General features: G+C 48.6%; 3 protein-coding genes and 1 long non-coding RNA gene across 5 annotated transcripts; 1 reads left to right on the top strand and 3 right to left on the bottom strand.

Annotated features, from left to right (window-relative positions):
* Positions 1–64,457: 64,457 nt before the first annotated feature.
* RBM38 (RNA binding motif protein 38) lies at positions 64,458–80,093 on the bottom strand. The gene is made up of 4 exons (XM_053573658.1): positions 79,660–80,093; positions 78,692–78,815; positions 78,219–78,273; positions 64,458–66,022 (listed from the first exon to the last, which is right to left on the bottom strand). Exons 1-4 carry the CDS (start codon positions 79,897–79,899, stop codon positions 65,719–65,721), a joined length of 723 nt encoding a protein of 240 aa, XP_053429633.1. The 5' UTR covers positions 79,900–80,093; the 3' UTR covers positions 64,458–65,718.
* Positions 80,094–81,851: 1,758 nt separating this feature from the next.
* LOC128573412 (uncharacterized) lies at positions 81,852–93,313 on the top strand. Of its 2 annotated transcripts, none has more exons than XR_008376465.1 (3): positions 81,852–81,990; positions 90,620–90,742; positions 93,176–93,313. It is a non-coding gene; the product is annotated as an uncharacterized LOC128573412 (long non-coding RNA). The 2 variants fall into 2 exon arrangements; XR_008376464.1 differs by having other exon boundaries at positions 81,883–81,990; positions 90,516–90,742.
* On the bottom strand, positions 93,024–113,694 carry RAE1 (ribonucleic acid export 1). Its single transcript, XM_053573657.1, has 12 exons — positions 113,517–113,694; positions 109,989–110,085; positions 109,210–109,314; positions 107,012–107,104; positions 103,120–103,206; positions 102,077–102,163; positions 101,886–101,957; positions 100,881–100,988; positions 96,765–96,871; positions 96,606–96,681; positions 95,844–96,038; positions 93,024–93,479 (listed from the first exon to the last, which is right to left on the bottom strand). Exons 2-12 carry the CDS (start codon positions 110,076–110,078, stop codon positions 93,393–93,395), a joined length of 1,107 nt encoding a protein of 368 aa, XP_053429632.1. The 5' UTR covers positions 110,079–110,085; positions 113,517–113,694; the 3' UTR covers positions 93,024–93,392.
* A 5,464-nt stretch (positions 113,695–119,158) lies between these two features.
* Positions 119,159–134,606, bottom strand: SPO11 (SPO11 initiator of meiotic double stranded breaks). Its single transcript, XM_053573656.1, has 13 exons — positions 134,479–134,606; positions 132,524–132,637; positions 130,724–130,812; positions 130,236–130,302; positions 129,894–130,002; positions 129,484–129,570; positions 127,952–127,988; positions 127,506–127,615; positions 125,308–125,407; positions 124,970–125,007; positions 122,768–122,844; positions 120,276–120,387; positions 119,159–119,811 (listed from the first exon to the last, which is right to left on the bottom strand). Exons 1-13 carry the CDS (start codon positions 134,604–134,606, stop codon positions 119,692–119,694), a joined length of 1,188 nt encoding a protein of 395 aa, XP_053429631.1. The 3' UTR covers positions 119,159–119,691.
* Positions 134,607–142,489: the final 7,883 nt, after the last annotated feature.

Here is a 142,489-nt window from a genome sequence, read left to right as displayed (position 1 = left end):
ACTCCAGGGTAAGTGGTAGAAAAAGACCCCCCCTCTCTAAAAAGAAAAGAGAGAGAGAGAGAAAGGGCTTTCGCAAAGCCTGGAAATGAGGGCACTTTTGTTGCCTCTGACTTTGAGAGTACTTGGTAAGTGACACCTTCACAACTCTTTAGCTTAAAATAGTTTTGAGATCCAGCAGGAAATAATTCTGGAATGTACACCTCTTGCACAATTTAACGTCCGTGTCTTGCAGGGAGGGGGTGTTTAAATTACAACATTGTTTGACAACAGTTTTACTATCTAAGGATGGCTTTTAAACAAACCTAAGGCCTGGCTGATGCACGTTAACAATCTGTTGTTTGAGATCAGTCACTGAAAAGGCTGGATACTAGAGAGTTAGTCCTGATGAAACTGAAGTCATTTTATGTTATAAAGTTTGACAGTCTACCTTTTGGAAATGGCAAGATATTTTCCAGATATCATTTCCAGTATAAATGTTTCATTTTATCTGATAACTGTCGATAATCGCGAATGGTCCGGTAAGTGCATCCTTTATAACTATTACTCGTTAATGGACATTGTTATTTGTACTTAAACAATGTTCAGCTAAAGCCTGAGGACCTCTGGCTCACCGAATGGACTGTTTCTACAATTCCCCATCCTGTCGTTGCTGCTTATTTTTAATTCAGTGTGTCAGATAAACAGATTTTAAGTGGCAATCTCGTTTCTGATGCTATTTTTAGGAACTTTTGTATCATTTCCAAGGTACAACTACGATCATGAACTTGGTTCCTATAAATCATCTTTTAAAGTATGAAGAGTTTAGCATTTCAAGACCCATATGCTTATTTTTCTGCACCATGCAGAGTACAATACAAGCTGATCTCTGTGCTGGTCCTGACAAAAAGTACCATAAAAAACTCTTAATTGAGCTACCATGAGTGGAGCCTGGCCACCGGGGATCTTACAGAAAGGCTGCAAGCAGCTGTCATCATGAAATATTCGTCTTAGGAACAACCAGAGCCTCAATGGCATGTCGCCTTCCTTTCCTGTTAATGAAGTATGACAGTTTGCACATCCAAAGGTCGCTGATTCTGATGATTACTAGAATCATGCCCTAAGGCCTGAACTACCAAAAGCAGTGAAATGACAGCAAATCACATCCCAGACAATACTTTACATCAATCAGCACAGGTCCCTATGTTCTCTAGAAAAAGTGCTGCTTTCTTTGCTTTTCTAAGGTAGCTGCTTCCCTTAGTGGCCGTTAGAAAACTGGAACACGTACTCTTGGTGGAAAGACAGTCACTTCATATTTCTCAGCACAAGAACCAGTTTCTCCCCCAAAATGAAAATAATGGGCTTACCGGGCTGAAATTATCTGTGAATTCTGACAAAACAATTTTAAAGGGGGAATCCAAGGATTTTTTCTATGAGATAAATACAGCCATTTTTCAGTTAAATCATTTGTCTTACACAAGACAAAAGCAAAAATCTTTTTTTGTGGTAGGTGCTCCAGGGTTTGCTGCTCATGGAGAAGGATTTAAATCCAGCTGCTCCTAGAGTTCAAAAATTGATTGAAAATCAACAGCTCCAGCCGTTCCGTCTCCACTGGGAAGCACCATTAAGTCATCCATAGCGTCTAGATGCCAACTCCTTCATCCACGGTGTGCCCGTTTAGTTGGACGTTCCCTGGCACATCAACTCCCAGGACAGATTGGAGGCCAAAGGGGTCAGCTCTGCATGGCTTCAGAGCTGGGCAGTGTCCCCCGGAAATGGCCATGATGACTGACCACACTATTCTGACTTTTAGAAGTGCCTGAGACTTTAGAACACGATGCCAAGGACGCTGACACACAAGTGATACCGGAGCTGCAAACCTGTGCTACATTGGCTTCCTGATGGTCAAATTCCTCACACGTGCTGACACAAAACGCAAGTGGTTTTTAAAGAAATTATTAGAAAAGCACAGTAGGGCTCAGGAGCTGCTGGGATGAACCTGGTACTGTTGCTGAGAGGAGAACGGAAGTTGGGCTGAGATGTCCTCGGGATAGAGCGCAGTTTCAGGAGCTGTCCTCGGGCCTCTGGAGATGGAGGGAGTGCCCAGCTTCAGGAGGGGAACGGGGAACACTTTCCATGTGTGACCAGGAGGCCCCGGGCCCTGGGCTACTTCCTGCCCAGGCAAAGCCCCTGGATCCTCTCTGTTGGGTGTGTATTTCTGCTGTGTCACTGGTCACCCCATCTGCCTCGGGCAACACGGTCCCTCCCTAGGAGGCATGGCCCTGCTTAGACTTGTCATGGGATACCCCTGGCCTTCCTCTGATCCCATCATCCTGGCGGCAGAAGCCCAGCTCCCTGGCCTGGCATTCAAGGGCCTCTGAAGTGCTGGCTCAGCAATCTCTCTGCCCGAGATTATCTAGGTAGCTTGTGAAATGTACAACTCCCGGATGCTCCCCTCCCATACCTCCAGGCCCCAGAATTAGAATTTGGGGTTCAACCCACCAGAGCCAGCCCCAGGGCCACCTGCTGTCCTATCTGGGTTTCGTTCCTGCTCTCACAGACTGGAAAAACTGAAGATTCTTCCCATAGCCAGGCCCTGCCTGGAGCATTTATTCTGAGTGAGTCAACCCAAAAGAGCAACTCGGCATCTCTCTCGTGACCTGTCAACTGGGTTTTGTTCCAGAGGGAACAGAAGAAAGCAGAGCCTCGGGAAGAGACACATGACCCGTGTTGTGGAATTTACCAGGCCTCCTAATGCCGTGCCCACCACAGTCGCACTCAGTGATGGGGAGCAAAGCCGATGACATTGCTACTTCACAGCAGACAAACGTGGCCTATGGGCAGGGGAGGAGGACAGTGAGAAGATTCGGGATCTGGACGGCAGGTGGGGTCACATGAAGCATGAACAGGGTTAGCGGACCACGTGAAAGTCCCTTTGTCTGACTTTTTTTTTTTTTTTCCAGTTTTTGGCCAGGGCTGGGTTTGAACCCACCACCCCCAGCATATGGGGCCGGCACCCTACTCCTTTGAGCCACAGGCACTGCCCACTTTGTCTGAATTTTTGAACTTGTTTTGTCCTATATCAGGGTGACATTTTACTTTGAGTAGCATAGACCAATTTCCAAACAAGATGGCTGGTGCTTCTTAAAAATTATTCTTTTTTTTTTTTTTTTTTTTTGTAGAGACCGAGTCTCACCTTATCGCCCTCGGTAGAGCCGTGGCGTCACACAGCTCACAGCAACCTCAAACTCTTAGACTCAAATGATTCTCTTGCCTCAGCCTCCCAAGTAGGTGGGACTACAGGAGCCTGCCACATGCCCAGCTATTTCTGGGAGACAAGGTCTCACTCAGGCTCAAACTGGTCTTGAACTTGTAAGCTCAGGCCGTCCACCCACCTCAGCCTCCCAGAGTGTTAGGATTACAGGCATGAGCCCCCTGTCCTGGCCCAAGACATGTTTATCTATTTCTGTGTCTTTCTTTGTATTTCTGTTTTTCTTTTCTATTTACTTTTCTATATATTTCTATTTGTTTCTTTCTATTTGCTGAGAGTTTATCATGAATGCATGTTGCATTTTGTCAAATTCTTTTTTAATTTAGATGATTATCTGCTTCTGTGTTTTTTCTGTAGTCTGATAATGATGAATTACCTTGACTGATTTTCTAATGCCTTGCATTCGGGGATAAACCTCACTTGCTCATGATGTATGATCTTTTTTATATATTGTTTGATTCACTTTGACAATCTTTAGTTGAGGATTCTACCGTCTATGTTCATAAGTAATATTGGCCTATGGTTTTCTTTTCTTGCAATAGCTTTGGAATTAGAGAAATACCAGCCTCATAAAATGAGTTGCGAAACGTTTCTCCCTCTTGTTCTTTAGAAGAGTTTGTGTAGAAATAGGATTATTTCTTCCATTAGTGGTGTATTTGCCAGTGAAGCCTCCTGGTCTGGCACTGTTGAGAAACCACTAAAAGCATGACAGAAGACACACGGAAATCTTTGCAGTAAGCCCCTTTCTGCTGCTGCTGAAAACAAAGTACCTGCCAGTTTGGTCTGTGGAGTTGGTATTGACGAGGAGAAAGGGAACAGCAGACTATGGTTGTCCAGGGGCCCAGGTTTGAGAATGTCCCCGACCTGCCCGTAGGTTCCTGTCCTGCTGTGCTACGCTCTGTCCACCTGCAGAGCAGCGTTGTGGCTGGACCACCACTGCCTCTGGATCATGGCTGGCTGACTCAGGTGAAGCTTCAGTTACTTTGGTTTTGAATAATTAATTACAAGTTTATATAATTAAATTTTAGTATTGGCCAAATTTAACAATTGATATGTAAAATTCCTGCTAACTTAGTTAGCAGTCTCAGTAGGCTGCAGCAGGCAGCTGCCTCCTGTGCTGGCCCGGAACCCAGTCCCGTCGCAGACTGGCTCCGGCCACCTGGGAATGCGGTGGCTCATGCGACAGAAACGTCCAGAGGGGATCCTGCGAGGCAACCCGAGGCAGGGCCCGCAGTGCCCGGGACCCTGCTGCTCTGGTCTGGACCGGCTTTCCGGTGTCACTGCAGTCCTGGTGGGGCAGCTCCAGGCCGTGCCCATCCCCTCAGAGACCGCTGATTGGCCAGCCCTGGCCACGCCCCTCCGCCAGACCCAGAGTGGGAGGCAGCGTCCAGCGGACCAGAGCCAGAGCAAGTGTCCCAGGAACGTCTGGTGGCATTGGGGGAGAGGAGACTACTGGTTGGCCAGCAGGTACAATCAGGACCCCCACACACACATACACACACACACACACACACACGGCCTCAGATCACTTGGTCAGCTGTGAAACCCCATAGAAGCATTCCATCTGAGGCTTTTCAATCTTGGGATATTTTTAACTTCTTGGTGCTTCAAGCTTTTTGGTTATCAAATTTCAGAAGTAAGGCACACTTGTTTTAACAAGGGATGTGGTAAATACAAAGCTTTGCGTAAGGGCAGAGTTAATCACCTCCGCAGCCCCTTCCTCCATCCGTTGGCAGCACCCCCACGCCCTATTTCAACAGTGAGCAGCCTGCTGGGGCCCTTCCCACGCCCTCTCCTGGCTGTGCGGACTCAGACACGCAGGCGTATGGGACGGTTACTTGCTTTTGCTAAAGTAGACCAGGCCACACACGTGACTGTGCACTTGGCTGCTTCGCCCTGCTCCATAAACTTTGGAGTCCCCCTGCCAGTCAGTCCCGAGGGCCCTTGGAGCTTTAGGGTTTGCTCTAACTACACTGGGGGCTGAGCCTTTTCATTCATTGCTTCTACCAAGAGGGTGGAAGTGCACAGACCTCTTGAGATTTCTAAATTTGGTCAGAGCATAGAGGGCCGTGCAGGGTGCATGTGCTAAAAATACCCGTCCGGTGTGGGGTGGAGGCTGTGCACTCAAGGCAGCGGGAGTGGGGAGGACCCGGCCCAGCACCGTCGGCCTCCTCCCGAGAGCCCTGCCTCCCTGAACATCGTCCTGCCTGGCTTCCATCCACGTCAGGCCACGTGGATGGAAGACTCCCATTTGCCCCTAGAAAACCAGCATATGGATTAGGGAAGCTGCCCCCAATTGAGTCACCTTTTGCCTGTGGTTGTCTACTCTAATACCACCTAAAGATTTGGATATCTGAGTATCACCTGCACTGATACTTAATTTTCAACTTACTTTTAAAAATCATGTTTACTTTAAAATAATATTTCACAACACTATGGTAAATGGAAAACCCATATCACTCGTCACAAATAATAATGATAGATTGATACGGGCATTATATATGAAGGCCTGACAATTAAGTTGGAGAACTCATTTTTTAAAAAGTGCTACATACCTCCTTGCTGCATATCACTAAGGTCACCTTTCAGGTACGCCCCTTGGGAAGTTATACACTGACGCCAGCGCCTAGTCCACCCTTCAAAGCAATTTTAGAACTCTTTCTGGAACAGCCATCAGCGCTGTCATCCTACAGCACACAAACACACACAACAATAATAATAAATGCCATTCTGCAAGACACCACCACACATCCACCAGAACACAGCTATGAGGCGCTGATGTGCCAAGGTTGTGAAACCTTACAGAGTTTGTACGGTGCTTCCAATGGAAGTGCACAGTGCAAAGTTCGAGAGCTTAATTGTCAACCGTCCTCCAACTCTGATATATAGATAGATATATATATCATAACAAAACATATTATTACCATGAACATTCTAGAGTGTGTGGTCTGCCCCAGGCAGTGTCCTAATACTCCTCAATATTAACTTGTTCAGCCCTTGCAGCAGTGCCTGAGGGAGGTAGAACCTTGTCCTCTTCCTACTAACAGCCCCCCTCTACAGCTGAGGCAGCAGCTTGGGGCAGCAGCTTGCGGAAGACTCCTCCCTACTAAAGCCAAAAGCAGGGACCACTTCCGTTTCATGAGGTACTTGGAGTCTGAATTTGCTTTCTGCATTTGCTTCATTCATTTATTCACTCATTCATTCCTTTGTTCCCTTGTTCATTTTTCAGCAAGTGTGTGCTGAGTCTCTACCACAGTGTTTTCAGCCTTTTTTTTTTTAATCTCACGGCACACTTGAACCTATAGTTAAACTTCCAGGACACACTTAAATTATGTTGATTAAAAAAAAAGAATATACTTACTGTGCTTTGAACTTCTTTCAAAAATAATTGAATTAATAACCTTTAAAATTTTTCGAGGCACACCTAAGATCCTCTCATGGCACACCAGTGGCACACTGCTTGAAAAATCACTGCCCCGGGTGGCACCTGTGGCTCAGTGAGCAGGGCGCCGGCCCCATATACCTAGGGTGGCGGGTTCAAACCCAGCCCCAGCCAAACTGCAACAAAAAAATAGCTGGGCATTGTGGCGGGCGCCTGTAGTCCCAGCTACTCGGGAGGCTGAGGCAGGAGAATAGCCTAAGCCCAGGAGTTGGAGGTTGCTGTGAGCTGTGTGATGCCACGGCACTCTACCGAGGGCCATAAAGTGAAACTCTGTCTCTACAAAAAAAAAAAAAAGAAAAGAAAAATCACTGCCCTCCTGTGTACCCCACTCTGGGGAGGGGGTGTGAGTGTGGTGCTGTCCCAGGACGGCTCTGGGAGTGGAGAAGGAGGCGTTAAGCAGCAGGCATGGAACAGTGCCACATTCACCAGGCCTGGAGGGTGATGCTGGACCGAGGTTCTAAACCTTTCAGGATGAAAATAGGTGAAATAAGGGACTAGGGAAGAGGGACATGGAAATTCAGGTACGTTAAGAAGATGAGTAAATAACCTGGATTTCCTCATCTGTAAAGGAATCGTGGTACCAGCAACGCAGGATAGCCTCAGTTTGTAAAGCATTGCAGCAGGGCTTGTCAAAATGTAAGCACTAAAAGTGTGTTACTAACCATAATGAGGCTTTTTATTACTGTTGTTGTCAAGTGCTAATGTTTTCCATTTCCCACAGCAGTGTCATAAAGTTTATTTTTTTTAATGTACTTAACTTTTTAAAGTGAGTTTAAAGGTGAATTAAGCAGCAAGCCCTCGGTGAGTTGAAGTTATCAGTATGATCATCTTCATCCTCATTTGTACACTTCCCGGAATTTTACAAGCCCACAAAAAATCAACCTGTAATTTCCACGTGTCTTTTTGTCTTCCTGAAGCTTTATTTAGAAAGGAGTGGAAATCCAAAACCATTCTTTGTAACTAATAGCAATTCATTTACTTGATGGGGGATTTAAATTCCTCACCAAATGGCAAGAGCCACCTAACAATGAGCAATATTTCTAAGTAGCACAACTCACAGCATGGGACTCCAAATCTGATTTAGATGGGCCCAACAGTCATCTTTCATGACTGAAGTTTCTCTTAGCAAAGTAAGGCAGCTTTGCAAGAACATCCGTCCAGAGTACCCAGCCCCCAAATTTTTCATTTTTCCTCATCATCTCTCCACCTCCAAATGTGTTCAGCACTCGTGAATATTACAGGGTCAATGACGATGTGGGTGGTCGGAGAAAAATTAAAAATCAAGAATTAATGTTTAATCGGGTAACAGAAGAAAGAGCCTAGGCTCTGAGTAAGGCCATTCTGCGTCAGGCCCCAAACACCTCCTTCCCCTTATAAGGAACCGGTCATTGCCACTCAGCGTCATCTTCTCATTCGAGAGCTGGGTTACGTCACCTCCCTGTGTTTCTCTCTCTGCGAAAGAGGCTGCCTCTTGGACTCTTGAGATCTTGAAATGAGATAATACAGGGAAATCTGCTTAGTGCTGGCACTTAGTACTGTACTGGTGCTTAGCAAATGTTTCCCAACATCATCATCATTATTTATTTTTTGAGACAGAGTCTTACTCAGTTGCCCTGGGGTTGAGTGTGGTGATGTCACAGCTCACAGCAACCTCAAACTCTTGGGCTCTGCTTGCCTCAAGTCTCCTGAGTAGATGGGACTACAGGCACCTGCCACAGCACCCAGCTAGTTTTCTAGTTTTAGGAGAGACAGGGTCTCTCTTTGCTCAGGCTGGTTTCAAACTCCTGAGCTCAAGCAATCCACCCACCTTGGCCTCCCAGAGTGTTGGGATTATAGGTGTGAGCCACCACGCCTGGCCATCATCTTCATTATTAACAACAATGTTATCATTTCTGTCTCTAGAATGGAGATAAGCCCACTGCAAGTGCAAAGTGATCTGGGGATCATGTGGAATAACACCGGGCATCACGGGCCTCAACAAGCATCTGTAGAAATTTGCACCAAGCCTCACACAGGCATCCACAGTCCCAGGGTTGGGGGTGGGGGCAGGTGAAATGCCACAGCACAGCCCCTCAGAAGGACCATGAGAGGAAAAGAGAATCCAGAGGAGGGCGATGAGGGTGCTAGCCCTGGAGAAGCCAGTATCCCCCTCATCCCCACCCACACACAGCCCCCGTGGCACCCACAGCCATGCAGAAACCTCCCCCCAGCCCACAGCTGGAGTGTGGCCCAGAGCCCTGTGCAGGCGTTTTGCTGCCACCCATAACACTTGTGACGGTGATTGTAGGAACCAGAGCCCACATATAATGTCCCTGCTGTAGCTGAGCAGCTTACACCGGCTGTCTCATGTCGTCCTCACCTCCCCTGCTATCTCATCTTCCCTAAGCCTGCTCTGTCTACCTGGTCCCAGCAGGCTCACCCCCAATTCTGGCCCTCCCCCTGACTCTATGAGCACCTCCCAGGGGACTGATTTGGACACATGACTGTACCTAGCCACAAGGAAGGTGGTGAGTATAGTTATTCCGGGCAGTCCCCTGCTCAAAATTGGGGGCCTGCTCCAATGGGGAGAAAGGACTCTGGGTGATACCTCGGGATCCTGGCCACACAGGGGCTGAGCAACTCTCAGGGAGAAATACATTTGACAAGTAAATCCTTTTCATGCCCCATAGGCAGAGGGCTGTATTCCCCCAACTAGAAATAGATGTTGAAATCAAGTTGTTCCAGACAACCCAGGCACTCTGGCACGTCCACACTTTCATATACCAGGACTAGCTCAGAGAACAGGCTTCATGGGCTCAAATCCCAGCATTGTCCCTTATTTAATTGGGCAACTAAGTTAGTTTCCTATGGCCACTGTAACAAGTTGCCACCACTTCAGAGGCTTAGGGAATACGACCCAAATGTATTCTCTGACGGAAGTCTATGATGGGCTAAAATCGCAGTGTGGGCAGGGCTGTGCTCCCTCTGTAGGGTCTGGAGAAGAATCCGTTTTCTTGCTCTCTCCCCTCTCTAGGAGTTCCTCGTGGCCTCTTCCTCCATCATCAAGGCCAGGAAAGGCCAATCTTGTCTCTGACTCGGACTCTCCTGCCTCCTTTGCCCACCCATCCGGGATGATCTGCCCGCTTTTAAAGTCACCCAGGCGTCAGCTCAGTCCCCCGGCGTGTAGGTGTAACATGTCACATCAGCAGCTGCAGGGTTAGGATGTGAACATCTTTGGGGGGACCATGACTCTGCCTGCCTTCACTTTATCTCTCTGAGTCTGCTTCTCGTCTCTGAGAAACGTCTAGTTGCCATGCAGACTGCAGCAAAGGAAGAAATACAACACATATGAAATGAAGGCTCCTCAGTGGCACCAGCAGTCTACACCTAGTCACCGAGCACGCTCGGTCTCCCCCAACTCTGCCTCCTTTAATCTGAATTAGTTGTTAATATTTTTAACAGACAAATTTCACATGAGAATTCTAATTTCCCATTTCTCTTGGTTCATCAGAAAATCTCGCCCACTGGGCCTGCGTCCTGGAGCGTTAAGCACCTGCCCCTTTAGGGTGGTCCATGGCTCCCAAGCACAAGGCAGCCCCCATCGCTCCACTGTCTCTCAGTCAGTCTGCTCCCTCCACATACACACCCTGCCTGGCCCCGGAGGAAGCACTATTTGTGACATTTGCTAAGAAGCGTCCAGCACGCAGATGTTTCATACGGGACAGTTCACATTCTTGCTATCCACTAGGACCCACGGACTCAGTGATTCTCAAGTCTGCCTACACATAGAGTTCTCTCAGGAACTTGTAAAAGTCCTGGGTCCAGGCAGCACCCAGACCAATTACACCAAAGCTTCTGGGGTGGGACCCAGCTCAGGGCATCCACAGCTCCTCAGGGACCCCAGGCAGGGCATCTTCGGATGTTCGCTGGAAGTCAGAGCTCAAGCAACCTGGAGCTTTCCTTGGTGCCTGAGACAGAAACAGAGACAAGGCTGAAGTCTACGGCCACCTGCCGACCTTCCCTTCCCCACGTCTGCCACAAACGGAAGGGAAAAGAGGACAAACGGACTGCCCAGAGGCTTCCAGTGCTCGGGCAGTCCTTCCCAGCCACTGGTGTGGGCTCCTTGGACATGGGTCAGGCTCCATAGCTGCCCGTCCTCCTACCTGCAGACACCTGGACTCCTGATGCTCCGTGAGGTCCCTCCAGCTGCCCCTGGAGGCCCCGCCCTTCTGTGATGAGACAGCACGGCTGCACAGACACCTGGAAGTTCTGGCATCTCAGATGCAAGATGAAAACATGGTTTCATTTTTAGTGATGAACAAGAAGGCCATACCATCTATTAAATGTATTGATCGATTCACCAAATATTTACGGAACTCCTCCTGCCTGCCTGGTGCTCTTCTTAGTGCCAGGTAGGAAAGAGCCCCGCACGCTGGTGGAGCTTACAGTCTAAGGGCAGAACCAGGGAGGAGAGGAATCAGTGAAATGCTCGGCAGGGCGGAGGGTGTCCCTGGCACAGAGGATGAGGTGGCAATGTAGGTGCAGACTTCTGGCAAGGGAAAGTGGGATTTGATACATTTTTTAAAGGGTAGTTGGAGAGTGGTGATTGAGCAAGGGATGTCAGGGAGGGGACAGCCACAGTCCTGAGGTAGGTGTGGAAGGGTCTGAGCAGTAAGCCTTCTCATGGTGGGGGTGTTAGCCAGGACTCCCCACTGGGCTTACCTAACCCCTAGGCCCAGGCTCTGGGCGCCTGCTCCCTGGGCTTCTGTGGGGGAGCAGCAGAGACACTTGCTGGGACAGTGGCAGCCTGATGGGCCTTGCTCTTATTCCTTTATCCAGCATGTTCCTGGGTTTTTCCACCCGGAAGTATCTTTTGGAAAGCACAGCCTGGGCTGGCAGGTCTTCATTTACTATTCCATCCGAAAGAGAGGGGACATGTCAAGGTCAGATGGCCTCATCTCCCAGACAAGAGGCTTCTTCCTCCTTCTGACCAAACCTCCCAGAGAACAGAATCCCAGCTTTTTACTCCAGAATCTCTCCAAGCGAGGATGTCTTTGTGGTCCTGGGAGCACGTCCCACCTCCACGGGCTGCTCAGGATAGGGGCACCTGGCCCAGGCTTCTCCAGCCCGCTAAGAAGGCAGACACCGAATGGCCTCAGAGTTCTGGACTGGTGGCCTTATGGGGATGCTAGGAAGGCTCTGAGCCCATCGACCCATCTTCACCCACCAGAGATCTCTCCAGAGATGGAGGGAGACCTGGGCAAGCGAAGCCACTGTTACCTCCACTGGCCAGCATTGCCATCTCTGACTCATTTGTTGAAGGAAATGGAGGGTGAGGTTAGCCCAAAAATGTAAATCTTTGTCACTCAACTCCACTTTCCTGAAATTTAGAGTCCAGGGTCAGAAGAGCACTCTGACCTCACTCCCAACCCTCACTGGGCACTTGGCCAGCCTGCGGTTGTCCTGGAGATGGGAGGTGGGAACATGAGGGGAAGAGAGAAAGGAGGACAGGAAAGGAAAGAGAAAGACATGAGCGGATGGAATGAGAAAACGAAGGGAAGGGAGCCAGCTCTGTCTGGGGAGACAGGAGGAGAGGGGGGGTCCTAACCCAGCCCTTTGGAGGACCCTGGTGGCATGGTGACAGTCTCCCCTTCCTGAGCAGGTAGCTGGAATAGGGCTGCCACCAGGCTGAGGCTGAGAAGCCTCCTTTGCATATGCAAAAAGGCTCCCTGTCCAGAGGGGAGGCCAGGCAGATGTTGGGGATGTTGGGGGGGTGCACAAGTCTTCAGCCTCCACCCCTGCCATGGACGGAGATCACAGCCCCCAAAGAGCTGTTTGTCCTCAGACTTAACCTGTCCCTGACCGAGGCTGGCTGCCAGAACTTGGAGCCAGGCCTGCAACACACACATTCCTGCCACTTGCAGGAGAGAGGGGGATGAACGGGGCAGGGGAGAGAGGTTGTGTGTGTAGAATTGCAGAGCTCTTCTGGGTAACAAAATAACACTTAAAGTGACCTAGTTAGCTCTAGAGATGCCACCTAGAGGATGGGCTCCTTTAAGCCAGTACCCAATGCTTCCAGGCATCGTGTGGTCGAATCCACACATCCACCTGTGAGGCAGGACCCAGCCCACTTTACAGATGAGAAAACAGGCTCACGAGCCAGAGGAAGCAGCCTGTGACCCCAGGATGCCCATCGCCTCCACTCTGCACTCCCGGAAAAGCCTGCTGCGCATCTCAGGACGATGGTGGCAGCCAAATGGGCACGTACGCTGACAACATTGATTTTCCTTCCTGGCGCTTGTAGGACTCTCAACAGGACAAGGACAGATGAGAGGGGTGTGGCACCAGGTGGAACAGAAAGGAATATGAAACAAACACTGTTGAGCTAAGGTAGTGAGAACATAGCACCTCTTTGTTTGACGAAAAAGTCTTTAACTTCTAGCAAAGAGAGGCCTTGAGAGACTGTGTTAAATGTAAAGGAAGAGCCTGTCACTTAAATGAGACAGGGCCTTTTGCCAAACCTCAGACCTGCTTTTACACATGAAATCCAGCTGCCCTTTGGTCACTCTCAAGACCCTCTTCAAAAAGCCCAGCCCTGCAGGGAGCCGCTCAGATGATCTCAGGGCCAGATGGGCAAGGGCACAGGTAGGTGGCCCCAGTGGGGCACAGGAGAGAGTGGTGGGAACAGCATCTGCACTCTTAACATGTGGCTAATTTGCGATTTTGAGAAACATTCCTTTTCCCGGGACAGCCAGTTTGCTGCTGGATCCGCTTGTGGCCCTCCACTTCCCTCTGGATTAGCTGTTCTGGGTCCCTTCTTGGTCCTCCTCAGAACAGCATGTTTCCCCATGGCTTTCCGTGACCCTAGATAACCAGAAGTCAGCTATTTTTTATAGGACTCGAATAGTGAAGGCTGAGGGGCAGCTGGGTTAAGTCGGTGGTGCAGGGACCAGAATCCTTTATCATTCTTCACCACCCAGCCCTCAGCCTGGGCCTGAGGAAGTGCAGGCATTGGAGAAGCCCCAGGAATGCTCCCACTGGCGACTGTCTGGGGAGAGCCAGGGCATCCATGGTCAGCTATAAATAGGACACCCGACAGGTGGGAGCCAGTAGACAGGCAGCCTGCAGGGACAGGGTCCCCCCTCCAAACCCTGGTCTGAGCTGCTCTTCTCCCAGAGCCTAAGGGGCCCATTTTCCTAATATTTGCCTGGCTTTTGCCTGGGGTCCTTAGTCAAAATGCATGCAAATTCAAGTTCTGTGCCCCTGGCTTAACCCTTGAGAGGCACTGTCTTGGCTAGCCCTGAACAGAGGTGGCCCTAGGAGAAAGAGGTTGGCGTTCTTTCATTCCCCAGACATACGTGTGCTCCTACTGTGTGCAGGCGGGGGAGAGGGTGGAGTGGGAGGAGTGTCCTTAGGGGACACACTTAAATAGGGTAATGAAATCAGAGCAGTGTCTAATACGGCAACTGGTGATGTCAAGTGTTGGGATGAGGTTTAAAGCAGAATCATGCAAGAATGTTCTCAGCAGCTTATTTATAACAGCCTCAAACTAGAAATAATCCAAATACCCACCCACAGGCTTTGCAGAAACAAATGGTTGCAAATCAAATATTGGAATATTCTAGATCGATGAGAACAGATGAGGCTTCCAGCCAGAGGGCTGCATCTCCACACACAGTGAGAGCACAAGAAGCCAGACCACAGCACACACTGTGCGCTCCAGGCCTGGAATGAGCCAAATCAGGAGTCAGCGTGTGGAGTTGAAAAGGCTCATGGTTGCCTTTGAGTGGGGGAGTGGTGATGACAGGGCACGGCTCTGGGGTTCACGTTCTCTTTCCTGATCTGGATGCTGGTAACCCAGGGACGTTCATTCTGTGAATATTCACTCATCAGGTTACTTAAAGTTGTGCACTTTTCTGTTTGTATATTTTGTATTTCAATAAACAGCATTTAGAAGGGGAGATGGGGGAGGGTGTTCCAGGAAACAGAGTTGCTGATAAAATACAGGACACCTAGTAGAGGAATTATAGGATTGAATGGCAGATCTATTTTTAGATCTCTAAGTGTTCTCCATACATCTTTCCAAAAGGAATGTATTAATTTGCATTCCCACCAGCAGTGTAGAAGTGTTCCCTTTTCTCCACATCCACGCCAACATCTCTGATCTTGGGATTTTGTGATATGGGCTAATCTTACTGGAGTTAGATGGTATCTCAAGGTAGTTTTGATTTGCATTTCTCTGATAATTAAAGATGATGAGCATTTTTTCATGTCTGTAGGCCGTGCACCTGTCTTCTTCAGAGAAGTTTCTCTTCAAGGCCCTTGCCCAGCCTGCGATGGGATCACTTGTTCTTTTCTTGCTTATATGTTTGAGTTCTCTGTGGATTCTGGTTATTAAACCTTAGTCGGAGACATAACCTGCAAATATCTTCTCCCATTCTGAGGGCTGTCTGCTTGCTTTACTTACTGTGTTCTTGGCTGTGCAGAAGCTTTTTAGTTTGATCAGGTCCCAGTAGTATATTTTTGAAGCTGCTTCAATTGCCCGGGGGGTCCTCCTCATAAAATACTTGCCCAGACCGATTTCTTCAAGGGTTTTCCCTACACTCTCCTCTAGTATTTTTATAGTTTCATGTCTTAAGTTTAAATCTTTAATCCAGTGAGAGTCTATCTTAGTTAATGGTGAAAGGTGTGGGTCCAGTTCCAGTCTTCTACAGGTTGCCAGCCAGTTCACCCAGCACCATTTGTTAAATAGGGAATCTTTAAGAGGGCACATGTGAAACTTAGTAAATGTAGGATATAATTGTCTTAATACAATAACTAAGAAAATGCCAGGAAGGCTATGTTAACCAGTGTGATGAAAATGTGTCAAACTGTTTATAAAACTAGTGTATGGTGCCCCATGATCGCATTAATGTATGCAGCTATGATTTAATATTAATAAAAAAAAATACAGGGCACCAAGTTAAATTTGAATTTCAGATAAACAATGAATCATTTTTTATTATAAGTGTGTCTTGAATATTGCTGGACTGGCCAGGTGTGTCGCTGGGAGCCAGGCCTCAAGGATGTGGGCCCCACCCCAGGGGCTTCCTCCTCCATCCCATCTTGTGCTCTCAAGGGTGGAGGTCGGCATACAACACTTCAGATGAGAATCCTGGTGGAGCAGCAGATGGGCCAGCTGGGGATGCAGCCGGGTAAATCCAAGGGCTCCAGGAGCCGCCAGGGCAGCCTGGCTCTGCACCAAGACCCAGAAGTTTTTATGGGGACTGGGAAAGCTCCCGCCAGCTGTCTACAAGGACATCCCTGTGTTCAAATGAAAACACAAAATGGGAATACACAGGAGCTGGCGCAGGGTCACTGGAGCCTAGTGGATAATGGATAACAGTCGCAAGTACTTCCCGAGGGCTCAACAGCATCATATATCTCTGTTACAACCAGTATTTACTGAATGCCTACTGTGTGCTGGAATCTGCCTGTGTAATCCTGGCATTTAACACAGAGCAGGTGCTTCATAAAAAGTTGGTTGACTAAGGACCAGTTGGATTCTTACAGTCACCCTCTAGAGGGGGCTGTCACGATGCCCCCATGGACCACGTGGTGGTGGCTTTGCAACTTTCCCCTCCTTCCTTAAGCATCAGTTTCCTTCTCTGCAAAGCTGGGATAAAAGTACTAGCTCACAAGGCGGCTGCAGGGTTCCTCAGCCTCAGCACGCTGACCCTTGGGCAGGATGGTTCTTTGCTGTGGGGCTGTCTCATGGACTGTGTGGGACGTAGCTGCCTCCCTCACCTCTCCCACCCCTGGTCTGATGACCAAAACTCTCCAGACATTGCCAAGTGTCCCCTGGGGAGGAAAATCACCAATTGAGAGGCCAGTGAAGTTGCTATGAGAATTAAATATGTATGGAAGGACCTAGCAGATTGTCCAGCACTTGTAATCATCGTCAACCGGAGGCGCCTGTGACCAAGGAAGGAGAGGCAGAGGACAGACCCGTACGCAACAGGTGTTTATTTTTCTCTTCTTTCTCCTTTTCTGTACCCCTGAAAGTTGTCACAATAAAAATTAGGGGTGTAACTTGGGAGAAGGCGTGCCTACCTGAAACTTCCTATTTGAACAATCAAATCATTGAATGTGGCCTGTGGGCTGGTGGTCAGGTGCTGGAGCTGAGGCTGGGAGGCCTCGGGTGAGGGGGGCTCCTGCAAGCACAGTAGCATCCTGCCTTCAACATTTTGTGCATCATGGATGTTTTGAGTAGATCTTTCTTTAAAATGCTGTTTATCTTGATGACGGATTTGTCTGTGCCTGTAGGAAGTGCCTTACTCACCTTACTTCACCTGGCCCTGGTCAGTGGACTCTAGAAAGGCTGTGTGGGCACATGGAACCAATCCAGGCCCCCAAATAACACTGCTCTGCTTTGAAACCCACTTCCGCCCCCTGCTGGCTCTGTGGCTCTGAGCAGTGACCTGAATTGTGAAGCCTTCAGTTTCCCCTGTGATATGAGAACAGTGACACTCGTGCCACCAACTGGCAGGGGCGTTGTGGGGATTCAATGAGACAATATACACAGCAGCTTCTTGGAGGGCTTAAAAAGACTGTTTATTGTTGCCTAGGAAGCAAAAGCCAGCTCAAATCAGTGCCCCCGGCCAGGGAAACCCTGTCAGGGACTAGGCTGGGTCTCGGAAGGTGAATCCTGAAATGGGTTCCAGGAGCAGGAAATCCAGAAGGTAGTTCACAGCAGAAGGTGTAAGAGAATGAATCACTAAGACCAGGGACCATGTTCAGCAAGGCAGCTGGAAAGGTTCCTTGTGTTTGTCCGTCAGCAGCTGAAACCCCTTCTCCTCAGACCAGTGGGGCAGGGACGTCCTCACCTGGAGCGGAGTGGGTCACTCACACCAGCAACACCTTCCCATGTGCCACCCCATGTAAATGGAGGACCTGCCATACACGATCCCCATTGTAGCTGGAGCCCCCTTGGAGGTAAGGACAAGCATGTACAAGGGTCCAGCTTTCAGGGAGGAAGGCACAGACCAGGCTGGCCTGGATGCAAAAACCAAATCAAAAGTCTGAAGCAGGGGATTTGGTGATGGATGCAGGAGAGACATGGAGCCAGTGGGGGCCAACTTCAGAAATCTCAGGTTTTAGAACCAGAAGGACTCCATGCAGGCTCTGGTGGCAGCAAGGTGGAGTGGGGTTCTGCCACTTGGTTCTCTGGATTAGAAACCTACAGATTCTTTCAGGAGATTATCCCCCAAACTTCCCCAAAGGAGGTCCTAGGCAGCACGCTGGCCCCTCTAATGGAGCCAGTCACCCAAAGCTGGTGGTGCACCCTTACCTGAACCTAACCTTCCCTGTGTCCAGAGCAGTGATCCCACAACTCCAGAGGCAGCGTGAAGGTGCAAATGCACAGTGTCCACAGAAGGTGGGCATTAGCTCAGCTGCTCCCCCAATACTCTGCCTGTCAGCACCATCAGTACCCCTTTGCAGACAAGTAGAGTCAGGCTCAGAAAGGAGCTGGGACTCCCTCAAAGAGACTGGCGGGTCTCGGTGGTGGGAATTCATGCCCAGCTCTGTTGTACTCAGAGCAAGTTCTTCGCTCTCCCCTGAGGACTCACTTTCAGCCAAATTCCCCTCAGAAGCAGCGAAACTTTCTCTTGTATGCTCAGTTCCTCCCTCCTATGAAAACAGGGGCTGTCTCTAGGGAAGTCCCAGCACTCAGTTCCAGGGCAGCCCCTGAACCTCCACCTCCCCCAGCCGAACCTGCCGAGCAGCAGGGCAGGGACGACCTCCGGAAAGCTGGGCAGCCGTGGTTCCGTGATTGTGGTGAGGTCTGGTCTCAGCAAGGAAATTGGTTAAGTCAGATTGCAGGATGTCAGAAACATTTCCTCAAAAATCATGTAGCAAGGGGAGGAGGGCACCCCCAACACCGGGATGTGATCCCAAGACGGGCATCAGGCAGGGCAGGAGGCCCATGAGTGCAGGAAGAGCCCCTGAGAATTCACACACAGCCCACACGTGCTGCACCCGCCTGGGCCAAGGAAGTGCATTTTGTTGAACAACAGGCAGCTGAAATGATAATAATCGTGGCAACTCATGGTGCCTGTATCCGTTCTCTGTGTGTGGTAACAAATCACCACAGGCTAGGTTGTTTGAGACTATCCTCACAGTTTCAAGGGCCAGAAGTCCAGAATTGAGGTGTGGGCACTTCTCCACTCCCCAAGAGATACTGGGGAGAGGGGGGGTTCCCTGGCCTCTTCCAGCTTCCTGAGGCTCCAGGTGTCCTTGGCTTGTGGCTGTGTCACTCGAGTCTCTGCCTCCACCTTCATAGGCTTTCTGTGTGTCCTCCCCCTCTCTCTGTCCTAAAGACACTTGTCACTGGAATTGGGGCCACCTTAATCAGGATGATTTCATCTGGAGATCCTTAACTTAATTACCTTTACAAAAATGCTTTTTCCAAATAAGGTCACATTCACAGGTTCCAGGTGAGCTCTGGAGCTCAGGGTCATTTCTATCTCCAGGGAGGTGGGAAGTCAGATCAGCCCACACCTGGATGTCAAAATGGAAGACAAAGCTAGGGGATAAAAGCGGGTGTAGCAGAGCCCCAAGGCAGCTTTGAGGGCAGCTCTAAGAAGGATTCTGAATGGAATGAATGAACTGCCCCCAGGAGGCCACGGCAAGGGGCACCTCTCAGAAGGAACTGCAGACATTCCCAGATGTTTGTGGGAAATCAAGTGTTTTTCCCGTGGTCAGGGCAAATCAAGTCTAGGACCAAGTACATAACTTGTAGGCCCAGTGCAAAATGAAACTCAAAGCCTGTTCAAAAGTATTAATAATTTGGGGACAATGACATCAGGGTGTTAAGCCAAGCATGGGATCCTTTGGAACCTGAGCTCTGTGTGACTACCCAGGTCACATTCCTATGAAACCAGTCTAGCTTTAGGGTCTCTTGCCTTCAGAGAGTGTCTGGACACTCTGCCAGCAGATGCCTTTACCCTACAGCCTGGTTCCTCCTGCTTCCCCCAGGGATCCCCAGGGTCAGAGTGGTCCACACACACCATTAACAAGAGGGGCAGTGGGGAGGGCTCTGGGAAAATCAAATTGCCAACAGGCAGCCATAGGAGGTAAATCAATCAGTGGGCAGTGCCTAGATACTCACCTTGAGATCACAAATGGCACTTCTCTGTTCCCTGCAGTCTCAGAAGAAAATCAGCTCACAAGCAGGGGATGTCCACACCGTGCTGGGCAGCAGGTGGGCACTTTGTGCATTCTACACTTCCCCTAATCACACTGCAGGGGGCGCCCAGCCTGGAAGGGCACTCTAGTTCAGTGGAGTATTCCCAGGACAGCCCGGAATGGCCATGGCCAATGGCAGCCAGGAGGACAGGCCCTGAGCCTGCAAACTTGGGGATGCATGCCGTGGAGGCTCCTGTCAGAGTCACACCTGGGTACCTACTGAAGGCCTTCCGATGGGGCACAGAGGTGAGGGAGGAGCCAGGCCCCTCAGAACAAAGCCAAGGGACCCTAGCGTGGTAGCACTGGTGAGGCAGCCAGGGAACCATGGTGGGACACACCAGGGAGTGCAGAGCAAGGTGGCGGCAGACCAATGCCAGGCCCCATCACAGGGTGTCCATCCTTCGGGGCCTTACAAGGGACAGCACCTCCACTCAAGTATCCCCATGCTATGCAAAGGTTCCCCTATAGCTCACAGTGACCAGCCACGCACCCACCCAGTGCTGGTACACAAGGGCTCAGTAACCTGGCCACAGTTCTGTGACGAGCCACCATCAATACTTAGGTTCTACAGATGAGGCACCCAAGGGTCACATGGCTGACCATAGCAGGTCTGTATCTGAGCCCAGTTCCTGTCATGTTCAGCTTCTCCATCTCTGAAATGCAGACTTTGGGCCTAGCAGGTCCAAGTTCCCGCTGGCCAGGAGGTGGGGCTGGGGTGTCTCTTAGAGAGGGGAGAGGCCAGAAAAGCCTTGGGTACCAAGGACACAGGCGGAGCAGGAGACATCCTTCACTGTTTTTCTAAGTCAAATAAAATTTGATTTCCCTCAGGGAGACGCTGGGCAGCCCACGGGCCACACGCAGACACCTGTAACTTGTTTTAACCCTCTGCTGCCATAGCCTCATAATTCTTCATAGTTTTGAACCACGGATTCTGCATTTCATTTCTGTATAGGCTGGCAAACCATAGAGCCAGCCCTGCCCCACCACCCCCAGGTAACAGGAAAACCCATGGGCCTAGTCCAGGTGCCACATTCCGGGTACTGGCTGGTCCTCAGTCCACACTGATCACCTTGAAGTGCTCATTGTCACAGCCTGGTGGACCCTAGACAGAGCAGGCCTGAGGCTGAGCTGGAGCCCTGAGCCTGGGGTCTGGGATGCTGGTGCCCTGGGGCCCAGTCCCCTCAGGCGGAGTCCCTTCCTCTCCTCCACCCAGGAAAGCCCTCCAACCATGGCATTGCTGCTGCCCACCACACCCCCCTCACAGAGGGGTGTAGAGTTCCCCCTGCCCCTGGCCACACCATTGGCTTCAGAAGTTGCCCTCAGTTCCCTCCTGTCCCTGGGTGCAGTGGAGGCATCTACCCCACTGTGCTTGATTCCATCAAATGTTCAGATGACTGCAGTTTTTGACACCCCTATCCCAGGATGCACTCCCATGTCTTCTAGAAACAGCTGAGACTTTCCCTAAGGGACACCCCCTGGGGTTTGGATGAGGAAAGCCCAGCCCTCTAAGTCCTAGGATGGACATGTGACTCCACTTGGCCAATCAACTTCTTCTTTCATCCTCCAGGCCTCAGCTATTGGCTCAGGGGTGGGAACTTGGCCCAAATCAGTCTGATCAGAGTTAAATCTGTTAAACTATCAGGAAGAAAGAAGCTGACTTTCTATTGGAAGGGGAGGTGGGAGAGGTAAACCCTGAGTTGCTACTGGTCTGCTGAAGCAGAAGGCGGAGCCAGACATGAACAGACATGAAGTCCTGATGACAGCATTTGAGCACCTGGATCTAGCTGTGCCTGAAGCCAGCCAGAACCTAGACCATGTCAGTTGCATGAAAACTGTTTTTCTTTAGCCAGATTTTGTGCTGAGCCATATTTTGTGTCACTCCTGATAGAACCTTTAGCAATATGCTGTCTCCCTCAGTTGTGAAGATGACAGCCATACAGGAGTGGAATCCACACTTGGTTACCAAACACAGTGCTCAGGACTTGGAGCAATTCTCCAAACTGGCTAAAGAAAGGCATTGGAAAGGGGGCCACGCCTCTCTGTAACTTTCTTTGTGAGGCAGCATGGCTGAGAATCCTTCTGAAGAGAGCCCTTATCATCCATCACAGCACTGAAGAACCTCATGGGACGCAGGATCATAAGATGGCCTCAGAATCCCACCCCTGATATAGGCACCCCGTATAGTCCCCTGACTGCTGTGTGGTCAGGTGTGAATCTAAAGAACCAGCACTCCCATGAATACATTGTTCATGAGAGGACCCTAGTGGGCCTGCCCTAGTCAGATGCGTTCTCACAAGGGACCCAGACTTTCCTGATAGTGTGAATGGCCAAGGGAGGAGGTCATGTGTAAGGACCTGTGAGTGGTCTCTAGAAGCTGAGGGCAGTCCCCAGCCAATAGTTGGCAAGACAACAGGGATGCCAGTCCCACAGCTGCAAGGAAATGAATCCTGCCAACCACGTAAGGGAGCTTGGGGGTGGATTTTTCCCTGATTGAGCCCCCAGATGACAATGCAGCCCAGCTGACACCTTTTTTTTTTTTTTTTTGAGACAGAGTCCCACTCTGTTGCCCTGGGTAGAGTATTGTGGAGTCATAGCTCACAATAACCTCAAATTCTTGGGCCCAAGAGATCCTCTTGTCTCAGCCTCCTGAATAGCTAGGACTATAGGTGCCTGCCACAACGCCTGGCCAATTTTTCTATTTTTAGTAGAGATGGGGTCTCACTCTTGCTCAGGCTGGTCTCAAACTCCTGAGCTCAGGCAATCCACCTGCCTCAGCCTTCCAGAGTGCTAAGATTACAGGCACAAGCCACCATACCTGGCCCCCAGCTGACACCTTGATTGCAGCCTTATCAAACCCTGAGCAGGGGGGCCAGCTGAAACGTGCAGGACTCCTAACCATGGAAACTGCGATAACAACAGGATGTTTAGGCCACCATGTTTGCGGTAATTTGTTACACATCATAGAAACCAACATGCCACCCCTGGGGCAGAGCCTGGGAGAGCTTGTAGGCTGGGGTCGCAGGGCAGATCAGTCAGCTGAATAGCTATGTCCACCGCTCTTTGTCCTTCAGGGACAGCGTGGTGTGGGGATGAACTCTTGGGTCCTACAGGAAGGCCACCTGAGCTCCCATGCCAGTTCAGCCACGTGCTGCTTCAGTTTCCTCATTTGTAAAATGGGATTTGAGGGAGTGCTTCTCATAGGGTGGTCTGGATGGCTTGGGACAGTGCCTAGCACACAGCAAATGCCCAGTAACTTTTATTTGTTGTTGCTGTCACAATTGCCATGGCACTAGCAAAATGCTTTGGTGCTCAGGGTATATCCTCTGTTCCTGGGTTGGAGATCTAGGCACTCTACTCACTAGCTGTGACGGTAGCATCCCCTTCACCTCTGAGAGCCTCATTTCCTCCTCTGTAAAGTGGGACAGTAAAGGGACCAGTCCCAGGGACCTTGCCTGTGCCATGCTCGCTCTGGCTCGGTTGCAGGGCTGTCACAGGAGGCCTGGTTCACGGAGATGCCCCTCTCCCCAGGACATAGCCAGCTGGAAAGCACAACACCAGGAAGCCTCCGTTCTATACAGAATCACAAGATGAGGAATGATTTGCCAAAAGAGATCTGAACTTAAACCCCATGGTGGATCTGGAACATGCAGAGACACAAAGCTTTCCGTCTGGAAGTGTAATGATTATTTTCCTTTCTGGAATAAAGGGTGAACTCTGCAGAGCTAGCAAAGCCCTTTCACCTGCACTGAACTTAACCTCAACAAAACGCTCCAGCTATGAGCCTGACTCTGTAGATGGAAGCCTGAGCTCCAGTAGGGAGTGCCTTGCCCAGGCTGCAAGATGAGAAGTGGCAGAGCTGGAATTTAAACCTACATCTCCCTGACTCCATGGCATGTGCTTCTGTCCCCTCATTGTGCAACATCCTCCCCCTGTTGTAGGAAAGGAGGGAAGGAGGTCAGTCAAAAATAACAGAGTAGTCAATCAAGGAAGATGGGGGTGCACACTGTGGGGAGAAATAGAGTTTATGGGGCAATTGCGGTGTTTGTCAGTAGGGGAAGGGCGGTCAGTGTGCGTCTAGATGACATTAGAACAAAGACCAAGGAGGTGAGGTTCCAGTCGTGCAGCCCCATGGGCCTGAGGTGGGAAAGTGCCTGGCATGTTTGGAGAGCACCACATACATGTCCACGCTGGCCCACTTCTGCCCCAGAACTGTCAACTTCACACCCTTCCACTGTCTGCCTTGTATTCATGGGGTTTCTTGATTCAAATTCCTGAAAGAGATTTTGATTGGCTCAGTTCACCTGTTGGTGCCAATGAGCAGCTGCCTGTGGGTCAGGTGCCCATCCCAGGTTCAACAGCTGAACCCAGAGGGCAGGATTGAGCCACATCATTCACCAGTGGATACCAGTGCCCTGTCTGAGGTGCTGGGAGCACTGTGGCAGACAAGACAGGCAAGGGCCCTATATACTGAGATACAGAGGCATACTCTTTGCAAAAAATTACAGAAATAATTATCTAAACAGATTCTGATCACGTGCAATGATGGAGAAGCATTGCAGCTATGAGAATTTATAACAGGGGACAAGACTGAGTCTGGGTGGGAGAAGGGAAGAGCAATCAGGGAAGGCTTCCTGGAGGAGATGATTAAGCTGATAATGAATGATGAATCCAAGTCAGCCGGGGAAGAAAACAGGATCAGCACTCCAGGAGCAGGCACAGCCCTGCAGGACCCTGCTCCAAGGAGGAGTCTCATTGGAGTTGATGACAACAACAGTCTTGAAGACGTGAGGTAGACCATGCTGATGCACCCTCTCATTCCTGCCTCACTCACGGGATGCACAGGCCCCACCTCACCTGAACACCCCTCACCCTGACAGCCACCTCCACCCTCATACCCACCACATTCCTCCTGGTTTAGTCCAGCTGCACTGACCCCCTCACTGCTATCCCTGCCCCAGGACCTTTGCATTGGCTGTTCCCTCTGCCTGGCACACATTTTCCCCAGAGCCTGGCTCATTCCCTCTTTTCATTCAGGTCTCTTCCCCCACTTAACTTCCCCAGAAGCCTTCCTTGACCATCTCACCTACAGCAGATTCCTGTCCCATAACCCTCCTGCCCCTTCCCCACTTCAACTGTCTCTCCCATTCTCCCCTCCGCTGGAGCTTACGTGCCAGGTGCTGTGGGCTTGTTATAGTCTTTGAACCCAAAACTCCAGGAGGGGGTCTTAGTCTATTTGCTTTCAGCTATCTATGGCCTGAGCACAGAAGGCCATACCTGAGCAGGTGAATGAATGATTGAATGAGCAGCAGGTGAAATGAAGAACCAGCGCACTTTAATTGCTCATAAGTATTGCCAAGTTGCAGCTCTTGTGGGGAACAGATAAGAATGTGGTTTCTAAAGTTCTGCTTCCTCTTGAGCAGCAGAAATGCCCCAATGACCTCTGTGGCAGGGGCAGCAGCATTCCCTACCCTGAGGCCTGCAGTGACAGGGCTCACAGGCCTTCTTCAAAGAGCAGCAGGACTGGGGAAGCCAGGCGCATCCCAGCACCAGCGCTCCCCCACAGGCTGTGTGGCCTCGAGCCCGTTGCCTGACCTCTGCATGCCTGGGTCTTCTTATCTGCAAGATGGGTACAGCAAGACTCTACCTGGCTCCCAAGGCTGCCGTGACCACTACACGAACTTATCCATGTCCCAGCTGAGAACAGCTGCTGGGGGTGCTCAGGAGGCATCAGCACTGTATGCTGTGGAGAAGGGTCTTCTTCCATCAACGTCCTCCACCGCTTCCTTGTTGTAAGGTGGAACATAGATTGTCCCCTATGGGACTTGGCTAAGCCAGAACAGGGGGCATGAAAAACCATTGGCATGACAGCACCCCGGAGTTGTGGTTAGAGGGGCCGTGCTACAGGCAGACATCGACCCCCTTGACAGCCAACACAGCCCTCGGGGAGGGCAGCAGCAGATGCTGAGAGGTGAGGGGCATCTGTTCTGGGAGCTCCTGTGGAGTGGCCCTGGGGCTTCCCAGTCTAGGGGCACAACCAGGGGGCTGCAACCTCACACCTCCAAGCCCGGGCTTGGCTGGGTGAGAGGGGTCATGAGTCTTTCTCACAAATGACATGGGCAAGCCCCAAGGACCTCTCCATGCCACCTCCTGCCCCAGACGGTGCCTGCTGCTCCAGCCACCTCATTTCATCTCTGCTATGGGCCTGGCCACCATCGCATTTCATCCCCTGCCCCATAAGGGAGGCACCCAGACCTCACAAGCTGTGCTCAGGGCTCTTGGAGCAAAATATTCCCAACTAATGTACCAGCAAATTGACAAAGCCAAGTAAAGCTTAGGATCCAGCAAGCCCAAAGTACCTCTGAGGCAAGCACCGTATGACATGGCTCCATGCTCCCTCTCCAAGCCCCCAAGCTCCCCCATCTCTCCCTGTAGCCAGGTCATCACCTGGGAGAGATGACTGGCCCTCTCGATTGAGCAGGGCTGGAGGGCAAGTGGGACCACACTGGTAGCCAGCTGTTGGCTGGTCATGGTAAATGAGCCCCAAGTCCAATTGGCAACAGGAAACCGGAAAGCCGGCTGCAGCCACACAGTGAAGAAACAGGGGCCTAAGGGAGAGGAAGCATGAGTGTCACCAGCAGCTGCCAGGCCTTGCAGAGTTAGCCTGGTGGTCCCCACCCTGACCCCTCTGCCTCTGTTACATCATTCTCTCTCAGTGTCCCTGCTAGAGGGAGGCTCGCACCTCGGCTGCACATCTGAGTCACTTGGGGATGGCTGGCACCACCCCACAGACTTGAGCACAGTTGATCTGCAGTGTGACCTAGGCAGGAGAAAGTTTTAAATCTTTTGGATGATTCTAAGAAAACCAAAATGGAGGACACAGGCTCAGGTTCAGGAGCAGAGCTTCAGTCTACAGGCCTGAAGTTGGATCCCACTCAACTGCACGGATCACAGTCTAAGGTGTGAGCGGTGCCGTTCACATCGTGTGCAACTGTACACAGCAGCCTTGACGGGGCATGGGAGAAACTGAGCACCCAACCCTTTTGTTGATATATAACAACACAGAGGTATACTGTATGGCCTTGGGCAGGCTACTTCCCCCAACTGGGCCTCAGTTTCCTCATCTGCCAGCCTGCTGTGAGTCTGCCAGTCTGCAGCGTTCTCAATAGACCCTAACTGTCGTCACTGCTGTCAGGAGACTGAGCCCTAGCGACGGCAAGGAACATGCTCAGGGGCACATAGAGACCTGGCACTTGAGATGGGTGAGAATGGTCTCCTGTACCCTGGCTTCAACTCTGCATGGCTTCTCAAGACCAAGGGCAACTGAGGAAGTCGCTATTACAGCCAGGAGCACTGTGGCCCAGTGTGGTCAGGAGGGCTCTGTGTGTGCATGTGAGGGTGTCAGAGCTGTGTATGCGTGAGTGTGTGTGTGAGATTTGGAAAGTGAGCATACACACAATATTCATGTGTGAGCATGTCTGTGAATGTGCCTGGGTGACTGTGCACGGTTCTGAGGGTGTGTGAATGGAAAATGAGTGATGTACAGGCACCACTGGGAGGGCTGCTCACACATGAGTTAGTTTAGCTCCCTGACAGATTGCAATGGCCAGGCCTAGGATAAGGGGAGGTTTAGCTGGCCAATGCTGGACAGTTTGCTCCAAATTAAATGTTAAAACAGCACCCAGGTATTTAGATGTACACACTTAAAGCTGTACCAGATGTCCCAGAGGATTAGTTGATTTTTGGTGGCATCTGACCTTTCCGCTGAGAATGAGGCACCCCCCACCTTGACACCACTGCAGAGCTCATGTCTTTGCAGCTTGGGAGCAGGAACCATCAGGTAAAACCCCCCCTCAAGGAGAGGCTGCTCCCCTGGAGGAGACCCCAAAGCCCCTGGGAGACCTGCCGTGACTGCCCGATGGTGGAGGCTCATCAGACCCGGGCACAAGACTTTATAGCTCTATGTCCTTAAACAAGTGGCTCCCCCTCCCAGGCCTCTATTTCCTCCCTAACTACTTTCATGGGATTGCTTAAATATTTTTCAGGAGCTGGAATATAAGACAAGCTGTGGTTAAGTTCCTCACTCAGCCTAGTGGGATAAGACTCCACTCACAATTCTATTGATAGTAAGAAAAATAAACTGATGCCTTGTTTACTGAACATCTGAATTGCGCTCTTAGGTCCTTGTTACAGAATGCAGGACTGAAATGGTGTGTGTTGCTGTCATTGTGATAACTGTTGGCTCCATGAGGGCAGAGCCTGGATTGTCTTCTGCCATCAATGTATCACCTGCACCTAAATGTGGCGCCTGGTGTATCATGGGTGCTTGTTGTTGTTGAATGAAAACATAAATATAACTGTATGGCCAGCACAGATAGCCATCAGGGAGTCCTTACACCTGATAAACTTCAGTTCAGCATAGACAGCCATCAGGGAGTCCTTACACCTGATAAACTTCAGTCCGGCACAGACAGCCATCAGGGAATCCTTATACCTGATAAACTTCAGTCCTGCATAACTGGGACTTTTTGTTTCTATCACTGGAGCAGGGGGTAGAAGAAATATTTACCAAAAGGCTCCTAGTCCTGGTGGATTTCTTGCAACTACACAGTCTCATTTTAGAGTCTCTTTCCAGAGAGCAGCTGGATCTGTGAAATATGTTTCATAGAGATGGTGGGCGAGGTGCAGGAAGGGAGGAATTGGTACAGCTTGTTTTTAAGCATTTACTCTCCATGAGACTAGAAACTCCACATATTTCACCTTATTTAGTTCTTGCAACTGCCATATTATTCACATGTTACAAATGAGGAAATGGAGAGCTAGAGAGGTACATATGTACCCAATGTGGTACACTAATATTTTTAAATGACCCAAATTATTTACACCTCCTGTATCCACAGGCCTTTTTTTATTTTTATTTTTATTTTATTTTATTGTTGTTGCATTTTGGCTGGTGTGGGGTTTGAACCTACTACCCTCGGTATATAGGAGCGCCCTACTCACTGAGCCACAGGCACCACCCCCACAGACCTTTTTAAAGTGACCCTTGCAGCTCCTTCCATTAAAAGGTAGAGTTACTTTCAAATTCTTCAATCTGGGTTGATTTTATGACTTTCTTTGGTCAACAAAATATCTGGAAGCAGTGGTGTGCAATATCTAAGGCCCCAAATAGGCTTGCATGCTTCTTGCCCTTGGACCCCTGTCCCCATCATGTGAACAAGTCTGCCAGAGAATAAGAGACCAGTCATCCTCATCACCATAGACGATGGTCAGACACAGAGCCTCCAGCTCACTTCCAGCTAACTATAAATGCTTGAGGGGCCAGCCTCAGACATGAAGAACCATCCAGCTAGATGGTTCAGGCTAAATTGCCAAATTTAGCTGTTCACAGATTCACATCACAGAATCATGCTGTTCTAAACAACTAAGTTTTGGATGATTTGTTATGCAGCAATAGCTAACTGATACACCTGCAGTCACACAGCTGTTAAAGGCTGAATCAAGATCAAACCCAGGTCTGTGGGACCCATAATACACATTCTCAATTTCTATGTCCTCCATCTCCCAGAGCTACCAAAGGTCCCTGCTCATCCCCCAGCTTCCATCTTCTGGGGGATGTGTCCCCCCAACTGTCTTCTGCCCTGAGACCGCCTGTCTTCCCCAGCGAGGGTCTGGGTGGGGACAGAGCCCTGCCTGCCGCACTGGGTTTCCCCCAGCATCTTCCCTGCTCATTTCAAAGTTTGCTCGGAATGTTGGCAGGACCCAAGCTTTGTACACATACCTATCAGCAGCCACGATAAAAACCAGCTGTGGGGTTTAAAAATAGCTTCTGCCAGTTGCCAAAAATGCCAGGTCCCTGGCTCCAGGAAGAGAATGCAACCCCAAGGTGGGGCCGCTGTCCTCAGGGAAGAATAACAACTGCCTCATGCCCAGGAGTCTCTGGGAGTAGAAGCTCCTTGAGAAGCACTCAGAGAGCCAGGCGTTCCCCTGGGAGGAGACACAGAGGTCCTGGCAGCCCCAGGGCCACCTCCCCATCCTCTCTCCAGGCACCTTTGCCACCGTTCTCCCCCACCTGTCTCCTCCCATCTCTCCTCTTGTTGCCTTGGAAATCTAAAGATTGGGCCATGGAGGGAGACTGCCCAGGGTCCTTCCTCACCAGCTCTGTGATCTAAGGCAAGTGACTTCACCCCTTGAGCCTCAGTTTCCTCACTTGTCCCATGAGGCCCCTGCCTCGATGGCTGGTCCTAAGGGACCACAAGACAGTGAGGGGACAGCTGAGCAGAGCGATCTGCAAATCTGTGAGCGCCTGCTACCCCTTGTTTCTTCTCTAGAGAAGGCTGACGATGGATGAGGGACTCTCCCTCCCCCAGTTCTTCCTCGTTTCAGCCTCTCTCTGCTCCAACCAAGTCCCTGGCCTGGTCTCACAGGCTGAGGACATATGATGGAATCCCAGAGCCAGGGACCTATTCTGCCAAGTCCCGTGTGGCACCGCCCTGCTGCCCTCTTGCCCTGTTTAACCCAGCCTGTCTCGCCAAGGGAGGCTGGGCCAGACGCAGACACACCCTCCCCATCATCTCCCACAGAAGCTTTGCCTGCTGTTTGGCGAACCAGTATTAATTGTTCCCATTTACAGGTGAGAAACTGAGGCTCCGAGAGGTTAGCTGGCAGGTAACAGAGCAACCCTTGGAGGTTGAGGGAAGCTTGCAGTAAAAGGTCCACTCAAGGACTCGGCTCCCGTAGCTCAGTGGTTACGGCGCCGGCCACATACACTGGGGCTGGTGAGTTCGAACCCGATCTGGGCCTGCTAAACAACAACAACAACAACAAAAATAGCTGGGTATTGTGATGGGTGCCTGTAGTCCCAACCACTTGGGAGGCTGAGGCAAGAGAATTGCTTAAGCCAAGAGTTTGAGGTTGCTGTGAGCTGTGATGTCACAGCACTCTACCAAGGGTAACATAGTGAAACTCTGTCTCAAAAGAAAAGGTCCACTCAAGGTCCAAGAGGAAAGATTCAAACCCAGTTTTGCTGACATCTATTCTGGCCACCTCTGCCAACCAGCATCCTTACACATCCTTACAGCATCCTTGCTGTGCAGCCTTAGGTAACCCACATACCCTCTCTGAGCCTTGGCTCCTACTTCTGTAAAACTGACCTAGCTTCACTCAGGCAGAATTTCCCTCAGCTCGTTTTTCCTCTGTTCTGAGCTTCTAGCACCCACCAGCTCTGGCATGAGGTCCATGCCAAATAAATCTCTTTTGCTTCATTAATTAAAAGGACAAGTTTACTTAGAGAATGTAGAAGTCTTCTCAGAAGCTGTCCACTTGGCAGTCTCTGAGAACATCTTCCTCCTCTCTGCACTTTATAAAAAAAAGAAACTGAAAAAGAAGATGCATTAGGTTTATGCAAGAAAGGTGAGGGGACCCTCCACACACGCTCAGAAAATATAAAAAAGCAGCTGATGCATGTGAAATGCAGGCTTCCCACTGAGATGACACACTGTGGGACTCTTTGCCTCACTGGTGACAGTCCCAGCCGTGGTGCCAACTGTGATAAACGCCCGCTCCTGGCTCCAAAATGTCCTGCTTCTCCCCAGCTCCACAGGAAGGTAGCACACGGCTTCCCTGCCAGCCTCTTTCCAGGCTCTGGGACACCTGGTGACCAAGTCAAACCCATTATCCACCCCAAGGGAGCAGATGTCATGCAGGGCATCTGAAGGTTCTGAATGGGAATCCCCCCTTCCCCCGAGGTTCCAACAGAACAGCTATGAGTTCCCAGCTTCTGAGTGGGTGGTTTCTAGAGACCACAGAGAACTTTCTGGAATGGTGGAGCTGCTGCCAGCAGCGTGTGTCCTTAGGGCCAGAGTCAAAGGGGGTGGCCCCCTGGGGAGCCCCTAGGAGAGGCTCTTAAGCTCTCAATACATTCAGGCCCCCCTGACTCTCCACCTCCAGGGTTGCCAGGCTGCCTTGCAGTCGAGCCAAGCCTAGGCATCCACCGGTGTCTGGGTCATGGCCATCCTCACCCACAGCATCTCAGCCAGCACCTGCCACTTGGCTAAAAACAGAAAGAATCTGTGCAACCTCGATGGCCTCTAGTCCATGAGAACAAATTTCACCCCAGCTTAAATAGAGTGGCCAGGACAGCACTTCTATTAGGGACCTCCCATACTGACATAGGGGTTCTGGCTGCCCCTGTACTGGGGTGGGGATGTCACTTTTATAGAGTACAGGCTGTGCACTCTATATATATATGTGTGTGCAGACCCCTCAAGCCAAGCCTGCACAGTATCACCACTGTCTCTGCGCACTGGAGGCCACAATGAGTCTTCCACCACTCACCCTGAAGTCTAAGGCCAGGTCTGGGGGGACAGAGCTAGCTTCACACTTTGTGTGGTCACAGAGGGACCCCCACAGTCAGAGGGGTCCCCTCTTGATTTAATGCTCTGCTGTTCCCGAGTGAATGCCGTAATTCTCTTTGAGCAGGGGTTCTGCATTTTCACTTTGCATTGGGATCCTGATTCTGGGAGAGGGGCTCTGAGGACCTGGCAGGAGGGCCCTGTCTCCTCGGATTCCCAGAACTCACGAGAGGACTTTAGAAATGAGCTGCAGCAGAACCCCAAATTCCCTGGCATCCTCATGCCCACATAAGGGCCTGTGTGCTGCACTCCCCAAAACACTCAAGCGCTGGCTGTGGGGCCACATTGTGACTTAGTGGGGACCCCACACATGCACCAACTGGTCACACCACCTCCATGCTTCCCACACTAAGAGTAGCTGGGGAGACCTCAGCAGGACCCCTCAGGACTCCCCTAGGATAATGAGACAGAGGGAGGTCAGGAGGAGAAGAGGAGAGGGCTCAGGGACAGAAGGAGAGCCCTTGCCCCCCACCCCCAGATCTCAGTCCTCCAACAGCTCCTGCATAGCCCTTCAAACACCTGGTGCCACCTGACATAGGATTTGTGCTATACCCATTTTAAGGATGGCAAAACTGAGGCTCAAAGAAATGAAGTTGCTTGCTGGAACCAAGACAGGCAAACACGAGGGCTCCATGCCCAGAGGTGGCTCCTGAGACATGACCAGTCCCAGGGCTGCACCATCCCCCTGGTGGCCTCCCTCCTGGTTTCATGCCCTTATAGAGGTGGGGGTCACAGGCGGAGGAAAGGTTGCTGCTCAGGGGCCCCCGAGTGTGTCTCCACCTCGCCTTCTTTCACATTTCTGAATGGAACACCCAAAGTGTCTAAATGGAACCTTAGACAACCCTTCACTGCAAGGGGACCCTGAGCTGTTTCTTTTCCAAGCCTCTAAGACAGCAGTTTGCAGGGCCGGCTGCCTCAGAGTGCAGGACGGCACACGGTTGGAAGAGACAGATAGACAAGCCTGCCACCACCCACAGAACAGCCTGTATTTGAGCCTGGCCAGGCCCAGCTGCCCAGGCCTTATTTGGTAAGAGCCTGTGCTGGCCTGGCCACCCGGGCTGCCAGCTGGTGGGACACCACAGCCTCTGCGCAGGTCTGGCAGCTGTTCCCGCCCCCCTGGCCTCCCCACTCACCCCCCTGGCCAGAGGGTGGCAGGTTGGAGAAGGGAGATCCCTGGGTCAGGCCAAGGCTGTGCAGATCCTGGCCCAGGGTGGGAGAGGGATTCCCCTGCTTTTGCCTATATAAGGCCGAGGATAGGCCCACAGGCCTCAGAGGTATTGTCTTAAGAGGGTGTTTGGCATCTGGCACCGAGGCCTCGGATTCTTGTAAAAACCTGGCAGAGAGATTGTTTGACAGCTTTGACAGTGTGCTGAAGTCTCTGAGGGGAGCCCCCCCCCCAAGAGCAGTCTAAGGCTGAGGGCATGTGATGTGTCAGCTGCCTGCCTAGTGGAGTGTTTTGGCAGGGAGATGAGGTGAGCACCAGCAGCCCCCCAGTGCTCAGTCTCCTGGTTTGCATGGGGTGAGTGGAGGGACACCCCCAGAGGGGGATATGGTGTGGGAAGGGTGCCCTGGGTCCCGTCAACAAAGTTGCCCATCCCAAGCCCTTCCTTGTGCCAGGTACACGGAATAGATTCTGCCTCTGTCACCTGTTCAGGCCTCAGAAAGCCCAAGGAGGCAGATGCTCCTATCGAATGGAGAAACCAAGGCTCTGTGAGGGAAAGGATTTAAGACTCTGGACTCTCTCCCACCATTAGGACTGCCACAGGCCAATTATCCTACTCAAAAAATATAACCTGAGCTGTGCTCTGCGTCAGGCATGGAATAGCCACAGTCACCCAGCCAAGAGATGACTGGGTGTCCCTATGGAGACACATACTCATTCAAATAAGGTCACTCTGTGTAGTAGCCCAAAGATGCCAAAGGAAAAGTAGGTGGAACTCTGAGCAGAGGAAATAGCATGTGCAAAGGCCCTGGGGCAGGCAGGAGCCTGGTCCACCCAGGCCAGGAAGGAGGTGCGCTGCTGCAGCAGAGTGGGAGGCTGGGTCAGATGTCACAGGTGCTTCGAGGGTCTGTTGTGCTTTCTAGCAGCAGCGTGCAGCTGGGTCTGCAGCAGGAGATCCAATAATACAATCCTATGTGTCCTCGTGAATCAGACACCTACACTCTAAGTTTTATAGGTTCATTTTCTCACCTGATTCCCCATTCCACATCCCTGCAAGGGGGTGGAATCCTTATGCCCATTTTACTACAAAGGAGACAGGCTCCCAGAGGTGAAGGGAGGGATGAGACAGGGATTCCTCACTCAGTTCTGTCTGGGGCCAAAGCCAGGCCTGGTGCAGGGCTCACAGGCAGCCAGGCTGGAGGGGAGTAGCATGTTCCCCTGGGTGACAACTTCCCCTGCTTTGCCTGGGACTTTCTCAGTTTTAGAACCGAAAGTCACACTCCACAGGAAATCCCTCAGCTCTGGGCAAAACCAGGACAGTTGGTCACCAGGCCTGGCCAGCACCCCCAGGAGCTTAGAGATGGGGAGAGGACAGCAGGTGCCCTCCCCACTAAATGCTCCCCACTACGCACCTGGCCTCACACCCACCTCTGCCCACACCCGGAAGATGCTGTGAAGGGGAAGGCAAATAGCAACTGGCTTGCGGCCTGCCCCAGCCTCCCCCGGCACCAGGGCAATGCCTTCTGTGAGGGACAGCACAACAAAGGGAGAGCCACGGGGGAGGGGCAGCACAACAAAGGGAGGGCCATGGGGGAGGCAGGTGGCCCAGGAAGCAGAGAGCAGCAGAAACAGACATCAGGAACAGCCCGCTTCCCCCAGGCAAGGACTCTGAGTCACGTAAACCTGCCTTTGAGCTCGGGTGCTCTGTGACCCTGAGCATCTTCTGGACCCTGGTTTCATGACCTATACAATGGGAGAGTAACAAAAGCTGCATTAGCTGGGGAGCTACCGGATGCCAGGCTCTGTGTTAAGAGCTGTGCCAACCATTACCTGGGATGCTCGGGCACCCTTGGGAGGAAGGGTGCAAAGAAGGAGCAGAGCCCAGAGAGGTTGAGACAGCTGCCCTGGGTCACACAGCTGGTAACCATAGAGTAGCCTAGAGACCTCTGCTTCAGGCCGTGCCCAGCAGGGAGGCAGTGCTGGGCAGGGGTAGGAAGCAGGGTCTCCACTCCAGGCTCCACCTGCTCCAGATCCCGACTCCAGCCGGCTGCTGAAACTTTCTGGGCCGGGTTCACACTATAAAGTAGGAATAACAGTGGCGCCCACCGCGTAGGGTTGGCCATTTACTCAACAAATATTTATTAGGCATCTCTGTTGTGCCAGGCACTGTCCTAGCAGAGAGCACATCTGACAAAAATTCCTGCCTAGGGGTTTATAAGGATGGGGGATGCAGACAAGAAACCCAAACATCTGAACATCTGTGTCAAGGGAAGGACACAGATATTTATGGGCCCTGTCACACTCACAAGTGGCTGACCTCTCAAAAGCCAGTCCCCATTTCTTCCTTTGTTACTGAAATATCAATTTTGTTGGGCCAGCAGCACACCTTGCCCTGAGGGCAAATCATGACTGTTTCAGTCATGGCCACTCTTCCAGGGACTTGCTTTCCCAGGCTGCTTTGCAGCTGGTGGTAGCCATGTGACCATTTCCAGCCAATAAGATGAAACCTTCTCCATGCTGTCCTGCCTGTGCTGCTATGAGGTCAGGAGTCCTGGAGCAGCTGCAGCCATTTTGTAACCACGAAGCAACTGACAAAAGAACTAAAAGTCAACATATGAGGGTGACTGAGCAAAAAGGTGGAAGGAAGGGAAAGTGGTGGGGAGACCCATACTATCTGGAGTGGTCTTGTCAAGGGCCAAGGAGAGGTTGAAGAGGAATAGCTGCATAGTCCACCTGTGCCCCACAAGTGCCCACACAGAGCACATGGTGGACTATGGGAGCCTGGGTTGATCCTATTCTGTAGAGTTGGGGAGGCTGGGACCCCAAGAACAGGAGTCATATCACCAGTCAAAGCAACCTCAGACGTGTCACTAGGGTGTGTCTCCTCCTGTCCTCTTTTTGGGAGGCAAGGGATCCCCAAGCTATACCCTGTGCCAAGAGCAACCTCAAAATTTCACTACTATCATTAAGTCACAGGTGCCTGGAACTTTGGCTACCCTTTCAGCACCTATCCATGGCCTCGAGGTCCCCAGGCATCTTCCCAGAAGAAAACGTTGGGGTCTGGGGGCATCAGCTCAACTGTTCATCTCCCGCTAAGACAGTGGGAGGGGCATGACTCAGATCCTTGGGCAAATATAGAAAGTCTGCAGTGGCAGGTCCGTGGGCTGGGCCTGGCCACCAGTGCAGGTCTCCAAGGATGGTGGCTCGCCCGCATTCCACAACCACAAGCTGGGACATGCCTTCTGGGCAGCAGGCTCCCATTTGCTGCCAGGCAGAAAGGGAAAGAAGTCCTTGTGTCTTCAGGAAGCGTCCTGGTGTCAGCACACCCTGGGAGCCGCACAGTCCTTCTCTTCAGAAGACAACTGACCCTGCTTTCACATGGACAAGGAACAGCTGGGAGGACGGGATCCAGGCTCTAGGCCGGGTGCCTGGGTTCAAACCTCTGCTCTGCCGCTTGCCACTGTGTGGCTGAGGAGGAAGAGCTGGACTCCATCACGTGATTGTCTGTAAAGTGGGAGCACTCATGAAACTATGGGTGCACATAGCTCACAGACTGGCACTAGAAGCAGAGTTAGAACCCGTTCAGCACTTCAAATAGTGTGAGCACTTCACAGTGTTAGCACAGGATGTCTGGGTTTTAAAATTTTTTCCATATCTCCCTTTTAAATAATGCCACTATGAACACTTTTGTCCCTAAGGGTCATTTCCGTGGATATAGCGCACCGCCTGGAGATGACATGCTGGGTGAGAGGTTGTAGGCTTCACGGTGCTGGTTTCACGCAAACAGGGGGATCTTCAAAATCGGATATGTCCTTTTCCCCACATCTCTGTTAGCAGTGGACTTTATCATTGTATACCTTTTTTTTTTCATTTGACCAGCAAAGCTGTGCCTTCTTCCACATAACAGTTAACTGCCTGTGTTTCTCCAGAGATAAACAGTTTGTTCACCTCCTTTGGTTCTTTCTCAAGTGGTGTCTGTGGCTGTCATTTGAGCTGTCAGCTGGCAGGTCCACGTTGGAAGCATCTTTTGAGTAGAAAGGGGAGCGGGGAGAACCTGAAGCTGGGAAGGTGCTGAAAGCCTCCCACCCCATCCACATTATCCCTGCCTTCCCTTCATCCAGAGCCTGCCAGCTAAGGAAACCCTTTCCCAGGATCAGGATGGCAGGCATGTGACAAAGTGAAGTGTGCCAAGGCTGAGAGGGGATGAAGAAAGGACCAGTCAGTGAGGCCGAAGCATCAGGCACTTCTCCTAAATCCAGCCACCATCTTGCCCGCTCCCCTGGCTCTCCTGAGTGCCCCCAATGAAGTCAGAATAAACCACTTCAACCCCTTATGAAGCCAGGATGGCTACAGCCCTTTGTTCCCTAATCACTCAGGTGCCTGGATTCTCTATCGGTGAGAGGCCGGGAACCTCCTTCTCCAGTCCTCTCTCACTTTAAGTCATCCAAGGACCCCAAAGTCTTCCTCAACCCACAGGTTGAGGACAGGGGTCAGTGCACTGCCAAACATCACTGCCGTTGCTATGACATTATGCCACCAACTATGTGTTAAATATCTGTCAAATATGAGTCTGGAATAGTCCTGTGGACCCTTGTTCACTCTGCTGGGTTCCCATGCTGGTTGGACTCTTGACTGGGTGGTTGGAGGTTACTCACACTTAGGACTTGAATTCACAGCTCTTGTAGGTCACTTTTTTTTTTTTTTATGAGACAGAGTCTTGCTTTGTCACCTAGGTATCATCATAGATCATGCAACCTCAAACTCCTAGGCTCAAGCAATTCTACTGCCTCAGCCTCCTGAGTATCTGGGACTACATGCCCGGCTAGTTTTACCTACTTTTAGTAGGCTCTGTACTACGCCTAAGTAAGACTCTCACTTTTGTACACACTGATCTTGAACTCCTGAGCTCAAGCAATCCTCCCACCACGGTCTTCCAGAGTGCTAGGATTACAGGTGTGAGCACTGAGCCTGGCCTCATGGGTCACTCTTAAACACTCAAAGCAGAATGCCAAGTGACTTCCATCCATCCTATACACACCTGGGTCCCATCACCCAGCACCTCCCTGACCCTGTGTAGAAGCCCCACGAGAGAGAGGGGAGATGGTGGCATCGCTCCTACGTTGAGAAGAGGGAACTGGAGCCCCCCTCAAATGATGCTCTTCTGAAGACAACGGCCGGTCTGGGGCTAATTCCGGTCTGAAGCCCCATCTCTGGATTCCCTGTCCAGGGTTCTGCCTTCAGAGGCTGTCTGAGGCATCCTTTTCACAGCCTGCAAAGCCCTTCAGGCTCTGACCTTCCTGCCTCTCCCCTGTTCTCACATTCTCACCCCCTGCTAGCCACCTGCTGGACTCTCAGGGGCACAAACCACCCTCACCCGCCTTTGAGCTCCCTCTCCCGCATGAATTCTTAGGAGGCGTGAATTCACGTCCTAAGTGTGAGTACTCCCCAGGGTCAGGAGTGGCACTGGGGCCACAAAAGATGCTCAGGAAACACTAGATTTATGAATGAACAAGTGAATTGGGAGTGGTCTTTCATGTCTGGGAGTGCATCTTGTGTCCCCACATGGCCGTGGGGCTGGGCCAAGGGGAAGCTGGAGGAGACTCGGCCAGTTCACACTCAGCCTATGACTGGCAGGCTCCTTGGCCTCGGGTTATGGGGAAACAGGTGGAAACCTCCCTCCCTGGTCCGGAAGCAGCCACAGACCCACCCGCACCCCAGCCCTGGCCCAGCTCCAGGCAAGGCCCAGGAGCTAAATATAGAAGGCAGGTGGTGAGAGGGCCGGGCTGCCTCTCTGGGGAGAGGAAATGGCTGGTCTGATTAAAGCCCCGGGGTTGGGGTTGGTTCACTCAAGTTGAGATGGTCTTCCCCACCCCACCCCCATCCTCCCTACCCCCGGGAAAGGGAAATGTGGTAAAATGAACAGGTCTTTCGAAAAAGCCAAGAGGCAGCTGCCACAAGACAAATGGCCTCTGGCTCCTGGCTGGGGGATGGCTGGGAACCTGGCTCTGTACCACAGGGGCGGGTCCCCTTGAGTGAATCCTAATCTTTCTGGGTCTTGGTCTTAAAAGAAAGGGGTTGGTTCAGATTCGATTTTCAACTCTGTTGTTGCCTGGAGTTGCCAGGATCGGGAGCTCTCTGGGCCTCAGTTTCCCACTGCAGAATGTGCTAGAAATCACTGTGCCTATAACAGAACCTCTGGGCAGTTTCAGTGTGTGTGGCCACTGGCCTGTCACAGGGCTTGTCACATGATGAGGGCTCAGTAAGTATTCACTGTCCTCGGACAGCTTAGGGTCCTGTGCAAGGTGCATGTGGAGCCCCTGATGAAAAAATTACTAAGACTTTCAAAATGGTGACAGCAGAGCATAAAACTCAGTGAGGACCAATCAGGATCACGGTAATATTCAGGGGCCCACAGGACAGGGTGCACGCCCTGAGTGGGGTTTTCACTCCCTGCTCCAGCCCCCAAGTGATGATGGTTCCATTTGACGAAGGTGAGAAACAAAAAGGTAAATGCCAGCCAGTGGGGTCTGGGTGCCACAGGGCTGAGCCTGGGGTGGGTGGAGCTGCAGCCCCTTACAAGTAGATCATGGCCTCTCCCCATGATCCTCCTCCATGTCACCAAGAGGAAAACACAAAATCAAAGCACTGTATATTGCACAGTGTCATTCACTTGCGAGTTGTTTCAACAGTGCTCATAAAACAATGGTCCCCCAAGTGGCTGGAACCACCCATGTACAGATGAACCCCGGCGGAGGAGGCAGCTCCACGCCCAGTATCTTTGCGTTTTAAGAAGATTGCACTGCTTTAAAGAAGCCTGAAGGCAGGTGGAAGAGAAAATAGCTGTTCTCTTGCTAACATCCTGTGAGTAAGGAACCCAGACCCATGGCGTTAATGAGCACCTACTGTGCGCTGGGCTCAGGGGTGGGTCCAGGGGAAAAAAAACAAGCAGTGTCCCTCCAGAAGCCCCTGACTCAGCAAGGGGAAGAGGAAGAGGGCTCTCCTGTCCCATGTCCCGTGCTGGCACCCTCAAAATGTGATAGCACCTGGGGTGTGGCTGTCACTTTCTTCTTTTTACAAGAAAGCTGAGTCTGGGATAATTTTTTCCTCCTGTAGAGGATGACTGGGATCTGCAGGAATTTGCCTGTGGCGCTGAGGCCCGCCACGTCAGGGTGGCATCTGGCAGGTATATTTAGGCACAGACTAATGTGTCAGGGATTGGGGGGAGTCCTCTAGGCTGTTGCAGCTATAGCTGAGCCCCTCGGGGGGGAAGAAAAAGCATCCCCTGGATTTTCGGCAGTCTTCTTTTTTTTTTTTTCTTTTTTTGTAGAGACAGAGTCTCCCTTTACTGCTCTTGGGTAGAGTGCTGTGGCGTCACAGCTCACAGCAACCTCCAGCTCTCGGGCTTACATGATTCTCTTGCCTCAGCCTCCTGAGCAGCTGGGACTACAGGCGCCCGCCACAACGCCTGGCTATTTTTTTGTTGCAGTTTGGCTGGGGCTGGGTTTGAACCCACCACCCTTGGCATATGGGGCCGGCGCCCTACTCACTGAGCCACAGGCGCCGCCCAATTCTCGGCAGTCTTCTATGGTAGCCTGCAGGGGTCTGCCCGTGGGCAGGGCAAGCAGCCTCAGCTGCAGCTGCCACTCTTCCTGGGGGTTTTAGCATCATCTTCAGCATATGAGTAGCTGGGACTACAGCTGCCACCAAGCCCAACTAGGTAGGTTTTTTTTAATTTTCTTTATAGAGATGGGGTCTTGTATGTTGCCCAGTCTAGTCTCAAAGCTACTTTAATATTAACATCTTACAAAACCACAGGCCAGTTAGCAAAGCTAAGGAATTCACACTGACATGACACAGCTACCTAGACCAAGGGCTTCATTCTGGCCTCACAGCTTCACCTGTCCTTCTGTTCCAGGTCCCCACACCATACCATGACCTGGGTGGTTGCTCGGTCTCCCCTTGTCTTTCATGACCTATTAGTTCACCATTTTACAGATTGTGCCTCAACTGGTTGTCTGATGTCCTCTCATGTTTTAAAATGAGACATAATTCATGTTCCATAATACGTACCTTTTTACAGTGTAGAATCCTGTGGGTTTTAGTATATATACAAAGTTGTGCAACCATCATCACTGTCTAATTCCAAAACAAGCCTGTCACCCAGAAGGCGGCCCGGAGCTGGTCCCCTCCCTGCTCACCTCCTTCCCTGCCTGGACGGCTGCTTCCTCTCTCTGGCCCTGTCTCCAGCACGGTCTGTTTGCACCTCCAGGACTATTTTCCTTTCGGTTTCTGTTTGGGTCCCGCCTCTGAGTTACTCTGATCTATTTCTGTGTCTCTCATTCCCCTCCATCTAAGACTCTAAAACCTGAGTTACTCTGATCTCTCTCTTTCTGTGTCTCTCACTCCCCTCCGTCTCTCTAAGACTCTAAAACCTTTGAATCACCGTGTGATTCTCTCCCTCTTTCCTTCTGAAGGGGACATAGGCAAACTCAAGAGATCAAACGAAAAGCAAGACAAGCCGTGCTCCGTGCTCTAGAGGCAGATGGGCTGGAGGTGGGGAGGGGACTCTCCCAGGGTTCCATGCTAGATGGCAGTCACGGAGGCCTCTCTGAGGAGGTGACGCTGAAGCCAAAGCTGAAGGAAGGAACAGCAGCTCTGGAGGACCCGTGGGGAGATGTCCAGTCTAGGGCAGGGGACAGCAAGACCAAGGCCCTGAGAGAAATGGGCGACCAGGAGGAGGCCCGCCCTAAGACCCTGGATCCCCAGATGCCACCTGAGGCCCAACACGCTGGCTCCAAGGCGGGAGCTCCTGCCAGTCTGAGACAAGCCCTGTGGTGAACATGTAGCCCTGAATCTCAGAGAACTTTCCAGCATCCCTGTGGGGGCAGACCATGTGTTCAGGTGCTAGGGACCCTGAGAGGGCACAGCACCCCCCTTGCCTCAGTTACACACTTCCTGCTCACAGGAGTTCACATGCTCCTTTCCTGTATTCTGCTGCTCATTCTCGCAGCATTTATGGAGCACCCATTGCATGCTGGGCGATGTGCAGGAAACCAGTCACGCGTGGGCACGGGCAGGGCCCAGCCCCATGGGGCTCAGAATGTGGAAAGAGAGAGAGCCTTCCCAGTCAGCCACCATGCCTGGAGAGGGCTCAGCACAGACAGTCACTTTTCCATGCAGCACGCAGCTATAGGCACCCATTGCATGCCAGGGGCAAGTGCAAATGGCCCTCTGGGACAGTTTGGGTTCACACTGCAGCTTCTAGGGCAGAATGACATGGATTCGAGCCCCAGCTGTGCCAGGTAGTAGCTGAGGGGCCCTGGACATGTCACTCACCCTGTCTGAGCCTCAGTTTCCGCCTCTGTAACGTGGGCTGCCGTGAGCGCTAAAGGAGAGAGTGTCTGTCCAGTGCCGAGCTCCCACCTGACACGCACAGCCTTCTTGCCCAGCTCTGAGTTTATTGGCCGGACAATGGCTCTTCTTTTGGGCTGGTGGGAAGAGCGGCCCAGACCAGGGGGATCCCAGGTGGGCTGGGCACCAGGGCATCCTTCCCCAGGGATACATTTAGGCGGCCGAAGGAAGGCTGCACATTCAGCGGCTGGATCCTGGCCTGTGTCCTTAAGTCACCGAGGGTAGAACCAGGCTGTCTGGCTGGCGCCCAGCAGCCTGAGGAGCCTCATTTGTGATGCAAATGACTGGCAGAGACTGTGGGGGTGGGGCCGGCACACATCACCAGGCAGGACAGGCCTCCTCCCTGCAAACCTCATTGAGCGGAAGTGGATGCCTTCCTAGCCAGGCTCGAGACCTTTCTGGGTGGGTTGGAGGAAAAAAAAGACCCCAAAGCAGGATGATGTATTCCTGGCAACCGACAAGGAGGGCTCAGGCCACTGAGATCAGTGGGAAAGCAGCAGCCGGCAGAGCGCTGGGCCCTGCTGGCACCCAGAGGTCATCTCATCAGGCCTGTGCTCTGATTCCTCAGAAACTAGGGCCACAACACATTACACCCACCACTTCCTAATCACGCCCCCACTGGGTCCCCAGCCCCTCTGCCAACCCTGCCAAGCTGCAGCCACACCAACCGCCTCTCCCTGGCTGTTCACCACCTCAAAGCTTCCCCACAGGCTGTTCCCACTGCTTAGAATGCCGTTCCTCGTCAGCACTGGCCATGCTTTTAGATCTCAGCCCACAGGGTTTATTTTGTGGCTATGGAAGTTTAGCTTAGGAGCCAGGTCCTGGCCCTAATTTTACGCATGTAACTCTATCTTCTTTTTCATAAACACCATACCCCAAACGATCTAAACCTTCACTCCTGCAAAACTTGGGTCTGCTTGTAGTGGTAGGAAATTGTCCCTTGACATCTTCCTCCCCAGCTGCTGAGTGGCAGAGTAGGTGACATCCCCGTTAGGTGACTCATTCACTTGACAGATATTTACTGGGCACCTATTACCTATTGGGCACTTTTCTAGGTGCTGGGAATAGAGCAGGAAATAGGGCAAAGTGCCTGCCCATGGAGATTTACATCCCGTAGGAGGGACAAGTGATGAGACACACACACATAGTGACGGGGGTAAGTGGCATCTGAGGAAGCGCGGGTTGGGAGAAGCGGTCAGAGATACAGAGCAAAGTAAAGCCGTCAGGGAGGGGCTGCGATTTTGAATCCAGTGGTCAGAAAACCAGAAGGTGAGACCCAAAAGAGGTAAGAGAAGGGCTGGAGAGCTGCGTGGTCACCTGGGGGAAGGGCATTCTAGGCAGAGGGAACAGTATCTGCAAAGGCCCTGAAGCAGGGGCATGCCTTGGAGGGCTCAGCACTTCACAGTGGCATCTCTCAGACTGAGATCAAATATTCCAGTGATGACTCACAGCTTTTCTGTCTTCCTGCTAGGACCTTGTATTTGGTCTTAGGTGTGCAATAAGAAAATGGGGAAAGAGTGTATGAATGAATGAATGAATGAATGATTTGGAGGGAAGTTGTATGGAACTCCTTGCCCCGTAGCAGGACTGGTTCCTGCTGGAATGGGCAACATCTGCCGCATCCCCTCCCCACTCCACATGATACAGTCTCCATTAGTACCATTGAGGCCTTGGAGTGGGGAGGAGCGGAGGAAAGCGGGCTGCGGGTGTGGATAGAGTGACAATTAGTAGGGGCCCCATCTCCTTTAGGACCGCACACCAGGAAGAGGGCTCCCTCCGTGCCCCTCCAGCGTCAGGGCCTGAGCACCTGCAGGCAGAGACCTTGGCTCGCTTGTCCGTGTCCTGGGCCATGGCAGCAGGCACAAGCAGGAAAAGAGCAGGGAAGACCACAGTCACCCTAGGAGGGCTTGGGGCCTATATCAGCCACTTAGAGAAACTCCAGAGATAATAATGAAACCATTTCAAGAAGTCAAGGTCCTGCTGGGTCACAGAATATGAGAAAATATTCCAAAGGCATGGCCTGGGACCCTGTACCTGCACCCCCTCCTTATCCCTGGGAGTAGTGCTGTGTGGGGACCAAGAGGACGGTGCATACAGCAGGTCTGACGGGGTGGAATGTGCCTGAAAGAGCAGCAGAGCAGAGCTGACTGGCCTCCACTGGAGGGGATAGTGGAACCACCGCCCACCCCCACCCAGGTGGAGGAATACCACACCACGACTAAGAAGGGACAAGCTCTGCAGGCGTGGAGGGGGGCGGTCACGATGCATGTAAGGAAGAGAGACAGGCCCTTGCAGAGTGAATGGCCTGCATTTGCTTTGGGGGAGAGTAAACACTGGTGCAAAATGTGTGTCCCAGTCAGGGGCACTGGGTGCTGGGGTGGGAGGTGAGGCGGGGAGGGAGACCTCCCACTGTAAATGTTGTTACCTGGCTAGCACCTCGGTAAATAGAAGCTGAGCACTGTGAGCAGAAGGAAACTGCCACTGGCACCTGGAGGGCCAGCGACAAAGCTGCAAAGTGTGGCATGGACTCACTTGGCTGTGCGACCCGTCTTCCCATCCCAGCACCTGCGTGTTCATCAAAGAACAATGATGTTGCCCCTTGTCTGGGTCAGGAAGGGCTTGATGGACACAGCCTGCAGGGCCCCGGGTGCCAGGTGGAAACCTCAGGAAGGTGCCAAGCACTGTTCTGGAAGTGACAGCAGCAGTGACAGAAGTCCTGCTGGCCATGGGGGGAGAGGGGAAAGCTGCCAGGGAGTGCTCTGAGCCAGGGCACAAACTCCCAGCACCCAGAAAGCTGCTGTTCCAAAGCCTCTGCCAGTGTCTTTTTTTGAAAGGGAGGACCAATTTAAATTCATCCTTGTCTAGGCCCCTGCCCACCTTCCCACGCGCTGTCACAGGTGATCTTCCCAGCCAGGCTTTGCTGACCTGCCCTCACCTGGACCCTCCCAATTCTCCCCACTGCTGTCCTGCTGGCTTCCTTTACAGCCTCCGCCTGATCCGTAACTCCACAGAGCACAGTGAGCTCCCAGGGGCAGGAGCCACCCTGCCTTTCTCTGCTTTCTCCTCAGTGACTAGCACAGAGGAGAAGGTTGGGTGCTGGGTGTGGAAGAACAAAAGGAGACTCTTTGGGGTTCCATGTGCTGTCACTTAGGGGGAAAATACTCAGTGGTTCTGAAGCTTATCGAAGGAGAGCCAGAGTCCAACACCGGGTGGGAAATTTAGAGCATAAAAAAAAAAAAAGAAATATATATATGTATATATATAGTCCTGAAAGGAGATTAAATTTGTTTTACAGACCAATGGAAAGGAGGCACGTCTTCCCTTCTGTAGACTAATCCAGAGGGTGGGAGCCAGGGGCCGCCTGTTAAGCCTGGGCATGAAACCAGTCTAGGTCAAGAAATAGAGAGGATGTGAGTCCTTATAACAGTGTTTGAGCTGCTGGATCCAGCCATTTCTAAAGCAGAACTTTTCTGATATGTGAGCCAAGTAATTCCAATCATTCTCCAGAAAGAAGGCAAATCAATCAAGATTCTTTCACTGCAAATGACAGCCCAAGTCTTTAACTGCTTTGGTGGGCAAAATAACACCTCCCGCCCCAATATACCTATGTCCTAACCTCTAGAACTCATGACTATGTCATAACAGGACAAAGGGACTTTGCAAATGTAATTAAGGTTATGGACCTTTAAGATAGGAAAATTATTCTGGATTATCTATGTGGGTTCAATCTAATCACGTAAACGATAAAAGCAGAGAACCTTGTCCAGCTGGAGGCACAGGGGAGCAGGGAGGAAAAGGGAAGTTGAAGAGATTCAAAGTGTGTGAGGGAATGACCCACGGAGGCTGCAGGGGCCACAGGGGAAGCATGGGAAGAAGGGACACAGGTGGCTGTCAGGAGCAAAGACTAGCCCCAGCTGTCAGCCAGCAAATAGTGGGGACCTCAGGCCTCCCACATGAGATGCTGAATGCAGCCGGCACCTGAATGGGCCTGGACGTGGCTTCTTCCCCAGAGCCTGTGGTAAAGGAATCAGCCTGGTGATGCTCTGATTTCCACCTTGTGAGACCCCAAGCTGAAGACCCAACTGGGCCATGCTGTCTCTGGAGACGTACAAAATCATGACCTAATAGATAAGTATTGCCTTAAGCTACTATGTTGGTGATGGTTTGATAATAGAAAACCAGTGCACTGGCTTAATGAAAGAAGAGAATTGACCATATGGCTCCCTGCTCTAGCTTTAGAAATAGCTGGATCCAGCAGCCTAACCTTTATTTATTTATTTATTTTTTTTTTGCAGTTTCTGGCCGGGACTGTGTTTGAACCCACGACCTCCAGCATATGAGGCCTGTGCCCTACTCCTTTGAGCCACAGGTGCCACCCCCATCAGCTTCTTTTCATGAGGACTTAATCTCTGCTTCCTCCTCCCTGCTTTACCTCCTAAACAGGCTTCATGCTCAGGATCCATGGGGTTGTCCTGGCACCTTCAGGCTCTTAATTCTCCATAGGGTTAAGTTCAAAGAAAAGGGGTCCTGTTTCTTTTCTGCCCTCCCCTACCCCCCCCCCCCCAGCATAAGCGTATTGTATCCCCGGGCTATAACTGAGCTGTGGGTCCATGCCTAAACCAGTCACTGAGCCTGGTGGCACTAAATGCTGTTATTGGCCAAGTCTGAGTCACATGCCCACCCCATGGGGCCGGGGGAGGATCTGGGCCCACTTGAGACCCAGGGACTGGGAGAAGGGAAAGGATGGCTCCCCAGGGGAAAACTTGCACACGTTTCAGGCAGTCTGGTGTCCAGTGGCCTCCTGCACAAAGGGACTTGTGGGAAGTCCATTCTCAAAGACAATTTACCTTGTTTTACTTTCTATGGGGTGACCTGGGTGGAGGAGGAGGAGACCCCATCTCCCCAGCCCCCAGCAATGACTCAGAACCTCCAGAAAATCCCAGCCTGGCTGAGACCCTGGCCATGGTCTCCCGCCGCAGAGCCACATTTCCAGACTCCCGTGCTAAGGAGCAGAAAAGCCTTCTGTTACTCCACAGCAAGCTTTATTGGGACACAGAGTAAATAAACTGATATTTATACGTCCCCACAGGACGGCCATTTGGCGCTGAGGCAAATATGGTCAAAACTGAATTCTGTGGCCCTTGGAGGAGAGTGAGACTGTCCCGAGAGGAGTCAGGAGGGAGGCCTCAGCTCCTGCCCTCCAACAGGCATCCTTCAACTCTCCTGAGGACTCTAGAGGTGGGGACGGGAAGGAGGGCCGCTGGTCTGTTACCCACAGAGCAGCCGGCAAGCCCTTTAAACACTGAGCAGTTCACATGGCTCCTTTGTTCAAAGCCCACCAATGGCTTCTACTTTTGTATAGGAAATTAAACCCACACTTCCTCCCCCGACCACAGGCCTGTCCCAGCTTCCCTCTGTCCTCTCCTATCACTCTCTCCTCCAGCCATGGCAGACACCTCTCTCTTCCTCCAATATGCCAAACAGGCCCCTGCCCAGGGCCCTTGCACGTGCCATTCCCTCTGCATTTGTTCTCTCACTGGCAAGTCTCCTCAGCTTCCTCCTTGGCTTCCTTCCTTTCTTCATTCTAGTGTCACCACTTCAGGGAGGGCTTCCTGAACACCCGCTGTAAATTAGGAACAGGCACCTCCTTGGCTCCCTGTCCCTTCCACTCCACTTTACCTTCCTGCCCAGTTCTTACCACCATCTGATGTGCAATTCTGAGTTCTTTGTTCAGGAGAATAGTTTACTCCTCAAGGAGGGGGACAGCGTCTATTGTATCATGGCTGTATCCACAGCCCCTGGAACACCACCAGCACATTACACATGCTCAATAAACATTACTATGTTCCTTCCTGGCATTTTCTAAGATGGTGGCCCCTCTGCAGTACGTCTGGATGACTCCTGGGAAGGTGTGCTGGGGTTGACCAGGGAATCCTTGACACTCACCCTGGGCAGTGCTTTAAAAAGGAGCCATTGGCTCAGCACCAGTGGTTAGGGCGCCAGCCACGTACACTGTGGCTAGTGGGTTCGAACCCGGCCTGGGCCTGCTAAACAATGACGACAACAACAACAACAACAATATCCCAGCATTTTGGCGGGCACCTGTAGTCCCAGCTACCTGGGAGGCTGAGGCAAGAGAATCGCTTAAGCACAAGAGTTTGAGGTTGCTGTGAGCTGTAACACCATGGCACTCTACTGAGGGTGACATAGTAAGACTCTGTCTCAAAAAAAAAAAAAAAAAAATAAAGAGCCATTGCTTTATCTAGTCCAGTCATGTGCCCTCACACTCACTGGTCCCTGGACCAGCCCTGGAGATATGAGGTGACAGTAATCCCACCATCTCAAGAGGAACTGTATAAACCCTGTCAGCAGGAAGTGAGCTCAGACCACCTGCCCTTCTGAGACACCAGCCACAATTGCTGCCTGTTCACTGCCTATGTGCTAGGTTTTCCTTGGGGGCTAGGGATTCCCAGGGGAGCCCAGCACTTGGGGAGCAGAGGTGGCAAAGATGAGAGAGACAGAGTACAGCAGATCATGTCAGAAGCACGGGGAAGGAAGAATTAGTTCTGAAAACAAAATTTAAGGAACATTTTCTGGAAGCGGTGCATTTGAGCCAGGCCCCCAAATCTGGATCTTTAATACGTTTACTCAATCTAGAAGATTCTTCCCTATGTCTCCCTGCCATCCGTTTCAGTTATCCATTACTACATAATAAACGACTGCAAAAACTTAGTGACTTCAAACAATAACCAAAATTTTATTATTGCTCATGATTCTGTGGGTCGACTGGGCTCAGCAGGGTGATTCTTCCCATGTTGTTGGCAGTTGTCTAGAGACTCAGCTGAGGAGCTGGAACATAACAGAGTGGGTCCAGCCCAGGGAGGGCACCTTGGTAGGGAGGGCTGACACAGGCTGATCATTTTCTCATCCCAGGGCCTATTTCCTCTCCACATGGCCTCTCCATGAAATCTCTCTAAGGCACCGTGTTGTGCCACGAGAGGATCTCAGGAGTGCCACAAACATGTTTAAAGATCATTAATTAAATTATCTTCAAAAGAAGTTAAAAGCAGAGTGGGTATATTACTTTTTTTACTCATTTTTTTTATCAACATAATTTAAGTGTGCCATGCAAGTTGAACTATAGGTGCAAGTGTACTGTGAGATAAAAAAGGTTGAAAACACTGCTCTGTAGGATCTTTCCATAGCGTAACTGGACTTCTTTTAAGGTGGTTTAGGGCTCCCAACAGGTAGCAGCAGAATCTTTCGGTCCATCCAGGCTAAGAAGGGACATGCCATCACTTCTACTGTTGACATCAGCCACAGGACAGCCAGGTCCAGGAGAGGGAACCCACACTTCTTTTGATTGGGGGAGTGACAAAGCCACTTTGTCATCTTTAATCCATCTTTAATTCAGCACCCCATGCTTCACATCTCAGCCTGAGCACTTCCTTAGGGAGCTTTCTCTTGCCCTCTGAGTCTAGGAGAGGGTCTCTGCCACAGACAGAGCATGGCTTCCTTGGCAAGGATCCATACACCAGTATGATTATAGACAATCTGCCCATTGCACAACTGAGGGGCCCCACTTACCCTGTCTTTGATGTGAATTTTGCCTCCAGAGCACCTCAGCCATCCAAATGCAGCCCTTGGGGTTGTACCAGCTTGTGTCCCTAGTTATCACTAATGTCTATGTCCATGAACAGCCTCTGTGCTCCCTGAGACAAGAAATCCTGGCTATTTCCCATGGAGTCCCCAAGTCTGACAGGCGCCTGCCACAACATCAGGGCCCACCTCTTCTGTCTCGAATGTGTCACCCCTACTGTCGTATAACACAACTTACATCTGGGTGAGGCTTTACAGTTTGTAAATCAATTTGTTATCTTATTGGACTCTCATAGCAACTCTATAGCAGGAGAGCAAGTTTGTAGGTAAGCAACCTGAGACTGGAAGAGGAAGCCCGTAGCCTCAGGGGCTCGGTATTACGAAAGATCCTTGTGGCTGCAAGTAACAAAAATCTCTACCCAAAGTGATGCAATGAGGCAAATATATATGCAATTTTCCTTAATACAAAACACAGGGTGTGGTCAGTGACTGTGGCTCAAGGAGTAGGGCGCCGGTCCCATATGCCGGAGGTGGCGGGTTCAAACCTAGCCCCGGCCAAAAACCACAAAAAAAAAAAAAAGTGCCAAAACACAGGGTGAAGGGACAGTTCCAGGGCAGGTTGACTCAGGGGCTAGGTGACATCATCACAGAGCCAGACACACGGCTCTGCTCTGCCTTCTCCATGAATCCCCTTTGTCCTCATGGTCATGAAGTGGCTGCTGTTGCTTCAAAGGCCACAGGCTGACCTGATGATGCCAAGGGAAGGGAGAGAGGCCTTCTTTGTCCACTTTTCATTGGTGGGGAGGCCTCTTCATAGAATCCCCAGCAGCCCTTCCTCCTTGTCGGTGGCCCAGCATTGTCACATGTCCTCCAAACCCAACCCCACACGAGGGAAGGAAGTAGCTGTCTTAGGCCATCCAGGCCTCCCTCTGTGGTCTGTGGAGTTGGCTCACCCCCTGGGTCCTGAACAAAACTGGGGTTCTGCTGGCAAGCAAGGAGATGCAGAGGTCACAGGTGAGCACCTGCATCTGACCTGGAAGTCAGAGCCCCACCACCTGAATCTGAGTCTGGTGGTCTCTACCTTTCAAGTCCCTGCATATGAGGGGCTGGCAAAGAAGGTATGTTCTTAGGGTGATCAGAACTCTCCCCCAGCCAGCAGACCAGGTGCTAAAACTATCCCCAGAACCTGTTGTGTCCCTAGTTATCATATTTATTGGTAGAGATTGCAGAGAGGAAATAGGCCCTGGCTGAATTTTGGGTTGAGTTTTTGCATCCAAGAGCAGCATTTGGATAGCTGAGGCTCATCCTAACACATAAATAGGCAGGAGCAGTGGTGAGTTGAGCCCTGTGGTGACAACTCGGCACAAACTAGCACAGGGGGCTCATTTGTCCACACTTTCCATTCCCCAGTGTTTCAATAAACAGATATTAGGAGGCTTTTATGTGCAAAGCACTATGCTAGGTTACCGCGGTTGGGAGCAAGACCCACTGGTCCTGCCCAAGACACTGTCCTTGAACTCACACTGGCTTTGGTCACTTCACCAGGTCCGTGGGGGCTGCGGGTTCTGGCTGGACAGGAATGGATGTACGCCAAGGTGGGGCCTCAGGCCTAGGCCTGGTGAGGGAGGGAGGCTGGAGGAGAGAGAAGGCAAATGGGTCCATCTCCTCTTACAAAACCCCACCCCCTGGTCCCTGTGCAATGCCAGAAATGACAGATCCCACCACATACAGTGTGACCCAATTGTTAACGGTCAGAGACATGACCCAGCCTTGGGTCTGTTCCCTCACTGTGGTCATCTGCAAAATGAACTGCCTCACCTCACAGGACTATGGAGAGATCAAATGAGCAAACACAAAGAAACGGTTCAGCAGAGCTCTAGACAAACAATCATGGCCCAGTGAGAGTTGGTATCATTATTATCAGCATTTGTTACTATTCATCCTGGATTTACTTACCTAATAGATGTTTAGTGAGTGCCTACTGTGTGCTTGGGATTGTTCTAGGCACTTGAATACAGCAATGAACACAACAGATAATGAACAAAACTCTCAATCTTTCAGGAGTTTACACCATCATCATCCTTGGGTTGTTGCTTAGATGGGATTTGCAATAATGGATGTAAAGTGTTTAGCAGAGCACCAAGCAAACAATTATTCCTCATCTCCATCTCCCAAAAGAGAGAGAAATAGTAGTTGAATAGTAGACTTACTCTACTGTGAATCTGGGTGTATGTTTTACATTAGCTCTTATGAACTCATCACAACAACAGGGCAAGGTTGGTTTGATCCCCATTTTGCAGGTGAGGAAACTGAGGCTTATGGGAGGGGTGTCAAGTCACTACTCCTTAGCTGCTTGGCCAAGCCAAATCTGTCTAGCTCCAGGATGGGGATCTGTGGCACCCCCAAGATTGTGAGGGCAGCATAACTATTATGGCTGAGTGGAAACCCAGTGGTCATGGCAGGCAGCTCCATGGAGTGGATGCTGATACATGCCTGCTAAAAGCAAGGTGGGGGCTCTCTCAGGTGACCAGGCTGCCAGAGGCAGCAGGGGCTGGGCCACTTGAGGGCAGGGGTCATCTGTGACCAGAGGAGTAGTCTCAGTCTCCCTCACAAGTCCTCTCACTCTGGGAACTTCCAGCCCAGCTGAGAAGTAAGCCCTTCCAAACCACCGTTCCCCTCCTGAAGACCCCAGTGGCTGGTCCCTTGTCTGAAAATAATGTCTCAGCTACTTCCTTGGCCAGGAAGGACTTAGCCCTGATACCCCTCCTACATCACTCATTCTCCTCCTTATTCTTCCTACCACAACTATACCACTCAGCTCATACATGCCATATCCAAGCCCACTGAAGGGCCTTTGCACATGCTGTGCTTGCTGCCTGGACTGGTCCTCCACTGCTTCTCCCCACAGCCAGCTCCATCTCATCCTCCTGATCTCCACTCAATTTTCGCCTCCTCAACGAGGCCTTTTACCCACCACTCACTAACCGTCTGCCAACCCACCCAGCCACCCATGAGCCCTCATTATTTTCTTTCAAACCACTTGCTCCTTCCCATTGGTTCCTCGTGCCTTTGTTTATTGTGCCTTTATTATCTGGCTTCTTTTTTTTTTTGAGACAGTCTCACTTTGTCACCTGAGGTAGAGTGCCCTGGCGTCATAGCTCACAGCAACCTTAAACTGTTGGGCACAAGCAATCCTCTTGCTTCAGCCTCCCAAGTAGTTGGGACTATAGGTGCCCACCAGAGTACCTGGCTATTTTAAGAGACGGGGGTCTCGCTCTGGCTCAGGCTGGTCTTGAACTCCTGAGCTCAGATGATCCACCTGCCTTGGCCTCCCAGAATGCTAGGATTACAGGTGTGAGCCACCATGCCTGGCCTATTATCTGCCTTTTTTTAATAAACTGGAACCCTGAGGATGGCAGGCTTTTGTCTGCCTTGCTCCCTGCTGTGTCCTCGGGGCCTAGAATGGGGCTTGTATACAGCAGGTGCCTACACATACAAGTTCAGTTAAGGCAGAAATGACCACAGCTCTGTGAGCTACAAGGGTAAGTGGAAAAGCAAGTTGCAGACAGAAAAGTTCCATTTAGAAATATTTGTGGGGCTGTGCCTGTGGCTCAGTGGGTAGCCTCATATGCTGAGGGTGGTGGGTTCAAATCCGGCCCCAGCCACACTGCAACAACAACGAAAAATAGCCGGGCATTGTGATGGGTGCCTGTAGTCCCAGCTACTCAGGAGGCTGAAGCAAGAGAATCACCTAAGCCCAGGAGTTGGAGGCTGCTGTGAGTTGTGTGATGCCACAGCACTTTATCAAGGGCGATAAAGTGAGACTCTGTGTCTACAAAAAAAAAAAAAGAAATATTTGTGACGATTTCACCCTGTGACTAGGGGAGAAGACTGAAGCAGTGAACCCAAAGGCTCTGTCTCCCTGGGCATTACAGAGTTCTGTAACCTCCCAGTGTTTTTCTGTGAGGTCATCTTTCTTTTTAATCTTCATTATTTTTTATTTATTTATTTATTTATTTTTTGAGACAGAGTCTCACTTTATCACCCTCAGTAGAGCGCTATGGCGTCACAGAGCTCACAGCAACCTCCAGCTTCTGGGCTTAGGTGATTCTCTTGCCTCAGCCTCCCAAGTAGCTGGGACTACAGGCGCCCGCCACAACGCCCGGCTATTTTATGTTACAGTTTGGCCAGGGCTGGGTTTGAACCCACCATCCTCGGTATATGGAGCCGGCACCCTACTCACTGAGCCACAGGCGCCACCCTTCATTATTTTTATTTATTTATTTATTTTTTATGGTTTTGTCCAGGGCTGGGCCCGAACCCACCACCTCTGGCATATGGGGCCAGGGCCCTACTCCTTGAGCCACAGGCGTCGCCTTATTTTTTATGATTACATAGGCAATACACATTTGAGGTGCCATTTGCAAACAAAGATGGGTATCAAATAAGAAGGTCTATGTTCCATAGACACAGCCACACCCTGCTGCCTGCCCTGAATTTTAACAGCCCCTTTCAGCAGCCCCCACGGTCCCTAGGATTAAATTTGATGTTTGGGGAAGGAGTTTGTTTGTTGTTTTTGTTTTTGTTTTTTTGTAGAGACAGAGTCTCACTGTACTGCCCTTGGGTAGAGTGCCATGACGTCACACGGCTCACAGCAACCTCTAACTCTTGGGCTTACGCGATTCTCTTGCCTCAGCCTCCCAAGCAGCTGGGGCGCGATTCTCTTGCCTCAGCCTCCCAAGCAGCTGGGACTATAGGCGTCCGCCATAACGCTCGGCTATTTTTTTGTTGCAGTTTGGCCAGGGCTGGGTTTGAACCTGCCACCCTCGGCATATGGGGCCGGCGCCCTACTCACTGAGCCACAGGCGCTGCCCTGGAGAAGGAGTTTGTTACTGGCCCAGCCATGGCCATGGAGCTGGAGGCAGGAAAGCAAAGGCGTGTCCGTGGAGACCCCAAAGAGGGCTGAGCCTCCTTCCAGCTGGGAGCGAGGGTCCTGGTGTGATCTGGGCACACACAATTCCACCCCACAATTCCAGCCAACTGGAGACTCTGGGTACAAACAGTAAGGAGGAGGTGGCCCACCCTGCACACCATTCAAAATAATGGAGAGTAAGTGTGGGAAGGGCCTACAAAATTCTGCTTTTTCTCCCACAGTGACTCTAGTTGCTTTATTGAAATATTCATTTACACTTTTTTTCTCATTTTTCCAGGGGTGCTGACTGGCTGGTTTCCTACGACCAGGTTGGTGAGTTGTGCTCAGTGGCCATCCCCCTGGCCCTAAGCAAACCGCTAATTCATTTCCGTGTCTATAGATTTACCTCTTGTGGACACTTCATGTCATGGAATCATACAAGATGTGGTCCGTGGCATTTGGCTTCTTTTATTTTGCATAATGTTTTCAAAGTTCATTGTGTTGTGGCATATCAGGGCATCATTCCTTTTTATGGCCAAACATTATAATATTCCACTGTATAAGCAGACCATTATTATCGCTCCATTTTCCAACTGATGGACATTTAGGTTGTTTCCACTTTTTGGATATCATGAGTAGAGCTACTAAGAACATCTGTATCCACATTCTGGCATGGAGGCATGTTTTTATTTCTCTTGGGTATACACCTGAGGGCGGGATTTCTGGGTCAGGTGCTAGCTCTCTACTTTTAATCACTTGAAGAGTCTGCCTGACAGTTTTCTGTTTTCCGTCCCCACGAGTGGCCATGCCCTGGCTGCGCACCTGAGGATGGCTTTTTCTTCCTAGCGTGAAGTGGCATCTCATTTGGGGGCTTTGATTTATGATTAGTGTTATTCTTTTAAATGGATTTAAGTTATAATCAAAGTCAGCCTCATGCTCTACTTGGGGAGGCTTTTAGAGCCCCCACCCCTTACTCTAACCAGAAGATTAACAAAAAATAGATTTTATACCGAACCATCAAAACCCTAAAAGGAAGACAAATGAGAACTCTCCATCCAACTGCAGAAAGCAGAGTCTGTTTGCACCGCTGAAGAAACTAAAGTGAAACACAAAAAGACAGACAGACAAACAGGTGGAAACGTAAGAAAATTAAATGAAACCCAGTGTGGTCCTCAGGCCGGCTTCACAACAGAAGCACGTAAAAAACCCACGCCAGGCCCTTCTCCAGATGCTTTCAGAGAAGCTCCTGCCACAGCTGCTGATTTCCTCCCATGGACTCTTGGCCACCTCTCTGCATCTGCCGATGGGCTTCCACTTCATTGCTCCTCACCACTCCATGGCCTTTCCCCCGAGGATGTGCCATAGTAGCCCAAGGCGCTCACCACTCCCTCCAGTGGAGACCCAAGCAGCAGGCTGGGAGGGCAGCTTTGGCACCAGGCCCTCTGGGGTTCAGACCCCAGCTCTGCCAGCTGCTTGCCATGTGACCTCGGAGCCTCAGTGTTTACACCCATAAAAGGGGCTGTTGTGAAGATGGAGTGACTCAGGTGTATGGTAGGCACAGGGCCTGGCACCAGCCGGTTGCTCAATAAGTACAGGCTTCTCCGTGCTGCCCACCTTGAGGATGAAGACCACGGCTGCCCAACTTTTGAGCTTTTGCTAAATCTCAGCTTGAGATTCAGGACCACAGCCTTCATGGGCCACTCCCTGTACCTGGCCCGTGGTAGCCCAGCAACCCACCCATGGCTCAGAGGGCTTGGGCTGAGCCTCAAACTGGGCTGAGGGTGTGCATGGGCACGAGGAGGATGGCCTGGGGCACACTGGTCTTGCCATGGGCACAGGAAGACAGGAAGTCCAGAATCAGGGTCCAGGGTCAGGCAGGGGCCAAGGCCCATCCTCCAGGAATAGGGTTGCCTGCCCAGGCAGGAGGAAGGAGGAGCAGAAGTGGCCCTTTCACCCTTGATGCTCAGAAGCCAGGCCCTCATCCAGGATGGCGGTGACAGAAAGAGACAGCTGCTCAGAGAGAAGGAAAAGAGAGAACAAGGATGGGGTCAGGGTAAGTCTCAAGAGGGATCTCCAGGGGTGACATGTGAGCCAGGGTTAAAGGCATCTTGGAAGGAGGAGAGTGGATCTCTGTCTCCGCCTCTTTATGTCTGTCTATCTCTCTCTCCGTCTCTGCCTTCCTGTCTCTCTCATGGGGTCACAGAGGTGGCACAACCAGCAGTGCAGGTTGCAGCAAAGAACTGGGATTTCATTCCAGGGTAACGTGGAACCACAGAGGGCTTTGGGGGCGGGGGCAGGAAATAGCATGTTCTGAGTTACATTTTCAAAGATGGAAGGGCTTCCTTAGATAAGAGCCTAGCGGGAGCAAGATGGTGTCTGGACCCCAGGCTCACGGCCAGGAGGGAAACTCAGGTCGGAGGGGGTGAGCCGGAGCCACCAGGTAGTACCTGGAGTGTGTGCCGTATGAAATGTCCGGACACCATTATTTCTCAGCTGTAAACAATAAGGGCTGTAGCATTAAGAAAAAAGTAAAAGCCTCCCACAGTCCTGCTGCTGTTAACATCTGGACTATTTCCTTCCTCCCTTTTTTATACATATATAGATTATTTTAATAAATTTCTTTTAAACAGTTTTTTTTTTTAATTTTTTTATTGCTGCAGTTTGGCCGGGGTTGGGTTTGAACTCACCACCCTCAGGATATGGGGCCAGCACCCTACTCACTGAGCCACAGGCACCGCCCAACAGTGTTGGTTTTATACACAGACAAAAACCCTTTATTTTTAATATCTCTAAACATGCCTGTTCCTGGGGCAGGGGAGCGGGCTGCCTTCTGCGCTGAGTGACTCCACCGTCTTTTCCAGGCTGCTGGCACCTCAACATGTGCACCAAGGCTGGGGGACGCACAGGCAGGGCTGCGGGGCTGATAAGCAGAGCTGGGCACTTATCAGCCTCACGGGAGGCCCAGGAGGTATCTGGAGGCCCAGGAGGTACCCCAGGCTGTGCCCCATGTGACACCCTGCTTGGGGCACACTGGGCAGCTGCCTTGGTGTCCTCGCTGCATCTGGACAGCCCCAACCTGTGGCCTGGGGGAGTCCTGGTTCATTGTTTACATGACTCAGCAGCTAGGGCAGAGATGTGGGAGGGCACAGCTGGCTGGCTTTAGGGTGAGACAGATGGAAGATGGGGGTGGTGGCTAGACCTCCGTCCTCAGGCAGAGCAGTGTGTGGCTCCAGATTCAGGGTGCTCACGCCCAGACCCCAGCTCTACTGTTCCCCAGTTCTCTGACCTTGGTTTTCCCATCTGCAAACTGGACACAGTCAACCTCCCAAGTTGCTGGGAGGGTGCAGAGAAATCATAGCTGTAGAGCCATGGTAAACATCCATAGCACATCAGTTTCCACGTGTTCTGGGACGTCCTTAGTTCCGTAGAGGAGAGGCTGAGGCAAGTGGGTAGTGGGGTTCTCTCAACTGACTGGAAACACAGGCCCCTCACTCACAGGGAGTCTCTTGCAGGACAGCAGGTGGGTTTCATGAAATTAGGGTGTTTTCTCACCTCCACCCTCCACCACATACTCGTCCTTTCCTACTGGCAGTAAGGCTCGGGACTCTGTGACAGTCACCTGCCCACACCTGGGCTCTACCAAGCACATCCCTAGTTCATCCCCCTTAGTTCTAGTGACAGCCCTGGGAGCAGGACCCTGGTTATTAACGCACTGACAGGTGATGTCACAATGGCTCAATCACCCAAGGACAGGAGACAATAGAGAACAGCAGAGCCACGAGGCTGAGCACCTGGCCACTCCCCCTGCACCAGCCTGCAGTAGATCTGACTGGGGGGTACACACCTGAAGGAGGCATTGGTGGGGCTTGGGGGACTGAGCCCTGGCCAAGATGTCCCACCCCAAGCTCCACACAGGCCATGCAGCCAAAGACCAATGACCCAGGCTTTGGAGACAAACCACAGTCTAATGCTTGGATCAGCTACTCCCACCCAGGCCCCCTTACCCCTCTGTAAAATGGGACTATTAATCTACTCTTCATGGGAGGGTGCTAAAGAGAAGGCAATGAGCCAGCACACCGGGTGGCCCCAGACCCAGTGCCCCAGTCAAGAACCATAAATGTGAAGGTTCTGTAGCTGTCAGTCTTGCAGAAATAGGAGTGTCTTGTCCCATGGGCACCATTTGCCAAACTTCCACTGGGCAGAAGCTTGAACTGCCTCTAAGGAACCAGGTAAGCTCAGGCCAAGTTGAAGAAGTGCATCTGAGCCTTGATTTCTCCACTTGTGAAATGGGCATCACCTTGCTCTTGTCATAAAGATGGGAAGTGGTAACACAGGCTTGGTCAGTCGTGGTCATCACAAAGTGCCATGTGGTACTATCATGATCATGGACTGAACCTCAGAGGCAGAACTGAGGCAGAACTGTAAGTTCTCTGCATAAAGCCATCCCTGCCTTCTTTCCGTGTCCTTCAAAACACCTACGTTCCCCAACCTCCTCTGTAGTGAGGTGCGGCCATGTGACTAAGTTCGGGCCAATAAGAGGGAAGACAATGTGTGCAACTTCTGGGAAGGCACCATGGGAAGTCTCAGCTTGAGGCACACTAGCCTTCCCCGTTCTCTCATCTGCTGTCTGGGACTAGATGTGATGGCTGGCACTCCAGCGGCCATATTGTCCCTGAGATGATCTTAAGGAAGAAAGAAAATGGTACTCAGGGAAAATAGAAGGAGCCTGAGTTCCTGATGACTATTAGAGCTCTCATTCAAGCCCTGGACTGTCTGCTTCAGACTTCTTTTACATGAGGAAGTAATAAATTAAAATTAGTAAAATTAGCTACTAATGTTATTTTGGATTTTCACTTGCATGTCATTAAACATAATTCTAAACAATGCAGGTCCTTTAAGACTGCACATGTCCAGAGTCTTAGTTGCAAGGGACATGAAAACTAAATTAAATAGGCATGAGTAAAAGGGAGAATGTATTAGCTCTTGAATGAAAACAATTCCAGGGTTTAGCTTTAGGCATAGCTTGATCAAAGGGCCCCCAAAGATAACCCCACAATATTCCTGCTCCTCTCCACTCCTCAGCTCTTTCTCTTGTGCTGGCTGCCTTAACCCCAGCACAAACTCCTCCCTTCCCCCTACCCACTGTCCTGGGCTTATCTCCCCCAGCTTGGCTTCCTCACAGAAAGGCAGCTTTCCTTCTCCAAGGGTTCCCAGAACTGACTCTTACTCACACAGGGACACATGCCTGTCCCTGTACCAATCACTGGGGCTGGGGGAGTAGAATATGCTGATAGTTTGAGCTGCCAGTGTCGGAGGGTGGATGTGGCCCCACTGAGCCACCTGGCCTGTGGGTGGGGTGGAGGCAGCTCCCCACAGCAAAACCAGAACAGGTGCTACTCACCGGCCAACAGAATCTATGAAGGGAAGAAACCGAGGCTCAGAGAGGGCCTCTGGACCCTCTGGACCCCCCAGCTGGAATCCCCCACATCTCACCCGACAGCCATATTCCCTGGAAGTCCAGGCCAGCCTCACTCCTCCTGGAGCGTCTTCCCCAGGACTGTCCATCTGCTAGCTCTGAGGGTAACGACTTAGACACACCTGACACTGAGCAAGCCCTGCTGGTCAGTGTCCCAGCCACGCTGCCCCGCCGCTCTGGGCCTGGTGACCTCCTGGAAAGGGGAGTGAGCAGGAGCTGCCTCCAGGGCTCAGAGAATGCGGCACCTTGTGCCTGGAGCAGTGACCACTCACCGCTGTCTTAGCTGGGTGTACAAGTCCCACAAATAGTGGTTTATTTGGTAGGCGACCCCAGGAAGCATGTGGCTCAGGGTTGAGGACCTGGATGAAGGAAAGGGCGTGTGGCAGTGCCTGTGGCTCAGTGAGTAGGGCGCCGGCCCCCTATACCAAGAGTGGTGGGTTGGAACCCAGCCCCGACCAAACTGCAAAAAAATAGCCCAGCGTTGTGGCCGGCGCCTGTAGTCCCCCTACTCGGCCTAAGCCCAAGAGCTAGAGGTTGCAGTGAGCTGCGACGCCACAGTACTCTAGGGTGACAGAGTGAGATTCTGTCTCTTAAAAAAAAAAAGAAGAAAAGAGCATGTTATGAAGCCAGTCACTGCCATGGAGACTCAGGGTGCCAGTGCAGGGACATGCCCTGCAGAGTGATCCTGCTGAGGTTGGGGCTGGGGCATTTGTCCCCTCTAGCCTGTTCTAGGGCCCCTCTGACAACCTCAAGTTGACAACCTCAAGTTGTCCCTCTGACAACCTCAAGTCTCACTTGCTGGCAGTTAGCAGCTCTCACAGTGCCAGGAGGACAGAGAAGCACCGATGGCTCAGCCAGGGCTGTGGCAGGCACGGCCCCCTCTTCGTCCCCCAGGCCCTTACTTAGTGTAGAGCCCATACGACAGTGGAACCTCTGGTTGTGCCACTTAACATGTGCATGTGTGTATTTCTGGATGTGAACATATTTGTGCATCCAGTATGTGTATATGGATGTGTGTCTGTATATGATAAGGGCACGCGTACACATGTGTGTAGATGTGCACAAGTGTGACTGCATACGAGTATGTAAAGTATGCCTGTGACATGTGCATATGGGTGACTATGTGTCTGAGTGTGTCTGAATGTATCTGTTTCCATACATGTGTGCACAGGGGTGTTTCTGTGTGATGAGCAGGAGTGTCCGTGCACAGCGCATGTCAGGTATGCACGTGTGTGTCTGCATCCTTGTTGTGCGAACGCCTGTGTCAGTGGGGATGGGGGGGCAGGGCGAGTGTGTTAACGTACAAACATACGTGTGCTTGTGTGTGAGTGGCCCTCTGGGTGGGTGTGGGACTAGGGCAGGGGACAGAGGGACTGATGCAGCCTGGCCCCTGCCCACCACCCCTCCCTGTGCCCAGGTCAACTGTACCAAGAAGCTCTTTGCTCTCTGTCCTGCTGCCAGGAACATAGCGGAGCAGGGCAAGGGAGGCCCTGCTGAGCTCCTCAGCCGGCAGTCAAGGCCCAGGATGCCGGTGGCAGGTGTCTGTTGAAGATGCCCTGGAGAGAACTGAGACCACCTGGAAAAAGTGTTGTTGCAGCACCTACCCTGCGGGTGTTACATCCAATCCCTGCTGCTGTAACTAGTGGCCATGCTCCAAGTCCCTGCCACCCTCAGCCCACTGCTGCTCCTGGCGCAGCTTGGGTGACTCGGAAATGCTCTCGCCTGGGTTCACCAGCCGAAGCTCTCAATATTGGGAGCTAGGAGGTTGTTTTCAAGGCCTCAAGGCCTGTCCCAGAGGCTGCCACTGGCTGATAGCAACAGGAAATGCACTGGCCTGTGGGTGGCCTCCCCGATAACCCTGGCAGCGCCCACAACTCCCCTCCGCGGCCCCCAGGCTCTTATCAGTGGCAGCAAATGCCTCCTTCTCAGGGCACTCACCTCCCTGACCCTCCCGGGTGTCTGCAAACCAAGGCAGGGCCTGGGAAGAAAAGCAAACCTGGCAGGCACTTCCCCAACTCCCTCGGACACTTCCCCGGGTAGAGGCAATTTGCAAATCTCATTAAATTCAATTGGAAAAACCCAGAGAAAGCCCTTTGGGGATCCAAGGGCAGGAAGATAGCCCTAGGTCCACCCCACGCACCTGCCCTATCAGGGTAACCCTATCTTTCTTCAAAGTTAAGGGGCTGACCCTATGGAGGTAACCCTGGACTCTGGGGTTAGACCCTGCTAGAGAATTGGCCCCAGGTCTTCCTGGCTGTGTGGCTCTGGGCAAGTCACTTCACCTCTCTGAGCAAGTATTTCCTCCTCTGTGGGTGAGGAGGCAACCCTTGGCCTTGGGAGGTGGTGGGCAGATTCTGTCTCACGACCCTCCTGCCCTTCCTCTGCGAGGCTGCTCTTCTCCTAATGAGTCCCTCTATCTGTCCCATGTGGGCATGGCAGTGATTCTGGTCTCTGTCCCCTAAGCTCAGTCTCTACTGGCTCAGATCTGTCCAGCACACTCCAGTCTAAGTGGATAGTCTTGGAGCTCTGCTGGTATGTCCCAGGGCTCATGCTTTGCAGAAATTTCTGATGTCCACTCACTGAAGGCTAGATCAGATTGCTTGTGGTAGGCCTCAGTTTCCCAGCTATGTGCTTGGAACCCCAGGGAGAGCTCTGCAGGCAACAAGGCTGAAGGTCACTGCCCTCCCAGTCAGTGTCCCAACTAGGTGGGAAAGGGACCAATTCAGACACAGATGAAGGGGAGAAGTTGAAGGTGATCAGCTTAGAGGTTCCCCACAGTGGGCACAGCGAGTGCAAAGTCATGCCCAAGAACAGTGGGGAGGCTGGGTGGCTGGAGCCAAGTGGCTGAGTAGGGAAGGAGGGGGACCCAGAGACCCTGTGACAGCTTTGGCTTTACCTTCAAGGATGATGGCGAGCCATGCAGGTGCTCCCTATGTGAACAGGTGCCTGGCTGCACATGGTGCAAGGGAGAGAGCGTGGGCTGGGGCTCTGAGAAGGGTGCAAGGGGGGGCGGGTTCCAGACAGGTCAGGGGCAGAACCTTTAGGACCTGCCAAGTTGGATGTTGGGGTAAGGGAAAGAGAGGAGTTTGTTTTGGCAGCTGTGTGGGACATGGGTTTAAGAGTAACGGGAACTGACCACCTGCAGGGTCAGGACAAGCCTGGCCCTACCCGGAGAAACTGGTCCAGAAAAGGCCAAATCATAACCTCTGCATCAGGTGCCCACCTGACCTGGCTGTCAACCCTTACTCAGGGCCTTCTGTGGCATCCCTTTCTCTTGAGGAACTGCCCCCTAAATGCACGGGGTCCTGGTGGAACTGCCAACCACTACCCCACACCTGCCCTGCCCCATTCCAGCCACAGCTCCAAGGGCTCTGCTCTGAGAAGTGCCCCAAGTGTAGCAGACTCGGCTTAGGACACACCACAGTGTGGATACCAGTCCTCCCATGTCAGTGGGGGTAGCAGGGGTGCTGCTCCCACCTGCCAGCCTGAGGCTCAGTGGTCAGCATGGCATAGCACGCTGCAGCGCTGGATTGGATGTCTGAAATCCCAGGGCTCCGGCCAGGTCCAAGGACCTCACTCTTTAGACCAACTATTTTTAAAGAAAACAAGTTTTATTTTTATAATCAGAACAATTCTAATAAAAATATTATTATAATATTAGCTACCTTCATTTTCTGGGCCTTGACTCTACCATGCGTGCCAAGGAGCGCGTGTGCGCTCAGCTCCCTGAGGCCTCCCCTCCCTGAGGTAGGTCTAAAGGACACCCCCAGCTGCCCCCGCCTCCCCTGCCAGGACAGCCTCCTCACCCCTGGCTCCTGGCTCCATAAGCTCCGCACACCCCCAGAGGAGACATCTCGGCTGTCAGAACTTGTCACCCCCCATCCACCAACCTCCAAGGCAAGCAGGGATGCATCTTGGGCTGGTATTCAGCAGGAGGGAGGGGGCGGGGTGGCCAATCCTGTACTCTGAAGCCCCCCCTCCCCCCAGCAGGCAGGGCTGAGGGTCCCCCACCCACAAGCCAGGAGCCATCATGGTCTAGACCCTGAGCAGCCAGAACACCTTGGGCCTGTTCCCTCTCGCCCCAGGTGTTGCAACAATGGCTCTGAGATGTCAAACTGCCTGCCGAGGTGGGTCAAACTGTGGGTGAGAGGCCTCCTGTTTGGATTCTTGGTGGCGGTTGTCTCCTTGAAAAAATAGACTGAAATCATCTTAGTAGCAAAACAATTAGGATAAGACAAAGGTTGCAGTGCTTGACTGGAGGGGATCTCCAGCTAGAGCTGCTGTGCCTGGGGGCCAGCAGGTGTCTCAAGCCACCCCGATAAAGTAGAAAACAAGAATTCAACAAGGAGGTGGTTCCCCCCACCCCCGACAGGCTCGCAGCTGGTGCCAGTGAGTTATAATAAATAGTCAACCAGCTTCTCTCACAGGTCTCCCTGGAGTAAGGCACCTCCGCTAGGGGCAAAGCTTCTGCACAGTCCAAAGAGCAGCTGGGTCTGCAGAGGGCTCGTGACTGACCCGCCTGGAGGGGGATGTGGGGACAAGCCTGAGGGCACCTGGAGTGACAATGGGGCAGGAAAAGGTGCAGAGAAAAGGCTGCCATGGTGTGCAAGGAATATGGGGTAACATCTTCCGGTCATTCTTCTTAAAGTCTTCCCTGGAGATGTGACAGGACCTAGATTTGAAGAGAAGCCGTCTCGGCTGTCCCAGGGCACAGGCAGGTGCCCGAGGTGTCTCGGAGGCACAAGTGCTGGTCACACCGAAGCTCAGCCAAGCCGGCTGCTGCCCCATGGAGGCCTGCTGGGTCTGTCTGCTGTCGGGTGATGTTGCCACGGTGCCTGGGGCAGGGATGCCGCTCACTGCATCCTGTCTGGCTGCAGCTGCGGCGCCTGGTACTGCACGAAGGTGGTGCCCGCGGGGGCTGCGGCTGAGAGGGCCTGGGGCACAGCAGCTGGGTAGCTGTAGCCCATGAAGCTGGCGGCCGTGGCAGGTGAGGCGGCATAGGGGTACTGGTCATAGGTGGCTGGCGGGTACTGGGCATAGGCCGGACTGGCTGGTGTGTACTCAATGTAGGGTGAAGACAGTGATGGGACAGGGGCAGCTGGGATCACCACGCTCGGCTGGACGATGGCTTGCGGGTAGATGTAGTGCGGAGTCAACCTGCGGGGCCAGGCAGAGTGGTCAGGTGCAGGTGGCAGACAGTGGGGGTGACCACTGGGACCCTCCTGCTCCCCCTACATCTGCTCAGCAAGACCTTCCCAGGCCGTACCCCGCTCCCCACAGGACAGCAGCATGATCTGGGGGCCCAGTGGAAAAATTACAACAAGGGACCTTTGTTTAAAAAACAACAAAAATTTCAAGACAGCGACAGCAGAACATGAAGCCAAGTGCGGGGCCCTGTGTGCGCACCCCCAGCTCACTTGTCCATGAAGCCACCTTGTCACCTGACACTCACTCATCTCCCAACACTCACACCCACTAAGGGACACCAATGACACCTGCATGATTTACTCATTCATCACGGCTGTCTCTCCAATGACCATGCTGGTCCCCAGGGGCTGCGTCCCATTTGTGGCAGCATGGTCTCTGGCCTGTAGCTCTGCTTCTGCCAAGTGGAAGTGTGAGGGGAGCTAGCCGTGCCCGAGTAAAAGGCTCACTCAGCAGCTGGTGGAGTCCATCCCCTCAAGTGGAAACTCCTCTTACTATGCTCACTTTACACATGGGGTCCCAAGGTCCCACAGCTGACGGGGCAGAGCTGAGCTCCCGGCCCCCACGAGACATCACTGAGGCCCTGCTTACTGCAGGCTGGCCACCATGCACACGGCACACCCAGTGCAGGGATGAACTCCTCCACACTATAGAGAGAGAAAAACTGAGGCTCACAGAGGCAGCTACCTACCCTGCCAACCAGCTGCTGGGCAGCCCTGGGCAAGCAGCTGAGCCTCTCTGAACCTCCCAGTGCGTCTGCACCCACCCAGCGCATCAGAAGATGCTGCACAGCGTAGGGCAGAGCGATCATGTTGGGCTAGACACTGTTCCCCTTGCATCAGGCTTATGTTGAGTTACACAGGACAGGGCCGGCCGTGGGGTGACTTGGAACCTCACCTTCCTTCCACCCCTATGAGACACCCTGGGATACCAGCTCTGTCCCTACAAGTGGCTCCAGAGACAGGTACAGCAACCTCCCCATGCTCTCCATGCATGGCAGGGATGGCACTGGGCAGCTTTTCATTCGGTGTCTTGGTAACACACGGTACCACTGAAACACATGCTCTCTCCCTGCAGCTAGTCGCCCTCAGGACCAAAGAGGACACGTCGCTCCTCAGCATCACCCACAGGGGACTTGGAGCAGGATCCAACATCCTTTTAGGGACTGAGGAGGGCCCTGCTCAGCCCACACCTCCCCTACCGCCCGGCTGGGAGGGAGAGCCGCACAGCAGGGCGAGAAGCTTGAGTGCAAACCTGTGCCGACTCTGCTAACAAGGGCAGTGCTGACACATGATACTGTTGATGCTAGAAAACAAATAAATAAATAATGCCTTTGTACCCAGGCTAAGGACAGGTCAGGTAGAACGGCACGCCACTGCCATTTTTACTGGCCCGGGAGGTGACCATGGCTGTCTAAGGGGCAACGGAATGAACACTGAGGACAGGGCAGGCGGTGGGAGGGTTCGCGCAGGCGAGCATGGAGAACGGGCTCACACACCACAGAGGTGACAACAACTGACGACTGGACGACAAAATGTGGTCTGTCCACGCAAGGGAATGTTATTTAGCCACAAAAAGGAACAAAACACCAACATGTGCCACAAGGTGATGAAACTTGAAAATATGCCACTAAGTGAAAGTCACTCAAAAAGGCCACATGTGCTCTGAGTCCGTTTATACGAACCGTCCAGAAAAGGCAAATCCATTAGAGGATGCCAGGGGCTGGAGAAAGGGGAATAACTGCGAACAGGTTTCCTTTTGGGGCAATAAAAAAGCTCTGAAGTTAGATGATTAGGATAATGGTTGCATAACTTTAGGAAGATACTTAATGCCACCAAATTGTATGTTAAAATGGTGGATTTTATGTTAATTTTATTACTATAAAAAACACATATGGGTGGCACCTGTGGCTCAGTGAGTAGGGTGCTGGCCCCACATACTGAGGGTGGCAGGTTCAAACCTGGCCCCAAACTGCAACAAAAATAGCCAGGCGTTGTGGTGGGCGCCTGTAGTCCCAGCTACTCGGGAGGCTGAAGCAAAAGAATCGCCTAAGCCCAAGAGCTAAAGGTTGCTGTGAGCTGTGATGCCACAGCAATCTATCAAGGGCGACAAAGTGACACTCTGTCTCTCAAAAAAAAAATAGAAAATAGGGCGGTGTCTATGGCTCAGTGGGTAGGGTGCTGGCCCCATATACCAAGGGTGGCAGGGTCAAACCCAGCCCTGGCCGAACTGCAACAAAAAAACAGCTGGGTGTTGTAGCCGTCGCCTGTAGTCCCAGCTACTCTGGAGGCTGAGACAAGAGAATCACCTAAGCCCAGGAGTTGGAGGTTGCTGTGAGCTGTGTGATGCCACGACACTCTACCAAGGGTGATAAAGTGAGACTCTGTATCTACAAAAAATAAATAAATAAAAATAAAACAAAAAAACATGTATGAGGAAAAAATCCTGATGCATTAGGGTGATAGTTCATTGGTGACCCAACAGGATGAGGGTACAGTGCCTGGCAGATGGGGTGTGTGTGTGGAGTTGGGCAGATAACGTGTCTGGCAGCAAATACTCAGGGAGTCCAGCTGGGCCTGGGTTCCCTGGGCAGGAAGCTCCTGCCCCTTCCCCTGCTGTTCCCTGCCCAGGCAGCGGACACTCCAGCCCATAGGGCCCTCCTGTAGCTTGTGTCCAGAGGCCATGGTGGTTTTTGACAAGAACTACCTACCAGTGCCCCAGAGCCATCCCTTCCCCCTGATCAACCCGGCCTCTGCCACAAGAACAAGACCTTGAACAGAGAGCCAGGCCTGTGCCGGAGCCCAGCCTTTCGGGCCTTGTAACACCTTCCCACACACCTGCTGGGATGCCGCAGGGAGCAGACCACATAACCTCTGCCCTTGAGGGTGGGGAGACACAAAAACACACGGCCTATAAACCAAAGTGAGGGGATTCCTCAGAAAACAAGACAGCAGAAGGCCGAGACTTGTGTGGGACAGGGAGGGATGGCTGCAGGAGACCTAAGGGCTCATGGGAGCGGACACAGGAACAGCATTACAGGCACATGGATGAGCAAGGGAAGGTGAGGCCTGAGCAAGCAAGAGCATCTGAGGAGCCCGACAAGGGCCCAGGAAGCCCTGGTGCACAGCCCTGCGACGGCACCCCCATCCAAGCCAGCCCCCCAAGCACTCTTGACAGAGCCCACACTGCACATCCTGAAGCACTTGGACACCTCACAGCCTCCCTGCTGGGGCCACAAGCCTGTCAATGCCTCGCCCTGAAGCATGTGCCCAGCTCCACAATGAGGCTGCAGCCACCTCCCAGAGCCGCCGGACCCCCAGTGGAAGGAGCTCAGAGGGAGAACTCTGCCTGGACACCCTGTGCCAGGGCCTGGGCAGGTACCAGGCATGCAGTACTGACAGAACAAGAGGGGTACAGACCCTACAGACAAGGAAGAGCTGCCCCACTGGGTCTGAGGCCTCGCCAGGGAAGGGCTGAAGGAGCAGCAAAACCAAGGGGGGAGGAGTCAGAAGGCCCCTGGGCAAGGACAGGCACTGGCGGTTTCTCCCTCTCTCCTGGGCCTGTGCAAAATTTCTCCAAGTTGCACCTTAGTCACTTGTGGCATGGGGCTTACAGGAGCTGAGCCCGAGAGTGCTGCGAGAAGTCAGGCTCCCTGGGACAGCAGTACCCCACCAGGACAGTGGTTACCCTGGGGATATCTTTGGTGGTCACAATTGAGGGGTGGGTGAGGCACAGGGAGCTGCTGGCCCTGGGGGGAGCTGACATTACCCTGTGATGCCCAGGATGCCCACGATAGAAGCGGGTCATGCTGGGCAGTACAAGCTGCAGAGCAAAGGCAACAGCCAAACATTCCCACGGCCATAACCACAGTGCCCAAGCCAGGGGGCTGGCGAGGCCTGCATGCGGGGTCACTCACACACACACAGAGCCCCACCTGAGGTGAGAAAGGAATCTTGGTCCACTGCTGGCCACATGACCAAGGGCAGCACGCACCCCCCAGGCTTCAGTCTCAACCATCCAGCAATTGGGAATGTGGGAGAAGGGACATGCACACCCAGTGGGCTCCTCAGTACCCCTCCTGCTCCCCAGGCCAGACTCAGAGAGGTCAAGGTACCACAGCACTCGAGTGCCCGAGCTGCAGGCCCCTGAGAACCTCCCTACGCACTTGGCCATAGCAAGGCGGGTCACTGCTGGCTGTGTGCCTGCTCGGCACCAACTCCCCTACCCTCCTGCTGCCTCAGAGAAGAGCTCCAGGCACGGCCTGCACACGTTCTCCTGCAGCCCCACTGGGGCTTCCTCAGAGTTCTCAAGTCCTCCCTCTCCTCTGCACCACCTCTGCAGGTCCAGCCTCTGTTCATAACACCAAGGCAGGGCTTCCCCTCCCAGAATCCAGGAGAGTCCTGAAGACCGTGTCCTTCCCAGGACCATAGCCTCCTGCTGCACTCAGAAGCAAAGCCAACTGCCTCCTTACCTGCTAGGGCTTCCTGAGAGATCAGGCCCTGGCCAACCTCTGTACACTCACAGGGCCTTGGCATCTGCCATTTCTCCCACATAATCATTCTCCCACAGCTCTAAGCCCACCCTGCAAGGCCCTCCCTGACCTGATGCTTTATTCCCTTCCTATGATCTGAAGCCCCCTTTTCATTCCCCTTCCACACAGGGGCAGGACCTTGACCACTGTGTCCCTAGCGCCCAGTAAGGCACTGTCAAGTGTTAGATGCCTGAGCCAGGTCCCAACCCTGCAGGCATCTGAGAGGCAGAGGAGGCGGGGAGCAGAAGCTAGAACAGCTAGAGGGGTGGAGGCGGGGGAGACCCTGGGGAGGCAGAGCCCACCAGCTGTGATCCACCAGCCAGGTGCCTGGCAGCCCTGAGAAGTCCTCCTCTCCACCCCTGTGGGAGGGGACAAGCCCCCCGGGGCTGCTGTGGGGATTTAACAATCTGCCTCAGGTAGCATCAATGACCCCTCCCCAGGCCTGAAGAAGGCCGGGTAGACAGAGGTCCTCTCCCTCCCAGGACACTCAGCCCTGGACTAACAAAACAGCAGCTGAGGAGCCCTGGTGAGAGAAACAGTCCAGGCCAGGGTCTGTCAGGCACAAAGGGGTTGGAATTGAAGAGCAGGTAACCCAGGTCCCACCAGGGCTGCTCCTGTCCGGCTGGGGCCTCTGTAGGACTGGTTTACCTGGCCTCCTTTCAAAGCTGCTCTGAAACTGCTCTCTGCACGTCCACAGGGGAGTCCCATTTGTCCCCCGGTCCCCGAAAGACACAGGGTCCTACGTCCCTTCCAGGTCCTCTAGTTCCAGCCCTAGAACTACTTGGTTCCTCACCCTCTTTAGAAAATCACTTTTCCTTCCACCACTCCCCCAGTGAAGGACTGTCTACCAGCGAAGGACTGAGCTGCTCCCTAGAAAAATTAATCTCCCCACTGTGCAAAGACCAGGCAGAGGGAGGGCAGAAATGATGGGGTCAGCAGGGCAGACCCCTACCTGAGGCAGGTGCCTGGCTGAGCGCTGGGGTATCTGGGAGGGGACACAAGAGTTCTCAGGGCCTGGGCAATACCAAAGCCCCAAATCCTGGCATTGCTGCAACAGGCTGCGGTTAAGGCTGAAAAGGCTGTGCTGTGCTGGGAGGGACCTTTGTGTGGGAAGAGCTTGCCACTAGCTGGTCTGGGGTCTAGGGCCCAGAAACCCGGTCCAGACAGAAGACCTAAGAGGTGTCCAGCTCCCCTCCTGCGCATGCAGGTAGCGTCTGCACCCCAGCACACCCATGGCCAGCCCAGAATACCCCAACTGACTCAGCTCTGGAGATCAAGGGGTGCAGGGGTGAGAACCTGAGTCCAGATTCTGGCCATGCCTATCAGAGAGACTCCTCTGGCCCCGTGTGACCTCAGTTTACCCACGTGTAAATTAAGGGTGCTGCAGAGCCTGACAGGCTACCCCTGAGAAGATAGAGCTTGGGACTCTGAGAACTCTCTGCTGGGCCTGGCGAGCTGCCAGCAAGACTCACACACAGCTAGTATCCAGGAGACAGAGCAGTGTGCTGTCCCCACATTCAGAGTAAAACTAGCAGTGAGGAATAACTGGCCGCAGCCCAGGAGGATTCATTTTCTGAACACAAAGGCACCTCTGAACATAAAAACGAGAAAGGCAAATGAGCCCATTTCACTTTTTCTGCTCTCCAGGGGCCTTGCCCACAGTGCTGGAGACAGACGTGCAGCTGCCTGGGCCGCACCTCCAGCTTGGTGGGGTATGGGGACCCAGTGCCTGGGGGGCCCTAGCACATGGCCACCTGGCAGGCAGGAAGCCAGGCTTGCAGGGGGAGGGCTGGGGTCTGGGGGGAAATTCAGGTTCTCTCGGGCCCTTCAGCAAGCCAGGCGAGCATGGGGGTAGCTGGCCACAGGAGTGGGTAAGGCATCTCTCTGCAGGACACTGCTTAGCCCCAGGGCAGCATCTCCACCTGGACTTGTCCAAACCCCAACTCCTGCCCTGCTCCCCAGAACTGTAATCCACAATAGTCAAGGCCTAGCCAACTTTCCCAAACTCTAGAATCTTCTTGGATTCCTCTTTCCTTCACAAATTCTTTAAAACATGTATGCAAAATCCCATGTCTCCTCAAGGCTGCCTCTGGGGGACAAGAAGCTTCAGGGGGCAGCTGCCGGAACTTAACATTCTGCCAGAAAGTACCCTCACCTCATGCCTGGATCACTGGGCAGCCCCTAAGAGACTCCATCCTCCAGTCCACTCTCCACTCCACTACAGCTCTTGGCAGGCCAGGTTAACCCAGGAGCTAAACACAAAAATGCTCTGAAAACAGAAATGCAAGGCGGCGTGGTGGCTCATGCCTGTAATCCTAGCACTCTGGGAGGCTGAGGCAGGTAGACTGCTTGAGCTCAGGAGTTTGAGATCAGCCTAAGAGTGAGACCCCACCTCTACTAAAAATAGAAAAATTAGCTGGGCATTGTGGAGGGTACCTGCAATCCCAATTACTTGGGAGGCTGAAGCACGAAGACCGCTTCAACCCAGGACATTGAAGTTGCTGAGAATTAGGCTGACACCATGGTACTCTAGCCCGGGTGACACAGTGAGGCTCTGTCTCAAACAAAACAAAAACAAAAATGCAAATTGACCCACGCATCCTTTACTCAGAGCCTGTTGTGGCCCCATGTCACGCAGAGCAAGGTCCCAGCACTCCCTTGGGGCACCAGGGTCCTCCCTGAGCTGAGGCCACCTGGTTGGGCCTAACCCTACCTCCCCCCACCTCTTTCCTCCTCCCCACCTCTGAAACTCTCACTGACACCTGAGACCTAACTTCCCTTTCTGGTCTGTCTCCCCTCTTTACCACCTCACTGCAGGAGGTACTGGGACCAGGTCTCCTCTCACCCTGATGGTGTCCCCAGCCCAGCACAAAGCTGGATCCACTGGATAAGTGACTGAGTGATACACACCTCCCTCCTTCCTTCCACCCACACAGTGGGTTTGGGAGAAAGGCCTGGATGGCCCCAGCACCCTGCAGAGCACTCATCACATCCACAGGGCTGATGGGGAAACTGAGGCTGGACAAAGAAAAGTCAGAGCTGTGCCTTGGCCTGTGTCTGCAGTCAGGTCCTGGCCTGTTGGCCTGAGGTTTCCAGAGAGGCTGTCCAGATCGAGCAGAGGCGGTCCAGGGCAAGCCAGTCCTGGCCGAGGGACTAGAACCCCACAACCGCCCAAGGCTGGTTTCTGTTACAGTGACCGCGGACAAACAACAGGTGCAGCACGGGCCACCCGCCCGCCGGGAGGGCCACGGCGCCAGCCTACACCTCGCTCCAGACAAGCTGACAAACAGGAAGCCACAGTGGGGGAGCAGGCGGCACCACTGAAAGAGACACCCCAAGGGCACAAATACGACGCCACAGTGGGGGCACTGGCCTCCCCATTCCCCCGGCCTCTGACCTCACTCTGTGCCTGCTGCTCCCAGGCCCGGACCATTCCTCCCCCTGTACCCACAGGGCCAACCTCCTCGCTCCCCAGAGGGGCCTCCCCCAAATACGTGTGTGCACGCACACGTGCGCATGCTGCATATAAGCACACCACCAGCACCTTGCGAAACCTCTTCCCTGGCTCTACTTTCCCACTTTGAATTACAAAATAATAACAGACTCCCAAGAAGTTGCAAAAACAATACTAAGAGGTCCCATGTACCCTTCCCCCATCATCCCCTAAGGGTGACATCTCTTCTGACCAAGTACATTATCAAAACCAGGAAACAGACACAGCCACAGAGCTATGCACTACACTCAAGGCCTCCATGGGACAGCCCCATTTTCTGCATCTACCGTTTTATGTCCCTATGTCTACCCTGAGTGACATCTGAGACGCCAAACTATTCAGTCTCCACAAAGCAGACCCCCTCAGCCAGCTCCCTGCTCACTTTTGCTCACCACCACCCAGGCCCACGTGCACGGACTGTGAGCGCCCTGCGATGAAGAGTGTCTTTCTCATTCAAAGTACCCCAGGCACAGGGCCAAGCAGATAGTAGGTGCTCAACAGACACTTGAGGAAGGACCAAATCTGGGGCGGCTCTGTGTGTTCCACTCTCAGGTGGGGGACACAGACATCTCCCAGTACCTGCTTTCCTACACCCTCCTCTCACCCTAGGGACAGAGGCCCTCTGCTCAGGCCCCTCAACATGCACACATCCATGGCCTGGTGAAGTATCTCATCATGGGCACCAGGGACCTTCTTCACACAGAGGAGGCAGGGGTCCTTGAAACTACATACCAAGTGGGTGTGTACACGCCCAGGAGGGTCCTACACTAGTCTTTGGAGCTCGAATTGCTCTGATTTGTTGAGAGCTGCCACAGGGCCAGAGAGAGGCAGGAAGAGACACCTCAGAGCCCCCAACTCAGGACCCCCACCAACATGTGTGAGCTCAGGCTAGTCTCTCCATCGCTCTGGCCTTGGTTTTACACACAAGGGACAGTTGCCAGATCCTGCAGCAGGAGATGCTCACTGACAAACTGAGGCCTGCCTGGCACACAGGCTCTGCACACAGTAGCCCCCTCTTCTCAGGTCGGGCCTGCCCCGGAGGAACCGTCACCAGTTCCATGACACAGACAAGCCTGACCCTGAGCAGACCCCAGAGTCCTTGCTCTCGCACATTCAGCCCCAAGAACCCTGTCCTGCTGTCTCAACCCCAGGGCCTGTTCTCATGCCTGGCACAAAGTGAAGCTCTCAATGAATGAGCGTCAAGCCCACAGCAAGGTCCCTTTAAGAACAAGGAGAGGGACCTGCACACATAGAAACAGCTGACCCAAAGACAGCCAGTCCAGGGCTGGACAGACACCCTGACGCCACAAGGCCCTTCCAGGCCAGACCAACACTGTGCCTAGGCGTACACTCTCCAAACCCCTGTGACCTCCCCTCCTGCCTGCCCCACTTGCTGGCAGAGGGATGTTCAGCTGGCTCCTCCCGTGATTATCTGGCACTGGCTTCTGGAGTGCCTTCTTGAGGCTTCCCCAAACCCTGGGCCTCGGCCCTCCCCACACAGACAGGTGACAGAAATGCACAGGCTGGGTCAGGTCCTCAAAGAGTATGTTCAACTTCAGAAACAAAAACACACAGGCAGAGAAATCCAAGAAAATAACAAAGTGTGGAAGTTTTGGGGGGAATCTTTCTAAACTGACATTCACAACACAGCCTGCCAAAGACTCCACAGTGGTCTTGCCCGAAAGTATGGCTGTGGAATTTTTGGAACTGTCAAGGGCCTGTGACTAAGGCCAGTCTGGGACAAGTTCAGCCAGGGAGGAGAGGGGTTAATGGGTGGACAGACCTCAGCTGCCCCAGCTCGGGGCTCCCACCTCCCACCACACCCTCAGCCAACGGCAGGCCTGGCCCTGCTGCCAGCCTTGTTGCCAGCCTGAGGCTGACAAAACTGTCCGCTGAGTCAGGCTGGGTCGCTCCCAGGGTCTGATTGTTTGCAAAGACAAAAGGGACGCTGACGGCCCAATTCTCTAGCCTGGCTGGCGGGTGGGAGCTACAAGCAGACAGCTGACCCAGGCAGCCAGGCCCAGCTGCCTCTCCAGGGCTACACCCAGGGGCCCTCCTGCCACTCTGGACCTCAGCAACCCCAGGCACAGGAGGGGCATGATTCTCAGAGGCTTCAGTTTGATGCTCACAGGTGATAAAGAGTGGACTGGACTGCCCCCTGACCCCTTGCCCGTTTGGGTCTCCACCCCTTGGCAACCAATAAATAAGAGTTTGTGACCTCTTCCTCGTCACAGGTATTAAATAGCCAGCCAGTGGATTTAGTTACAAAACACTGTTGCTTGAAATTGGGTGCGCACAGCAGCAGTGTGTGACCAGCCTGAGTCCTCTCAGCTGGGTGGCACGCAGAAGTACCCTCCTAGCGGCTGAGAGTGGGGTTCAAATCTCCTCCTGGATGCTTTCCACCTCGCCCCCCCCCAAGTTGTTCACCTTTCCTTGCCTCAGTTTCCCCAACTACAAATCAGAGTATTAGTCCCAACCTTAGAGGACTGTTTTGAGGACAGGAGGCATGTAGGGAGGATGAAGACCCAGCCCCTATGCCATATGCTGTTTTAAGTGGTTATTCCTGTTTTCCAGATGAAGAAATTAAGGAGGATGCCATGTGCCACAAGGGACGCAGGTGTTAAGTGACAAAGTCAGGATTTGAACCCAGGTCTGCAGACTCCCAAGGCTAAAGCACAGACTGTTGCTAGAGTGCCAGGCATCTGACATGAATCTAAGCAAGCCCAGACACAGGTGGAGATGGCCTTGTCCCACTGCACGCGCTTTTGAAGCTCATGCCTTCATCTCTGGGCAGCAGCCCCAGCCCTTGCCCCTGGGCACCTGGCATGGACCCTGGGAGACAGAGCCAAAGCAATGGAAACTAGGAACACCCTCCTCATGTGGCCTGTACCCCAGAGAAAAAAGGCACAAAACCTAGGGTGTCCCCAAACACCTGCTAAGACATTTATGAAACAGATCCCAGGCTGAGAAGGAGACTCAGAGCCACTGCCCCCAATACCTTCCATGCTCCCCTCCCAGGAGGGCCCAGGCCACATCTAAAAGCACCCCACAGCCAGCAGCTCCTTCCTCTGCTGAGCTCACACACACCTGCCAATCCACATGGAAGCCACCTCTCAAGGCCGTGCACCCAAAGAGTGGGCATACTGCAACTCATCCTGGGGATCTGGCTGCCCTGCCTGGCAGCCTGTGAGCCAGGCCCAGCTCTGTTCCACAGGAGCCTCTGTCCACATTACCCCAGGGAAGGTCTCTCCTCAAGCTGTGTAGCCTTCCACAGAATTCATGTGTGCATGTGTGTCCACAACTCAACTTGAGGTATAACGTCCAAAGGCCACGACATTCTAAAAGGGGTGGCCTGCCTTAGATGTGCCCTCCCCCCCCCCCCCCCACTCCCTGCACTGGGGCAAACAGCACACGTTACTCACAGGGCTAGGAATGCACTGTGCGGCTGGGTCCCTGGTGCCCCTGAAGTATGTGTCGTTCTTTAAGCAACTGCCAGGCCTTATTAGATGTTAAAAACAATAGGGAGAGAGCTTGGAGGGTTTTAGGACAGAGAATGATGGGACATGCTGCTCCAAAGCAAGTCAGACAAAAGATCCCAGGCGGTGCCACTTAAACACTGGGCTCTGATCACACCTTACCTGTAGCAATGTTCACAAACATTGGACCCTGGCTGGCAGTAATCTATTGCCCCCATCTGTCCAACACTGGAGTGGGTCAGGGGTGCTCACAAAGAGCCCACTAGTCTTAACAGCATTAGCAAACACTCCAAGAGTACCCACACTAAGCCCTCCTCTCATGGAACTCAGATGTGCTGTTACCATACCCATTTTAGAAGTGAAGAAACTGAGGCACAGATGGGTGTATAAGCTGCCTAAGGCCATATAACTCATGAGGGGGCTGGGGTTTGCACTTGGGCATGTGGGTAGTCCCACCTTTCGGCTTCCCTTTCTGCGAAGTAGCCTCTGCCAGGGTGGAGAAACATGTGCTGCCTTCTCTTCTCCAGGCTTAATGCAGTCCCATTTCCGAAAACTGTCATTCCCCAGCCTCTTAGACCCAGGAAGCCCAAGGCCCACCTCCTCTCATCTCCCCAGACCACCCACCTCAAGCCAGCCACATCCACTCACCCATAAGTCCGTTGGATCAAGGTGGGGTGTAGCTGCTGCACACCAATGGCAAAGCCTAAAATGAGAGATTGGTCAAGGACTTTGTCCCACTGTAGGGGCAATGTCCCCAGGGCCCAAACATGGGGAAGCAGAACCATAAAGGCTGTGCATCTCCCCTCTCAGACCACCCCCTGGTCAAGGGACCCAGATGGCAACAGCCTGCTGGTGTGGAAGCTGTCAACCTCCGAGCCTGGGGCAATGTCCTCCCTACTTTCCTCCAGGACAGCTGACATACTGCCCCTACCCTATCCCATGGGCCACATACTACCGGGAAGGGTAGTACCCATGCTGGGGAATGACTGCTCTGTGATAGTTTGCAGGCCCATGATAGGTGCCTGTCACTCTCGGGAGGGGGGTGTTTTTTCCACCCGGCAGATACAGAGGCCGAATATAGAAACCAAGAAAAGCTGGGGGAAGAAAACACAAACTCTCACCCGTCTGGAGGCTTCGAGGCTTGGCGCCCAGATAGGCTAGGTTCACATTAGCCTTACGGCCATCAATGATGGGGTTGGGGTCCTTGCATGCCCTCTCGGCCGCTGCACGGTCAGCCATTGTCACCTGGAGGAGTACAGAGGAATCAGGGACTTCTGTAGAGGAACCAGGAAGAGAGGCAGAGGGCTTTGCCAAGGCACTAGACCCTTCCTTCCCACCTAGGGTGCCTGTCACTCAAGGTCTTTGGGTCGAGGCCCCTATAACCCCAGCCCTGGGCACTCCTCACAAAGACTCCACCCCCCCCAACACGGATTTCCAGCTCCTCGCCTTAAAGTTCAAGTGCTGGGAAATGTTGCTTTCAAAAACAAAAACAAAAACAATCCCCTGGGGAGATGGGGCAAAAAAGGAAAAAAAAACAAACCCCAAACAAAGGTGGGAGCCCAGCCTGAACAAGTCTATCCTGCCCACCAGTGAGGACCTAGAATTTCCTCCTGGAGGGAGTGTGGCACACTGTTCTTTGAAAGAAAGTAGAAATTGTGTCTTTACGCCGTTTTTTTCAGTTGATGTTTGTTTGGGGTGGCTGAGGGAGTTGTTGAAACCATGGGGGAAGGGCCAAAGGGCTCTAAAGCACCCCTGGGTGGAGCTTTGCCCCTCACCCGCTGCTGCTCCAGGAAATCCTACGAGTGGCCATCTGGCTCCCAAACCTCCCCACAAACTTCTAAGTCTTAAACGAACACAGCAGGTCTCCCTCTAAAACCGCGTGGGGGAGGGGCGGGAGAGGGGCGCGGAGACGGCCCTGAGGGAGCGAAGGCGGACCCGCCCCGGCGGGCAAGCTCAAAGTGGTGGCAGGTGTGGGCGCCCGGCGGGAGGCGCCCCGGGCTGGCTGGGCGGGTGTCCCCGAGTTGACTCAGCGCCCCGGGCCGCGATAAGCTGCGGGGCGGGATGCAGGCCCGGGCGCAGGGACACTTACGAAGCCGTAGCCGCGGGACTTGCCCGTCTGCCGGTCGGTGATGACCACGGCCTCCTCGATGTCTCCGAAGCCCTCGAAGTACTTCCTGAGTGAGGCGTCGGTGGTGTGGTACGGCAGGCCGCCCACGAATATCTTGGTGAACGTGGTGTCCTTTTGCGAGCCGTGCATGGCGCCGCCGGGGGCGGCCGGGGGCCGCGGGAAACCCGCGCTGGGGGCGCACGGTGCGGGCTGCAGCAGCATGGGGGGCGCCCCGCCGCCTATGGACACGCGCCGCGCAGGGCTGCGCTCATGGGGGGCGGCGGGGAGCGTGCGGAGCAGCTAGAAGCGCCCGTCCAGACGCCAGGCCCGTCCGCTCGCACGCCGCTCCCGCCGTGCGCGCCGAACTGCGCCGCGCTGCGCCGCGTTGCGCTCTCGGCCGGCGCCGCGGGGACTCTGCGCCCTGGCACCGCCCCTGGGCTTTGTAGTCAGCCCCGCCCCATCCACGGCCCCGCCCCTGATGCCCCACCCCGTCTCGGGCGCGCGAGGGCCGCCGGGAAGCGTAGTCTCTGCCGCTCCAAATAACGCGGCGGTGTTCCGCCCGGGGCGGGCACTGGCTCCTGCCGGAGTGGGCCACCTGGCAGCGCTCAGCGTCCGGGGCAGCTACTGCTCGCCCGCCGGGTACAGCCCGGAACCGGACAGGCCAGCTTTTGCCCTCTTGGAGCGCCGCGTGGTGATTTAAACGTAAATCATTTAAGCAAGGGCTACTTAAGGAATAACGCTGGTTCAATTTATAAAGATAAGATGATTGCTGTGTGTATACTTACAACTCATCCGACAGATACGTATCAGGGCCCCACCGTACGTGAGACACTAGGCACAAGGACTGCCTCGGGGCACGATCACACTCTCTGGCCCCACAAGGTTCCCATGAATAAGACAGTAATTCGTCAGGCAAATATACAACGTACTATCCAAGGGGTGCTGGGATGGTGGGGGGTGGTGCAGAGTGGCCCTCGGGAGGTGGAGCGGGCTCATTCTTGCATTCGGTTGGTGTCAGAAGTCCCTGTCCCAGCCATGGGAACGAGGCTGGGGGTGGTGAGGGAGGTGGTCTCTGTGAGCTTCACATGGAGCAGGCCCAGCCACAGAACTGCCTGCCCGGTGCAAAGTGCAGACGAGGGGCCCTTGTTCAAAAGTCAGGGATTTCAAGTTGCCAACTTTTCAGTTGAGCATTAAACCGTAGGCATTTTGGAGCTGCTTCCCCGTCCTGGGAGTCACTCGGTGGCTGCATTCCACCCCCCCAACCGTGGGTCACCCGCCCCCTGCTCCCCCCCCGTGGAGTCCCCATCTCCAGGCACGGCTGCAGTGGCGTTTGATGCAGGTGGGAGCACTTGTGGAAGCACTCCTGGACCCAACTCTGTGCCCTTCTCTTGGCACAGTGGGATACAGGCAGGGTCCGTGGGGACTGAGAGTGGCACCTCATGGGCCGAGGGGGCGTCGAGGCAGGCGAAGAGTTCACTAGGTGTTCAGCGCCATCTTCCAGGCGTTTATCCAGCATTTTCTCTGCCTGAGCTGCCTTAGGTCCACGTGCAGACTAACCGTAAGCCCCTCCCCCATTCCCTAGACCCATTCTCCACGCTGCAGCCAGTGGAGCGTGGTGGTTCTCTCCCCTCGCCCCTGCACTCTGGGAATGAAACCCCAAGTCTTCAGAAAGTCTTCACCCTCAACACACATCAGCCTGCTTGTTTACAGGCTTCTCCCCACTGCTGTTCAGGATCCAAGAGAACAGGAACCTTGTGTGTTTTGCTGAAACAGAGGGGTCTCGGAAGATGTTTGGTGAGTGAAGCCACGATGGAAAAAAGGGGCAGGGAGACCTCCCGACCACCCAAAGGCTCCTCAAAGCGCCCTTTGAAAACTTGAATAAAAATGTGACCTTCACTTTCCCCCTAGAGGGCAGGGAAGGCAGCCACTGCCCGCCGCGCGATTTTGACCCAACTGGTCCCTTCGCTTGGGCCTCAGTTTCCCCTTCTGTGACGCATAGTCTCGCGTCATCAGGGCGGGCTGGGACCGGGTCGGCAGCAGCCGCACGTGAGCAGCGAGCTGTGGCCCAAGAGGCACAGAAGATTCCCTGCCTACAAGTTCCAGCGCCACTAGGGCCGCTCGCCCCGCCCCCCGGGACAGCCCCGCCTCGCCTGGCCCCTACCCTGTCCTCACCCCTGACAGCACAGCCCACTGTGGGCTGCACAGCACGTGCAGAGGCGGCGGGACGCGGGCAGGGGCGGGCGGCCTCCACGTGCTGCTGACGGCCCGGAAGGGGGCAGGAGGTGCTCAGGATCTGGAAATGTTGCTGCCCAGGTACGCAATCGCTCACTCATTCTGCCGTGGCCCCCTTGACTTTCTGGGTCACAAGCTTCTCTGCGGGCGTCTGGTGGCCGGACGTCCCGAAGTGACACCAACTCCTGCCTGACAACCCTCCATTTATCAGAACACACGCTTGTTAATGTTCTTTCTGGGCCAGGCCCAGGCCCTAGGCCCCAAGGATACAGCACCCAGGGCCAGAGAGACACAGCACAAACAAAAGGATGTTGACATGTTATACTCAGGTAAAACTTCCCGGGCATGGGCAGCGCCTGTGGCTGTGGCTCAGTGGTTAAGGCGCCGGCCCCATATACCGAGGGTGGAGGGTTTGAAACTGGCCCCGGCCAAACTGCGACAAAAAATAGCCGGGCGTAGTCCCAGCTACTCGGGAGGCTGAGGCAAGAGAATTGCCTAAGCCCAGGAGTTGGAGGTTGCTGTGAGCTGTGACGCCACAACACTCTATGGAGCATGATAAAGTGAGACTCTGTCTCTACAAAGAAAAAAAAAAAGAAAAAACTTCCCGGGCAAGCACTGAGTAAGGCTCGAGAGGAGGGGGAGGGGAGTGGGCCAAGAGTGCCATTTAGAGTTAGGGAAGGCTCTGAGAATTGGTGAGGTCAAGGAACAGAGGCGACAGTTGAGGGAACAGAGAATGCAAAGGCTAAGCAGAGACAAATACAGTCACCACCATTTAGTAACACTCTTATGTGGCTAATTTCTCACATACCACTAGTAATTATAAAGGTCATTTGCCTTGGTGTGTCTGTTTTTGGCTAGGCCCTGGACTGAATGACTTACAGACATTAGGCCCTGGACTGAGTGACTTACAGACATTAGGTGATTTAACCTCAAAACAACCTTTTCCTATATAGGTACCCTTAGACCAGTTTGTTGGAGTAAACGGGTTCCTAGTGGCTTCCCCAGAACTGAGCGCGGTAAGTGACAAGCTGGATCCATGATCCCATTTTGTCCTCCCAGCAGCATGTAGAGGAGGACATCGTCTCCCGCTTTGAGGGCTAGGCAGGTAGAACCACAGAGAGGTTAAGTGAAGTGCCTGAGACCACACAGCTAAGTAGGGTGAGGCAAAGTAGGATTAGATTGCAGGGAGGGAGTGACTCCAACCACCCCAGTGGCAACGTGAACTGAGGTAGGGGTTCAGACAGCCAGACAGAGCTAGCCCAGCCACCTTGATTCCTAAATCAGTAAAGGACAGTCCCAACCCCAATTTCCATAGATGTGCAAATGGAGGCCAGGAGAAGAGATTCTTTCTCAGCAGGTTCAGGGCACAGCAGATGCTAGCCCCATTTAGCCCTGAGCTTACTGAGTTGGTGCTGCCTATACTGTGACAAAGCCATTTATCAGAAAACCCTCGGGCCACCCCCATACCAACTTGGTTCTTGATGGTGTGCTTTTGAACAAGGCAGGATAGAGAAGGAAGGAGGGCCAGGTCTGCAGCTCCCAGCCCTGCCCTCACTAGCCATTTGGGCCTGGGCATCATCCTAGCACCCCTTCCATAACATGGGGATAATTATAGTGCCTGTTACATGTTCAATGGGAGGCTTCTGTGACTCTGCAGGCAGAGCATAGGGCCTGGTACCAGTCACCAGATCTCAGCCACCCCTGTGGTACTGTCACCACAGGACACTGACTTGGGGAGCCTCTTTTTGGCCCTGGCTAGCCTAGGCTCCCCAAACTTCTCAGTTGGAGGGAAATCTTGTGCCAGGAACCTGGGAAAATGTTTGCAAATGAGTGGGCAGAGGGAAGAGGTAATAGGACCACGCAGGAGGCAAGAGGCAAGAGGCGGGACTGAGATGTGCACTCGAAGTTTCCAGACAAACAAGATCTCAGAAGCCATACCCAGGTCCAAGATGTCTCCACTTAAAACTTTCAGCTCAGCCCCAGTTAAGTGACACAGTCTTAGTTTGAGTCTTTCCCCTGTGTGTTGACATGGCGATCAGCCATTAACTGTTAATGTTTGATAAAACATGGAAACACAGATGCCCTTTTATAAAAGTTCCAGGACTATGATGGGCAGTGGGCTGGCTACACAGCAGCCACTCCCACCTTCTTCTTCCTTACCCAATACCACTGTAGAGGCAAGAAAAATAAAAGTTACTTTTCCAACCACACTGTAGCAAAGGGTGCCATGTCATGTCATGGACTGATCGTGGCCAGTGAGCCTTCAGTGGAAGTCTGTTGAGGTCTCTCTGAAAGCTTCTACTTTTCTTCTAAGAGACAGAGGCAGTTGGTACTGGTCCAGTGGTTCTCAACCTTCCTAATACCATGATGTATTTTCATTGTTACAAAGGGGTCGTGACCCACAGGTTGAGAACCGCTGTAACTAGTCCCTCATTGTTCTTTCTGCCCTGACAATGACAGGATGCCTGGTGCTCTGGCAGCCATCTTGTGAGCATGAGGCAAAGTCAGGAGACTAAGTCTCAAAGTCAACAGTGGTGTCCTTGATACCACTAAACTCAGGGGACCTTTACCAATGTCTGGAGATACTTTAGGTAGTCATAACTTGTGGGCGGGGGGGGGGAGGTCAGGGATGCTGCTGAACATCCTACAGAGCACAGGAGAGCCCCCACATCCAAGGCTTATCTGACCTAAAATGTGACCAACAACTAGTCCCCTTGTTACGTTAGAAAAATAAATCCTGAAGTGTTTAAGCACTGTTAGTTGGGTTTTCCATTGTGGCAACCAATGATGTCCCAAAGTGTCCCCAAATGATGGAGATACAGAAGAAAAGGTCTTCTCCCCACTGCTTGCCCCAGTGTGGGTTGGTGGTCAGCCTGGGGTTTGACCTTGCCCTCCTGTTTGTGAATGTGAGCTGATGTGGCTCCCTTTCATACAGGAGACAATGGCAGTGCCTCTGGCAGGGGGGGACAGAGAGGCCAATGTGAAAGGACTTAGATGTGGTGATTTGGCCTGGGCCTGTGTGGGGTAAGCACCCAGGACCCTGCATGGGTCTCTCCACCCTTGAAGGACAGCTCACTGCTCTGCCTGTGCAGATAGAAAGGGCAGAGCAGGGTTCACATGAATTCAAACTAGAGTAGGCACTTCTTCATCTCAAAGGAGCTGAGCCATAGGATATGAGTGTGCAGGTCACCTGCACCAACCTGGGCCCAAACCCGAGTCCCCCAGAGTCAAACACAAAGAAGCCTGAGAGCACCAGGCCTGAAGACTTCAGAAGCCGAGTGGGATGCCCTTTCAGCTTTGCAGAGCAACCGGCCTTCTCTGTTCCTCCCTGGCTGTCCTCATCTGGTAGTGAAAGTCTCATCCCTTCTCTGCTGTGCAGTGCAGGAGCCACAGCTGAGAACAGGCTCAGACCACACAGTTCTGTGCTTGTGTCCTGTGTACAACACACATCTGTGAGCAACAACTTCTCTGAGCCTCAGTGTGCTCAGCCAGAAAATGGGCACAATGATGTAAGTTCTTCATTTGGCTTTTGAGAGATGAAATAAGATAACATTCAAAGTACTGTGCTCATCTCCACACTGAGTCAGAGTTCTGTAAATGCTCACTCTTGCACTTTTCACTTTCTCACTCAGCACACGTCAGTTTCCAGGTCTCCCTTCCCCCTCTGCAGTGAGTGTGAGTGGCCCAAGTTCCTTCTGTCCAGCTAGGCTCCCAGCCTAACCTCACCAAACCATGTTCCCCTCCCAGGGATCCCTTGTGGGCCATGGAGCAGTCGTCTGAGGCCTAAGCACCCTTTTTAGAGTGATGGCTTAAAACACCTAGATTAGCAAAGAGAAAAAACTTAAAACACGGTGAGGTTGGGCTGGGAGCCAAGCTAGGCAGAGGAGACTTGGGTGCCTCACACATACCCATGTGTGGTGGGTGAGAAAGCGAAAGTCTAAGAGGGTGCATTTATGGAGCTCTGACTCGGCATGCCAATGAGCTTCAGGCCTGGTGGCTCATGCCTGCAATCCCAGCACTCTGGGAGACCGTAGTGGGAGGATCCCTTGAGCTCAGGAGTTCGAGACCAGCCTGAACAAGAAGGAGATCCTATCTCCACTAAAAAATAATAATAATAATAATAATGAAATTAGCCAGGCGTTGTGGAGGGTACCTGTAGTCCCAATTACTCGGGAGGCTGAAGCAGGACGATCACTTAAGCCCAGGAGTTTGAGGGAGGTTGCTGTGAGCTATGATAGTACAGCACTCTAGCCTGGGCAACAGAGTGAGACTTTGTCTCAAAAAGAAAAAAAAAATCAAAACCATCAAAAAACCAATACAGCTATTAAAATATTAAAGAGCACATGTATGCTGTAGGAACAAATTTGTGAGTTTTATCAATGTGTTAATAACAAGGCTGAGAAGTGGCTCTAGTGATGCTGTAGTTTCTAAGTACTGATGAGTAAAACCACTTTGTCAAGATGCCAGGGACAGCTGTGCATAGCGGCAGGAAGCATGTGATTTTTTGTGACTTTGGGGGGCAGGTGCTGCTGAGAGTGCCCAGGTGGTGGGCTGTGGCCAGTGACCCTGACTCCTCATTTTGGTCAGCCTCTGGCTGGGGAAGATAGAGATCTTCTTCCTCATCAGGTTTGCAGGCCCTGGATTCTGTGCTAGGGGCCCAGGAAAGCATCTTTGTAGCAGCCTCCCATTCTGCTATAACAGGTCACCAGGGTGGTTTGCTCTTTCTCAGTCTGGAAGTCCAAGTCTGAACTGGGTCCCAGTGGGCTACAATCAAGGTGTCGTCTGCATCCCCTCTGGGGCTTCAAGGAGAGAATCCATTATTTCCTAGCCTGCTCCAGTATCTGGACACTGCCCACTTTCCTTGGCTCCCGGATATCTTCTGTCTTCAAAGCCAGTGGGGGCTGGTGAGCTGGTCCTCCCACAGCCCCACTGATGCTCCCTTCCTGTGCTGTCTTCTCCCTGTTTTTTTTTGTTTTTTTTTTTGAGACAGAGTCTCACTTGTTGCCCTTGGAGAGTGCCATGGCATCTTAGCTCACAGAAACCTCAAACTCCTGGACTTACGCTATTTTCTTGCCTCAGCCTCCCAAGTAGCTAGGAATATAGGCGCCTGCCACAACGCCCGGCTATTTTAAGAGACGAGATCTCATTCTGGCTCAGGCTGTGAGCTCAGGCAATCCACCCATCTCGGCTCCCAAGTGCTGGGATTACAGTGAGCCACCACCTCCTTCTCCTCCTTTTAATGAGCTTGTAATTCCATGGGGCCCACTATGGCAACCCCACCCACTCCCCCATCTCAGGACCTCTTTGGCCACGGAAGGACATGTGCACAGGTAACTACCTCTGGGAGTGGAGATTATTCTGGGCTCGGTTCCTGTGGTCACTAAATACAATCTGAGCTGAATGTACAACCCTGCCCCCTGCCAGCTCCTCCCGCCTCCCCTCCCGGAGGCCCTCACCTCTGCCTGCTGCTGTTCTCGGAGCTCCCGGCCCTTTATTGGGGTCCAGCCTCCACCCCCTCACTGCCATTCCCCCAGCCATGAGATAAACCTCCTTGCAAAGACTGCCTGTGTCACTGCATCTCAGTTCCCAGGGCTCTGCCTGGTGGTTCCAGGCCTGCTCTGGTCCTAACAGGAGATGCCTCCCTGGAGGCAGTTTATACCACTATACCACTTGTGAGCCAGGAAAGGAGGGGAAAAAACCCAGAGCTACCAACATTCCTGGGCTGGCCTCTCACTGTCTCCTGGTCCACACTGGCAGCGCTGGATGCTGGGGCCAGGAGCCCCAGGAAAACGGAGGGTTCCAAAAAAATGTTTCCAGAGGGACCAGGCAATCTTTCCACTGCTCTGTTATCCAAGATCGGTCCCTGGCGTGGACCTGCCCAGACAGAAAGACATTGACCCTGGAGCTTGTAAACATGTCACCTCACATGGCAATAGGGACTTTGCAGATGTAATAAGGGTCTAGGGATAGGGAGAGACTCCTGTGTCACCCAGGTGGGCCCTTCAGATGTGACCAGGAAGGCTGGAGGTTGGAGTGATGTACCATCAGCCTGGGAATGCTGGCATCCACCAGGAGCCGGGAGAAGCAAGAAACAGATCCTCCCTTGGAGTCTCCAGAAGGAAACAGCTTGGCCACCTTGATCTTAGTCCCCTAAGACTCTAACCAGACATCTGGCCTCCAGAACTATAAAAGAATGTACATTTCTGTTGTTTCAAGCCACATAAGTGTGTGGTAATGTTACAGCAGCTGCAAGACGCTACTAGAGCTCAGGTCAAAAGCTAAACTCTCATCCGCCAGGGAAAGGGAGTCCCAGTGGCAAAGTGGGACAGCCTGAGCCTCCCTTTGGATAGTGACATTACGCTGGTAGTCTCCTGTCACAGAAGTCGTTCCCCGCCCTGGGGATTTCCATGAAGAAGGTGCTGGTGTCCCTGTGCATACCATGGACAGGTGTGTGTGCCTGCGCTTCCCCCCACTTGGTGAACTTTGATTCTTTGGCTTCATGGACATGGTGAGGAGAAAAGCTCTAGAAGGAGGGTGCAGACAGCAAGGATTCTTGAGCCAGGCAGCTCTGGGCATCACCTCAGTCAAGCTGAGAAGCAGCCATGCTGGCTTGAGACATGGGGCATGGCTGCCACAGCTCACAGGAAGTCTACCACCCTCTTTTTTTTTGAGAGTGTTACTATGTCACCCTGGGTAGCGTGTCGTGGCGTCACAGCTCACAGCAACCTCAAACTCTTGGGCTTAAGCAATTCTCTTGCTTCAGCCTCCCAAGTAGTTGGGACTTCAGGTGCCCACCACAATGCCGAGCTATTTTTTGTTTAGCTGGCCCTGGCTGGGTTCGAACCTGCCACCATAGGTGTATGTGGCTGGTTCTGTAACCACTGTGCTACAGGCACTGAGCCTGAAGGCTACCTGCTTTTGATTTTTGGCACTTCACAGGTTGGCGGGTGAAGGGCAGTGCAGTTTTCATGGTGCAGGTGCAGCTAATCCCGAGCTTTTGAGCCGACACCAGGGAAGGGCCGAGCACATCCTCCACCAGCCCCACCAGCACAGTGCTGCCACCACTTAGAGCTGCCTGTCCTGGGAGCCAGTGCAGGCTGCAGCTAGTTCTGCAGACCTTGCAGCGTCACTGGGTCACACAGGTAAAAGGCCAAGGCCACCTGGGAATACTGTGGCAGTTAGCTCAAGCGGCCATGACAGGTACCACAGAAATGTGTTTTCTCTCAGCTCTGGAGGCTGCAGAGCTCATCCAAGATCAAGGTCCCGACAGGGCTGGGTTCCTCCAAGGCCTCTCTCTGTGGAGTGCAGGTGTTTGTTTTCTCCCCAGGTCATCAAGTGGTCTTTTCTCTGTCCTTGCCAGTGTCTTGGGTAAGGCAGTGGGGTCACTGGTGCCACCTGCTGGTCTGATCTAACACAGCGTCCTGGGGCAGTCCTCGTGGCCCTGACCTGCAGCCCAGTCTACAGACACTCTGCCCAGTTGCACGGGACAGCATGGCCCTGTGGAAGGGAAACTTCTCATGGGCAGTTATAGTAGCAGCAGCTGACACCTGAGCACTTTTTTCAGGACAGGCATGGAGGCAATTTTCATGCTTTGAGTCACACCCATGGTTTGTGACAACTACTTTTAATGTCTCCTGTTTTTCAAGACATCGCTGAGGCTCAGAATTGGGATGTGAAGGCAAGCAGTCCACCTCCAAGCATGTACTCTCCTACTTACCATTGCTTTGTGAGGTCCTTGACTATGTCCTATACCTTTTTTGTGGCTTTATTAAGAACAAATGCTGCGGTGGCACCTGTGGCTCAGTCGGTAAGGTGCCGGCCCCATATACCGAGGGTGGCGGGTTCAAACCCAGCCCCAGCCAAACTGCAACAAAAAAATAGCCAGGCGTTGTGGCGGGCGCCTGTAGTCCCAGCTGCTCGGGAGGCTGAGTCAAGAGAATCGCGGAAGCCCAAGAGTTAGAGGTTGCTGTGAGCCATGTGACGCCACGGCACTCTACCGGAGGGCGGTACAGTGAGACTCTGTCTCTACAAAAAAAAAAAAAGAACAAATGCTTGCTGCAGTAACACTCATTTCACGACTTGTGAGTGGGGCATGATTTAATTTGGAAAATGCTGGTTTAGACATTCCTGTGTGTTCAGGAGCATGCACCTAGCTCACTTCCTACAGACACCTTCCTTCACAGCAGATTAAACTTTTGGTTGAATGAGAAAAAACATGCTTCCCAAATGATGTCTCACGTGGCAGAAGGGCTCTCACAAGTCCCTAACGTGCATGGTGTCATCTCAATAGAATGTGCAGTGAGATGTGTTTGTCCCCTGAGCATGACTTTAGGAGGTATAAAGTGCTTCTTCGCCTTCAGGGTTGTCAGTGTCCCTTCCTCAGACTGGGCAGGGGCACGGCCTTTGTTCTCCACCCCCAATCATGTTACCAAGGGGTCCTCCTGCACCCAGTATTAAGACTAAGATGGGGTGCGGAAGGCAGGGTTCAGATGGCCTCCTTGACAGAGGACAGGCAGGCTTGTGAGCACCATGTACACACATGGGCACACGCAGATGGGGATCACAGGCAGCCACATGACTCCTAATATTTGTCCCCAACTACGCAGGGTCAGAACAAGAATGGTAAGCACAGAGAAGTGCACTTTCCTGTCTATTGTCCCAAACGTGTAACGTCTGGTCTGGGCACCACCTTTCTACTTCGCTCTGTCAGACCCTGTCCACATCCAGCTGCTGAGGAAGTGGCATCACATCAGGGAACGGGCAAAACTGAATGGAGAAACCAGGTGAATCGCTGATTGTTCCAGGCAGAATGTAGGTGGTCGAAAGATGGCAGGTATGTGTTCACTGTAAAACTTGAACTTTGTGTTTGAAAATTTTCTTAATATAATGTTGGGAAAATGTAAGTGAAAGGGCACAAGTTATCTTTTACGTGTGGTTTACACATAGGCAGTCCTGGAGTTACAGACATCCAACTCGTGCACAACTTGCAATTACAAATGGAGGCTATTATACTAAGTCCCTGAGTTACAAACATCCAACTGATGTATGACAGGCACTTTTAGTTGTTACAAGTAATAGGTTAATGTACCCGTTCCAACTTACATACAAATTCAATTTAAGAACAAACCCACAGAACCTATCCCGTTTGTAACTCGGGGACTGCCTGTATTCCACTTCCAATAAAAGCAGCTCTATTTTCAGCAGGGAGTAAATATTTAATGGCAGAAGATGACATTTATTTATTTTTATTTTTTGCAGTTTCTTTGACCAGGGCTGGGTTTGAACCTATCACCTCTGGTATATGGGGCCAGTGCCCTACTCCTTTGAGCCACAGGCGCTGCCCTTAAGTAGGGCATTTTTTTTTTTTTTTTTTGTAATCCAGTTTTTGACCGGGGCTGGGTTTGAACCCACGACCTCCGGTATATGGGGCCAGTGCCCTACTCCTTTGAGCCACAGGAGCCACCCAGAAGATGACATTTATTAAAACAAAGAGTCAAGATTACATTGCTATCTTTTTAAACCAGGAGAAGCCATCAAATTTGTCAATATTTAATGAGTATCTACTGTGTGCAACTTACAATACAGGTGCCTACAGTGATGATGAAGTTTAAGATGAAGAGTTTCTCGAAGAGCCATATACATTTTAGGAAGCATGGAAGTAAATATTTTACAAAGTATAATGATTTCAGTGAATGTGTGTTTACTGGTTCATTATCAGCAAACATGCAGGATACTTTTATGCATTAGGTTGAGGGAGGTGGAGAAATGAGTCTTGGCCTCTGCTATGAGGGCCTACATCCTGGACAGCAGAGAGCCCCCAACTCCTGGTTTCTGGCAGTTCAAGTCCACCCTTGAATTTTGGCAAATGTTTTCAATCTGTCAATCACAAAGACTATCCCTTTGGTGAGGAAGCAAGCCCCGATCCTAGAAAGAGTACTCTAAAAGGCCCAGGGTTTTAGACTCATTAATTTTGTCATTTTTCAACCAGAACCAGTCACCAGCTCGTAATAAGAATAATGAAACTCCAGCTAAGCTGAAGCTGACAAGTCTATTCCCACCTCCAATGAAAGCTGGCTACTGAGATAATCAAGCTTGAATCTCTCCTCACAGCAGTCTTTTGTACTTGCTAGACCTACTCATGTACAGATCATTAAACCACATGCTGATTCATAAAGGGAAGGGAAAAATTAGTTGTAAACAGTTAACTTGAAATTCAGATTTTTCTTGTGCACAACCTTTTTATCTCTAAGAAGTAGGTTTTTAAATTCATTTGTGAACTACCAAAGAATTTAAACTATTGAATTCAGGAAGTCTCTTTCCAGTAGAAAATTTTATTTTCATTGCTTTATATGTGTAAGCAAACACATCTTACATTATCACCAGGATTTCACACTCAGCAAGTCAGAGTTCACACACCAGCCCCGCCCCCTCCAAAGGGCATAAGCAGCATTTGGTATCACAGGGTAAAAATACAAGAGACTCAAAAGTCAAACATTACGTTGAATTTCATTTTGAATACTTACCAATCAGCAATTTTTTTTTTTGCAGTTTTGGGCCGGGGCTGGGTTTGAACCTGCCCCCTCTGGCATATGGGGCCAGCGCCCTACCCCTTTGAGCCACAGGCGCCACCCAACCAATCAGCAATTTTAAACTACGTGAAATAAAAAAGCAACACCCCAATAATCACTACTGGGTACACACATTTAGAGCAATTCCCATGCAGGAGACCTAGGTTCCAACTTGAAAGCCACACCAAGTATCACCCACTTCAATCTTGCACGCTGGATCACAGTACAAGAAACAGTCCCCTTCAGAGTCACTAGGAAGTCTGCACAGCAGAGCCAGAAAACACTGGGGAGGTCACAGAAGGAATTGAAGGAAGCAGGGGAAAACCACACTTGAACTCTGCCTGCCAACACTTGAGAGGCTAAGACATTCTGCACAGTATAAATAACTGAACCTCAGGATTCTCTTTCTCCTAAAGTACAAGAGTTCTGCATTTCCCAAAGGGTGTCTGAAATCCTGATTCAAATCTCAATGCTGATGCCAAGCAAGATCACCATTTCTGAGATTGTGGGGTGGGGCAGGGGGAGAGGACAAGGAAGCTCAGCAGGCAATCTTCAAAATATTTTATTACAAAATACAGTACACAGTTTACAGACGGTTCCCAATTTTCTCTAATACATACATTGCTGAATGAAGCACTGCAAAATACCTGGCGTCGCCCATAAAAATCTAACTTCTATAATAATTTCAATCCCCTTAGAGTTACAGAAAAATTCTGCAACAGGCAGTGGAATGGAGAGGCAGCAAGTTGCCGAGGACGGCTGGGCTCTCAACTGCTGAACAATGACATCGTTTTCTCCAAGGGTTGAAATCCATGTCCATGGCTGACAACCCGCCAAAGCTGGGACCCAAATTCCTATGGAGACGAGGCAGAGTGGAGAGAAAGGAACTCCAGACAACTCAGAAGTCTCAGGCCACTACTTCTTATTCCGTGGTTTTAGCTCTTCTGCTGCATTACGTAGGAAAATGTAATTTTTCTTTTGAGGATTATAAAACTCATGTCCCTAAAGAAAAAAACAAACCCCAATGAGCTTATTATTAAAAGCACCAGTCAGCATGCTGTGGCCACTGTTTATCTGTCAAGCCCTGTGGCTATGTGCTTGAAGCAAAATCTCTCAGAAGGCGGGAGAACAAAACAAAACAACAAAGAAATAAAAGTTAAAGGTATAAAAAAGCTTGAGTCTTCAGAGAAGGCGGAGGACCTGGTGCAAGCCTATCATTAACATCCTGCTGGAAGAGACCTTGTCTCTCTTTTTGGCACTGAGCCCCCTTTTAACATCTTATGCCTTTAATGCTAAAATGCTGTCCTGGGGTCCCTTGGTCAGGATTGGCTCTGACTTGAGAGGGTTTCGTGGAGGAGGAAACATCCAACCCGTGTCACTGGGATGAGGGTCCAGGACGACCTGTCCACAAAGGAGCAGTGGTGTAGACATGGATAAGGGCCCCCATGGCATTGTGCCCAAGCTGGAGGGGATGAAGGACTGTGTGACAGCAAAGGGGCCCCAAATATTAATCAGGATGAGGCCAGTCTATAAAGGGCCATGAAGGGCAGATTAATGCCTTTGAACATTGTCCCACAGGGAAAAGGAAGCATGGCGATGGGATGATCAGATCTGAGTTTTAGGAAGAAAGGCGAGTGGGTGGGCAGGGAAGACAATCTGGAAGAGCCTGCAGGCAGGGGATCAAAGCCTGTGGTGCTGGGCCCTGCATTGTGGCTTCTGCCTTCAGCCCAGGGGGAGCCTGGAGGGCTCATCTATGACCACTGATTCCCATCCTAACGTGACATGCAGCTTTTGTGAATGGCTATATCCAAGCAGCAAGCTAAAAATATTAATCATATGTAATCCCAAATTTATACTAGAGTTAACTGTCCTTGAACTGAGCAATGAAAAATTCCTGAAGCAAAATTTTTCTTTCAATTAAGAAGACTAATTTTTGTAACCCCCACTATAAACTGACACATTAAGATTACTTCAGTTTCAAGCAGCACTCAAAGCAGTGAGATTTTATTCTTTCAATTTACTATATGCATCCCTCCTTGAAGACTGGGAAACAAAAGAAAGGGGAGAGGCCAGGTCCCAGGTTAGGAGCCGAGTACTGGCTTCTGTGGGCAGAGCCCGGATCTCAGGAATGAAGACCTGGAGAACCCCAAGCACAGGGAGGAGGGTTATGGAGCACCTAGGCGGAGACAGGACAAGGCCATAGGTGAGAGGCTTCAAAAGACCTCAAGGAGGATGGCCAGCAGCAGCTGAAAGAAACAAGGAAAAGAGATGCAAGAAGCTGAGGGAGGAGAGCTCTGTGCAGGACAGGATGGACAATACGCCTGACGCAGGGAGGGAAGCTCCTGCACTGTACAAGGAGAATGTGGCCAAGACTCCTGAGTACAGCTCCAGGATGCCAGAAAGTCCCTGGCAGTGGACTGAGGGGCCAGTGGGCAGGGAACAAAGGGCAGGTGCTGCTACCCACTCTCAGACGAGCTCAGCAGTAGGGCAACAGGTTTCTCGTGGCTTCCTGTGCAGGTGGACAGAGGGAGGAGCTGGTGGATGGGGTAGAAGACGGTGGAAGAGAAGATGGCATCAAGGACCTGGGAGTGTGTGAGGGACTCGCATGCCTGTCCAAGAGTGAAGGCACTGTGGCAGGGAAAGGTCTAGGAAGCAGAAGCAGAAAGCAGAGGCAATTGGGAAGAGAAAGATGAAAACCAGCACAATGAAGACGTGTTCTTCAGAACCAACAGGCCAGCTGGCAGACACACCTCACAAGACTGGGGAGCCAAGTCTGCACACTTCAGCACAGCTCCTGGAGCCTCAAAAATGCAACCATGAGGCAGAGCGCGGTGGCTCACCTGAGCTCAGGAGTTAGAGACCAGCCTGAGCAAGAGCAAGACCCCAATAGCCGGGCATTGTGGTAGGCGCCTATTAGTCCCAGCTACTTGGGAGGCTGAGGCAAGAGAATCACTTAAGCCCAAGATTTTGAGGTTGCTGTGAGCTATGACACCATGGGACTCTACTAAGGGTAACAAAGTGAGACTCTGTCTCAAAAATAAATAAATAAAAAATGCAGCCACGAGCCTACCAGCTACTCACTCCCCCACCCAATCAAAGCTGCACGACAGTCCAGCCCCTCACACACTTCCAACCACTGTGCCAATTAGTCTCCCAAAGCACCGGCCTTCAGCTTGACCTTACTTCTGTACCCAGGGACAGAACAGCAGCTTGGAATGGCTGACACTAACTGGGTATTTCCTGTGTGCCAGGCTCTGACCAAAGGCTGTAATGAATCCCCACAACCCAGCAAGGAAGCCTTGTGATCTCCCTTCATAGGGAGGTGACAACAATCTGTCAGTCTGGAGCAGGTCTGGGAATTCTCACCTTTGACCAGTCATAGCTGGAAGCATATGCAAATATGTTTCCATTGTGATTGAAGCAGCAAGCTGATATCGGTTGATCCAGCTGTTCTGAAGTTTTTAGTTTTGTTCTGGCATCTTTGTCCCAGAAGCTGAACCTACCATCAGATCCCACAGTCGCAAGAGTGCCATGAACAGGATGGAACGCGATTCCATTTACCTGCAAGGGTGAATACACACCATGAGAAGTCCCGGCAGAGGAGGATGGAGAGATAGGTTTCGTCAACAGATGCTTCCTGTTTACACTAGGAGACAAAGTGTGCACACACATTTCATTTTAGCTGGCTGCCCACTGATTATAAGAGAACCTAGCCACACTTGCTGAATGAGCTGCCAGCCCAGAACCTACATCTCTTGTGATGAGAACATCAGCAGAAGTTAACATGTGTATTCAGCAAGGAAACCCGAGGAGCGCAGTTCAGGGAATTGCCTGTTTGTCTCTTTTTGAGCAAACAGTACTTTCTCAGTCTTTGCTAAGTGTAAACTGTCAGAGGTAGAAGCTCTACCCGAAAGACCGAAGCTTACATTCAGAGACAGGTGAGAGAATGAAGCCAGTCTGTTTCATAAAAACAGAAAACTGAAGCCTACAGCATTAAGCCACTTATCTCCAGCCATCAATACATATAGGCTCTTCAATGATTAATCTTTTCTGATCCCATAATTACTCAGCCACCTCCACGTCAAGTTTCTAGATGTATTTTCAAGGTTAAAGTTTCTAAAAACATACCGCATAGATGTCTTGAGGAGCTGAAGTGTTGGTTCCATTAGATCGATGACATTTAAAGGTAAAGTTATCTTTGGCACTGAAAAACAAAGGATCATCTAAGTTTTCCTTTCTACAAAAAGTCTCAATTCCAAGTATGCAAGCTGATCGAGTCCCACTTACGGATTTGGGGGGTTGATGTAGTGAATAGCAACTCTTCCCTCAATACTTCCCAGGGCAAAACCAGTTGGCTTATTCTGTTTGTCTTTAAAAATAGCTACACATCGATGCTATAGTTAAAAGAAAAAAGGACATTATCACAATGTGATATAAGATTTCATGACTAATGTGAAGGAAAACAATTGTTATCCAATTTTTGAGTTTTAGAAAAACAGAAGCATATTACTCAAATATGATAAAGAAACTATTCTTATTCCCCCATTAAGCATTACCTTCTAATTTTTTTCTTTTTTTGAGGCAGGGTCTTTTTCTGTTGCCCAAGCTAGAGTGCAGTGGCATCATCATAGCTCAGCCTTGAACTCCAGGGCTCAGGCGATCCTGCCACAGACCCCTCAACAGGTAGGACTAAGGTGTGTGCCACCATGCCTGGCTGATTTTTAAATCTTTTTGTACAGCCAAGGTCTCACTATGTTGCCCAGGCTTACTTGAAGGCTGGCTCACTGTGCCAGAGCTCCCAAGGCCAGGAGGCTCCAATGCAGCACCATTCTCCCTGTGGGGAACAGAGCTGCACCCTTTGATTAGCAGCTCATATCTGGCAAGGGGGGCACCTCTCAGGAGGTCCCCAGTGCGTCTGTGCCTCTACTTCCCCAGCTGGAAAAGGAAGCAGGGTGAGGGGGACAGAGGATGTGACAATACTTTCCAAACTCTGAATGTGCTGCATGCAAGCTAGACATGGCACTTTACCCAAAGATCACTTCCTCCTCCCACAAGTGACAACCTGACTACATCGCAGGGGCCCACCCTGCTGAAGCTTCTTTGTGAGGAACTCAGGAGGAGCCGGAGCAGGATCACAGCTGGGGGCCACGCTACGCAAATGAAGGTAGAAGGTAGTTTCTGGTATTGTGATGCCTACAAATTCCTGAGTAAAAAGGAAAACTGTATCCTCTGTCTATTGCTTGCCTCCCCCTTATTTTTTTTAAATAACCAGTCCATTTTTTGAGTAGAAAAAAATAAAAGAGACACAGAAGTCTAAAAGTTCTTGGAGGACAGAAGAGCCCAAGACTTGGCACACAGACCAGGAACCGCACGTCAGGAGGTGCCATTTACATGGCACAGCCACACGCAGCTACCCTCTGCAGAGGCTGAAGGCAATCCTCAACAATGGAATGGCCAGGTCAGACCAGACCAGGTTTTATCAAGGAGTTTGGGATTTACCCAGAAGGAAAAGGGAGACAGTGAATGGACTAAGCAATATTCTCAGAAAGCTTGGAGTTGCCATTAGGAGATGAGCCCCTGCAGTACCTATGAGGACAGACTGCAAAGGGCCAAGACCTAAGTGTTTGCTTCTTCTCTTAATTTGATTGTAATAAGAACACTTAACACAAGATCCACCCGCTTAACAAAATTTCAATGTTGTTCGGCAGATCTCTAGAACTCACTCATCTTGCTGAAGTGAAATGTTATACCACTGACAAGCAACTCCCCAGTCCACCATGCCACTCTCCATTTATGAAAAGCTTGACTTTACAGATACGACACATCTGTATTCAGAGTTTCTTTCCATGCATGGCTCATTTCACTTAGAATAGCATCCTTCATGTTCACCCAGATTGTCAGAAATGACAGCATTTCCTTCTTCTCTGGCCTCAGAGAGGTTTTATTTTACCCATTCACTTGGCTATTTTGAATAATGCTGCAATAAATATAGGAGTGCAGATATCTCTTCAAATCCTAATTTTAGCAAGGCACAGTGGCTCACGCCCATAATCCCAACACTTTAGGATCACTTGAAGCTAGGCGCTAAAGACCAGCCCAGGCAACAAAACAAAACCCCATCTCTACCAAAAAAAAAAAAGAAAGAAAGAAAAATTAGCGTAATGTGGTGGCATGCTGGCACCTGTAGTTCCAGCTACTTGGGAAGCTAAGGCAGAAGGATCACTTGAGCCTAGGAGTCAAGGCTGCAGTTTGTTATGATGTTGCTAGTGCAGCCTGGGTGAAAGAGTAAAGAGTGAGATTGTGTCTCAAAGAAAAAAACTCCCTATTTCAATTCTTTTGGATAAATACCCCTAGTGAGATTGCTAGGTCATAAGGTAGTTTTATGCTTAATTTTTTTGAGGAGCCTCCATGTTGTTTTCCCTAAGAGCGTTACCATTCTGCATTCCCTCTAACAGTGTATGAGGGCTCCAGTCTCCCTACATTTTCACCCAGCCTTGTTGCCTTGTTATCTTTTGCCTCTGTGATAACAGCAGTGCTGTCAAGTGCAAGGTGATATCTCACTGTGGTTTTTATTTGCATTTCCCTGTTGCACTGTGATGTTGATCACTTTTTTCATATACAGGCTGGCCGTCTGAGTATTTTCTTTGGAGAAACGTCTATTCAAGCTTCTAGTTTGTTTTTTCTTTGCTCTTGAGTTACAGTAGTTCCTTATACATTATGGAAATTAACCCCTTGTCAGAATAGTTTCTAAATATTTCTCCTGTTCCACAGGTTGCTTCCTCACTCTGCTGTTTCCTTTGCTTTGCAGGTTTTCAGTGTGAAACAGCTTCACTTGTCTATTCTCACTTTTGGCACTGCATCCACGAAATCCCTGCCAAGATGTCATGAAATTTTGATCTAAGTACTGGCTAAGGAGATTTGGATTAGATGTGGCAAAAGGGAGGGAAGGAGAAAAATGAAGCAATTCCAAAACACCTACTGAGTAGAAGTGAGAGAGCCTGGTGATTACTGAGACAGAAGACTGTGCTCCCTCCATAAAAGGAGGGAGAGGTGAATTAGGGTGACTTCTAGATGTCTGGCCATCGCAATGAAACAGATGGCCGTCTCATTTAATGGGATGTGGAGCATGTCAGGAGGAATAAGCTGGGGCTGGTAGTGGAGAGTGGGGTGATCAACCATTTGCTCAGCAAACATTTATAGAGCGCCTTCTATATGTCAGTCCAGCTCCAGGTGCTGGCAGTGAGGCAGCAAAACTACAAACCACCACCTCTGCTCTCACTGAGCTCATATTCTAGTAGGCAAAACAAGACAAAATTAGTAAAATATTTAGTATGTACATACGTTGCCTACATACATAGATGTAAAAATATGTGGTATACGGGACAGTAACTGGGAAGAATCCTGATGAGACAATAGCGTTTTAATAAAGAGCTGTACAAAGTAGTGTTGAGCTTGGTATGTGACTCGGCTGGACTGAGCTGTCTGAAAACTGTCAGGAGTTCTGACTCACACAAGATCTGTTGGGGATCCAGGTCTCCAGTCCAGAGGGTGTGAGTGAGCAACGACAATGGATAGATCAGGTTACATTTAAGAAGGTGGTGGCCTTGGGCACACACACATTAACACAACCTCAAACTCTTAGGCTTAAGTGATCCTCTAGCCTCAGCCTCCTGAATAGCAGGGAATACAGGTGCCTGTCACAACACCTGGCTATTTTTTTGAGATGGGGTCTCGCTTTTGCTCAGGCTGGTCTTGAACCTGTGAGCCCAGGGCAATCCACCCGCCTCTGCCTCCCAAGTGCTAGGATTACAGGCATGAGCTACTACGCCCAGCCAAATACATGCTTCTTTTTAAAATTCTTTTCAATCTCTGTCACCTAGTGGTGGTGTCATGATAGCTCCCAGGCTCTAGCAATTCTCCTGCCTTACCCTCTCCAGGTGCTAGGACCAAAGAGTGCACCACCACGCCTGCGATAGTTTTAAAAAAAATTTTTTGTAGGCTTGGCGCCTGTGGCTTAAGCAGCTAAGGTGACAGCCACATACACCAGAGCTGGTGGGCTCGAATCCAGCCTGGGCCCACCAAACAATAAGGATTGGCTGCAACCAAAAAATAGGTGGGTGTTGTGGAGGGCACCTATAGTCCCAGCTACTTGGGAGGCGGAGGCAAGAGAATCGCTTAAGCCCAGGAGTTGGAGGTTGCTGTGAGCTGTGATGCCACAGCACTCTACCCAGGGTAGATTTTTTTTCTTTTTTTTTTTGAGATAAGGTCTCACTATGCTGCGCTCAGCTCTCAAATTCCTGGTCTCAAGTGATCCTCTGGCCTTGGCCTCCCAAAATGCTACAATTGTTGGTGTGGCCACTGTGCCAGCCTAGAGATATGCTTCTTCAGTTAACCTAGACTCACCTGATGTTTCAGTGGAGATTCTATCCTCCTGAACTCAGAAGGTTGATTCTCTAATTGGTATACAATTAGGCCCCTCTCTGCAGTTGCCACCACGGCCATGGGGTATATCTAGGGAATGGAGGAAAGCAGGAACATGCTTCAAATGAAGGAGTGTGTTTTTTTATACACACATATTAGACTGATTTTTTTAATCACAAAATTAAGCCTGAGTTTTTTAAGTTTAATAATCCCATGATATCTACATGCTGTTCAAAAACCTAGAGAAACAGACTTCAAAAGTAGAACCTTAATTTTTTTTTTTAAAGACTTGTTTTTTTAAAACTAACTGGAAAATATCTGAATATTTAGAAAAACATACTTAGGAACTAAGAAGAAATAAAGATCACCTATACTGCTCCTCCAAATGATAACTGCTGACATTGTAGTACACTTTCTTCCAGTCCTTCCCCTGAGCATTGTGTCTATGTGTGTGCTTCTGAATAATCCTTGTCCTTTACTCAAAGTTTTGTGGGCCCATGTCGTACACTAGAGGCAGCCGTGTACCATTCCCTCTAGTGAACCAATGTTTAACTATATTATACATATAAAACAAAGACAATTTGCATCTTTGATTATTTTTCTCATGATAAATTCTTTAAAGTCTAATTACTGGGCCAGATGGTACAAAACTTTAAGACTTAGGAATAAATGAACAGGGAAAGTTCTTCCATTTCTATCTCACTTAGAGACAGGCCTGAAGATCCAACGTGGCACCACACCACAAAGTGACCGCTAGTTTTCCTCCTGTCCATGACAGATAGCACACTAGAGATAGTACATAGCTGGCTACATATGTTCAAACAAGTGACCAAAAAACCAGACACCCAGTTTTTAGTAATTCTGGAATAAATGCAGCACAAGAATCTCAGATGGCTGAGGCAAACTGAACTATGTCCTCCATATCTATTCCTAAAGTGACTTTGTCTTTTAAAAGGAAATACTATATATTAAGTTGAAATTTCTTACCACATCAGCACAGTAACACCTTTCAGGGAGTTGCAAAACCATCATAGGATTTGATGACCGAGTATCCCAAAACTAAAAGCAAAAAAACAAAAGAGAAGGCAGAAAGTGACCATTCAGAGCTGATGCGTTACAAATAGTGTAAAAATAAATGCCGAGTTTAGCTGGGCCAGATAATACCTCAGCACACATACCTTTAAAGTCTTATCCCAGCTCCCAGTCATCACACAGCTGTAGTTTGGAGCTTTGATCCAATGTATGGTTTTAACAGGAGCATCATGCTTTCAAACAAGACAAGAGTAAAATGGGTCAAGGTAAATATAACAAGGTACTAAACAGCTTTAGTTCGAAAATTCAAAGAGAAGGAACTAATTTAAATATTGAGGTCACACCAAACAAAAATCAAAGGATATCAGTGTTTCTCTATGACCAAAATATTCAATTTATTTTTTTTTTCAAAATATTCAATTTAATAGGAACATATTTGATTTTTACCCATAACTACCCTTCCCTCAGGAGATATTCAGCAACAACTAGTAGAGAACTTCACCAATTTGTTTACTAAGGTGACATGAACAAAGAGATCAAGGAGATGCTTCTAGTACATAGTACTGTGATCTCAAGAATGTGAAAATGTGTCAAGCGGCTCTTCCTGAACCCCCAACCAGGCTGGACCTTGGTTACTTCTTACCTTTGTTACTTCTGCCCTCTCTTAGCATTCTTCACACAAGAACCTGCCTGATGTCCCTGAGTAAACTATAAAAGCCCCAGGGGTGTGTGGAAGTGTCCCCCTTACTCACTGCTGTATTTCCTAGCCCCACTAAAGTGCCTGACAAATAGCAGTCATTCAATAAACCCTTGCTGAATGAACGAATGACCAAAGATAGTTGGTAGAAGGCCCACGTGTTGGGGTGTCAAACACGGGAACATCAAAGACCACCTGTAACATTTATCTTTTACAGCTTTTAAAGTCATTAACTCCTTATGATGCCATCTACACATATATGGAAGACCCATGACAAAGCAATCTGAAATACTAGTAAGAATGAGAACGGTTGTAAAACTTGTGTCACTTTTGTGTTAAGGAGGTTTCTGGTATATTACATTTAATTAATTTAATATTAAGTTTAATTAATTTGATAGTCAAACTGCATTTCCTACAACAGAGAACTACTAATAAATATAATTAAGGAATCATGACAGTCCTGGCTTCCAGTCTCGTCAGCCTCTTTGTTACCTGTGCAATCTGTATTGCTTGATTACTGTTGAGATCCCACATTTTAGCAGTTTTATCACACGATGCTGTAAATACTTTGCTCCCATCCTAAAATAAAATGTAGAAAATTTTGCATTGTAAGAAAAATTAAATATTTCTATCTCTATTTAGATATTAGGTTCAACATACTGAAGCAAACTTTGTAATTTTAATTTTTTCAGTATATTGTCAACTACAGTGTCATGCAAAAAACACATTTCAGCTTTATTAGTTTTAACTTTTTTTTTTTTTTTTTGAGACGGAGTCTCACTTTCTTGTCCCCGGTGGAGTGGCATGGCATCATAGCTCACAGTAACCTCAAACTCTTGGGCTCAAGTAATTCTCTTGCCTCAGCCTCGCAAGTAGCTGGGACTACAGGTGCCCGCCACAATAACCGGCTATTTTTTAGAGACAGAGTTTCACTCTTGCTCAAACTAGTAAGCTTAAGTGATCCACTCACCTTGGTGTCCCAGAGTGCTGGAATTACAGGTGTGAGCCACCAGGCCCAGCCTTTTTTTCTTTTTTCTTAAAGAGATAGGTCTCTTGCTGCCACCCAGGCTGGAGTGCAGGGCCACCTAGAACTCCTGGCCTCAAGCTATCCTCCCAGAGCACTTGAGCCACCACTCCCCATCTCTTCTGTGTTTTATTACTATTACCAACTTACTGTTTTTCTAAGACATAGCCCAGAAGCAGGATTTTTTAAAAATCAAAAATCACAACTTAGTGAAAAGTGACTCTAGTAACCCTGATCCTAGTGCTCCTCTTTGAGGCAACAATTAGCCACTTTTTAAACTTTTTCTTATTTTGATAAACTTCAACTGTTCAGAAAAGTTGCAAAATAATATAATAAACTCCCATGTACACTTCACCTAGATTCACCAATTGTAAACATTTTGCCAGTTATCTTTCTCTATATACACACACGCCTGTAATCATTGTTCAATTCCATGTCTAGTAATACTTTAAAATGCGTGCAATAAAATTTACAATACTCACTGGTCTTATCTAAATTGAAGAACAGCTTTAAAAATTAGTAGTCATTGTGTAATAGTCTTTAAAACATTCACACAGGCAACTCAAAGGCAGGTCTCTCGTCACTATGCTGGAAAGCAGCCAGGCAGCTTACACACAAGAACAAGTGTGCTGTATTCTAATGAAATTTATCTACAAAAATAGGCACTGGGTCAGATTTGGCTTAGGTGCTGACCCCTGGCCTAGAGTATTTTCATGTTTAGTTCCATAGCTCAAAGATTTACCACTGTCTTCCCCTAGCAAAACTTTCTTCCTACTGAAGTATCATTTCATTTGAAAGAAGACACAAAACCTACTCCTCACTCTATTAATAAAGTTAGAAAGATAATTCTTGAAAACACAGCCAAAGAAAGATATCAAGCATGGAGTGGGCTGCATTGAGCCTGAATGGAGTACTGGTCCCCCCAACTCATAATACCAGGCCCACCATTTGTAATCAGCACTGTGGAGTGGAGTGGGCCAGTTCCCAGAGGACGGGCAGAAGCTAACAAAAGACAAGGGAGAGAAACATTTTTACCCCATTAGGCCCTATGGCTTCAACCCTGCCCTTAAAGTATTGAAGATTCGCTTTTATCAAGTTTGGCTTTCGTGCCTCCACACATCTGGTTTCCACTCCCAGCTGCCCCCCCCCCCACCAAACTAGCATGTATCTTCCTACAAGGTTCCTCCGGGTTCTAGAGTCAGGAAGGTCTGGGCTTAGGCTCTGTCACTCCACTTGTGCTCACTCAAGGAAGTGAGCCCCTTAGCCACTTTGTGACTCTATGTAGATTTAATCTAGTTGTCACAACTTTCCACTAAGCGTAATTCTTATTTCTTTCTATATTTGACTGTGCTAAGAGGTCATGAGTCCATGAGCATAGATTTGTTTGTTTACCTACCTACCCTGACTTCCTATATTCCCAGGGCTTAGAACATAAGAGATGCCTGATAATAAACTTGGCAAAGTCAAAAGGTTGTGAGGTGGAGCTTGAATTTGAACTCAGGCCTATACTGGATGAGACAATGCCAAAAAGCTTTAAGCTTTTCTTTTCTTTTTTTTTTTTTGTAGAGACAGAGTGTCACTGTACTGCCCTCGGGTAGAGTGCCGTGGCGTCACACGGCTCACAGCAACCTCTAACTCTTGGGCTTACGCGATTCTCTTGCCTCAGCCTCCCAAGCAGCTGGGACTACAGGCGCCCGCCACAACGCCCGGCTATTTTTTTTTTTGTTGCAGTTTGGCCGGGGCTGGGTTTGAACCCGCCACCCTCGGCACATGGGGCCGGCGCCATACTCACTGAGCCACAGGCGCCGCCCTAGCTTTTCTCTTTTTATGATTCAGTTCAATTCTTATCTCTTCTGTAAAACAGTCACAGAATCCCTCCCAAACTCTGTATTTGGTTATTTAGTATGAAATACCCAATTTCCTTAAGTACTAAATTTGACAGTTGGTATTTCTGACATTTCACCCTGACACTTCTTGTTTTATTTTATTTTTTTGAGACAGAGCCTCAAGCTGTCATCCTGGGTAGAGTGCCGTAGTGTCACAGCTCACAGCAACCTCCAAGTCCTGGGCTTAGGCAATTCTCTTGCCATAGCCTCCCGAGCAGCTGGGACTACAGGTGCCCACCATAACGCCTGGCTATTTTTTGTTCTTGTTGCAGTTTGGCCGGGGCTGGGTTTGAACCTGTCACCCTTGGCGCCCTGCCCACTGAGCCCAAGCCTTCTTATTTTATTTTTATTGTGAAGGTACATCCCCATTCTTTCAAATGCCTGTTTTGGCTTGTGATTACCTTCCAAAAAATTTTTTGAGCAATTTTTGTGAAACCATGGGTAAGTAAAAAATTTGTTATTTTTGAATTATGAGTTGCCATGGAACCAATGCAAAACAGATAGCTCAAAGGAAGGACGTGGCTAACAAATACAGAGTTCTGTCAACAGTTTGGGAAGTTCCATTCTGGTGGTTTTACCCTTGAAAATGAGCCAGATGGGCAACCTGAGACCAAGGTGAATAATGATGATATGAAAGCAGTAGTAATGGAATCAAATCTATTCCGAACTATGAGTGAATGAGTAGCAAAGTTTGACATTACTGTTCCAACATTGGTACCACTTGAACCAAATCAGCAAGATAAAAAAGCTGGAGAGGGCGGCGCCTGTGGCTCAGTGAGTAGGGCGCCGGCCCCATATGCCGAGGGTGGCGGGTTCAAACCCAGCCCCGGCCAAACTGCAACAAAAAAATAGCCGGGCGTTGTGGTGGGCGCCTGTAGTCCCAGCTGCTCGGGAGGCTGAGGCAAGAGAATCGCGTAAGCCCAAGAGTTGGAGGTTGCTGTGAGCCGTGTGACGCCACGGCACTCTACCCGAGGACGGTACAGTGAGACTCTGTCTCTACAAAAAAAAAAAAAAAAAAAAAGCTGGAGAGAGGGGTTCTAAATGAGCATCAGAAGAGAAGCTGTCTTGAAGCTTGCATTTCATTTCTTTGCTTTCAGGACATAAAGAAAATCCATTTCGCCATCACAGTGGCAGGAGAGGGAGGAGGCAAGCTGGGACCTTAATCTCTAGGCTCCCCAAGGCCAGGCCAAGGCAGCCCAGCTAGGAGGCTGCACACTTGCCCCAGGCGCTTCATCCGGCCTTCTGGTCTCATCAATAACACACACAAAATTTAATTCAAGAAAAGCTTTCAGAGAGAGCACCTAAGTAAAGCTAACATTAAAAACATCAATAAATTACTATATTTACATTAAAAAATTTATAATCCCCACAATGTGGATACATCCATGCTAAATGATGTTCAGCTTATTATTAAATACTTGAATAACACTGTACTTCAAGTAAACGAGAACATTAAAAATGGAGTGAAACATACGTCACTCCAGCAGACATCTAGCACGGGCCCCGTGTGCATCTGCTGGGCTTTTGGAATGGTTTGTCCACTATCTTGAACTTCCCAGCAGCGAACCTGTGGTTACAAAACAAATTAATGCAGATGAAGCAATTCGCAAAGTACTAGTTGCATTTAACATCTTATAATTAATGGGGTACAATTTAACTATGCATGGATCTCTCAGATTGACCTAATTATCTACCTTTAAGAACAAAGTAATTGAAAAAATATGCCAAGCAGCTGCTTTCCTCTTCCCAAGCCATTAAAATATATAAATTCTACCTCTTACATCTAAAACTGCAAAGACTTTCCCCATCACATCTGTAAGATACCTGTCTTCTAAAGCAGAATATCACTTACCCACTACCATTAAGACAGTCAAGACCAATGTGTAAAAACTTAACTCTCTGAATACTTCAAGTTTCTATATAGAGTAGAACCTCTGTAAGTTGACCACTCAAGGGACTATAACAAACTGGTCAACATACGGAGGAGAACAACATAAGGAACCAGGCCTACAGTACTGGTGCCTGTCTGGTCTACGAAAGTTAGATCAACTTAAGGGGGTGGTTAACCATGGAGGTTCTACTGTAATTTTTCCAGATTATAAATTTTCTAACTATGACAAGAAAATAAAAATCACCCTAATTCCACCAAAGACAAGCATGGCTATCAGCTCCGTGTGCTCAATCTCCTTTTCATGTGCATGTTATTTTTTATGAAAACAGTAAACTACACAGCATATTCATTTCTTTTATTTGCATCATTAGTCTATTTGTCTTTAAACATTCTAACATTCTTAGCAGCAAATCAACTGATATTTCCAGAAACATTAGCCTATTCATCTTTAAACATTCTAACATTTTTAGCAGCAAATCAACTGATATTTCCAGAAACTACACATAAAAATCAAACTTGTTCAACCTTGACAACATTCCTCCCTCTGTTCTCTCCTCCTCCCCCAACAGGCCCTGCCTCCCTGTTGCAGACCAGTTTGAATCTTTCCCCCGACATTTGCATACCATGAATTGACTTTACTATTGGATGTAATTTTCAAAACTTTCTCTAGGAATATGTTTTTATGAGAAGCAATACCAGGCAGCGGCTAGGAGTGCAGACCAGGAGTTGGACTGTGCTGGTTCTGGCTCCTGCATTGCCACTCAGACAGGTGATCCACGGCCAGTTATTTTACATCCTGAGGCCTCAGCATCCTGATTCATAAAATAGCGATCACAATGTGTTCAAAGTGCTTTAGTTGAATGGGTACAGGCAAAACTTAGTAAAGGCAGAATACAAATGTCTACATACAATAACTAAGAAAATGCCATGAAGGCTAGGTTGAACAGTTTGATGAGAATACTACAGATTGTATATGAAACCAGCACACTGTACCCCTTTACACTAATGTACACAACTATGATTTAACAATAAAAAAAAGACTAATTTAATTTAGATAATGCATATAAAGTATATTATCAGATTTCCTTAAGTCCCAGAAGGGGACTCACTGACACAAAGGGTACATAAACTTAATGATCTCTGATGAATGTTGCCAATTATCCTTGGAAGAGCTCAACCAACTAACACACCTAATAGCAGTACAGGTAAGGTTTCAGCTTATCCTTGCTGGTACCATTATTCTTTTAAACTTAATTTTTGTTAATTTGATAGAAAAGGAATTTATCATGTAAATTTGGGTTTACCTATGTGACTGAATAAGTTTATTTTTTTAAGTACCTCTTTACATCCTTTCTTTTTTACACTATAATATTTTGTTCTTTTTCTTACACAAAAGAAATGTACAATGTTTATAAAGGATTTATATTATCTAAAGTTGAAAAGTTTAACATACCTGGAGAATACTTTTAGGATGCCAAGAAGAGAAAATCGTTTGTGTGGGCCACTACAGATAACATTCTTTCTTGCTGAATACTACATTTGATCTGGGAATACATTTCAACACTGTAAGAATTCTTAAGCTATCGAATGGTTGTGGTTTCCTAACAAAATCAGTGATGTTTGCCATTCAGAAGGGTTTAGACCCTCTAAATTGATTTCTTTAAAAAGGCTATGAATAAATCTTAACCCTGATTCATGGACTTGGGGAAAAATGGCACCAAAGCTAGGCTTGCCCATACAAGAAATATGCTTCATAAAACACGCATTTAAGGAGCACTTACATCATTAGCCCATGAGCCTGCAATAAGAAAGTTTCCCGGCAAGGTTGGCGGGCTAAAAGATAGACAGCCAATGCTATCATCGGGAGAAGATGTTACTTCAATATCCTGGAGGAAAAAGCCAATGTTAAAATGTATGCTTAATCACAATTTAATTCAAAATTGCTTTCTTTCTCACTAATCACCTCATGAACTAACTGAATTAGACCTCTCTTACTTTGATCAAAAAGAGTAGAAACACACAAGCCAGTGATAATGGCACTGCCAGGACTGAAAGTAAAACTCTAAATGAATGCCCTTGGCCTCGTTTTCCAAATGAGGCTCCACTAGGTCACTCTGCCCAGAGCTTAACTGTAGTTATCAACTACTCTCCCTTCTTCCCAACCACAGAAATTCAGATTCAACAGTCCTGGGCCAGGCCCTAGGAATCTGCAGCATTAACAAACAATTTGGATAATTCTGGAGATCTGCCAGGTCAAGAGGACCAGGACGCTAGTCCAGGGGAAATATTCTCTGCGCTCCAATGTTTGAGAAAGCTGGGCTAGATAAAGTTTCAGAGCTTTCACTCCAAGGAAGGCTCCCACTATCTTGGGTTCTCCTGCTGTCCTTGGTGTGAGAAACTCTTGCTTAAACTCTTCCTATAACTCTGGAAAGCCTTTTTTTTTTTTTTGCAGTTTTTGGCTGGGGCTGGGTTTGAACCCACCACCTCTGGCATATGGGGCTGGCGCCCTACTCCTTTGAGCCACAGGCGCCGCGCAACCCTGTGAAGCTTTATGTGGTACCTTCATAGGGTTGTGGTTATCTGTAGTTGTGCTGCCAAACATGCTGGTCCCACCAGTTCCAAAACCTGAGGTTGTTCCAAACAGACTCATTTTGGCCCTAAAAAAAAAAACCCAGAAAATGTTAAGGACAGGCTGTTTCTTAAGTAATAAATAATACTGAAAGGCAGTGTAAAAATAAATTAAGTCACAGAAGGGAAATACTCTAAATGGCTTGAGGCCAGGCTTCTCTTCTGAAGAGATCTAAATAAGCCATAAGCAGAGAGCTTTTTATTCATTCATTTATTTATTTATTTATTGCAGTTTTGGCTGGGGCGGGGCTTGAACCTGCCACCCCCGATATATGGGGCAGGTGCCCTACTCCTTCAGCCACAGACACCGCCCAAGCAGAGAGCTTTTTAAACTTTTTAAATTTTCTTAGAGACAGGGTCTTGCTGTAATACACTGGTATAATTACAGCTCACTGCAGCCTTGAACTCTTAAGCTCAAGAGATTCTCCTCCCTCAGCCTCCTAAGTTGCTGGAATTATAGGTGTGCACCATCAGGCTTGGCTAATTATTTAAGGTTTTTTTTTAGCCATAAGGTCTTACCATGTTGCACAAGATGATCATGAACTCCTCACCTCAAGTGATCTCCCACCTAGGCCTCCCAAAGTACAGGTGTAAGGCACTATACCAGGCTGCAGAGTGCTTTTTGAAAATAAACTTTTAAAGAACAATTTTACATTTACAGAAAATTGCAAAAGACAGAATTGATATACAATCCATATCCAGTTTCCCCTATTGATAATCTTACATTAGTATAGTACCTTTACCACCCTTAATGAACCTGTATCAATGCATTAAGTTTTTTTTTTTTCAGTTACCAGTTAAAAAAATAAATTCACTCATTCTTTACATAGAGACACCAAGCTGTACACCAAGAATACAACAGAAACAAAACAGAAAGTCCTCATTCTTTATGTTAGGTACTGTATGTGCAGAACTTCACAAAGTAGATATTAGTGTCTCTAGGACACCAGAGGACACTACTGGGAGTTTACTACCTCTTACTAATTTCTGCATTCTGCTTTAGGTCAATATCTCTGTATGAAATTACTTAGAATAACTAGTCCTGGCAACAACCCAGCAATGTCTCTGTAGGATAAAATTTTTTTTTTTTTTTTTTTGAGACAGGAGTCTCACTTTGTTGCCCTCGGTAGAGTGCCAGGGTGTCACAGCTCACAGCAACCTCCAACTCTTGGGCTTAGGCAATTCTCTTGTCTCAGCATCCCAAGTAGCTGGGATTACAGGCAATTGCCATAACGCCCGGCTGTTTTTGTTGCAGTTGTCACCGCTGTTGTAGCTGGCCGAGTTCAAACCCGCCATCCTCAGTATATGCAACCTACCCACTGAGCCACAGGCACTGCCCGAGGGTAAATTTTAGAAAATAATTCACTTTAGTCTGCTAGAAACAGTACCAAAGCATCTGCATTATGTTGTGGATGTCTAGCCAGCCAGAATTTCTCCTACCCTGAGTTTTTTCTTGAGTATCATGGTCTAGCAGGCCCATGAGGTTTTGAACATGGCCTCTGCCACTCACAAGAAGTGGAACTCTAATCTCTTCAGGCCTCATTTTCCTGCTCCACAGGGAAAATCAACACTTTTTCCAGGGCTGCTCTGAGGATCAAATCAGATTATGTAGAAGCTGCAATGTCTATCATATAGTGGGTGCAACAAACAACTTTTTCTTCTTTTTTCCTTCTAAAGAGAAAATCTATGTATTGTAACTCCCTGATGATCCACATACATTGATGCCACATTCTAACTGTTACCACTTAGCAAATTTGTACACAGAGAAGTCTGCAGTGTCATTTACCTCTCCAAAAGGGGTCTAATAGCTGACAGCTATACTTGCTAACAAGTGTAACATCTTCACCAACACTGAATGGAGAAACTGCAAGAAATTTGGGAAGGCATTAAGTTTCCCCAGCTTCATAAAAAATAAGTACAGAAGAAAAGGTCAGAGCAACAGCTAAAAGCACATTTATATATCAGAAAGCAACTTTGTGAGAAACCATGGTGCTTGCCAACTACACTTCCGCCCTCAAATGCAGAGATGTACTTGAAACACCAGTTAACTGTATGAATGAACAAAGAAATGACAAGGCTTCCACAGTCAGATCCAGGAGCTAGCAACAAGGTTTTGGGCAAGTTATTTAGCCTTGATTTTCTCATCTGTAAAATAGGGACACTAACACCTACTTTGCAAAGTTCTGCACAGACAGTGCCTAAAACACTATCAATTTTTAACAAATGTTACTTCCATTCCATTCCCTTTCTTCAATCTTCAAGTAGGCAAAGACCGTTTCTTTTTTTTTTTTGTAGAGACAGAGTCTCACTTTATGGCCCTCAGTAGAGTGCCGTGGCCTCACACAGCTCACAGCAACCTCCAACTCCTGGGGCTTAAGCGATTCTCTTGCCTCAGCCTCCCAAGTAGCTGGGACTACAGGCGCCCGCCACAACGCCCGGCTATTTTTTGTTGCAGTTTGGCCGGGGACGGGTTTGAACCCGCCACCCTCGGCATATGGTGCCGGCGCCCCACCGACTGAGCCACAGGCAAAGACCGTTTCTAACAGCAGGGATCTCAGGGAAAAGAACATGGTAGACAAGTGGCATTCACCTGTTAATCAGCCCATATGTTATGCTGAGCACTGGGAAGCTTCAAAAAGCTCAGAAGGCACAAGTACCTGCAGAACCTAGTCGACCTAACCTCTCACTCTTCCTCTTTCCCGCACTCCAGCCACTCCTATCTGCCTTGGAGCGTTATCGCCCATAGTTCCTTCAGCCTGGGATGATTTGCCTGCCCCCTCCCTCAACCCCGTTGCCCCTTCAGATCGCAAAGTTGCCTCCTCCAAACTCTTTTGGGGTGATGTAAATGGTTTAAAACCGCACTGTTGTGACGTTTACACAACTACATAAAATTTCTCAAATTCATCTAAATTTTGTTCTAAGAGAGCAGGGACCTGCCTGGATTCTTTTCTAAATGTGCTCTTGGTCCCATGGCACAATGACTGGCCCAGAGCTGCTGGTATTTAATAAATACCCGGAGAAGTACTGCCTCCGCAACGGTTCGCATGTACATATGCAATACGTACTTGGCTGGGGAAGGCCCAAGCAAACAGTTGCAGAGAGTGATTAAGTGCTGCCAAGGAAACGAAGCAGCTGACACGGGAGAGAGGATGCCGTTCTGCAGAAAGGCTTCTCCGAGAAAGTAACACGTGTCTGACAAGCCACACATGAAAGACGGAAGGACAGAGGCGACAGACGTCGCTATTAACTCAGTGGGGTCCTTCCCGGGGTCTGTTTCCCCACAAGAAAAACGGCGGGTTAGACCCTAGGTGACCTCCTAATGTCCCTTCAGCTCTGACTTCGCTTCCAGGGACCACTAAGGAAGCTTGGTCAACAGTCCGGCTCGCGCTCCCCGAGGAAGGGCCAGGCCTCCGCAGGCGCCATGGCGGCAGGTACGGTGGGGACGCGACACGGGGCCTACCTGTGAGTCGCACCCCGGCGGGAAGCGGCAGCAGGGAGCGGAGAGCACTGGAGAGCCCACGGAGCTGCTCCAGCGCGGTGGCGCCAGCAGGGAGCCCAGGAGTCGGAGGCGCCTTCACTCCAGCGGTGGAAACGGCCCTAACTACCACAGAGACAGGGCGCGTGGGGCCCGAAGCCACTTCCGGCGTCGCCCGGAAAGCATCCAAGGAGAAACCACCTCTTTCCGCTCGGCGGTCGCACATGCGCAAAAGCCCTGTTGATGGCAAGAGGAAGTCCTTATGCCAGCAGTTTGCGGATTGGTCGAAAGTTCTTGCAGCCGCTGCGAGTTGCTAAGCGACCGCTTTTATAAATGCGTAATTTGTATTGGTGCACGGTAGGTAGCGGTTTTCACTTGTGTATTAATTAGCATGTTTAAACGTCCAAAAATTTCCGATTGCTGTCAACTCATGTCCAAGTCCATCCTCCGAGGAGCTGCTGCCAAGTCGGGTGCCTGAGTTCCTGCCTCAGCCTCCCTGTTTGCAGACTGGGGTACCATGAGCCACCCCCGGGCTCTTTGCTTCTGTTTCTTGCTGCATAATGGGGATAATAATGCCTAACTTCCAGGGCTGTTTGTAATTAGGGTCAAATGAAATTAACACGTGGACAACACAGGCCCACTCCACACCTTACAGCTGTTGGCTGTTTTCTTCCCCTTTTAGAAGTGTCTGAAGAAGGAGGAAGAAAAGAGGGAAGCAGGAAGAGAGCGAAGGAAAAAAAAGAGAAAGGGAAGAGAGGAAAGGAGGGAGGGAAGGACAAACCACGAGGAAGGGAGCTCGTGAGACTGTGGTGCAAACACTGGATCCTCTCCTCGTTCAGTGTGGTCTGCATGCCGTGACCTCGGGTAGCCTTGACCTCCTCAGGAAGCTTTTGGACCCGTAAAATATAGATTTAGTAGGTCCAGCATGGGCCAGAGGACCCACACTTCTACCAAGCTCCCAGCTGAGGTTGCTGGGCCTCAAACCACAGCTAAGTACCAAAGGTCATTTAGAATTACGGAGAGCTTTACCTTTTCCTTTTTTTTTTTTTTGGCCGGGGCTGGGTTTGAACCCGCCACCTCCTGCCCTACCGCTGAGCCACAGGTGCCGCCCAACGGAGAGCTTTTTAAAAACTGATGCCTTGACTGCACCCTCAGAGATTCTGATTTAGTAGGTCTAGGATAGGATTGAGGGAATTAATATATTTTTTAAAACTCCCCAGTTGATTGTCAGATGCAGCTAAGATTGAGAACCTCTATTCTGGATGATAAGACTAACTCTTTTAACACACTGTGCGCTTTCCTGTGCTAAGCTCTTTAGATGCTCCATCTTCTATAATTTCTGGAGCAACCCTAAAAGATAGGTATTGTAATAGTCTCCATTTTATAGATAAGGAAAGTGAAGCTGAGAGAGGTGATGTGATTTAACAGAGATCACACAGCTGATAAGCTGTTGGGCCATTGAAATATGTCCTGTGTCTAACTCTTCTACCAATGAAGTCATGGAATCATCTCAGAAAGGTACTTCCTCTTCAACCACCTTTCCTCATTCTTTCCTGATGGATCTTCTCTTACCATCAGCCCTCCTTTAAACTCTCAAAAGCTCTCTCAGGGATTGCAAAGCTTATTCTGCCCCCATTATGTAGTGCATATATTTGTCTTGTTCAGCTTCCTAGATTTTAAAACTGTGTCTACACCTATGTACATCCTTTGTAGCACCAGAATGTCTTACATATATTCAGCATCAATATTTGTTGAATTATATGGCCCCATACCCAAATAATCTTCCACAAGCTTCTATTATAATATAGATTCTTCTATAATCCTGGTTCTTCAGCATACTTTTAAAAATCTTCCTTATGTTTAGGGGTATGTAACTGATAAACTACTTTTGCCTGTATTGTACCATCAGTGGAAAAACAGCAGCACTATACTCACCCAAACATAATACCAACTAACATCACTCAACTCTTTTTCAAGTGTATTATTCAAACACATACTTTGCATGAAAAATGTTACTTAGGCTCTGGACCTGTAGCTCAGCGGCCATGTACACCCAGGCTGGCGGTCGAACCCAGTCCAGGCGACTTTGAGGTTGCTGTGAGCTGTGATGCCACAGCACTCTACTGAGGGCAACAGAGTAAAACTCTGTCTCTAAAAAAAAAAAAAAAAGAAGAAGAAGAAGAAAATCTCAATCCTCACAATGACCATAGGGTTTTATTACCAGATCAGTTTTATTATTGCTATGATCCCCACTTTATGGTTGGTGAAACTGAGATCGGGTTGTAAACTTATCCCAGCCACAGAGACAGCAGAGGCAGAATTGAAATGCAAACAGCCTGCCCTCAAACCTAACTCTATGCCCACAAAGGAAGCAGATTGTAGCGATTCTTCATTTCCACCCCCCTAGAAGCACAAAGCAAGATCAATAAAATTTGTAGCTATAGGTGATTATTGAGCCATATAGTATGGGTGAAAAATAAAGATAGAAAATGATTAAAATTAAATTTTGGTAGTATGTATGAAACTAGTAAACTTTTCTGACATTTTTACACGGGATATTTCTGTGAAGAGTTTGCAAAACACCTAGAAAAATACTTGGCACAAAATAAATATGATATAATTACTTTCCTTTGTTATTATTGTCTTATTTAATTCTTACTATAACCTCTTGAGAAGGGCCAGCCTTGTGGGTGTGCACTTCTAGGCGAATAGAAACTGAACATGCTTATAATTGTAGCATTTTCATTTTAAATGATGCTTAGTTCTGAACAGTTAATAGAAAAGTTCTAACATGTTGGTGTAAAGTCTTGTAAATAGCTTGGTTACAAAGAAGCACATAAAATGTAGGTTTGCAGTCAACTGGGACATCCAAAGCTGATGGGTAAAGCAGATTTCTGGCTAGAAATGCTCACCATTACACAGAAATCCTTGCTGTTTTCCACAAACTCTTTTGTTGTGTCTCAAATTCTTCCATCCCATTCCTTATGAAAATGACTTATTTATTTATTTATTTATTGGCATTTACAACTGCTCGAAGTAGACTCAAAAATATTTTAAAGAAATTCCCACCCAAAATAGTGGGTTTGGGAGAACAATGAGCTTTTGCCAGCAGAGGGCAACATTGGTTTGTTTTTATAGGATCGTCTTCTGGGCGAACAGCTTATTTAGCAAACAGAAGTAAACATTTCTCAATATTTCATTACAAAAACATTCCACAGAAAATATTTTAATGTACATGTACATGCAGCTTAGTTTTGAAAGCACCTGCTCTTCTCAGCAGCACTGAATCTGTATCTACAACAAACTAGTAGCTCAACAGAGACATTTAACAAGGATGTCGTAGGTAGAAATCCTGGAAGGTTTTGCATATTTTTGTAGAGCATTTACTATGTTTTGTTTTGTTTTCGTGAAATCATAACTGCTGAAATCACTTAGCACCACTAATGATAAATTTCCCAGAAAACTCAGGATATTATAAGCAGCTTTTATTTTATGAGGATCCTTATAAGCCCTTAAGGAAAAACTAAATCTCTCTATATCCATTTGTTGTAATAGTTTTTATTCACTTTAATTATAAACAGATTCCAATCCAATGTTCTTTTCCTGATTAAAATTATGGAAATATTCAAATTAGAGATAGTAGATGATGGTAGACAGGATAACTTGTCACTTGCTGTCTTAAATAGCTATTTTATAGTAATCCTTTTTAGAAACACATGATAAGAACTATAATTCTAGATGGTTTCCAAATATCAACTAGCATTACCAGTAATTTTTCTTCTTCATCTAATAAAGGTAGTAAAGTCAAACCGTAATGTATTTTTCTCTTTCCATTTTCATTTCCCAAATTACTGACAATTTTATAAGTAAATTTCTAGTAATAAACTTGAAATAATTTAATTCTCTGAATTAGATATATCTGCAAGCCATTTTCAAACTTATTTTTAAATTTGAATGACTATTGTAGATTTGCCATTTCCTTCCATTTTAATAGTATATGCTTATCCACATGTGTTGAGGATTAAACATATTTTTAAGTTAGTAATTTCTTCCTTTACAGAACTTGTCAAAGTTCAATGATGTTATTGCATGTTAAGAATTGTGGTATAAAATTTTATAAAATGTTTGCAATTTACAAAAATGTTCTTAGAATTTTTGATAATCTCACAAATAACGGCATATCAGAATGTTCTCAAAATTAACTGGTGACCAAGGAAAAAACCTACTTGTTAATGTTACAGGCGTGGCAGCAGGCAATCTTGATTCAACACTAGCCAGTAAGATGGGTAGATCTTTCTTCAGCAGTGTGCCCATCAGACCACGTGAAGAGCACTTTACATGCACCAGTGTAGAGTGAGTACCCAGACTCTCCGGAGGAGGAGTTCCAGCTCCACTGCTTATTAGTTAATGTGACTTTGGGGAAGTTACTTAATCTCTCTCTATGTTTGTTTTCTCATCTGTAAAATGAGGATGATAAAAAGAGTACCTAGCTCATAGGGTTTCTGTGAAAATGAAATGAGGTGTTGTTTGCAAAACACTCAGAAAAATACTTGGCATAAAATAAATTCTATATAAGTACTTGTCTTTATTATTATATTACCTTATTTCATTCTTACTACAGCCTCTTGAGAAGGGCCAGCATTGTGGGTGTGTAGGCTGTGCAGTCCACAGGACCCCATGCTTAGAAGGGGCATGCTTGGTTTAATTCTCTGCTGCTATTGTCTTAAAATTTTTAATAACTTTTTTTTTTGAGACACAGTCTCAAGCTGTCACCTTGGGTAGAGTGCCCCAGCATCACAGCTCACAGCAACCTCAAAGTCTTGGGCTTAAGCGATTCTCTTGCCTCAGCCTCCCAAGTAGCTGGGACTACAGGTGCCCGCCACAACACCTGGCTATTTTTTTTGTTGCAGTTGTCATTGTTTTAGCTGGCCTGGGCCAGGTTTGAACCCGCCAGCCTCACTGTGTGTGGCCAGCACCCTACCCACTGAGGTATAGGTGCCACCTAACTTTTGAACAAGGGAACCTGCATTTACATTTTGCACTGGACCTGCGTATTTTTCAGTAGATAGTACAATTGTCCCTTAGTATTATTGTGGCTTTGGACAAGTAACATCCTTATTGTTCTCACCTGTCACTTACAGTGTCATTACTGAGCCATCACAAGGTTCTTGGGAGAATTAGATACTATATGACAGTGATTGGCACATATAAATTCTCAGAAATGATACCTCATTTTATTACCATTTACCTTTATAAAATAACCTAATATTTCTGTACTTCTATAAATTCATATTCTTGCTTTCAATTATAAGAAACTTTCAGTGCAGTTAAAGATTTACTGAAAGTACAGAATAAAATCATAAAACTACTCGTTAGCAAAATTAAGCTAGGTTTATGAGGGGAAAAGATCACAGCCTTATTATTAGAGAAATTCCTCATGAAAATTTAAAGCGTCTTTAAATGTTTAAACTGAAGTTCTTTGTTCTATAGACCTAGACTAGAGGAGAATTCAAATGCTTGAATTTGGGTGATAACCTGTAAGACCTTGGAGAACCTTTTCAAATGAGTAAATATTTATTATCAATAAAAAATATGTGCAATACAAAATAAACAAAAACACTGAAGGCTACATCAACCCAAATATTTATTCATAATACATTTTACTAATTTAACAAATGAATTAATGGAGTTAATTCCCTGTACTAAGACCTCTACACCATGAAGGCAAAGGAAATGTAATATGGAAATACTGGACACTTAATTCATTAGCAACACCTCAAATTTAGATGATTATTGTTACTAATAAGATACTTCATGCTTTAACATTAATTATATTGTAGAAGATAAGTAAAATGTTTTTGTAGACTTTGATGACATGTATAAAAATTTTCAAATAAAACATAAAAGTCAAAATAATACATATCCTTTTACAATTTACTCTAGGACATAGGTTAGAAATCATTCTCTACAGAGAATAAAATACAGTTTTATAAATAAAATTGGTGTATAGTATTTGTTTCCAACAAATCTAATTAATGGAAAATTATTTTATTTTACCTTTACAGAGTTCAGAATATATATTCTTTCCACAACAGTATTTACCAATTAAAACAAAACAAATGAAAAGCCTCCAGCAATCACAATCTGATTTATAACATTTTTATATCCATCCTCCAAATCTTAATTTGTTAGGTAAGTATACTCTGGAAAGGTAATCTGATGATAGGAAGGTCAAAGCTTGAATTTCTGCCTTCATTTTAGAATCTGCCATTATTTCCATCTGTCAATAAAAGTAAAATACAGTCATATCAAAGTTCTTCACTGCAGTTCTTTCATTTCAACAAACCAGTAAATATACACTTGTTTTATTCTCTAAAACCATGGGCAATAAATCACCTTTAAGGTCAGCCAGAATATTCTAGAGTTGCTACAGCTAAGAATATCAGGCTTGAGAATACCCAGTGTGGATGCTTTCAATAACTAGGAATGGTCTGAGATCTTTGTAATGATTTCTTCTTTTTTTTATCCCCCAAACTGTGCTACAGCCATCAACAATAGGTATAACTTAGAAAAAGATAAAAATACATATGATTCATTTCAACAACTATTTACTGCCACACAACATTAATGTTAGTTTTTGGTTAAATAAACTCTTAATAAGGGTATTTTCAAAATACTATATGAATAGCCACTACTAAAGTGAAAGACACATATACTTGAATTTTAAAAAGAAACATCTTATACTTCTTTTCTCCAAAACGGTTGGCAGGTAACATAAGGTCTCTTTAGGATACTGTCAAGTTTCATTTGGTCCCTTTTTGTCAGTGGGATCAAACTATCTTTAGGTATATTTAACCTGTAAAAAATAGAGGAAAAAAATCAGTAAAAAACAAAGTGTTCCTGTAACAAGAATATCACATATATGTTGCTGGTATTTATTGTACTATTTCAAGGAACTCAGAAGTAACAGATAAGAAAATTAGTATAGATCTACCTCTTAAATAAATCCAGGATTTGAGGAACTGTCATGTTCTAGACCAGAGAGTTTTCAGTTTCATTGCAGAAGTTTGTGTTTCCACAGTACATAAAATTCTGTTGTAAGTTTTTGTGTTCATGTGTGTCACATTCATGATGTGGTGATGACAAGAAAGCAGACATTAGTTACTGAAGAAAGGCCAGTCAGCACTAACAACATGTGATGTGGACACCAAGGTAGCTTAGTGACTGTGCGGTTAAGCCTCTCAGAGCTTTATGTTCTCTGAGCAGTAAGCTTCAACATGCATGGCCAGCAACTGAGATTGTGGAACTTCAGATTCCACTGAGTCATCTGAATTATCTGTATCACTGAAGATTCCGGGACACTTCACACATATACATGCTTATATGCTCATATTCTCTCTCTCTCTCTCACACCTATCTATTTTCTTTTTTTTGCAGTTTTTTTTTGACCGGGGCCAGGTTTGAACCCACCACCTCAGGTATATGGGGCCAGCGCCCTACTCCTTTGAGCCACAGGCGCCGCCCACCCCTATCTATTTTTAAACTTGAAAAAATTAGTGGATAACTTTACTATGATATGTGTTTTAAAAAGAGAACACGAGAGGGTGGGGATTTATGGTGTGGTCTACTTTATAAAGTCGAATCCTAGATTTCCTAGAAGAATTGCATTTCAAATAGTCTTTTCAATGTCCCCATAATTATGAACATTTGCCAGGGACAGCTTCTGAATAGGGGTGACAATTTGAAAGGGAGGCCTAGAGGATTTCCCTTGAAGCCAGGCTGGGTAGCAGCTACAGTGCTTTTTGAGAGCACTGATGGAATTTATGAGGTACAGTTAGAATTTCTCCAAGCCCTCCCCTTAATAATTATCAGAACATTTGTTCTCAATTTGTGTTTATTAATAAAATGGTCTTCAAACAAATAGATTATGCCCAAGGGATTTTGACCATTATACATACACTAAATTTAACAAAACTTGAATTCACTGGAGTATAAATATTCAAAAGTCAAAAATGAGATGTTTCCTCTTGCACTCTCATTTTCTAAGAAGTGGCTGATCACCCCCAACCTGTTCACATACCATATTTAGGAAACAAACACCTGTTGTCAAGAACTGCTCACTGCTTAAGAAAATCTAGTAAACATGGTGAAGTTCATTCTACTGGCTAATTAAAACAATAAGAAAATACTAGGGCGGTGCCTTGGCTCAAAGGAATAGGGCGCCGGCCCCATATGCCAGAGGTGGTGGGTTCAAACCCAGCCCTGGCCAAAAAAAAAAAAAAAAAAAAAAGAACAATAAGAAAATACTTTAAAATATCACATTAGCACAGATTTTTGAAAAGTGTTAATGCCTCTTACTCTCCAGGGAAAGCAAAATAACTTATCTAGAGGGCAATCAAAGTCTTTAAAATACATATACTTGTTGACCCACCAATTCTTCTGGGAATTCAGCCTAAGGACCTAATTAAAGATGTGGTAAAGATTTATTTACAAGAAGGCCCATAAAGCAGCATCTATCAGAGCAAGAGATTTGGAAACCACCTGAATGTTTGGGTATGAGGGATTGGCTGAATAAACAACGGCATATCCAGAATCATAACTCAGTAACAATAGACATTGAAAGAAGAAATATTTATTGACACAGAATAGTGATTACATTGTGTTGTGTAATAAAAAACAGATAACAAAGCAATAAAGTATGATGGCATTTTTGAAAAGAAGTTATGGTTATGCGCAGAAAATAATCTACAAAAGTAAAATTCATCTGAAGGTGATTTTTATCTTGTTACTTAATGATATTTTTTATAATGAACTTATATAATAGATTTGTCAAATTTGAGGTTCCTAAACTTTAATAATCTTAAAATATTTTTCTTTTGAAGTTAAAATTTAAAATGATAGAATTGATTCACATAGCAAATGATGTTGTCAATGTTATGATGTAATTAGATTCAATGTATTGTATTTTTAAGTATAAAAATTCATAAAATATTTTAACCATAAAACACAAACATTTTTTAGCTAGCTGAAAGTGCAGCTAACCAACTTCATGTGTTAAGTATTTTAGTAGCTGAAACAGGAATATTAATGAAGTTAATTCATAATTACGTAATCCTGAGTCACAGTGGACAGTAAAATTAAAAAACATTAAAAGCTCTCTCTTATAGTGACTTTGGGCTGTCACATATGACATAATGAGTAATTTTAAATACTCTAGTTCTGTTATACTGTCTAACCTTTTCAGATCAGAAGGAAGGAGACCAAGCCATCTAATAGCTGGAACTGTGAGATTATGAGCTTCAAAAGACATAGACTAAAATAAAGAACAAAAGTATATTAGGTGAGGCTAAATTGCACAAAACTAGCCTACTTGTTTTTGCAGCCAATTATTTTAAGTTTTAAGAAGGACAGGGCCAGGCGTGTAATCATGCCTGTAATCTCAGTAGTTTGGGAGGCGGAGGTGGGAGGACTGTTTGAGGCCAGGAGTTCAAGACCAGCCTGAGCAACAAAACACAAAAAAATCAGCTGGGCATGTGCCTGTCATCCCAGCTACTTGGGAGGCTGAGGCAGGGGGATCCTTTGATTTAGGAGTTTGAGGTTTCTGTAAACTATGACACCACTGCACTCTAGCCCAGGTGACAAAGGGAGACCGTGTCTCAAAACAAAGAAAGAAAAAATAATAAAGCTGGCTTCAAATGTCCAGAGCCCACAGAAGTAAGAAAATCACTGGGAGCTACACTAAACTGGAAGCTGATTTTCAGTGAAGGTAATAAAATTTCTCTGTATTTCTGTGTTAATTTTCTATAAAGCAGGACAGAAATGGTAGCTCATGCCTATAACCCTAGCACTCTTGAGAGGCTGAGGTAGGTGGATTGCTTGAGCTCAGGACTTCAAAACCAGCCTAAGTAAGAGTGAGACCCCAAATCTACTAAAAGTAGAAAAAACTAGCCAAAGGGCCTGTAGTCCTAGCTATTCAGGAAGCTGAGGCAATGATCAGTTGAACCCAGGAGTTTAAAGTTGCCGTGAGCTATGATAATGCCACAGCACTCTACCTGGGGTGACAGAGTGAGACTTGTCTCAGAAAAAATAAAAAATTTTCCATAAACCAAAACCACCTTGCATTAATATTGTGATTTCATCTTACGCCTTGCTCCACTATCTTTTTAATTTTGGGTTAACAATACGGGTACATATAATTAGGTTACATTATTTGCATTTGTAAGGTAAAGTCCAAAGTCTGAGTTGTAGTTGAGTCCTTCACCCAGGAAGTGTGCCATATACTCCTACATTGTATGAGATAGGTGGGAACTAAGTGAGCCCCCTCCCTCCCACCGGTCCTTTTTATCTGCTATGAACTTTACCATGCATCAGAAGCACTAGGAGGGCCCCTGTAGGTCTAGATGAGGAAGGAGATTTGCATTTCTAAGTCTCCAGGTGATGCTAATGCTCCCGCCCCACCCCCACCCCAACACACACTTTGAGAACCACAGATATCTGGTAATTCAGACTCAAGTGGTGAAATTTGGTGTTTTCATTTCTCCCTATGGTGGGAGAAAAGGGATTGGCAAAGTCAGAATTGAAAACGTCCTCAAACTTTTTAAATAGGGGGCCAATTCACTGTCCCTCAGACCGTTGGAAGGCCGGACTATAGTTAAAAAAAAAAAAAAAAAAAAAACTATGAACAAATTCCTATGCACACTGCACATATCTTATTTTGAAGTAAAAAAACAAAACAGGAACAAATACAATCACACCACCTCATGTGGCCCGCGGGCCGCAGTTTGAGGACCCCTGCGTGGCTTGGCGCCTGTAGCTCAGGGGCCAGGGCATCGAACACACACAGTGGAGCTGGACGATTCGAATACAGCCTGGGCCTGCCAAACAACAATGACAACTACAACCCCAAAATAGCTGGGTGTTGTGGCAGGCACCTGTAGTCCCAGCTACTTGGGAAGCCAAGGCAAGAGAATCTTTTAAGTCCAAGAGTTGGAGGTTGCCATGACATAGTGAGACTATCTCAAAAAAACAAAAAACAAAAAACAAACAAACAAACAAAAAAAAACAAAGGCTATATATAGGGTGGACATAGAGTTCGTGTGCAATTTAAAATAGTTTAATGTAGTAGATTGCACATGAAGTTTATGTCCACCCTGTATATAATATTTAAGTAAAAATTATTTGGAGTATATTTAGCAATCAATGTTGTTACTTCAATAGGTCAGGAAAGTGTAGGATATCTTGCTCCTAGCTGATCCCACTGTCATCCGTGGTTGCAGTTGTCATGCTGGAGCCTGAAATCACAGCCACAGAAACACACATTGACCCTAAAGTAGGAACTCTCAGTCTACTTGGGGGTGATAAGTAAATGCAGATATCAATCCTAATGAATACAAAATATTTAAACAGTGAAAAAGGGAAGACCACTCTTCTGTACTTACCATAGATCCATACTTATAGATGCACATTATTTCTATGCCTGTTAAAAGAAAGCTAAATATAAAATTAGTCTTGCTATATATTACAAGTTAAATAATCTGTACTCTCAAATTTTATCTAACATCTGCAGTTTTAATTTTGTGGACATTACGGATGAAAAATTTACGGTTCTCAGTTTAATACGGCAAAAAAAAAAAACAACACTATAAATTGCCTCAAATGATTATAGCCCTAATTTAATCATTTCTTTTACAATGTTTTATGAAAGTGTTTTATGAAAACACAACTGCAAGCGTGACTCAGCTGCGACTACCATAGTGAATAGCCCAGTGATAAGCACCGTATGGGTCGGCATCTACAAGGGTGAACACTGGAGTGCGGAACGTATCCCACAGCTTCTTGATCAGAAGTCTCGTGTTCAGATCAGGAACTCCCTTTCCCTAAAAGCAAGATGAAAATTAGGCATTTTAATTTCAGCAGAATGAAATGAATACAACTATACCCTTATTTTATTAAAAAATTAAAGGATACATCCCCCAACCTTAAATTTCAAGTTGTGAAAGACTGGTGTTGACTGTGAAAATAATGTATAATATATACGTATAACAAGTTGAAGGGTGGGGATTATCTCAGTCCTAGAAAATAAGACTAAGGAAATATTTATAAAACAAATAATAAAAATTCTACAGACTTATACATGCTCACTGCAGCGTCACTTAAAATGGCAAAAACTAGGGCAGCACCTGTGGCTCAACAGAGTAAGGCGCCAGCCCCATAAGCTGGAGGTGGTGGGTTCAAACCCAGCCCTGGCCAAAAACTGCAAAAAAAAAAAAAAAGGCAAAAACTAATATAAATAACCAAAATATCTAGCTACAGGAACATGGTGTACAGTGGTGATATGTACCAGCTACAAGGCCAGGTAGCCTGGGCGGATATCTCGGCTCTGCCACTTCTTAGCAGTAGGAACTTAAATGAGCAAGGAAACCACTCTGTGGTTTGGGGCTCTGTAAACCCCTGTAAGGTTATTATTGGAATTAAGTTATTTAATAACCATAAAGCACTTAGATTTAGGGTTTAATAAAATTTAAATGGTAGCATTAAAACAATAATTATGTAGGAAAGCAATTTAAAGTGTTACGATGTTAAGGAAGCAGCAAACCAAGTGACACGCAGAGCAGAGGCAGAAGGCAGAGCACACACAGGATTAAGGATGGGCTCTGGATCTAATAGCTCTGAGTTTGAATCCCCCTCTGCCCGTCATTGGTCATGTGATGTTTGGCAAGTTTCTTGGTCTTTTTCGATTGTGGGTCTATCTATAAAAGCAGGATAAATATGTCTGCCACATAAAGTTATGGCATTATAGCAGCATGGGGGTCAGCCATCTGAATCACTGGCCTGGTTTTGATCAGCTGTAGGATTGTGGTAAACTATTTACCCGCATCCCGGTACCAATTAAAATACTGGTGACATAATACCTACCTCATTCGACTGTGTCTTTACAAGTTGGTATATGATAAATAGCAGTAAATGTTAACTCGTATTATGTAAAGTGCTTAGCAGCGTTCCGGCTCATCATGAGCACTTGGTGAACAGTGATGTATTTTAATGTTTTCCTCTGAGAAATGATAACACATGAACATCATAGGGGAACCAAACTGTACCAAAGCGAACATGGTTCCTTCTGAGTCTGGTCCTCAATTCCCAGCCCCCTCTATGGGTGTTTGTGAAGGATGTTTGTGGAAGCAGGGAAGAGAGCTGCCTAGGCAAGGAGGCAGGTTTAGGCAGCTGGACAGAAATCTTGGAAGGCCTGCCAGTGGCAAGGAGGCATCTGGGAAGTTTAGTGTAGAAATATCAGGCACTAACAAAAGTTTTTAAATTGGCAAGAAGGGAATTAAGGAGGACTAATGTGGAGCTTATCAATTAGGTGGAGTGAGAGATAACTGGAGCCAGCAGCCTGTCCGGAGACTATCAGGGGGTTGTCTTCATGTAAGGATGAAAGCGGAATTGTTAAAGGGAAGACTGAAATGAAGGACATTTCCAAGGCTAAAAGGGTACAGGTGAAATTTACTAAATGTAGAATATAAAAGTCTGAACACAATAATTAAGAAAATGCCATGAAGGCTATGTTAACCAGTTCGATGAAAATATTTCAAACTGTATATAAAACCAGCACATTGTACCTCATGATCGCATTATTGTACACAGGTATGATTTAATAAAAAAAAAGCAAAGAAAAAAAGACCTGTTGACTGTGAGATGTAAGGAGTGAGTCAAAATGCCTCTGCTGAGATATGACCATTGATAACTGCTGGATGAGTGACAGGAACTCAGCTCTTAATGGAAGAAAGATTTTGCATGAAGTTTTAGAAATATGAACTGGAGGTGATAGCCAGAGTTGAGGATGTTTAAACACCTTGGAAATTCCTGGTCTATGACCCCAAATGATGCATTATATTGAAAACAGAATATTATAAAGATAATGAATCACCATGGTAGTATATGCTAGCTTTGGAATTTTAGTAAAGATGGATAATATACCGTAACCATGATGCATGGAGACATTTTTTTGCAAAAGTTGTCATCTAGGAGCCGCTGAAATGTTGCATCTTTTTCTACAATTAATAGAAATTTTGCATCTGTAATTAAATCTTTGAAGTTAAGGCTGATGAATTGGAGGCAAGAGTACTTCAATTTAATCACTAACTAAATTACTGTGCCACACAGATCAATTCAAAGTGGTTATGGATACAATATTTTCATTCTTGCCTTCAAATATACAAACATATCCATTCATATATTCAGATATTTGTCTCTCACTAGATAGTGAGCTCCTAAAATACTCCTAAAAAAGGGACTATAATGTGTTCATTGTGACTGCCATAGGGTCTAACTTGTTCATGACACATTATGAAGGCTTGATTTACCAGAAGAATGAATAAATGCACATTCCCAAAGTTTAAATAGTTTTCCCATTTAAAGGATACTCCGAATTCCTTGAATATTAGATGGCACAGCAACAGCCTAATTAAAAAAAAGTTTTTATTTTAAATAAAAAGCAAGTATAATCACATTTTATAATTTATCACAATGTTTTCATTTTTCTTTAACTCTATCAGTCATTAGAAACTCATTCCTCAGTAAGACAGTAGTAGGAAACAGATTTGCCCCTCAGTGAGAAAACAGGCACCTGATCCACAGGAATTCTCCCAGCAGGAGAACTAGTTTAGGACTGTGGGCTCTAGTACCAAAGCCCACCAAATAGTTTAGTATTAAATATATTACTTTCAGAACCACAAAACATCATGAAGATTACTAAATAACCATGCTAAAAATGGTCAAGCTACACCCCACCTGAAAATAAAAGTACATTTTTAAAAGAAATGTATACGTTTCTTTTTTTTCTTTTGTTTTTCTTTGAGACAGAGTCTCATTGGGTAGAGTGCCGTGGCATCATAGTTCATAGCAACCTCAAACTTTTAGGCTCAAGCGATCTTCTTGCCTCAGCCTCCCAAGTAGCCAGAACTACAGCCATGTACCACCATGCCCAGCTAGTTTTTCTATTTCTAGTAAAGATGGGATCTCTCTCTTGATAAGGCTGTTCTCAAACTCCTGAGTTTAAGGGATCCTCCTGCTTCAGCCTCCCAAAGTGCTAGGATTACAGGAGTGAGCAATAATGCACGGCTATATGTTTATTTCAATAAGACATTTGACAATTATTATATTTTCAAACTATGTAATGTATACCCCATAAAGCAGTAATCCCCAACCTTTTTGGCACCAGGGGCTGGTTTCATGGAAGACAATTTTTCCATAGACCAGGGTAGGGTGGGGAGGTTTCAGGATGATTTAAGCAAATCACATCTCCACCTCCAAGTATCACGCATTAGATTCTCTTAAGGAGTGTAACCTAGATTCTTTGCAGGACAGTTTATGGTTGGATTTGCACTCCTATGAGAATCTAACACCCCTGCTCATCTGCCAGGAGACAGAGCTCAGACAGAGATGCAGGTGATGAGCAGCTCCTCATCCTGCTGTGTGGCCAAGTTTCTAACAGGCCACAGACTGGTATCTGTTGGTGGCACAGGGGTTGGGACCTATAGCTGTAAAGCATACACCTAGTCATCTTTCAGTTTTATTTAAAATCTTAAGCTCTGAACTACAACAAAACAAGAAATAAATATATTTCAGGTTTGGTGCCTGTAGCTCAGTGATTAGGGCACCCGCCACATACACCGAGGCTGGCGGGTTTGAACCCAGCCCAGGCCTGCTGAACAACAACTATTAACAACAAAACCTGGGCACTATGGCAGGCACCTGTAGTCCCATTCACCTGGGAGGCTGACGCAAAAGAATCACTTAAGCCCAAGAGTTTGAGGTTGCTGTGAGCTGTTATGCCACAGCACTCTACCAAGGGCAACATAGTGAGACTCTGTCTCAATAAATAAATAAATAAATAAATTTCAAAATCAAAGGAATTGAGAAGGAATTAAAGTGCGAAAATATTAATGATGCTTACTGTTGCACCACCAGTACAATTCACTTTGGTGCCGTCTTCCTCAATATATCTTAAATTGCCAGCAATTAAACCTTTTGATGTGGATATCTAGAAAAAATAATAGACATACCTGAAACCTTTTCACTAATGTATTTTATGCTGTGAAGTCACTCTTTGTGTTCACCTGCTAAATTATTTGTAATTTAAGAGATGAAGAAAAAAATATACAAGGGTATTTAGGACTTAAAAGTATTTGGTAATCCGTCTGTTTTGATCCATTCATCCAAAAGATATATTAAGCACAGATAATTTAAATTTATAGTGAGAAAAAATAGTATCAAATAATATCAAAAGGCAAAGCTTATATTTATTTTTATATAATTTATACATTTTGTTTTATAATACAATATTTTATATTAAGTGCTACTTACTATATGCAGACTTCTCCTTGGCACTTTTAACATACAAGAAATGTCACTGATAATATTGTCCACAATAGTCTGGTTACCAAACAGTTGGCTGTCAGTGTAATATATGTCTCTATGAAAATTTAAAATATATACTCTTAATTAACTATATTCTCTTTAAGTATGACAAGTATTGGAATGCTATTTGAAGAAAGCTTTAACTGAATGAAAACACAACATTTAAAGAAAGTAATTTATTACCCGTAGTTTAGTCTTACATAACTTTTCAAAGCATATAATAAAAGTTAATCCAACTAAATCTCATATTACATTTTAAAGAGTAATTTACTAGAACAATATATTTACCTCTTAGTTGCATAAGTGTTGCTCTGTACTAATTTATAAATCATGGACAATATTTTAAGAATTAGAGCTGGAAAATGAGATACAAAAATAAATTACTCATCATTTCTCCTACTAAAAGACACTGCTATTAAGGATTTTAACTTATTTTCAGTTACTTTCCATAACATTTAAAAAATTATCTTTCCAAAATAGAAGGATTAAGAACAGAATGATTGCTTAAAGAATTAGATAAAGTTAGTTGCTCTATGGACAGCAGAATTGAGAGGATAATTTTTCACTGAACCATATTCCTTGAAAAATACACTTATTTTGAAACAATAATCTACTTCCATGGTTATTGACACTGAAAAATTCTAGAAATTTATTTCAAATTCAAGTGTGATCTACTGAAGAACAAGTAAAATTATCTAACTAGGAACAAATAGAATCTAGAAGATAACAAAATATATTTATTCTTTACTACTAAAAGCTGAGGAAGATTAATTTACCAAACTTTTGAATTGATTTTGGTGAATCACTTTTGACTTTTCTTGTGATACAATGAGGTATCATCTGAAGTCCCACAGAATCGTCAAACCTGTCATTTTGTTTAAAGCAGGAGAATAAAGTGAAAAAGACTTAACATCTGATGACCAAACAACATACGCTTAATGTCCTCTTCTGCACATCATTTAAATCCCACATTTCTCCTGGATCTAAGCATTAAAGGTTTAAGATCACCTGGATTGTAAGCACCTGATTCCAGGCGGTAACTAGGTGATTAGGTTTGTGACATACAGAGGCACTAAGATAAAATATTTAAAATAAATCAGTTAAATATCTTTGATTAGGGAGTGTGTCTGAGAAAGTATGTGTGTGTGAGTGTGTGTGTTTAACTATAGGTGTATTTCTTTCCTGGGAAGACATTTTAGTGTATGTAAACTGTTTTCAAATATTTCACAATTTGAGATTTTTATTTATTTATTTATTTTGCAGTTTTTGGCCAGGGCTGGGTTTGAACCCACCACCTAAGGCATATGGGGCCGGCGCCCTATCCCTTTGAGCCACAGGCGCCACCCACAATTTGAGATTTTTACTCATTTTAATAATATCCTTATTTTACTAATTTAATAATTTTACTCAATTTAATATTTTATTTTTTATTTGCCTGGATAGTTACATTACACAAAATAACAATTTATATTAGCTTGTTAAATTGAACTGCCCAGCCTCCCCTAAAGGGGGCAGAAGGCACCAGGCAAAGATACCAGGTGTCCCCTGCTTCAAAGCTAGATGAAATCCATCTTTCAAAATGATGCGAAATATGATTCAAAGCATATGGTTTACATTAATTACATTGATCATAAAATAATAGTGAATGAAGATCCTCAAAATTCCCTTTATTCTATGAGAACCATTCTTCCAAAGTTTTTCATAATTTAGTGGAGAAGATTTTACAGCCTAATATATCTATAGATAGATAACTAGGTTTAAGAACTTTGATAATGCTGTTGGCTGATTTTACCCCTCTCCAACAAATGACTTAGCAGGGGTAGAAAATCTGCCAGGAAAAAGAGCCTTGTATACGTGCTTTATGTTCCAGATACTTTTATTTCCATCTGAAGTATCAGGACTGATTATGCTTCCTCTGAGCAAGTGGTTTGCTTTTGTAGTATAGGTGAGAAGTGAACCCATCCTATCCCCCCCTCTGAGTGCTAGAAAGCTCAGATTGAAGCTTAGTGTCTATTTTAAGCACGATTATAAGACTTTATCATGTACATTTTGAATTGTAACCTCTTTTGGTGCTCTAATTTTTTTGTTATTGCTAGCGTTGTTTTTCTTTTTATTTATTTATTTATTTATTTTTTGTAGAGACAGAGTCTCACTTTATCACCCTGGGTAGAGTGCCATGGCATCACAGCTCACAGCAACCTCCAACTCCTGGGCTTAAGCGATTCTCTTGCCTCAGCCTCCTGAGTAGCTGGGACTACAGGCGCCCGCCACAACGCCCGGCTATTTTTTGGTTTGCAGTTCAGCCGGGGCCGGGTTTGAACCCGCCACCCTCGGTATATGGGGCCGGCACCCTACCGACTGAGCCACAGGTGCTGCCCATAGCGTTGTTTTTCATTTGCCTTATTTTTCACACCTACTTCACATATTCTGTAGAGTATGTACATATTTTGTAAACTTCCTAAATCCTCTTCTGGCAGGGTAAAGGCAATAAAAAGAATGAGATACGACTATAACTCTAAATTCAAATAATGACATATATATAATGTATTTAAAAAATAAAAACGCAAAATGCCCACTTTATGTTTTCCCAGCTTGATCTGTTGTCTATCGTGAATGCAGGGGCTTCATTTCTTGCCAAGCTTGTGATTATGTCTTGGATAATATTTTCTATAGACGCAAGAACCTCAGAACTAGAACAATAAACACATCATGATTCAATCTTAATAACTTTATGTCAGATTTTCTCAGCTGAATACTAAAATCACTTTTTGTTCCATTGGTTGTTTTTTAAGACTAGATAATCCACATCAATAATAATCTCTCCCATTGAATTTTGCCATCAATACTGCAATAAAACAACTGTATTTACAGTGGTTACTTACAAAGAAATTTTGTTTACTTGCGATTTTTTCTTTTTCCTCTCTTACCCTGAGATGCTTGCAATTTTATTTCTCAATTACCAACTGAATTAAGATCTCTCTTTACACTGATGTCTAGATTGGGGAGGGGAACTCATGGCCTTCTGGATCCCTAAGTGCAGCCTTTTAACTAAACTCAAATTTTACAGAACAAATTTAAAGGCTTCACTTCAGGACCTAGAATGTTACGTGTGGCCTTAAGGCCGCAGGTTTCTCACCCCTGGACTGTATAATCTAATTTACAGATATATTGTCCCCTACTCTTCATATAAACCTAGTTTGGGTATACACAAATACAAACTGTTGGCTTGAAATGCTACTTATAAATGTTTCAATTAAAAATGATGTAATATTGGCTTTGAATTTCTTTCCCAAAAATGGAATGAAAAAAAAATTTCAGAAGACACACACCTTTTCCGCATACATTACCCTAGTTAATCCCGTGCTTTCAAACCAGCCCTTTAGAATTTTAGTGCTACAAAAAGGAACAAGTTTAATTACTACCATGAAAAGAATAAATCATGGGTTCTGCACCAAATAGTTGGCTTGGCAACTATCACCCCTCTACGGCAAAACCCTGAGCCAGTTTTCTGTCTGCCGACTTTTAATTTTATGAGCCATCAGCTTCAAAACCTGCGGCTCCGCCGTAAACGCCACTCGCGCGTTGTCCAGGAAGAGAAATCAACGTGAATCTAGAAAATGGGCAAAAGGTGGAGGGCCATCCTTCCCACAGAAACTGCAGAGCATTCACTAGAAAGTTAATGTTATCAGAAAACGGACTGGAAGACATTTGCCATTTTCTAACACTGACGGTAAAACCAGAGCCCCCAGGGCGCCCCCGCCCGCCGGCCGTCCCCCCAAGAGCTGCACCTGCCACCAGGGACTCCCCGCCCGTCTTCCTCCGCCCCCAAGGTCTCTCTCGATCTTTGACTCTTTTGTAAATATTAGTCTGCCTGTGGGTTGGGCTTAAAAATAAAAGAAATTCATTCTGGCTAAAAAAAACTTTGCAGATGATCAGAAAAGCAGCTCAAGGAGCAAAACAACCGAACAGCTGGCGACTCCCTGTAACTGACGGCGGGTAAGTCATTCACAGTGGATTCATTCGCCCAGGTCAAGAAAAACGAGGACTATAAATGCCTTAAATCACGTTGTCGCGCTCTGCTGACAGAGGGCCCGCCACGCCCAGCGCTTGTGTCCTCCCTCTACGGAGAAAGTCCTGAAGCTTTTTAAGTTAAAATGTTAGGTGGAAAAAAATTAAAATGCGAAGCCATGCTACGCCCTAAACTCCCTAAGCGGTAAGGCTCTTAGGAAACCTTCAAAGCAGGGATGCTGCGGGAACATTCCAGAAGATTCTAGAAGACATGGGGAAGCTCCTGGAACGTTCCAGAAGGAACATGCTAGAAGACGCAGGACGTGCCTGGAACATTCTAGAAAGGAGGCGCCTATCCGCACAGAGGTGGGCAGTCGGGGGAGGGCACTGAGGGAGTCCTCTCCTGGCTCTCGGCCCCTCCTCCGCCTCAGCACGCGGAGGCTGCGGCCGGAGGCGGCGTCCATCCCCCGGGGCGGCCGTCTCAAGCCACCGCTGACGCCTCAGCCAGGCAGGAGCTTTGTACCTAGACGCCAGGCGGGTCCCGCCGGGGGGTTCCCCACCAGCACTCCTCAGGTCGGCCAGCAGGGAAGCCCTGTGCCGGTCCAAAACCTCGAAAAACGAGGCCTCGGGCCCCATAGGTGCGAAGGCCATGAGGGCGGATGGCGGCAAAAAGCCCACAGGCCGCTCGGTGTGTCTTACTGCGTCTTCCCAAGTGACGCTGCGCGCGCCTTTCCCGCGCTTTCTGAGTGGGCGGCGCCTGCGCACACTGCACCCTCCGCCCCCTCTACCCCCGCCGCGCGGACGCTTGCGTGCAGCCCACGTCCCAGCAGAGTGCGCGTGCGCGCGCCCGTCAGGTACGGTCCCGTCTGGGAGGCCGGATGGGGGGAGGTGCACTTTGCGGAGTTGGGTCGGGCAGTGCCCTGCAGCGCTCAGCTGAGAGACAACTTTTATAGCCTGCTTGGGATGTTGGACCCAGATTTCATTGAGATGATTTTAATATTTTGAGGGGGCAGGGCCTATGAAAATAGTTTGCGCTCCAGCGATGTTTCTCCTCCCTCCTTCCATTCCTTCTTTTCCTTTCTTCCTCTCTTTTCTTCCTTTCTCCTCCTTCCCTTTTTCCGTCCCTTCCTTCCTTCTTACTCTTTTTCTCTTTCCCCTTTCCCTTTCTCTTTCCGTCTCATTGTCGCTGGATCACAGCTCACTGCAGCCTCGAGCTCCTGGGCCTGAGCGATCTGCCCGACTGTCCTCCCGCACTGCTGGGTTTCCTGGCGTTGGACACCGCGCCCAGCCCAGGTTTTCACCGCAACAAATAATTATGGACATTAACTACTTCATGTACAGCCCTGATGAAGGACATTCCTCCCTTTATTGTTTAGGTATCGCAGTTGTTGACAGCTTACAAAGCTGTGCTCTACCAACCCCTTTTCACTCAGCCTCTCTTAATTCCTTTGAGATCCCCAGGAAGTTCCTGATGTGATCATGTTAAGATTGCAGGACCCGAGAAACGTCCACACAGGTCAGGCAGGCCTGAGTTATAACCCCAGCTCTCCCACTTTGTAGGGAAATTTAGTAAATTGAAATACAGGACAGCCAACTAAATTGAATTTCAGATAAACAACAAATACTTTTTTAAAAGAGAACCTCCTGTGTAGCATTTGGAATGCAGTTTTACTAAAAAGTTATTTCATAGCTGGGTGCAGTGGTTCATGCCTGTAGTCCCAGCTATGCGGGAAGATGGCTTGAATCCTATTGTTCTGTGGTTTATTTGGAATGCAAACTGAACTGAGCATCCTGAGTTTTATCTGGCCATGCTACAGTTTTCCCACACTCTCCCTATGCAGACTGGAGGACCTGTGCCCTTCTCTCACTTGCTCCAAGCCTTCCAGACCAGAAGGTAGGAATTCCAAAGCCTTGGGAAAGGAGTCCTAACTCTGGGGATGAGATCCTGGAGCAACGTGGCTCTGAGGGCTCTGGGTCTGCATGGATGGGGTGCTGAGGGCTTCACCCCATGAGAGTTCCAGGGTCACTCCAGAAAAGTTGTTTCTTTCAGTTCCTGGTTATCTGATTGTTCTCAAACTAAAGCTAGTTTTCCATCATAAACAATGGACCTCCTCTGTTCAGACTGGCGGTTGCCTGTGTGTTGGTGGTGGTTTTCCATGTACCAAGCACCATTACCATTATCACAAATACTTACTCACCACATACCTCACACTAGGCAGTGTTAGTTACTGAGGACACACTGTGCACATGGGGCAGGCAGAGTCCTTCCTTTCAGGGAGCTCAATCTAAAGAGCACAATCAGGTGAACACTTAAAAAATTCAGTTGGCTGGATGAGAGGTACACTTAAAACAGATCAGTAACCCTAAGAGGCAAAAATTTTTGTCCCCATCTTACAGATGAGGAACCAGAGGCTCAGAAAGGTTGAGCAATTTATGCAAGATTGCATATCTGGTAAGTAACAGAGCTGAGAGATAACCTTGACTCCAGGTTCATATGTTTCACCATTAGGATATGAGACACCTCTGGAGGAGTGTTTTATCATTTTGTGGGGGCTTCATTGGTGGTAGCCTCAGTTTTCTCCTCTTTTAGATGACAGTGTTGTAGCGGTGGGAATGAACAAACAGAAGCTGATGAAGAGAGGGTAGTCAGTGACATCAGCAAGGCTTGTCTGCTGGGAGCTGCCTCTCTCGGGACTAGAAACATTTATGTCCATTTTTCTTGTCTCCTGAGGACCTTGCTCAACATTAGACTCAACCAGAAGTCAGCAGCCTCACTATCTCTGACACAATGAAAAGTCCTGAGCTGGGTGGGGGCCTGAGAAGGAGAGCAGAAAGGTGAAGGGAACAAACCAGTGATAAACCTAACCCTCCTGCAGGAAGAAACCTCAGGGTGCACTTGAAAGGACCTGGCTGAGGTTTGCTGGGGTTCCCTTGGCATTGATAAAAGCACATCCCTCTAATCTGCGCCCTGCCTTCCCTGGGTGGGCATCCCTCCCTCCTGTCAGATAACTGGCAGCCCAGCCCCAGCAGCTGCTGTATCAACTCCACATCCAAGTCAAAGGTCCCAGCCTCAGGCTGTGAGAAAGAACCAGAGAAACCTTCTGCGCCCTAGTAACAGATTGCAAATGAAGTTGGCAATGCCAACTGGCAGGGCAGTGCAGCTACCTAGTTCTTTCTACCTTTGGGCCAGCTAAACTTTCCCCAAACCCCCATGGCGGGTCTTTCCTCCAAGCTCAACTCCAGACCCCAAAACCTGTGTTAGAGCCAAAACCCCCTGCAGGTTGGAATGGAGCGTGAGTTAAAAGGGAAAGGCAGAGATGAGAAGTGGGGAGGACAGCAGACCTGTGAAATTTAAGTAAGGTGGTTCTTCAGCAAGTGCAGTTGAATTTTAAACTAATACAGATTCTTAAGGAAAAAGAAATAGAGAAAAATGCCATTATATTTTCTTTACTTTTTAAGGATTTACCAGAATTTTTCTGTTAAGGTTTTTTAGTTTAGGTTTTAAAATAATTATAAGAATGATATGTACTTCTCATAAAATATACGTAATTCGGAAGTGTGTGAAGTAAAAGTGAAAGAGCAGCCCCCCCCAACCGCCACGGCCATCCTGGCTCCACTTCCATCTGTCCTGCTCTTTACTCTGCCACCTCTGGGATCCTAAAATTGTTCCTTCCTTTGCACTTGCCCTTCCCTTAGCAGCTTCAAATCCTTTGTTGCTTTTTTTTTGAGACAGTCTCACTCTGTTGCCCTGGGTAGAGTGCAGTAGCGTCATAGCTCACAGCAACCTCAGACTCCTGGGCTTAAGTGATCCTCCTGCCTCAGCCTCCCAAGTAGCTGGGACTACAAGTGCCCATCACAACGCCCAGCTAGTTTTCCTATTTTTATTTATTTATTTATTTATTTTTCTTTACAGAGTCTCACTTAGTTACCCTCCGTAGAGGGCCATGGCATCACAGCTTACAGCAACTTCAAACTCTTGGGCTTAAGTGATTCTCTTGCCTCAGCCCCCCAAGTAGCTGGGACTATAGGCGCCTGGCACAATGCCCAGCTATTTTTTGGTTGGAGTTGTCTTTATTGTTTCATAGGCCTGGGCCGGGCCTGAACCCGCCAGTCTCAGTGTATGTGGCTGGCGGCCTACTCACTAAGCTACGGGCACCAAACCAGTTTTTCTATCTTTAGTAGAGATGGTGTCTTGCTCTTTTTCAGGCTGGTGTCCAACTCCTGAGCTCAATCAATCCATCTACCTCAGCCTCCCAGAGTGCTGGGATTACAGGAGTAAGCCACCTTGCCTGGCCTCCTTTGTTCCTTTTCATTCCCAGCACTTCCCCTCCCCACCCAGTCCAGCCTGGCAAATTCTGCTGGCTTCAGATCACCCTCTGAACATCTCCCTGGACCCACCATGCCCCCCAAGTTATAGCTCCTGCTTTCCTCCTGTCTTGACATACGTATATTTCCTACACTGCAAGCCCCAGGAGAACATGGATGGGACTCACCCTGTACCCCACAGTTCCACGTGGCAGGTAGAATAACCCTTTGTTGGATGAATGAACGACTCCCCATGGGGTTATCTCTGTTATCTATTCATCGTGTTTCAACCCAGATATATATATATGTGCACATGCCCACATTAGTGTAAATTGTTTATAGAATAAGACTTCGTTCTGTGTGCTTCTGATATTGCTGCTTCTGGTCGATAGCAGCTGCAGTTTGCTGACATTAAACACTGGACCAAGTGCTCTGTGAACAGAATTTCAATTACCCTCTCCCATTTCACAGAGGAGAAAGCCAAGGCTCTGAGAGGTATAAATAAAGCTGCTGGGCTTCATAGACAAGCAAGTGACAGAGCACCAATAGGAAAATTTCTTTCATCTAAGTTGCTATGTTGCCTCAAAGTCAAGGTCATTTTGTATGATAAATTATTTAATAATTTACCCTCCCCCCCTTTTTTTTGTAGCCAGTGGGATGTGTGATATAAAACAATTTGAAGAAAGTAAGTTAAATCTAACTTAATAAGATCACCAAAATATGTGCAAACCTGTTGGTCCTCTTAGTAGGGAAGGCAGGATGTCCATTTGGTTTTGAGGAGAGAGTGCTATCCTCATACTACCATGGTGACTACGTACTACCGTGGTCCTAACACCAGCTTCCGGGTCTGTCAGCTCATGGCCAGGCTTTTTTCATCCACATCCACATTCCGTATGATCTAGCAACTCCCTGCTGGATATATAGTCAAAGGAAATGAAATCAATATATTGAAGAGATACCTGGACTCCCATGTTCATTGCTGCATTACTCACAATAGCAAAGACATGGATCATAAATTATTTTTATGGTTTTGTTTTCATCAAGGTGCAAATAAGGTCATGGGTGTTGGTTTATATGTCTCTTAAGTCTCCTTACTTCTAGAGGTTCTCCTCCACTTTTCTTTCCTTGCAGTTTACATGTTGAAGAAACTGAGTCATTTGTCTCAGAGAGTTTTGTGCAATTATTTGGGGGTTGTACCCCTGTGGTATCATTTAACATGTTTTTATGTTCCAGGTATTTCCTGCAAATTAGGGGTTAGAGGTTTAACTGTTTCCAGTTTAATTTTTTTTCTTTTAGTAAAAATATTTTATAGGTGGCTTGAAATATTTAGGACTTCCATTATAACCTTCTAGAACATCTATGGCTGGGACCTCCAAGTTGAGAAATTCAGAGCTAGCCTGAACCTCTTATTGACTGAAGGAGGCTAAGTCAAGCTCAGCAGAATCCCTGCAGCCTGCAAATCCCTTCACAGAAGACTGACCCAGAGGAAGAAACCCAAGGTGGGCTTTACTTATTTATTTTTTTGAAACACAGACTCACTCTGTCGCCCTGAGTAGAGTGCTATGATGTCATAGCTCACAGCAACCTCTAACTGCTGGCCTTAAGCAATCCTCCTTCCTCAGCTTCCTAAGTAGCTGGGACTACAGGTGCCCACCACAACGCCCGGCTAGGATTTTTTTTCTATTTTCAGTAGAGACAGGGTCTCGCTCTTGCTCAGGCTGGTCTCAAACTCCTGAGCTCAAGCAGTCCACCTGCCCCAGCCTCCCAGAGTGGTGGAATTACAGGCGTGAGCCACCACACCAGGCCCAAGGAGGGCTTTAGAAGGAGCCAGTTGCCTCCTGTGGATCTGCAGGGAATTCTCAACCTGGTCCCCTTCCTGCTCAATGCATGCAGGGTGGCTTTCGCCAAGGCCCAGCCTGACTCATCCTCTCTGCTTTTTATTTCTTCCATCCTCACACCCTAACTGGGCTGCTAATTGCTCTCCTCCACCCTCCCCCAGGGTTGGACTTGCTGAGGTTGTGACCTAGAGACACCCCACCACAAGTGTGTGCAGCCGTGCTCCAAAACCTCATCTCTGCTTTATTTGAAAATCAACATAAAATCAACTCTACATACACAGAGACTTGCTTTGATTTAAGGAGACTTAAAATTCTAAGACAGTTGTTCTCTTCCTCCTCTCCTTTTCTCCTTTCATTGTTTTCCATCTTTCTAAGGCTTCTTGGCAACTGGTTTTGATAGAAAGCAACTGTTTTGTAAAAGTCCAGAAGGACTGTGAAAGTTCAGTGTTAAAACCAAGGTGAGGAAACCCCAAAGTTGTTTTCCGTCTGAGTCCCATCTCCACCTGGAAATCCCATCTCTACCCCTCAGAAGGACTGCCTGACTTACATCCTGGCAGATGAGCAGTTTCATGGTTCCCAGGAAGAGAAGGAGAGTCCACAAAGCACAAGGTCACCAATGCCTGCACACATGTTGCTGCTGTTTTGGTGGGAAAGACAGGTTATATAAAGGACAAAACAGATATACAATATAGATTCAATCACGACAGTAAACTCGTGATAGAAAAGCAAGTGACTGGGGAGTCTCTCTCAAACCTGAACACAGTGGAGGGCCTGGGGGTGAGCTCTGCTGGCACAGGAAGGAGCAAGATACACTGGGGAGTTAAAGATGAGAGCTCAGGCAGCAGGTGAGGCCAGGAGACTGGCAGGGGGGTTTCAGCCCTGGGAGGGGTTGGGACTCTATACTAAGGCCGTGATCCCAATGGGCTGATTTTACTCCCAGGGGACATTTGGCAATACCAGGAGACTGTTTTGGTTGTCACCACTTGGGGGAAGTTGCTAGTGGGAAGAGGCCAGGAATGCTACTGCTGTCCTGCAGCGCACAGGAATGGTCAATCCCAAATGTTAACAGTGCTGACGTTGAGAAACCCTGGTTTAAGAGGGTGGGAGGTCACTGGGAGAGTCTGAAGCAAGGGAATGATGTCACCTGTGTTAAGAAAGAGGATTGGATTGCAGGAGCGGGTGGAGGCAGGGAGACTCAGGATAAGTGTTGTGTATGTCTGGGTGAGAGATGCCCCTGGACCAGAGTGCTGGCCTTGAGGATGGAGAGAAGGCAAATGTTTAGGGAGGTTTTTTTTTTATTATTAAGGTAAGCCATGGTCAAACATGTTTTGGAAATGCTTTGTACTATATCAAGATAAGCAGTCTCACTCAAATCCCAGAGCTCGACTTATTAGGTTCAGACCTTGGCTTTGTCACTTGTTAGCAAGATTCTCAACCTCTCTGTGCCTCAGTTTCTTCATCTGTGAAATGGGAGTAATAATAGGATCTACCTCAGAGCGCTGGTGTGAGTTGTTAATAGATGCAAAGTGATTAATGTATGCCTAGAATATTGTGAATACTTAGTAAGCATTATATATTATTACATACTCTCCTATGAGTGTCATATCAACAAATTAAGGTCTCCGAGAAGACCTGCAGTAAAGATCTTGCTGAACCTGTTTAGTCTGTATTTATCAAATTTATTTTTCACCCCCCCCCACAAACACTCAGCGTAACAGGGATCTTAGAAAAAATTTTAAAAACAACTTTAGTGAGACATAATTCACACACCATAAAATTCCTTGTTTAAAGTGTGCAATTCAATGGTTTTTAGTATATTCCCAGAGTTGTGCAACCATCATCCCACTCTAAGTTTAGAATGTTTTTGCCGCCTCCTCTCCTCCCCCGAAGGAAACTCTGTATTTATTAGCAACCTTTTCTCACTGTCCCCTTTCCTCAGCCGCTGATAGCCAGTAAGACACTTTCTGTCCTTAGGGATTTTCTTGTTCTGGATGTTTCATGTAAACGGACTCATACTATATGTGGCCTTTTGTTCGCTGGCTTCTCTCACTCAGCATTTTCAAGGTTCATCCATGTGAACCTTGAAAGCATTGCATATGCTCAAAAGCAGATGCTGTGCTTCACTCCTTTTTTGGCCAATAATATTCCCCTGCGTGGACACGCTGTATTTGCTTATCTGTTCTTTAGTTGATGGACACTTGGGTCATGTCCACTTTTTGGCTGTTACAAATAATGCTGCTCTGAACACTTGTGTGCAAGTGTTTGCATCAATGTGTGTTTTTAAGTCTCTTGGCAGATATGTAAGAGTAGAATTGCTGGGTTATGTGGCAGCTCTGTGCTCAGCATCTCTGAGACTGGGGTGCTGATTCTTTGCCTCTCCGGCCATTTTCC

The sequence above is a fragment of the Nycticebus coucang genome, chromosome 21 (assembly GCF_027406575.1).
Source record: "Nycticebus coucang isolate mNycCou1 chromosome 21, mNycCou1.pri, whole genome shotgun sequence".
Classification (NCBI taxonomy): Eukaryota; Metazoa; Chordata; class Mammalia; order Primates; family Lorisidae; genus Nycticebus; species Nycticebus coucang.
The sequence above is the reverse complement of the archived record's forward strand: the minus strand, read 5'-3'. Positions and strand labels throughout refer to the sequence as shown.

Bases quoted from the DNA above. Each gene is read 5' to 3' on its own strand.
- RBM38 (XM_053573658.1), bottom strand. From the start codon at position 79,899: ATGCTGCTGCAGCCCGCACCGTGCGCCCCCAGCGCGGGTTTCCCGCGG. The intron at 78,816-79,659 runs GTAAGTGTCCCT...GTACTCCTCCAG, and splicing joins AGTCCCGCGGCTACGGCTTC to GTGACAATGGCTGACCGTGC. The intron at 66,023-78,218 runs GTGAGTGGATGT...CTGGCCCCGCAG, and splicing joins TTGATCCAACGGACTTATGG to GTTGACTCCGCACTACATCT.
- RAE1 (XM_053573657.1), bottom strand. From the start codon at position 110,078: ATGAGTCTGTTTGGAACAACCTCAGGTTTTGGAACTGGTGGGACCAGC. The intron at 102,164-103,119 runs GTAACAAAGAGG...CTTGTTTGAAAG, and splicing joins AAGCAATACAGATTGCACAG to CATGATGCTCCTGTTAAAAC. The intron at 100,989-101,885 runs GTAAGAAATTTC...TCCATTCCCTAG, and splicing joins GGTGTTACTGTGCTGATGTG to ATATACCCCATGGCCGTGGT.
- SPO11 (XM_053573656.1), bottom strand. From the start codon at position 134,606: ATGGCCTTCGCACCTATGGGGCCCGAGGCCTCGTTTTTCGAGGTTTTG. The intron at 132,638-134,478 runs GTACAAAGCTCC...TTATTGTTCTAG, and splicing joins GGGACCCGCCTGGCGTCTAG to TTCTGAGGTTCTTGCGTCTA. The intron at 125,008-125,307 runs GTGCTTATCACT...TTCTTTTAACAG, and splicing joins TGTAGATGCCGACCCATACG to GCATAGAAATAATGTGCATC.